The 144,179-nt window shown below is 42.3% G+C and overlaps 1 protein-coding gene across 1 annotated transcript; it reads left to right on the top strand.

Moving 5' to 3' along the window:
* Positions 1-11,044: 11,044 nt before the first annotated feature.
* PPP1R3A (protein phosphatase 1 regulatory subunit 3A) lies at positions 11,045-92,747 on the top strand. The gene is made up of 4 exons (XM_044280316.1): positions 11,045-11,874; positions 68,591-68,640; positions 68,746-68,867; positions 89,901-92,747. The coding sequence occupies exons 1-4, from the start codon at positions 11,045-11,047 to the stop codon at positions 92,049-92,051; spliced, it is 3,153 nt and encodes a 1,050-aa protein (XP_044136251.1). The 3' UTR covers positions 92,052-92,747.
* Positions 92,748-144,179: the final 51,432 nt, after the last annotated feature.

The following is a 144,179-nucleotide window of genomic DNA, read 5'->3' on the forward strand; positions in this document are numbered from 1 at the left end:
ATTGTACACATTGGTAAACATATACACTCCCAATGACAGACAGGTCAACTTTATTAAATCTGTATTTGCAAGACTAGATCCTTTTATGGAAGGTTCCTTGATTGTGGGGGGAGACCTCAATATCGCATTGGAACCTAATATTGATTCTTCAAAGGGTAAGTCGACGATCTCACTAAAAAAGATAAAAATTATTAGAAAAACCCTGCAACACTATCAGTTGGTGGACGTTTGGAGGGCCCTACACCCCACAGTTAGGGATTTTTCGTTTTTTTCAACAGTCCATAAGACATATACCAGGATAGACTACATATTTATTAATCAAAGGGATTTAAATATGGCTAAGAAAGCAGTATATGAACCAATTACCATTTCAGACCACGCGCCTCTGTTTGTGGAGCTACAGACGTCACCCCCAGAAAGGAATAGAGGTACATGGAAACTTAATGAGAGTCTCCTCTCCAAACAAGATAATATATCTATGCTTAATACTCATCTAGATAATTTTTTCAAAGAAAATATGCTTGAGAGTAGCTGTAACCCAACGGTCTGGGAGACACACAAAGCGGTTATACGAGGACACTTAATTCAATTAGGATCTAGAGAAAAGAAAAAGCGTACCCAAGACTTAGATAATATTATGAGGGAAATCAAACATCTAGAATTGCTACATAAGAGCCAAATTGATACCAACTTAGAAAGGAAATTGGCAACATTAAGGAAAAAGCTTAAAGAACTATTAGACCAAGATAACCAAAAATTTTTATTCCTTTCCAGATTTAGGCATTATTTAAATGACAATAAATGTGGGAAGCCATTAGCCAATTTAATTCGAAAAGAAAGAGTTAAGACCAACATTGCCAAAATTAAGAGACCAAACGGAGATGAAACTTTTGATTCAAATATGATTGCAGATTCCTTCAAGGAATATTATAGACTACTTTACAATTTAAAAGAAGACATTAATCCTCAAAAAGATGAACGTCAAAATATAGAGGAATACCTTAATGATTATAATCCACCTCACTTAGATGAAGAGACTAAATTAAAGCTTGAGGCTCCCTTCACAATTGAAGAAATTAAATTCGCTATCAACTCCATTAAAACCGGCAAAAGTCCAGGCCCAGATGGCTTTTCCGCCATCTATTATAAAAAATTTCAAGATATCCTAGCGCCCCACTTGATGTCTTATTTTAATGGGGTTTCCGGGACCTGCCCGCTCAGGAGCGAATCCTTATTAGCCCATATTACCGTCATCCCTAAAGAGGGTAAAGATGAGACAGATTGCAGTAATTACAGACCAATATCTCTGTTAAATAACGACATAAAGATATACGCTAAAGTACTAGCGAACAGACTTCAAGGTCTACTGACCACACTTATCGACAATGACCAGGTAGGTTTCGTCCCTGGGCGGGAGGCTAAGGACAATACCACTAAGGTACTACATATCATTCAGTTAGCTAAAATAAAAAAAATTCCCTTAGTTTTATTAGCCTCTGATGCCGAAAAGGCCTTTGATAGACTGGATTGGCAATACCTTATGATGGTTCTAAATAAATTAAGTATCCCCAAAATATTTATAGAAAAAGTGATGGCATTGTACTCCACCCCCTCAGCATGTATTAGAGTGAACGGCCTACTTTCCAGCCCATTTAAAATACACAACGGAACAAGACAGGGATGCCCTTTGTCACCCTTGTTGTTTGTATTGTGCTTGGAACCATTCCTGACCAGAATTAGAGGAAACCCAAATATTGAAGGTATTAGGACCAAACACAAGGAACACAAAATTGCAGCCTTCGCTGACGACACTCTTTTCACCATAACAAATCCAAAAAAGTCTCTGCCATCTCTTATCGCTGAATTTGATAAATTCCAAGAGGTATCTAACTTTAAGATAAACCTTAATAAATCCGAACTCTTAAATATTACCCTTGGAAAATCAATTTGGGAGGAAGTCACACGAACTACCTCAATTAAAGTAGCAAAGCATTCCTTTAAATACCTTGGAATAAATATATGCAAGGACATGAGAGACTTATTTAGTATTAACTATACACCATTAGTCAAAGAAATCAATAAACTACTAAATGAGTGGAAACCGCTCTGGCTCTCGATGTTTGGTAGGATCAATTTGATAAAAATGGTCATACTCCCGAAAGTCCTATATTTATTCCAAGCATTACCGATAGAGCTCCCCTCAACCTTTTTTAAACAACTTAAGCAAAATATATTAAAGTTCATATGGCAAAACAAGCAAAACAGGATACAGTATATGACTTTGATCAGATCAGGGAAAAATGGCGGCACCGGCCTACCTGATCTAGAAAACTATTATAAGGCATCCCTATTAACCAGAATTATTGAATGGAGGAAAATATCCCCTGAGAAAAAATGGGTTGAAATAGAAGGCGAATGTACGGACACTAACCTATTTACCTTATTATGGAGAACACCTAACTATACCAAAAAGAAAAAGAAACTTAAAAATATGATTACAAACTGGACTCTGAACAAATGGCACAGTATGAATAAAATACTAGACCTAATACCGCGCGGTGACCTTGATATCCCTGTGGGTAGCCTCATTCCACACACATGGACTAACACTCTAGCCGAGCTGAAAGACAGCTCAATGACTAAACACTTAAAACTAAGAGATATATATGACAACGACAATATAAAAACATTTCCAGAGATCACAAACAGCCCTGGATTGCAAAACCTATCAGACAAACAATACAGTATCCTGGCTAGTAATGTGACACAATGGAGATCTACAATTACGGAGGGAAACAGAAACAATATTAACGCTATCCTTCAAAACATGAATACGCCCCGTCACGTAGTGTCCAAACTATACAGAATAGTCACTGACTCTGATACCCTACCTTCGTACATTGAAAAATGGAACAAGGAACTGCAACACCATTTAAACGATAACCAGATCGCTCAATTATTTAGACACATTAATCAGTCAGCTGGCTCATACTCCATAAAAGAAACTCAGTTCAAGATTAATGCAAGGTGGTACAAAACCCCTATAGTCATGAATAGAATTAATAACAACATTAGTAACCAATGCTGGAGATGCCATCTGGAGCCGGGCACATATGCACATATATGGTTCTCATGTCCAAGACTAACCACGTTTTGGCAAGAGATTTCTAAAATTATGAATGATGTGTTGAATACCAAAGTTAAGTTATCTGAGAAGTTAATTCTGTTCAACATATACGATACTTCTCAAATATCTTACAAGTCTGCTTTAATGGACATTCTATTAAATGCGGCAAGGGCGGTCATACCAAGGAGATGGTTACTTGAAGACCCACCCACTGTTTCAGAGTGGACGACAGAAATGCATAGAATTCAGAACTTTGAAAGGCGTAGGTGGACAGTTTTACACAATACTGACAGATATGACAATATCTGGAAGTCTTGGATTAACTACCTGTTGAAAAATAACGAGCCTTTGTAAACAAACTATTCAGATACAAATATGTAATGTTTATGCACTGATTACCCTGAGTAAGACTCTATAGTTAATGTATGCTTATGTGTAGTTTGCTTTAAACGATTAATGCTGACGTAATTAACTGATACCTTTACTGTTTAATTGCATTGCCCCCCCCCTCCTTCCTTCCTTTCCTTGTTCACCCAACCCTTTCCACCCTACCTATTGTTCTTTTCTTTTCGAAATACTCATCACATGCAATGTCATCTAGCGACTACATTGTTAGAAATAATTGACGATTCATGCATTTGAAATTGTATGGATATGTGATACAAAAATTTCTTTTTGTGTTATTTAAATGATAGTCAAAGTGATTTCTAACTTTGACACTATTGATTCTTTTTGCATTATTCACAAAATAAAAAATTTACAAGAAAATCACCAGGTACACAACAATGTCTGCACACTTAGCTGATGGAGCTGCAACCGCAGAGAAGACGGATCCAAGGGCCGCTGGCAATATCCGGAGTGCTTGCAGCAACAGAACACAGGTCCAGAGAACTAATAGCTTAACAAGTGAAGAAACTCAAGGCAGAGCTACAACTGAAAAGAGAAATATAATCCACGCCCTGCAATAGGAGGAGGGGTGATTTAAAGGCAGGGAAATCAAACGCAGGAGGAACAGCTGGGAGTAAAGACCTGATCACAGGGGCGGAGAAACAGAACAGTGAGAACACCTCCAAACTCTAAGTGACATCATCACAGGGGTGGAGACACAGAGCTGTGAGAACGTCTCAAAGCTCTGGTAGTGATAACATGTTTGTGCAGAGGCTGATGACAGGATCCAGTGCCATCCTCAGTTCTGTGGGACTTGGAGAGGTCAAAGTGACTGTTAGAAGTGACTGATGGCTGTCAGCAATGCAGATGTTGCCAAGGGAGAAAGGATCGGTTCCCGGAAGGTCAGTTGGACCGTGGAATGTGGTTACAGACCCTGTGAGGCCTCATGGTGGATGGGAGGACTTGCAAGTTGGTGTAAGTCCCCATTGGATAAGGACCAGGCCAGGGTCAGCGATCCAGAAGGCTTCCCAGAGAGAGAGAGAGGACTGGGTCCCGGAAGGCTGGAAGAGCTGTGGAACGGTTGGAGTCACCAGGAGAGGTGGAGTTGCTCAGTTTGGAGAAGAAGTAGTCCGCCGTTTTGTGAGCTGCATGAGAGAACCGTGTGGATCCGGATTCTGCTTGCAGGAATGAGTATCAACGTCAGGAAGCTGATCGGAACAGAGGGTCAGAGTACAGGTTCTGCAGTATCACATGTTGTGGCAGGGACTTGCTGTCTGTCTGGAGCAACCAGTAAACACAGGACATACTCAGGTCTGTGACTTAGCGGCACGGTTATTGACTTGTAGGCTCTGCCGTGTGCGCCAGCGGTCAGGTCCGTTATCCTGCGGCACAGTATCGACTTGCAGGCTCTGCTGTGTACACCGCCTTGGGTGTGATTGTTCAGTTGGGCTGGTACCGTGACTCTGAGCCTGGGGTATAGGGTATTCTGGACACTCCACTGTTGCTACACTACAAGGCTACTCCAGCATCCAGGCTGGGAGTACTCAGGGCACGTGAACAGTGTCATTTGGGGGCAAGAGAAAGGAATGTGAGGTGTTTATTGTATTTGATATATATGTGATATATACTCTCTGTAACTACAGTCGTCATTACTGTTAATACTACTGTTTATCCCCCTGTTCAGTAAAGTTAATGTTTTTGCATCAGGAGCTGGTGTCCGTGTCGCTTTACTTATTCCATGACTTCGCTGTATCTTGGGAGTCCCTCCCCGGTTCACGGTCTTACACCAGCTCCAAATATTATTTCAAGGTCTGTGGGAAATATGAAATGCAGGACATATATAAAAAAAAATCTGTTCCTGGCATTATGTTAACTATGTGATTTTTTTTACGGATTTTGCCAACACCTTCTCTACAAAGAAAAAACACCATGGAGAAAGCCCTAATAACATGCCATCACCAAATTCATGAGTGTGGGGACCCTTAAAGGGAACCTGACACTGTGAAAATCCAGTGTAATCTGGCAGTAGAGTGTTATAGATTATATAGTTTCATGGGAAATGACAGTATAATTTGCATTTTATTTATTTAAATTCCTGATCATTGCTGTAATTTGAAATCAGGGGTGTGATCCTATCAGTGGTTGACTGCTATCTCTCTATACACAGTGTGACACAGTGAGGGGTTGTGTCTAGCAAGGCAGGTATTTTCTTCCCAGTATGTGCGGCTGGGCTGGTTTCCAGCCAGGTGAGGTCAAATACCGGACCAGAGTTTAAGTGCCGGTCCGAGTTTTGGCAGCACCTGGCTGTCCTTAAATAGGCTGCAGGGCTCAGGAGAGAAGTCTCTGTTTTTGGTCCATGCTGGAGGGCTGAGAGCCACACGCTGGAGAAACAGGCCCTCTTAAGCCTGCTGTGGACTACTGGAGGCAGAACTGCCAGCAAAGTGACTTATGTTATATGAACTTTCCATTGCGTGTGAATTAACACCAAGACTGCAAAGTTGCGTGCTGTTTTGTGCAATTGCCTCAAGTGTGAATAAACACTGACGTTTTGAGTTAAGAACTTGTATTTTGCCTCTGTACTGTGTACGCTTACCCTATCTACCAGACCGAAACCCCACAACAGTCAGAGGGAGGGATGTTCAATCACTGATAGGACTGTCTCCTTTTCTTGAAAACCCAGAATGAGCAGGGATTTAAATGAAATGAATACAACTAAGGCTACATACACACAAACATTGTTTGTTTCCGTGTCCATTCCATTATTTTTTTTGTGCAGATAGCACGTGGACCCATTCATTTCAATGGGTCCGCAAAAAAACGAGGACAGCACACCATGTGCTGTCCGCATCAGTATGTCCTTTCCGTTGCACCGCAAAAAATATAGTGCATGTCCTATTTTTTCTAGTTTGCGGACAAGGATAAGCATTATTACAATGGATCCTCAAAAAAAAATGGATCCTCAAAAAAAACAGATGCCATATGGAACGTCATCCTTTTTTTTCAGATCCGCAATTTGCGGACCGCAAAACATATACGGTCATGTGCATGTAGCCTTATACAGAGTATACTCTTATAAAACTATATATCAGTCTGCTCAGCTCTCCTTGCTCTATAACATGCTGCCTGTAGCTCAGATGCCATGTGCAATATGACAGGTTCCCTTCTTGTGTGTGTTTTTTACTTTACAGTGTATTATTGTTCTATATATTATCATTTCAATTTAGCAAGATTCTAATAAAGTAGTATTTCACCTTGTATATTAAATCAGTTTAATTTTCATCACTTAGTTTATAGCTCTTGGCCTATAACGTTGGTCATTAACTGCAGGAATGGGTCCCACTTGTCTGAAGAGTTTATTTCCTGATTAATGATAAAGATGATCTAAAACTAATTTTTTATAATAGATAGAATCTGATATTTAAATCATTTGTGCTCCATCTGGCCTGCAAATTGCTTTGATTGCTTCGGTTGTTGAAACGCAATTGCTTTATTAAGATTCATGGAATAATTATAAAAAGGCACATCTGGGATTTTATGCTATATGTTGCAATAGTTTAATAATACATCCTTTAAAGGGGTTATGCCATGATTGATGAAAAATGAAAATCAGACATGATTTAGTACATGACAATCTCTTTCTAGCAAAAGCTAGAACCAGCCCTGTATATCACATGGATCCAGAGAGCTCCTCGTTCATTGCTACAATTCCTCTTCTAGATTCTCATCAAACCAGTGCTCGGCTATTTTCGGCAGTTCCTTAGAAATTAATGTAGGGCGGCCAAGCTAGTGATATGTCCCAAATGTTCAAGATAGCAATAACCGTTTAACATACTGCATAATCACATACATGAACATGGTTGCTTAGCTCGCTCAATATGTGGTAAGTGCCATCTGTAAAATACAGCTCAGGGCCGGTGCAAGGATTTTTGTCGCCCTAGGCAAAGATCCATTTTGCCGCCCCCTTATGTCACTCATTCACTGACAGACACACACACACACACAGACACGCACTCAGACACTCACTGAATGACGTACACATAAACTCACTGACAGACATACTCACTGACAGACATACACCTACCCACTGAGACACACACACAGAAACTCACTGACAGACACACATACACTCACTGACAGACACACATACACTCACTGACAGACAGACACACACTCACTCACTGACAGACACTCACTGACAGACATACACCTATTCACTGAAACACACAGAAACTCACTGACAGACACACATACACTCACTGACAGACACACACACACTCACTCACTGACAGACACTCACTCACTGGCAGACAAACACACATATACTCACTGACAAACACACAGACACTTACTGACCAACAGAATCCACACACACTGACATACACACACTCACTGACATACACACAGACACTCAATGACAGACACACATACATTTACTGACAGAAAGACAGATATACATACACTTACTCACTGACATAAATACACAGGCAGACACTCACTCAGTCAAACACTTAAACACTCACCTCCCTGGGGTCCAGTGTGGTGCAGCTCCTCAGTTCTCCAGCACGTCGTTTAGTACAACGGGGACGGAATGGCGTCATATTCCGGCATCACAGAGGGCGCACAAGGGAGGAGTGGGGAGCTGCTAGAACAGCCTCCCTTGCCGCCCTTTCCTCTCCTCCGGTTTTCTAGAACAAAGAAACATCTTTCCCTAATGAAGTGTATTACAAAAATGTTTAACATCCCTGTACCTACACTGTATTTGAAATACTCTGAAATGAGAGTCACACTTTTAGACATTCACCATGCATGATAACTATTTATATATTTTAATAGTTTGGGGATTTTCAGATGTGGTGATATCTATTATGTTTTTTTTTATTGTTTATTTGTATGTGTACTGAGGAGTGATTTGATGTTTTTACTTTTGTGTTTTTTTCTATTCTTTAAAAAAACTTTTTTTTTTTATTGTACTTTTAAGTCCCCACTTATTCATGTGATCATCTGATCGCTTGTACTATAGACTGCAATAGAATACTATTGAATTTCTAATGGCCACCTGTCAGGCCATGTCTCAGGTTTGAATTCACAGGCAACTCAATATGGCAGAGCAGGCACCTGCCATCAGGGTAAGCAGATGCCTGCTCTGCCATATTTAAGAAGGACCTCCCCTCCTGGCCTCCCTGTAATGGCGCTGGGGGCGGCTCAAGAGCCACTCGCCCAGGGCTGCAACCCCAGTCAGGGGGAGCCCACCAGGGCATCCCCAGCAGGCCGGCGCCCTAGGCAAACGCCTAGTTCGCCTATATGGTTGCATATGGTGGCCTATATCGTGGCCCTGATACAGCTGATACCCCCTGGCAGTCACTGGGAATGGAGATGACTCTGATCCCGATGATTTAACCCCTCAGATGCCGCTGTCAATAGAGACCGTGGCATCTGTGGGCTTTAGACAGAGTGGGGGGGGGACTCCTTCTGTCCTCCAATTAGAGGACTGACTAACTGACTAATTGGTTGCTATGACCACCTGAGGCCTTGTGAAGGCTCCCAAGCCTGTCATATTGAGTTGCTTGTGAATTCAAATCTGAGACATGGCCTGACAGGTGGCCATTAGAAATTCAATAGTATTCTATTGCAGTCTATGGGACAAGCGATCAGATGATCACATGAATAAGTGGGGACTTAAAAGTAAAATAACAAATAAATAAAAACTTTTTTTAAAGAATAGAAAAAACACAAAAGTATTAAAACATCAAATCACTCCTTAGTTTTACACATACAAATAAACAATAAAAAAACATAATAGATATCACCACATCTGAAAATCCCCAAACTATTAAAATATATAAATATTTATCAAGCATGGTGAATGTCTAAAAGTGTGACTCTCATTTCAGAGTATTTCAAATACAGTGTAGGTACAGGGATGTTAAACATTTTTGTAATACACTTCATTAGGGAAAGATGCTTCTTTGTTCTAGAAAACAGGATGTAATGAGTCCTTTTAACAAAGCTCTAACAGCATTTCTAAGGTGAGTTTGTCTTCAGACTTCAGTTCCACAGAGCGTTGAAGATGCCTTTGTGTAAAATACAGAGGCTTCCAGTCTACCTGTTGTACATGTGCCCTAACTATCACCCTGCTTATCTGACTTGTTAGACTGAAGACAGATTAGAGCTTTGCTAAGAAGACTTTTTAAACTGAAACATTTACACTTCAATGGTAAAAAATAGGCAATTTTCATGTTTTTTGGTCATGCTGCCAAGTCAAAAAACAATTGAATAAAAAGTGATACAAAATTAATATGTACCAAAATGATACCAACAAAAACTAAAGCTCGCTCCACAAAAAATAAGACCTTACACAAAATAAAAATGTTAGGGCTACCAGAATATGGTGAGACAAAGGAAAACATTTTTAATTTTTATTTTTTTTTAATAAAAAATGTTTCATTAAGTAGTAAAACATAAAACAACCTATATAAATGGCCTCAGGATAGGTCTCAATATCAGTCCTGGAAAACCCCCTTAGGACTTCCAGGCCTGCTATAGTATAATACATATCCTTACTATGTTGACACATGCTGTAAATGCGGTGGAATTAAGAGAAAATTCATATGCTGCGGAGAGAACTCACAGTGTAAACAGAATTACACTGCAGGTTTTCAATCCACGGGTATGTCAATTGTTGATCCAGGCTGAAGGCAGTGGGAGCCTCGCCGTGATGACCGCAGCATTGCTGCTGCAAAAAAACTGATAATTTCTGGAGGTTTTTGCAGCAAAAATTTTCAGCCAGATCAGACCTGCTACACGTGGCCATACTCTTAAGAGTTTATTTTATATTAACTTCCATCAACTTGATATACATGTATTTACTGGTGATTGTGGATAGGAGTAATTTTAAGTTAGGGCTGTATTACATTTTGCAGGTCATTTTCGAAATGGAAGTGTACCTTTCCGTCAATTGCCTGCTTGTCAGCAGAGGAGACCGCTGCTATTACATGCAGTGATCTCCTCCACAGTATGGGGAGGAGCAATTGCTAATGCCAATGCTCGTCCCCATACTAAATCATTGTTTGCTGGCAGCAGATTGTGATTAGACATCTGCTGCCAGCAAACAATGATTCTTAAGCAAGCTTTAAAATTGTGAAATAAGCGTTTGTTCATTCATCAGGTAATCTACAGCAGTATTACACAGCCATATGATCGGTAATGAGGGCTCCTGCAAACGCTCATTAGCGATGATCTGGCTTACCATCGGCCAGTGTAATACAGCCCTAAGTTTATTTGTGTGTGTAGCAATGGCACATAAACAATTTCTTGCAGCTATGGAATAAAACTAAGTAAATTATGTTTGTGAATAAAAATGCAAGAACTGGTTTGATTTTGAAGTTAGTAAGTAAAACTGCATCAGTAGTTAAACCTTTAGGTGAAAGGCCAGCATAGTTTACAAGCCACCAAACTTATTAATAGGCCTGACTACCCTTTGCAATGTCATGTGTAATGTTAATCCTCATCCTCCTAAGTCATCAGTCTCAAATGTCAGCAGTCAGTAGCTGTCCCGTTTGTCTCCTGTACACATCTAGGAGAAAGATGGAGAGTTTTGAAGAAAGTAATGCAAGTAAAGATAACATGTTAGAACTTCCAAGTATAAATGATTCTACTACAGATGAGGAGGACTTAAAAACTACAATGAAACCTCGTCTATCTCCACTTCCCAGAAGACGTAACTCTGTGTCTTCAGACGATGGAGACCTGGAGCCACCACCTACAGTTGCAAGGAAAGTGTCCTTTGCAGATGCATTTGGATTCGATCTGGTATCAGTTAAAGAGTTTGACACATGGGAAATTCCAATTGTAATACCAAATCTTGTGATGGAAAGCGTTAAAATTGAGGAATTTTTTTTCGCTCCAAGCTTTATATTACCTTCGGTTGGTGGCATTATGGAAAGGCTGCATGCAAAAAAAGTCACCCTGGAATCAGTGGATTTTATACCAGGCACAACATCCATGAAGGGAATTATTCGAGTTCTGAATTTTTGCTTTGAAAAACAAGTCTACGTCAGAATGTCTCTTGATAACTGGAAAAGCTTTTATGACCTACTGGCAGAATATGTACCTGATTCTTATAATGGGGAGACAGATCAATTTTTCTTTACAATATCATTGGTCAGCCCATATCAAAAAGAGGGAGCAAGAGTGGATTTCTGTATATGTTATGAAACACCAGTTGGTGCCTTTTGGGATAACAACGATGGACATAATTATGTGCTAACATGCCACAAGAAGGAAGAAATTGTAGAAATTGATAAGCAGTCAGATGAAGTAATAGACAAAAATAAGAAAAGCTGTTTAAAGCCATCACTAAGGTAAGCCTGGTAATAAAGCTGTGTATAATTGGCTATGCTATAGCCATATCATGTATTTGTATAGTTCCCTGTTTTCTAGGGGGATTTGTAAATAAACTAGTGTACTTTCCTTCGCACATACAGTTTTATAATTCACCATTATGAAAAATCAGGTGCAGCAGACACATGCATCCTTCTGTAGGTACAACCAACTTTTAAACTGTTATTAATGCAAAATTCTTCTTGAGATTGTAAAAATATGCTTTCTAAGTAATTGTACATATACTAATTTTCTTAAAGGGGTTGTCTGGGCTACTAATAATGATGACCTGTCCTCAGGATAGGACAGTTATATGAGACTGTCCATCACCCGACGGCTCTGCTGATCATCTGTTTCAGGCAGCCGTGCCACTGGAAACTATACAGTGTACAGAATGGAAGCAGAAAGCTCTGTATACTGTGTGCTTTCCTGGACCGGCAAACTGCAGCTCAGCTCCCATTCCCATCTATAAAAGCTGAGCTGCAGTACCCCCGCACAGCCACTACAAAGTGTACGGAGCAGTCACTTCCAGCTCTGCACACAGTGTTTTCATCATAGACCAGTGTTTAAGTCTATGATCTTCCCTGTACTGTCAGAAGAGGTACAAACCTCATAGTCCATTAGATACATCTCCGACTATCCATGCGCCTAAAAGGAAATCTTCTGCAGCTCAGAGCTGCTGTAGATTTCTGACTTTTTACTGGGGTTGCCAGACGTCCGGTTTTCTGGTTCCCTGTCCTCTGTCCGGCGCAGGGCCTGGACGGACACAGGGATGTCCACCCTTTCAGTAGCTCACGCTCAGACAGCACAAGCATGAGCTGCTGCGATTGACTGAGGCTTCTCTCACCCCCAATCAATCACTAGAGCCGCATACATGGCTACCTGTGGCTGACTGACGGGGAGAGGAGCACCCCAGCTGCCCCAGCTCACCTTCCACTCTGACATTTCTTCCCTCCCCCCCCCCATTTTTTCCCCGGCTGGTGATGGGGGGGGGGAGGGACGTGGCTTCACGGAGGCGGGTGCATGGATTCACTTATGCGGGCGTGGTTTATCAGTTGGGGGCATAGCCGGTGAGGTCTGGCTTTCGTGGGTGAAGCCAGTGGCCACCCTAATTTTTACACCAGAGAACTGGCATGGATTAAAATAAATATGTGGGCCCACTGGCCCCAACCTCACCACACCCCCTTTTCCAGAAAGTTGTAAGGTGAGCCTAAAAACACCACTTGCGACACCAATTTTCTTCTCCTAGCACCACAAAATAAAAAACACAAGGTAAATTAAGGGAAGCTCTGTATCACTGTAGCATACTGCAAGAAAATTTAGACTAAAACCTTCAGAATCACAGGTGCATATCCATGAAGCAAACATAATTACAAAAAACAAAATGGCTGCACACCATTATATATGCAAACAATAGAGCTAAGAAATGGGGGTCATTCTAGATAAAAGTGGTACAATACCAACTATAAATGAGTATGAATGAGTAATGGAAGCTCTTAGCACACATACGTGTCAGGCCCATCTACCAGGCGTCAAGGTGGCTTCCGCAGATGGGTCCCTAACACTAAATATACTGCCTCACTTTGGACTTACTTAAGCCTACAATATTCAGGGCTGTGTAGGAACCAGCTACAAAAGTACTCTGCTCAGAAGTCCCAGGTAGATGGGCGTGTCCAGTCTAAAAGGGGTGTCACCCCCAATATATTGCAAGAAAATTTAGACTAAAAGCTTCAGAATCACAGGTGCATATCCATGAAGCAAACATAATTACAAAAAACAAAATGGCTGCACATGATTATATATGCAAACAATAGAGCTAAGAAATGGGGGTCATTCTAGATAAAAGTGGTACAATACCGACTATAAATGAGTATGAATGAGTAATGGAAGCTCTTAGCGCACATACGTGTCGGGCCCACCTACCAGGCGTCAAGGTGGCTTCCGCAGATGGGTCCCTATCACTAAAGATACTGCCTCTCTTTGCACTTACTAAAGCCTCCATTGTTTGCATATATAATGGTGTGCAGCCATTTTGTTTTTGTCACTATAGCATACTGTTATACAAACTTCTATAACACCTGTGTGACCAAGCATTAATAAAAAAAAAGCCTTAGCACATTTGTTTTGTAGTGAGCTTTACAGTCATTGAATCTTTGTAGTCATTCAATTATTAGCAATGTATTGCTAACAAAGATAGTTTAACTTAAGACTCAGATCTGTTATAGTGGGCACTGACAGTATACATATGCATTGCATAGATAATGGTATGGAAAGTAGGGAAAAGTATATGTCCCTCCATAAATACAGTATCTCACAAATGTAAGTACACCCCTCACATTTTTATAAATATTTTATTATATCTTTTCAAGGGACAACACAGAAGATTTGACACTTTGAAACAATGTGAAGTAGTCAGTGTACAGCTTGTATTACAGTATAAATTTGGGGTGACCTCAAAATAAATCAACACACAGCCATTAATGTCTAAACCGCATGGCAAAGAACTCTCTGAGGATCTGAAAAAAATGAATTGTTGCTCTACATAAAGATGGCCTAGGCTACAAGAAGATTGCCAACATCCTGAAACTGAGCTGCAGCACGGTAGCCAGAACTATATAGCTGTTTAACAAGACAGGTTCCACTCAGAACAGGCCTTGTCATGGTCAACCACATAAGCTGAGTGCACGTGCTCAGCACCAAATCCAGAGGGTGTTTTTTTTTTTTAAAAGACATATGAGTGCTGCCAGCATTGCTGTAGTTAAAGGGGTGGGGGGTCAGCCTGTCAATGCTCAGACCATACACAGCTCACTGCATCAAATTGTTCTGCATGGCTGTCGTTATAGAAGGAAGCCTCTTCTAAAGATGATGCACAAGAAAGCCTGCAAACAGTGAAGACAAGCAGACTAAGGACATGGATTACTAGAACCATGTCTTGTGGTCTGATAAAACCAATATAAACTTATTTGGCTCAGATGGTGTCAAGCAAGTCTGGTGCAGGGTGAGCCGTACAAAGACAAGTGTGTCTTGCCTACAGTCAAGGGAAGGTCATGGTTTGGGGCTCTATTAGTGCTGAAGGCAGTGGTCCAAGACGACCACTGCCTTACAAAAAAAATAAAAAATGAGGGTAAAGGTGCTGGACTGGCCAATCATGTCTCCAGACCTAAACCCTATTGAGCATCTATGGGGCATCCTCAAATGGAAGTTAGAGGAGCACAAGGTCTCCAACATCCACCAGCTCTGTGATGGAGGAGTGAAAGAAGATTCCAGTGGGAATCTTTGAAGCTCTACTCAACTCCATGCCAAAGAAAGTTAAGGCAATGCTGGAAAATAATGGCGGCCACACAAAATATTAATACTTTGTGCACAATTTGTCCATTTTCACTTAGGGGTGTACTAACTTTTGTTTCCAGCGGTTTAGACATTAATAGTTGTGTGTTGAGTTATTTTGAGGGCACACTAAATTTACACTGTTATACAAGCTGTCAACTGACTACTTTATTAGTCCAACCCTGCCTCTATCCCTGTTTGTTCAGTTATACAAAAACAATTTCTATGGATTCACTCCCGAAAACAGATATTGACTTTGATAAGACACCCAGTTTCCTTTCATATTTATACAATACTGTCATTAGACTGTCAGTCACTAGGTCTCTGTATGGTGGAAATGTAATAGATTGAAAAAACATTGGGTAAATGTAATCAGCTTCTAAATTTAATCCTGAAAGTTTTGAACTGGCCACAAAAGAAAGACTCTAAAATGTAGAGACATACAATGATCTCATTTCTGTAGCTGTGTTTTCTTGTATCTAATACAGCATTTATGATCTATAAATATATATGACCCACCAAATAATGCATTGAGTGGCCAGCTGGTATTTCACAAATGTTACATGTGGAGACCACAACCTCTTCCTAGGCTAGTGATGTCATGTTCATTGGCCACATGGTCAATTTGAAGCTTAGGCTGGGCTGCAATACCAATCACAGTCACTGTACAATGTACGTCACTGTGCTTGGTACTCTATGAGAATACCACAGCACTCATCAGAGCACCACAGCCTATTCAAACAGCTGATCAGTAAATAAATCCTGAGGATAGGCCATCAATATTGAACTCCCAGTACAACTCCTTAAAAGAGGACCTGCCACTACAAAATGCAGTTCAATCTGCAGGCAGCATATTATAGGGCAGGAGAAACTGAGCAAACTGATATATAGGTTTGTTTGAAAAGATTCATTAAAAATGCATTTATTACAAATATAATTCTCTGACTTTAGTTGTACATAGGGGCGTCTTATAAGTGATTGATAGCATTCTCTGTGTAAGTGTGTATACATAGCTGTCATTTACTGATAGCTTTACACATGGTAGGTGTTATCAGTGAATGATAGCATTCTCTGTGTAAGGGCGTTTTTTTTCGCCCTATAAGATACACCGGCCCATAAGACGCACCTAGGTTTTAGAGGAGGACAATAAGAAAAAAAAAGTTTTTCATTAGATCTCAGATCAGGCCAGCAATCAAACCCATAATATTAATCAGACCTCCTCTGACAGCCCCAATCAGACCCCCAATGTTAATAAGCCCCTTAATCAGACCTCAGATCAGACCCCAATGTTAATAAGACCCCAGTAAGACATCAGATCAGACCCCCATGCCTCATATCAGCCCCCCTGCCATTTGAACCCACATTATGAGCCCCATGCCATTTATGAGCCCCATTAGTCCCCATGCCAGTTATGAGACCCCATTATTAGCCCCCATGCCAGTTATGAGCCCAGTGCCATTTATGACCCCCCATGCCATTTATGAGCCTCCATTATGAGCCCCCAGTGCCAATTATTATGCCCCCAGTGCCATTTATTATGCCTCCAGGGCCATTTTTTATGCCCCCAGTGCCATTTATTATGCCCCCAGTATGAGCCCCAGTGCCACAGAGCATATCAAATAAAATAAACACTTACCATGAACCATGTTCTCAATGAACCCAAAAAACTAATTAATATCAAAGCTGAATATTTTTGGAAGTAGTTTTTAGTTTGTTTTTAGTTTTAGCTATTTTAGGGGAATATCTGTGTGTGCAGGTGACTATTACTGTGCATCATTATTAGGCAACTTAACAAAAAACAAATATATACCCATTTCAATTATTTATTTTTACCAGTGAAACCAATATAACATCTCAACATTCACAAATATACATTTCTGACATTCAAAAACAAAACAAAAACAAATCAGTGACCAATATAGCCACCTTTCTTTGCAAGGACACTCAAAAGCCTGCCATCCATGGATTCTGTCAGTGTTTTGATCTGTTCACCATCAACATTGCGTGCAGCAGCAACCACAGCCTCCCAGACACTGTTCAGAGAGGTGTACTGTTTTCCCTCCTTGTAAATCTCACATTTGATGATGGACCACAGGTTCTCAATGGGGTTCAGATCAGGTGAACAAGGAGGCCATGTCATTAGATTTTCTTCTTTTATACCCTTTCTTGCCAGCCACGCTGTGGAGTACTTGGACGCGTGTGATGGAGCATTGTCCTGCATGAAAATCATGTTTTTCTTGAAGGATGCAGACTTCTTCTTGTACCACTGCTTGAAGAAGGTGTCTTCCAGAAACTGGCAGTAGGACTTGGAGTTGAGCTTGACTCCATCCTCAACCCGAAAAGGCCCCACAAGCTCATCTTTGATGATACCAGCCCAAACCAGCACTCCACCTCCACCTTGCTGGCGTCTGAGTCGGACTGGAGCTCTCTGCCCTTTACCAATCCAGCCACGGGCCCATCCATCTGGCCCATCAAGACTCACTCTCATTTCATCAGTCCATAAAACCTTAGAAAAATCAGTCTTGAGATATTTCTTGGCCCAGTCTTGACGTTTCAGCTTGTGTGTCTTGTTCAGTGGTGGTCGTCTTTCAGCCTTTCTTACCTTGGCCATGTCTCTGAGTATTGCACACCTTGTGCTTTTGGGCACTCCAGTGATGTTGCAGCTCTGAAATATGGCCAAACTGGTGGCAAGTGGCATCTTGGCAGCTGCACGCTTGACTTTTCTCAGTCCATGGGCAGTTATTTTGCGCCTTGGTTTTTCCACACGCTTCTTGCGACCCTGTTGACTATTTTGAATGAAACGCTTGATTGTTCGATGATCACGCTTCAGAAGCTTTGCAATTTCAAGAGTGCTGCATCCCTCTGCAAGATATCTCACTATTTTTGACTTTTCTGAGCCTGTCAAGTCCTTCTTTTGACCCATTTTGCCAAAGGAAAGGAAGTTGCCTAATAATTATGCACACCTGATATAGGGTGTTGATGTCATTAGACCACACCCCTTCTCATTACAAAGATGCACATCACCTAATATGCTTAATTGGTAGTAGGCTTTCGAGCCTATACAGCTTGGAGTAAGACAACATGCATAAAGAGGATGATGTGGTCAAAATACTCATTTGCCTAATAATTCTGCACTCCCTGTAGATAGTTGTCAATCACTGATAGTTGTATATATGGTAGGTGTTATCAGTGATTGATAGTATTCTCTGTATAAGTGTGTATACATAGATAGCTGTCAGTCACTGATAGTTGTACATGGGAGAGGTATTATCATGATTGATAGCATTCTCTGTATAAGTGAGTATACATAGATAGCTGCCAGTCACTGATAGTTTTGTACAGGGGTGGTGTTAATAGTGATTGCTAGCATACTCTGTGTAAGTGTGTATACATAGATAGCTGTCAGTCACTGACAGTTGTACATGGGGGAGGTATTATCAGTGATTGATAGCAGTGTCTGTGTAAGTGTGTATACATAGATAGCTGTCAGTCACTGATAGTTATGCATGGGAAGGTGTTATCAGTGAATAATGGTATTCTCTATGTAAGTATGCATACAGAGATAGATGTCAGTCATTGACAGTTGAACATTGGGGAAGGTGTCATCAGTGATTGATAGCATTATCTGTGTAAGTATGTATACATAGCTGTCAGTCACTGATCACTGTACATAGTGAATTGTTATCATTGATTGATAGCATTCCCTGTTTACAGATGCAGCCAAGCTAAACTTGATGGTTAATGCGTTACCAATGCAAGAAAATGTTAATTGACTTTTTCAATCTCAATAGCTTTGGTTACAAGATAACTCTGTGCCATGTCAATTTTAGCTCTGCTACATCCTAAGTGTGTAAACAGAGAAAGCAGTCAGTACACAGGGGAGGTGTTATCAGTGATTGATAGCATTCTCTGTGTAAGTGTGTATATATAGACAGCTGTCAGTTACTGATAGTTGCACATGGGGGAGGTCTTAGTGATTGATAGCATTCTCTGTGTTAGTGTGTATACATAGATAGCTGTCAGTCTGATACTGTTACACAGGAGTGATATAGAATGAGCAGAGGTTTAATTGTATAATTTAAATGTTTTACTAAATCTTTTCCCACAAAACTATAAATCACTTTGCTCTGTTTCATCTGTTCTATAACATGCGGCCTGCAGATTGCATTTCATGGTGACTGGTCCTCTTTAAATATGTATAGAGATGTTACTCCAGTTTTTCAACCACTGAACATGTTCGAGTGAACTTGAAACATTTGTGGGACTTTTTTATTCCTTAAAGGGATCGCCACGCTTGCACACTATGGAAAAAAATCGCCAGCCTACATGTATGTGAGCTCCCACATTCCCAGCCACCAGACAGGCCAGCACTGTCTATAGTGTGCAAGCACGACCACCACTGATGGATTGCAGGGTGGTCGTAACCAAGGAAACGAGCAGTGTATAATGTGATGGAAAAATTAATCCAGACAGCAAAGGAAGCAATATGGACAATCACAATACATTAGGAAGTGCCTTGTATTAACTTTCTCTACATGATAAATGCCACTTGATGAAGTGAGAGAACCCCTTTAAATCTGGCCTACATCTCATTAATTTAGTAAATCATACTCACTTTTTCTAGACTGGATTGAATGGTGTAAAATCAGAAAAAGTTGTACATTTTTGTGCAAGGAACCCCAGAAAGCTGCAAAGGCTTTCTTTTGTGACTTTTTGAAGCCAAACTTCTGGAGTGCTGGGCTTGATAAATCTCCCACTCAGTGCTTAATTGACATACATTCCTATTATTTTACAATGTGCTATATTTATTTTAAGCTTTCGTCTATAGCACAAATGCAGCACAATCCTCAGTTTCAAGCTTGTCATGGAAACCAAGAGTCTCTGAAGTATGGCTTGATGAGAAAATGTGTACTTGGGTCTTTTAGTCCATAAATCTTTTTGCTCCTAGGAAATAATTTTCTTATTGATTTTCCTGATTTCCATTAGGTGCATTTACACTGCCTAATTGTCAGGCAGATTATAGGGAACGAACACTCCTAAAAACATAAAATATGCAAGGGTGCTTCTGATCACCAGATGAGTGAGCAAAACACTTGTTTATCTGGTGAAAAATCTGTCACTTCAGTCGTTTTGGCACAGCAGATCATGCCCAGAAACAATTTTTTTTATGAGAATGAGCGATAGCAATAGCCATTACTCATTTCCAAACAATGGAGGTGATTGCTACTTGTAAATGAAGCTCTTTACTCTGATGAGCAGGAAATTGTTGGAAAGGAACACTTCCTATCCCGATCATTGTCTGCTAGTCGTCAGTAAAAATGCGCCTTAACACGGAAGAAGAGCTTCTTTTAAAGTGGTATAACACTCTCCAACTTTAGGTTGCATTTCTGCTACAGACAAATGGTACTGGATGCCTTTAACTATTGCAGTGATGGTGAACCTTTTAGAGGCCGAGTGCCCAAACTGCAACCCAAAACCCACTTATTTATAGCAAAGTGGCAGCACGGCAATTTGCCCTAAATACTACAGTCCAATATAGTATATCCTCTATGTACTTTATCATTTAGCTATAATAGCTTGCCTACATTCAGTGCGCTGCCTGTGCTGTTCATAGTGCGCCTGCGCTGATGAGTGGCAGGAAAAGTCTAAGGCATATTGGTAGACCATAGACTTTTTCCAAAAAGCGGGTGCCCACAGAGAGGGCTCTAAGTGCCGCCTCTGGCACCCGTGCCATAGGTTCGCCATCACTGAACTATTGGTTCGTAAAAAAGTGCCCTTCGTGGTTCTGCCCACTATCCTGTGAAAACTTCAATATTAAGGGGAACCTGTCACCTCCAAAACATGGTAGCTCCCAGTGTGTTCCTAATCATGTTTTTCATTCCTCCACTTGTGGTTGTATACTTTATAAAAACGCTGTTTTAGGCCTCATGCACACGACCGTTCTGTTTTTTGCGGTCTGCAAACCGCAGATCCGCAAAAAACGGAAGCCGCCCGTGTGCCTTCCGCAATTTGTGGAACGGAACGGGCGGCCCATTGTACAAATGACAATTCTTGTCTGCAAAACGGACAAGAATAGGACGTTCAAGTCTTACGCATGCGCGGTGCGCTCCTTGTCACTGCACGATCCTGTCTCCGGCTCCCGCACTCAGCAGGCCCCTTTCCTCTCTTCGCGCATGCATGGAAAACGCGCGCCCGATGGAAAAGCCCGGCGCATGCGCAGAGAGAGGGAAGCAGCCGGTTCAGTGCGGGAGCCAGAGATGGGATCGCACAGTGACAAAGAGCATGCACGAGACTTGCACAATCCCAGCCTCACAGCAGAATGTCAATCACAGTAAAGGGAGGATGGGTAAGGGGCGGTTTAGCTTGATTTGAAGCAAGGAAGCCGCTGCCCCCTTGACTTGAAGCTGACTCTGAGGATATCAAAAACACTGATTCAAACAGCGTTTTTATAAAGTATACAACAACCAGTGGAGGAATGAAAAACATGATTAGGAGCACACTGGGGGCAGTTTAAAATGTGCTTTGGAGGTGACAGGTTCCCTTAAAAAATGTTAAACATAACTAAACCTACATTTTTAAGTAGATCTTGTTTTCAAATACTGAAGATTCTTTTATATCATACTCATATACAGACATTTAACCATTAGAAACACAGCAAACACCATTTTGAATTTCTTCTTTGTAGCAGAGGCTAAAGTCATCTACACACATTGGTTCACTATAGTTGGAGCCTACTGATTTAAAAAGTAACTGTCATATCTTTTTTCTAATGGGTAGAGACAGGGATACGGAACATCTTTGTAATATACTTTATTTGGAGAAAACCTTTATTTATACTAGAAAACTAGGGCTGAATGCCCCTTAGCAGCAATCTTATCTAGAGCCGCTGCTAAGGGATAGCTGTCTTCCTAACAGCACAGTGCTAACAGGATTTCTGCTCGCTGCTCCCTCATATAGTGGAGCAAATAAAGTAATAATGCATGAGATATATATATATATATATATATATATATATTACTATATAAGTAAATATATAAACTTTGTTCCTGCTTACTGACTAGCGCGGTGAGCGATGTCAGTGCGCTCTACCCCTGTGCTCCCGACACGCTATGTGATTAACCAGCCGCCGGGAAAGCTCACTGACAGCGCTGGCCATGCTGGTCAGTCAGCATGGACAAATGGGGTAATTTATTAGGCACATGAGGCAGTAGAGGAGGTCAAGAAGCTATGACATCATCACAACTGACTTCATAGTGACTGGCTATGCCAGGATGCAGGCTGCTTAGACCACATGCCGAAAGAGGCTTTGGTCTGCTTTGCAAACTCAAACTTGGAGTGGAACTCAGGTGGCACACTTTTGGGGCACTTTGTCACTTTGGGAGAAGAATAACTACTGGGGGAATTACAGGGGGACATAAGTACTGGGACAATACAGGGGAGCATTATAAGTACTGAAGCACTATAAAGGGGCCTTATTATAAAGGCACTACAGGAGGAGATATAGAAGATTTGTAAGGCAGCTCTCACCTGCAATGGTGGAATCACCTGAGGTGCACGGATGCCGCCCCTGGATGCGGTAAAATCCAAAATGAGAAAGAGAAAAATCCGTCTCTCTCCAGATGAAGTAAATTAACTTTATTCCAGCGAAGTAAAATCTGTACAGGTGTACAGGAGGAGATAAGTACTGGGGCCATACAGGTGGCATTATAACTACAGGAGCACTATAAAATGGCCTTATAACTACTCGGGGCACTACTTCAGGCACTACAGGGGAACACTAACTACTGGAGGCAGTACTGGGGGATACTATAAGTACAGAGGCAATACAGAGGGCATTATGACTACTGGAGGCAATAGATTGGTGCATTTCAATCACGTTGGCACTATAGATAGCATTATAACTACACGAGACACTTTAGGAGGCGCTATTACTACTGGGAACAGGCTGTATTCTCCTATATGTGTAGTAGCACTAACTATAATATCTATTCAAATATGTCTTTAATGCTAGGGCTTGGGGTTGGTTGGATTAGGGTCTGTTTTAAAATGCCAGGGATGAATTTCAGTCCCAGTTTAGCCCTCTGTGTTACGTAGGTTGTATTTTCACTAATTTATGTGTGTGCTATAAATATAAATATATATATGCAGTTCCCACAGCTTTTTTTACATCTACTTGTTCTTCTTTATTCCCTTGCCACCTTCCTTTCTCGCTTCCCTGTTGACCCAGGCCTAACCTGATACAAGGTCTTAATAGGTCATTCACAAATCTAAAGTGATGACCTGTCAGATGTTAGGTTTTTAATGTTCTGCATGCAGCTATGTATATCGGTGAAGTGTCCAAAGTTTTGTTCAGCTCAAGCAAAAAGATATAAAACATTTCCAGATGCAACTGATAAATGTGATAGCACTGCTAAGAAAAAAACTAAGAAACTGGATGTGATAACAAAGGACTACTAGAATTTTTTTTTTTTTTAACTACTTAACATTATATTGAAACTTGGAACTGATTCTTACAATTTGTAAAACTAACCTATGAGGGTTATTAAATATAGCCGGGCTAGTAATTATTTTACTATGGTCTCTTAATAGATCTTTGGCACAACAGGCAATGGCAAGTATTGCTTTTTATTTTTATTCATTACTAATGATCTTCCCCTCACTAAACTCTCCCCCCTTTGGCCTGTCCTAAATGCGTCAGCCAGGCTCACCTTTTTGTCCAATATACCGATGCCACTAGCCTGTGCCAGTCAGTTATTAGGTTGCCTATACACCACAGAATAAAGTTCAAAGTTCTCACTGTCACCCACAAAACTTTCCTTAATGCTGCACCTCACTAACTATCCTCCCTTATTTCTGTCTACCACCCTACTCGAGCTCTCTGTTCTACCAAAGATCTAAGATTTGCATCCTCCATAATATGAACCTCTCACTCCCATCTTGAAGACTTTTCTCGAGCTGTATCAGCTCTCAGAAATGCACTGCCACAGACATTTAGATTAATTTCTAACTTTCTTAGCATGAGATTTGTCACTTTTTCTTCAATCAAGATGACTGCAGCAGCCTCTCCACGAGCAAATGGATGGGGTGAGTATTTATTTTTGGGCTTTTTAGCCCCTGATTAACCCCTGTAAGGCCTCAAAGTGACTGTCAGATACCGCAATCAGTGTTGAATGCAGCATCTGAGCCAGTACACCAGGCACTCAGAGTAATGAAGAGGGTCTGGGAAACAGCTCACTGTAAAGAACAAGGAGCACTTCAAAGAGAGAGGCCCCTGTTGGGGAACTTGTAGGAATAGTTCCTATTCACACTGCTGCTAATGATAAAAGTACTGCTAAAGGTATGTGAGAACTGCTGACAAACGTGTAACACGGACATGAAACACTATGTAACAATGCTTTTGGAGCTTGTTAGAAGAGTTTTGTTTTGCCTAGCATTCTTTTAAACCACAGTTTACAAGCAAAAATCTTTCAAACCACCATTGAATTATTGATGGTTTTGAAAAATTGTTGGTGAGTATTTGTAGACTGAATCTCAATAGCAATTATTTTTATAACAGCAAGATCAATCAAGAGCAACAATATTGTGTATCAATGACCTAAATCATTCATCTTTTCTTGGAATTACCCTGGCTAATTATTCCAATGGTTCAGTAAATGGACCTTAAGACCTGTTACACGGGAGAGGGAGTCTAAAATGTCAGACTCACATTATAGAGCAGGAGGAGTGGAGCAGATTAAAGGGGTTTTCCTAGATCTTAATATTCTCAATCTATATCTAAATCTTATAGCTAAATACCAATATCAGATCAGCAGGGGTCTGACACCCAGCACTCCCACTGATCTGTGCGAGTGCAGCCTTCCCTTGATTGTTTACCTGCTCGCCGCCGACATCGATGGGACAGCTCATTCCTATACACTTGAATAGGAAGAAGTTATCCCATAGAAGAGAATGGGGTGGCTTCTTGTAATTACACTTGCTTGCTGCTGACATCACAGGTAAACAATGAAGAGGGGCAGAGCTCGCACGAGTGCAGCCTTCTCTTCAAACAGCTGATCAGTGGGGGTGACGGGTGTCGGACCCCCGCCAATCTAATACTGATGATCTTTTCTGAGGATAGATCATCAATATTAAAATTGCGGGAAAACCCTTTAATATATAGTTTTGTGGGAAAAGATTCAATGAAGGCTAAATGCACATTGGTAGTGGAGGTTTTGACATGGGCTTGCATTGCAGCTCCCTGCAAAAAAAAATGGTGCTATACCAGTATTTTTTCCTGCAAAAAGGCCGGTACTCACACTGGAGTTCGGCAGACCCCATAATAGTGAATGGCAGCAGTGTTGGGGGTGTCTAGCATATGCCGGGTTTGGCTATTTTGGTTTTATGCTGGAACAGAATACTAGAATCTAGGTGCAAGTGTGCACCTAGCCTTACTTTTATTTTTTTATTTAAATCTCTGTTAATTTTGTGATTAGGTGTCCAGTGGGTGGTCTCACTCAATTGCTAACAGCTAAGTATCCATACTCATGAAATACTGTATATCACTGGGTAAGACCTTCCACTCCTTAGCCCAAAATGAGCATGCTTTTATATAATTAAAATACATGTTATAGAAAATCTTTTCTCGCAAATTTATATATCAATCTAGCCAGCTTCTCCTGTTCTATAACATACTGATGGCAGATTGGAATAAAGGGTTTATTCAAAGTATAAAACATGCCCCCCAATCTCCGGGCCCCTCATATAGATTATACTTACCTCACTCCTTGGCACCCACATTGCTCCTTTTCCCTGCACAGCTGCCATAATGCTAGGGAGGCTCTCCCTGTCGTGGCCTGCTATTGGCTGCTGCCCCCCATCGCCGGATGTTTTTATCTGTGCAACGGGGAGATGTAGCTGTGGCCATGCGGGAATCAGGAGTGACGCATTGCCGGGGACTGGGGTAAGAATAATCTATATAAGGGGCTTGGACATTGGGGGTTATGTTTTATTCTTTGGATAACCCCTTTATAGATTTGTTACATATGAGAAAATTGAAGCGAATGCTGCTTTGTGTATATTTTAGTACAATTCAAGGGAAATATATTTTGGCATTAGAGGAACTCACATATTTGCACAGCTTCCCTTCCCAATACAATCTACAGAACAGAGAACAGAGGGTTCCTGCACCCTATAAATGGAGATACTGTATGCTGTTGTAATGTAGGTCTGCACAACACAAAATCCTGTTCCATTTAGGTGTAGCTAGGCTTTCCTGCAACTGAGGCAATTATTTAATACGGCAAGCCCCCAGGTTTTGGGAGCCAAAGAGCGATCAAGTTTTTATAATCACATACAGAATAGCCTCTTTACAAAACATACTGCTTTTATATGGAGGTATTGATTATAGATAACTAATGAAGTCTTGGTACCTTGATCCTTTTTTATACTATATATATATAGAATTCTATGTGTGTATTATAGTCTTATTATCTATTTGTACATTATATGATACATTGTTATAATGAAAGTATACTTAAGCTAGCACTGTTAACATTTTGATGGACATTTATCATCCCCTGCACGAGGGAATACTGGTGCCAAGATGCAGCAAAGTGTGGCACACTGGGGTTTCAGACACCATTCATCACTTTTCAAAGTGGCAGGTTGTGTGGGGCAGTGTAGCTGGCACCTCATATTTACTGCAATCTACACCAGCATAGTGACATAAATTACAGTGTAAATCTACACAAGCTCACTTGCTGGTGTAGATCTGCACTTTGGCGCACAGACCTATAAAGATGCAACACAAATACTTAGAGGCACTTGATGTGAGCAGAGAGAGATTAAGACAAGTGTGTAAAACGTTGGTCATGATAAATGTACCCCTTTGGTGTCATGCACATGGCTGTTGTTGGCCAGTGCAGGTATTGAGGCCCGCAAAAAGCAGGTACGCAATAGTCAGGCACTGGTCGTTTGTACACTGCATCATTATGGACAGTCGGATATGGATCGCGGACCACATTCAAGTGAATGGGTCCACGTCCGAAGACAGCAGCCACACGGTCGATGTCTGTGCATTGCAGATTGCAATTTGTGGTCCGCAGCGGCACACGGTATTGTACATGAGGCTTTTGTCTGTATTATTTTTTTTTTGTACCATATGACTGCACTTCTCTGGAATATGGAAAATTTATTTTATACCATAACTAAAGTACATTCCAGAAAAGTCACCTTCACATATGCAGTATTAAAAACAGTCTCTCGTTGTATTTATAAGCCCTATATCTGTTGAAAATAATTTATGCTCGATTCCTTATTTTTCTAATTTGCTACAATTATTTTGCTGCCTATAATTGGCACAATTCACTTTGAATTACCTGCTTTCTATTTATTTCTTGTTAAAAGGAGAAGAATAATGTGATTTTTCTTTTCCAAATTAAGAACATGTTCTCTGAGTAATTTTTTTTGTTTTTTTTTCTACTTCTGCTTCCATTGTCAGTTTAAAGACTGAAAAGTTGCCCATACTTCAGTTCAAACATAATTAGGTCTTCATGACATAGAAAATACAATCACTGACATTGCAATAATACAGAAAGCAAAGAGCATAATTCACATACTTCGCAAAGTCTGACCCATCACAGGCTGCTTAGCTCCCAATAAGTGATTCCTCTGGGTTGAAAGGATTATAGATATACTGATAATTCTACCTGAATAACTCCTTTTTCCTACATACAACAATATCATTTACTGTGTAATAGACATAAATGTGTCACCACCTCTTTTATGTCTTAATCACTACTTCTTTGTTGCCAAACAAATAGATGAGGCTCTAACCTTATGATGTCCTTGTTTGTACAATGCCAGGTTGCCTGGACTTTCTTTCAATGTATATATCTGCTGCAGAAATGATTGTGTGCATCATTCCCAGAGTCACACCCATAGAGATAATGAAGCTAAGATGTTGAGAGGGTGTTTAGCATTGATAATTCTGTTTTTATTTGTGATTATCAGAGATTTCCCAGATTTTTATTAGCTGTTTCTACCAGCTCCTTTGCCACTTTAAGTTTGAATAATCCCTATGTGTTACCAATAAGAATATCACAGGATACCCTGATGCTGGGATTCTCAGAAATAAGCTATATTCTGTGGGGAACCTGGCAGGAAGTTGAAATTTTTCCTGAAACACCAAAGCAGGCGAAATAAAGTGTTACACAGTTCTCATGGCAATTAATGGCATGCCCATGTAATGTATGGATATCCTTGTAGCCAGTCTCCAACTAGGAATTTGAACTAGGAACACTTCTTTAATGACTGAAAATTGCCAGGGTATTTGAAAATTATCCAAAGGCCCCATTTTTTACCTAAATTAAAGGGGTAATTCAGGACAATAAAAAGATTGCTGCTTTCTTCTAAAACCAGCACCACACCTGTACTCAGGTTGGGTGTGGACTGCTTAGCCCCATTAACGTCAGTGTAGCTGAGCTGCAATACAATATACAACCCATTGATAGGTGTGATGCTATTTTTAGAATAAAGCAACATTTTTCTAAGAGTGGGTTCACATCTCCGTTATGGATTCCATCATGGCTTTCCATTATAACATGGTTATAACGGAAAGTAACGGAATCCATAAGACGGAAGTCAAATCGGAAGCCTTTAAGAGGCATTTTGTTTTGATCCTTCATAATACAAGTCTATGGGAAGCAGAACGGATGTGTCCTGGTTTCTATAATGCAGGTGCCCAGTCCTGCATAACGTTAATGGGACGGATCTGTTATGCTGCCCATAGACTTTTATTATGATGGAATGCAAAATGGAAGCCTTTAAAAGGCATTCCGTTTTGCTTTCTGTCATAATAGAAGTCTATGGGGATCATAACGGATACGTCCTATTCTATTATGCATAACGGAAAAAAAAAGTCCTGTTGACAGGACTTTGTTTTCCATCTTACATAACAAGTGCCAGACGGATTTGTTATGATCTCCATAGACTTCTATTATGACGGATCAAAATGGAATGCCTCTTAAAGACTTCCGTTTTGACTTCCGTCTTATGAATTTCGTTACTTTTTTCATGTTATAACGGAAAGCCATAATGGAATCCACAACGCAGATTTGAACCCACCCTTATCCTGGACAAGCCCTTTAACCCATATTCTACCAGTGCCATACATGTAGATGATCACAACATCTAAAGGGTGAAAACATGGAAGCTCATGCTTTTTGGCTTCGCCTGGGCATCCTCTGTGGCCAATGAGGATACCGGTAATTGATTGCAATGCGCTGGGTCTCTCTGAAGAGACCCAGGGTACTGAATCTGCAATTCTTATTTTGGTTATGGTTGGTTATTTTTATTATCAGGTGGCAGGCCAGCATAAGTAATGAGCAATTAATCTAAAAGACCCATGATTGTTCAGAATAAAAAAAAAAAAAATGATTTTGTAGACTGAAATATGAGATTCAAAATCATTTTAAAAAAGTAAAAAAAAGGTTAATAGATATAAAAGTTTAAATCGCCTCCCTTTCCTCAGAATAGAAATAATAAATATATAAATAACAAAAAATATAAACATAATGGGTATCACTGTGACCAAAAACGCCCATAATATTTAAGTATAAAAATATTTTTCCAATACGGTAAATGCGGAATGGAAAAAAGGGTCAAAATGGCCAATTTTCAATTTTTCATGGATTCTCTTGCCCCCAAAAAGTCATAAAATTTGATTAAAAAGTCACACCCACTCCAAAATAGTATCAAAATAAAATTATCCTCAACACAGCTCAGTAGATGTAACTCTAAAATAGTTATGGGGGGTCAAAATTTGATGAGGAAAAAAAAATATATAATTTCTATACTATTTAGACATAAAAAACTATACATACAGTCAGGTCCATAAATATTGGGACATCGATACAATTGGAAAATTTTTGGCTCTATACACCACCACGATGGATTTGAAATGAAACGAACAAGATGTGCTTTAACTTCAAACTGTCAGCTTTAATTTGAGGGTATTTGCATCCAAATCAGGTAAATGGTGTAGGAATTACAACAGTTTGCATATGTGCCCCCCACTTGTTAAGGGACCAAAAGTAATGGGACAATTGGCTTTTTCAGCTGCTCCATGGCCAGGTGTGTGTTATTCCCTCATTATCCCGATTACAATGAGCAGATAAAAGGTCCAGAGTTCATTTTTTAAGTGTGCTATTTGCATTTGGAATCTGTTGCTGTCAACTTTCAAGATGAGATCCAAATAGCTGTCACGATCAGTGAAGCAAGCCATCATTAGGTTGAAAAAACGAATCAAACCCATCAGAGAAATAGCAAAAACATTAGGCGTGGCCAAAACAACTGTTTGGAACATTCTTAGGCTACTTTCACACTTGCGTTCAGTGCGGATCCATCTGGTGTCTGCACAGATGGATCCGCTCATATAATGCAGACGATGGGATCCGTTCAGAACGCATCCGTCTGCATTATATTTTAGAAAAAATTCTAAGTGTGAAAGTAGCTCAGACGGATCCGTCCAGACTTTACATTGAAAGTCAATGGGGGACGGATCCGTTTGAAAATTGAGCCATATTACGTCAACTTCAAACGGATCCGTCCCCATTGACTTACATTGTAAGTCTGGACGGATCCGTTTGCCTCCGCATGGCCAGGCGGACACCCGAACACTGCAAGCAGCGTTCAGGTGTCCGCCTGCCGAGCGGAGGCCAAACGCTGCCAGACTGATGCATTCTGAGCGGATCCGCATCTACTCAGAATGCATTAGGGCAGTACGGATGCGTTCGGGGCCGCTTGTGAGAGCCTTCAAACGGAACTCACAAGCGTAGCCCCGAACGCTAATGTAAAAGTAGCCTTAAAAAGAAGGAACGCACCGGTGAGCTCAGCAACACCAAAAGACCCGGAAGACCACGGAAAACAACTGTGGTGGATGACCGAAGAATTCTTTCCCTGGTGAAGAAAACACCCTTCACAAAAGTTGGCCAGATCAATAACACTCTCCAGGAGGTAGGTGTATGTGTGTCAAAGTCAACAATCAAGAGAAGACTTCACCAGAGTGAATACAGAGGGTTCACCACAAGATGTAAACCATTGGTGAGCCTCAAAAACAGGAAGGCCAGACTAGAGTTTGCCAAACGACATCTAAAAAAGCCTTCACAGTTCTGTAACAACATCCTATGGACAGGTAGTGTCATGTCGTGGGCATGTATGGCTGCCAATGGAACTGGTTCTCTTGTATTTATTGATAATGTGACTGCTGACAAAAGCAGCAGGATGAATTCTGAAGTGTTTCGGGCAATATTATTTGCTCATATTCAGCCAAATGCTTCAGAACTCATTGGACGGCGCTTCACAATGCAGATGGACAATGACCCAAAGCATACTGCAAAAGCAGCCAAAGAGTTTTTTAAGGGAAAGAAGTGGAATGTTATGCAATGGCCAAGTCAATCACCTGACCTGAATCCGATTAAGCATGCATTTTACTTGCTGAAGACAAAACTGAAGGGAAAATGCCCCAAGAACAAGCAGGAACTGAAGACTGTAATTGACTGCAAAGGATTTGCAACCAAGTATTAAAAAGTGAAAGTTTGATTTATGATTATTATTCTGTCCCATTACTTTTGGTCCCTTAACAAGTGGGAGGCACATATGCAAACTGTTGTAAATACCCTCAAATTAAAGCTGACAGTCTGCAGTTAAACCACATCTTGTTCCTTTCATTTCAAATCCATTGTGGTGGTGTATAGAGTCAAAAATGTTAGAATTGTGTCATTGTCCCAATATTTATGGACCTGACTGTATGTGGTATCGTTGTAATCATACTGACCCAGAGAGTGAAGGTCAGTTTTGCCACAAATGGAATGCCGTGGGAACAAAACCCTTAAAACGGTGGAGGAATTGAATTTTTTTTATCCAATTCGCCCCAATTTGGAATTATTTTCTTGCTTCCCATTACATTGTATGCCATATTAAATGGTAGCATTAGAAATTACAACTTGTCCTGCAAAAAATAAGCCCTCATGGCTAAGGAAGATAGGGAAGAAAAATGAAAATGCAAAAACGAAAAAAAAAAACTCCTGTATCCTAAGGCCCCTTTCACACGAGCGAGTATTCCGTGCGGGTGCAATGCGTGAAGTGAACGTGCACCCGCACTTAATCCTGACCCATTCATTTCTATGGGGATGTTCACATGAGCGGTGATTTTCACGCATCACTTGTGCGTTGCGTGAAAATCGCAGCATGCTCCTCTTTGTGCGTTTTTCACGCAATGCAGGCCCCATAGAAGTGAATGGGGTTTCGTGAAAATCGCAAGCATCCGCAAGTAAGTGCGGATGCAGTGCGATTTTCACGCACGGTTGCTAGGAGACAATCGGTATGGAGACCCGATCATTATTATTTTCCCTTATAACATGGTTATAAGGGAAAATGATAGCATTCTGAATACAGAATGCATAGTACAAAAGAGCTGGAGGGGTTAAAAAAGATTTAAAAATTTTTTAACTCACCTTAGTCCACTTGCTCGCGTAGCCCGGCATCTCCTTCTGTCTTGATCTTAGCTTTGTGTAGCAACAAGTACCTTTGGTGACGTCACAGTCATCACATGATCTTTTACCATGGTGATGGATCATGTGATGACTGTGACGTCACCAAAGGTACTTGTTGCTACACAAAGCTAAGATCAAGACAGAAGGAGATGCCGGGCTACGCAAGCAAGTGGACTAAGGTGAGTTAAATTATTTTTAAAAAAAATGTAACCCTTCCAGCGCAATTTTACTATGCATTCTGTATTCAGAATTCTATTATTTTCCCTTATAACCATTTTATGAGGGAAAATAATACAGTCTACAGAACATCAATCCCAAGCCCGAACTTCTGTGAAGAAGTTCGGGTTCGGGTACCAAACATGCGCGATTTTTCTCACACTAGTGCAAAACGCATTACAATGTTTTGCACTCGTGTTCCCGCAACGCACCTGCACATTTTCCCGCAACGGCCGTGTGAAAGGGGCCTAAGGGTTTAACAAAAAATGAAATGGTCAAAATTTATGAAACATTATTTTAGCTAATGTCCAAGTTATTTTTAAGGTAATATACTGACATGTGTTTTGAAAGATTTGTCACTGCATTTGAACCATTGGGATATTAGAGCTAGGGTCTGTGAGTCAAGATACAATTGTTTCTCATTTGTAGCTTTTTTTTAAGTTGCATTTCAAAATGACCGAGTGCCCAAACTGCAACCCAAAACCCACTTATTTATCTCAATGTGCCAACACGCCAATTTAACCTGAATACTACAGTCCAACATAGTATATCTTCCATGTACTATAATAGCCTGCCTACATTCAATGCACTGCCTGTGGCGTTCATAGCACGCCCTGCGTTGATCATTGGCAGGAAAAGTCTAAGGCCCCTTTCATATGGGCGAGTATTCCGCGCGGATGCGATGTGTGAGTTGAACGCATTGCACCCGCACTGAATACCGACCCATTCATTTCTATGGGGCTGTTCACATGAGCAGTGATTTTCACGCATCACTTATGCGTTGCGTGAAAATCGCAGCATGCTCTATTTTGTGCATTTTTCACGTAACACAGGCCCCATAGAAATGAATAGGGTTGCGTGAAAATCGCAAGCATCCGCAAGCAAGTGCGAATGCAGTGCAATTTTCACGCACGGTTGCTAGGAGACGATCGGGATGGAGACCCGATCATTATTATTTTCCCCTTATAACATGGGAAAATAATAGCATTCTGAATATAGAATGCATAGTACAATAGAGCTGGAGGGGTTAAAAAAATTATTTAACTCACCTTAGTCTGCTGCCAGGCATCTCGTCTGTCTCCTTTGCTGAACAGGACCTGTGGTGACGTCACTCCGGTCATCACATGTTCCATCACATGATCTTTTACCATGGTGATGGATCATGTGATGACCGGAGTGACATCACCACAGGTCCTATTCCTGCAATGAATGCTCACCACAGGTCCTGTTCAGCAAAGGAGACAGAAGAGATGCCGGGCTACGCGATCAAGTGGACTAAGGTGAGTTAAATGTATTTTATTTTTAACCCCTATAGCGCTATTTTACTATGCATTTTGTATTCAGAATGCTATTATTTTCCCTTATAATCATGTTATAAGGGAAAATAATACAATCTACAGAACACCGATCCCAGACCCGAACTTCTGTGAAGAAGTTTGGGTTTGGGTACCAAACATGCGCGATTTTTCTTATGCGAGTGCAAAACGCATTACAATGTTTTGCACTCGCGCGGAAAAATCACGGGTGTTCCCGCAACGCACCGGCACATTTTCCCACAACGCCCGTCTGAAAGAAGCCTAAGGCTGGTTTCACACGGGCGTTGCGGTTTGGGGCCAGATGCGTTCAGAGTGCATTCAGTGAAACTCGGACTATTTTGCAAGCAAGTTCAGTCAGTTTTGTCTGCGATTGAATTTAGTTGCTCAGTTTTTTCCGCGCGGGTGCAATGCGTTTTGATGCGTTTTTCACGCGCGTTATAAAAAACTGAAGGTTTACAAACAACATCTCTTAGCAACCATCTGTGAAAAACGCATCGCACCTGCACTTGCTTGCGGATGCAATGCGTTTTTCACGTAGCCCCATTCACTTCTATGGGGCCAGGGCTGCGTGAAAAACGCTGAATATAGAACATGCTGCGATTTTCACGCAACACAGAACTGATGCGTGAAAAACAACGCTCATGTACACAGACCCATTGAAATGAATGTGTCAGGATTCCGCGTGGGTGCTATGCGTTCACATCACGCATAGCACCCGAGCGGAAAACTCACTCGTGTGAAAGGGACCTAAGGCCTCTTTCACACGAGTGAGTTTTCTGCGCTGGTGCGATGCGTGACATGAACGCATAGCTCCCGCACTGAATCCTGACCCATTAATTTCAATGAGTCTGTGTACATGAGCGTTTCTCACGCGGCCCTGGCCCCATAGAAGTGAATGGGGGTTTGTGAAAAACGCATTGCATCCACAAATAAGTGCGGATGCAATGGGTTTTTCACTGATGGTTGCTAAGAGATGTTGTTTGTAAACCTTCCGTTTTTTATCACGCGCGTGAAAAACGCATCAAAACGCATTGCACCCGCGTGCAAAAATGACTAAACTTGCTTGCAAAGTGGTGCGAGTTTTCCCAAACGCACCCTGAACGCATCCAAACCTAATCCATCACGCTCGTGTGAAAGAGGTTTAAGGCCTCTTTCACACGAGCGAGTTTTCCGCGCGGGTGCAATTCGTGCAATTCATTTCTATGGGGCTGTGCACACGAGCGGTGATTTTCACGCATCACTTGTGCGTTGCGTGAAAATCGCAGCATGTTCTATATTCTGCGTTTTTCACACAGACCCCATAGAAGTGAATGGGGCTGCGTGAAAATCGCAAGCATCTGCACAAAAGTGCGGATGCAGTGCGATTTTCACGCATGGTTGCTAGGACACGATCGGGATGGGGACCCGATCATTATTATTTTCCCTTATAACATGGTTTTAAGGGAAAATAATAGCATTCTTAATACATAGTACAATAGGGTTGGAGGGGTTAATAAAAAATAATATAACTCACCTTAATCCACTTGATCGCGCAGCCTGGCTTCTCTTCTGTCTTCTTCTTTGCTGTGCACAGGAAAAGGACCTTTGATGACATCACTGCGCTCATCACATGATCCGTTACATGATCCATCGCCATGGTAAAAGATCATGTGATGGACCATGTGATGAGCACAGTGACATTATCAAAGGTCCTATTCCTGTGCACAGCAAAGAAGAAGACAGAAGAGAACCCGGGCTGCGCGAACAAGTGGATTAAGATGGTGTTATATTATTTTTTAACCCCTCCAGCCCTATTGTACTATGCATTCTGTATTAAGAATGCTATTATTTTCCCTTATAACCATGTTATAAGAGAAAATAATAAAATCTACACCAATCTACTTCTGTGAAGAAGTCCGGGTTCGGGTCTGGGTACCAAACATGCCGATTTTTCTCATGCATGTTCAAAACGCATTACAATGTTTTGCACCCGCGTGAAAAAAGGCAAACATGGAACGCAATCGCAGTGAAAACGGACTTGTTTTAGTGTAAAAATCGCACCATTTTCCCTGAACGCACCCTGAACGCATCCGTCCCCAATCCGCAATGCCCGTGTGAAAGGGGCCTAAGGTCTCTTTCACATGGGCGTCGCGTGTGAGGGCCGGACAAGATCCGGGTGCATGGTTATAAGGGAAATAATAGCATTCCTAATACAGAATGCTAAGTAAATTATGGATGGAGGGGTTAAAAAAATAAAATAAAAATTAAACTCACTTCATCCACTTGTTCACGCAGCCCGGGTTGTCTCCTTTTTTCTTCTTTGAGGACCTGGGAGGAAAAGGACCTTTGGTGATGTCACTGCACTCATCACTATGGTCCAGTGACGTCACCAAAGGTCCTTTTGCTCCCAGGTCCTCAAAGAAGAAGAAAGAAGACAAGCCCGGCTGCGCAAACAAGTGGATGAGGTGAGTTTATTTTATTTTTATAACCATGTTAAACGGGCAAATAATAAAGATAGGGGCCCGATCGTCTCCTAGCAACCATGCGTGAAAATCGCACCGTATCCGCACTTGCATGCGGATGCTTGCGATTTTCACGCAGGCCCATTCACGTCTATGTGGCCTGCGTTGCGTGAAAAACGCACAATATAGAGCTTGCTGTGATTTCCACGCAACGCAGACGCATGGGTGCACATGGGTGTGCCCTCTCTTTGGAAAATCACTGCTCATGTGCACAGCCCCATTGGAGTGAATGGATTCAGATTCAGTGCGTGTGCAATGCGTTCACCTCACGCATTGCACCCGCGCAGAATTCTCACCTGTGTAAAAGGGGCCTAAGGCATATTGGTACACCATAGACTTTTTCCAGGGGGCGGGTTCCCAAAGAGAGGGCACACCCATGCGCACCCATGCCATGGTTTTGCCATCACTGGGCTAGGACTACATGGCTACATATGTTGCACCAAAGTCGCACAGCATTTTTTATAATGATTGTCAATGGTGTCACATTGAGACATGCAACATACTGCAACAGCTGGATTTTTGTACGACTGTCACATTGCAGTATGTCGCATCGCAGCATGTTGCAGTGCAACACCATTGACAATTATTATAAAACATCTTGCATGACTTTGCTGAGACATGAATGTCGCACAACACATATCGCAATGTAATTGTACCCTCTTTGTCAGGGAACACATGTCACTGTGTAGCCCTATCCTAAGGCTAGGGCTACACTGCCACTTTTTGTAGCCCAACTGACTTTAACTAACTAATTGATGGCCTAAATATCATATAGGTGCAGGTCCCATCTCTGGGACCCACTCCTGTCTCAAGAACGGAACCCTACCCATGCCTGGCAGGGGATAGAGAGACAGCCAGGCATAGCACTTCTAAAATAAGACACAATTGTAGAATAAAATCAGCAAAAATTACACAAAAGTGTTGATAAATGTTGTCCAATAAACTGAACATTTTGTAAAGTTGTTCTTACACAAGTAATTAAATTGTCTCTCCAGTGCCCCCTTTTGGAGATACTACCACTATAAGTCAATGTGGGCCTTTTTAACAGGTCTTGTAATATGTCTTGCAATATAAGAAAAATCTGTATATTCTTCATAAGGAAAAAAATATATAATGCAGACGCTGTTTTAGGATTGTTGTATGTTGTCAGTGCAGATCAGGGTACTGGTTTGGCTAGGTGAGAGGCCTTTAATGTGGGGAATAAGGTTTGCCAGGGTGATTTATTCCCCCAATTCAAAGGATTTGGAATGCATCAGGTTTGAATATATTATTTTTACATTATGTTTGTTTGATTATTGCATTATTGCAACTTAAAGTCAGACATCATCACTAGAGTTGAGCGAACACCTGGATGTTCGGGTTCGAGAAGTTCGGCCGAACATCCCGGAAATGTTCGGGTTCGGGATCCGAACCCGATCCGAACTTCGTCCCGAACCCGAACCCCATTGAAGTCAATGGGGACCCGAACTTTTCGGCACTAAAACGGCTGTAAAACAGCCCAGGAAAGGGCTAGAGGGCTGCAAAAGGCAGCAACATGTAGGTAAATCCCCTGCAAACAAATGTGGATAGGGAAATTAATTAAAATAAAAATTAAATAAATAAAAATTAACCAAAATCAATTGGAGAGAGGTTCCATAGCAGAGAATCTGGCTTCCCGTCACCCACCACTGGAACAGTCCATTCTCAGATATTTAGGCCCCGGCACCCAGGCAGAGGAGAGAGGTCCCGTAACAGACAATCTGGCTTCATGTCAGCAGAGAATCAGTCTTCATGTCATAGCAGAGAATCAGGCTTCACGTCACCCACCACTGTAAGAGTCCATTTTCATAAATTTAGGCCCAGCACCCAGGCAGAGGAGAGAGGTCCCGTAACAGACAATCTGGCTTCATGTCAGCAGAGAATCAGTCTTCATATCATAGCAGAGAATCTGGCTTCCCGTTACCCACCACTGGAACAGTCCATTCTCAGATATTTAGGCCCCGGCACCCAGGCAGAGGAGAGAGGTCCCGTAACAGACAATCTGGCTTCATGTCAGCAGAGAATCAGTCTTCATATCATAGCAGAGAATCAGGCTTCACGTCAGCCACCACTGCAACAGTCCATTGTCATAAATTCAGGCCCAGCACCCAGGCAGAGGAGAGAGGTCCCGTAACAGACAATCTGGCTTCATGTCAGCAGAGAATCAGTCTGCATGTCATAGCAGAGAATGAGGCTTCACGTCACCCACCACTGCAACAGTCCATTTTCATAAATTTAGGCCCAGCACCCAGGCAGAGGAGAGAGGTCCCGTAACAGAGGATCTGGCTTCATGTCACCAGAGAATCAGTCTGCATGTCATAGCAGAGAATCAGGCTTCACGTCACCCACCACTGCAACAGTCCATTTTCATAAATTTAGGCCCAGCACCCAGGCAGAGGAGAGAGGTCCCGTAACAGAGGATCTGGCTTCATGTCACCAGAGAATCAGTCTGCATGTCATAGCAGAGAATCAGGCTTCACGTCAGCCACCACTGCAACAATCCATTGGCATATATTTAGGCCTAGCACACAGGCAGAGGAGAGAGGTCCCGTAACAGACAATCTGGCTTCATGTCAGCAGAGAATCAGTCTTCATATCATAGCAGAGAATCAGGCTTCACGTCAGCCACCAATGCAACAGTCCATTGTCAGATATTTAGGCCCAGCACCCAGGCAGAGGAGAGAGGTCCCGTAACAGAGGATCTGGCTTCATGTCAGCAGAGAATCAGTCTTCATGTCATAGCAGAGAATCAGGCTTCACGTCACCCACCACTGTAAGAGTCCATTTTCATAAATTTAGGCCCAGCACCCAGGCAGAGGAGAGAGGTCCCGTAACAGACGATCTGGCTTCATGTCAGCAGAGAATCAGTCTGCATGTCATAGCAGAGAATGAGGCTTCACGTCACCCACCACTGCAACAGTCCATTTTCATAAATTTAGGCCCAGCACCCAGGCAGAGGAGAGAGGTCCCGCAACAGAGGATCTGGCTTCATGTCAGCAGAGAATCAGTCTGCATGTCATAGCAGAGAATCAGGCTTCACGTCAGCCACCACTGCAACAGTCCATTGTCATAAATTCAGGCCCAGCACCCAGGCAGAGGAGAGAGGTCCCGTAACAGACAATCTGGCTTCATGTCACCAGAGAATCAGTCTGCATGTCATAGCAGAGAATGAGGCTTCACGTCAGCCACCACTGCAACAATCCATTGGCATATATTTAGGCCTAGCACACAGGCAGAGGAGAGGTTCATTCAACTTTGGGTAGCCTTGCAATATAATGGTAAAATGAAAATAAAAATAGGATTGAATGAGGAAGTGCCCTGGAGTCCAATAATATATGGTTATGGGGAGGTAGTTAATGTCTAATCTGGACAAGGGACGGACAGGTCCTGTGGGATCCATGCCTGGTTCATTTTTATGAACGTCAGCTTGTCCACATTGGCTGTAGACAGGCGGCTGCGTTTGTCTGTAATGACGCCCCCTGCCGTGCTGAATACACGTTCAGACAAAACGCTGGCTGCCGGGCAGGCCAGCACCTCCAAGGCATAAAAGGCTAGCTCTGGCCACGTGGACAATTTAGAGACCCAGAAGTTGAATGGGGCCGAACCATCAGTCAGTACGTGGAGGGGTGTGCACACGTACTGTTCCACCATGTTAGTGAAATGTTGCCTCCTGCTAACACGTTGCGTATCAGGTGGTGGTGCAGTTAGCTGTGGCGTGTTGACAAAAGTTTTCCACATCTCTGCCATGCTAACCCTGCCCTCAGAGGAGCTGGCCGTGACACAGCTGCCTTGGCGACCTCTTGCTCCTCCTCTGCCTTGGCCTTGGGCTTCCACTTGTTCCCCTGTGACATTTGGGAATGCTCTCAGTAGCGCGTCTACCAACGTGCGCTTGTACTCGCGCATCTTCCTATCACGCTCCAGTGCAGGAAGTAAGGTGGGCACATTGTCTTTGTAGCGTGGATCCAGCAGGGTGGCAACCCAGTAGTCCGCACAGGTTAAAATGTGGGCAACTCTGCTGTCGTTGCGCAGGCACTGCAGCATGTAGTCGCTCATGTGTGCCAGGCTGCCCAGGGGTAAGGACAAGCTGTCCTCTGTGGGAGGCGTATCGTCATCGTCCTGCCTTTCCCCCCAGCCACGCACCAGTGATGGACCCGAGCTGCGTTGGGTGCCACCCCGCTGTGACCATGCTTCATCCTCATCCTCCTCCACCTCCTCCTCATCCTCGTCCTCCTCGTCCTCCAGTAGTGGGCCCTGGCTGGCCACATTTGTACCTGGCCTCTGCTGTTGCCAAAAACCTCCCTCTGAGTCACTTCGAAGAGACTGGCCTGAAAGTGCTAAAAATGACCCCTCTTCCTCCTCCTCCTCCTCCTCCTCCTGGGCCACCTCCTCTTCCATCATCGCCCTAAGTGTTTTCTCAAGGAGACATAGAAGTGGTATTGTAACGCTGATAACGGTGTCATCGCCACTGGCCATGTTGGTGGAGTACTCGAAACAGCGCAACAGGGCACACAGGTCTCGCATGGAGGCCCAGTCATTGGTGGTGAAGTGGTGCTGTTCTGTAGTGCGACTGACCCGTGCGTGCTGCAGCTGAAACTCCACTATGGCCTGCTGCTGCTCGCACAGTCTGTCCAGCATGTGCAAGGTGGAGTTCCACCTGGTGGGCACGTCGCATATGAGGCGGTGAGCGGGAAGGCCGAAGTTACGCTGTAGCGCAGACAGGCGAGCAGCGGCAGGATGTGAACGCCGGAAGCGCGAACAGACGGCCCGCACTTTATGCAGCAGCTCTGACATGTCGGGGTAGTTGTGAATGAACTTCTGCACCACCAAATTCAGCACATGCGCCAAGCAAGGGATGTGCGTCAAATTGGCTAGTCCCAGAGCTGCAACGAGATTTCGCCCATTATCACACACCACCAGGCCGGGCTTGAGGCTCACCGGCAGCAACCACTCGTCGGTCTGTTGTTCAATACCCCGCCACAACTCCTGTGCGGTGTGGGGCCTGTCCCCCAAACATATGAGTTTCAGAATGGCCTGCTGACGTTTACCCCGGGCTGTGCTGAAGTTGGTGGTGAAGGTGTGTGGCTGACTGGATGAGCAGGTGGAAGAAGAGGAGGAGGAAGCCGAGAAGGAGGAGGTGGCAACAGGAGGCAAAGAATGTTGCCCTGCGATCCTTGGCGGCGGAAGGACGTGCGCCAAACAGCTCTCCGCCTGGGGCCCAGCTGCCACTACATTTACCCAGTGTGCAGTTAGGGAGATATAGCGTCCCTGGCCGTGCTTACTGGTCCACGTATCTGTGGTTAGGTGGACCTTGCTACAGATGGCGTTGCGCAGTGCACACTTGATTTTATCGGATACTTGGTTGTGCAGGGAAGGCACGGCTCTCTTGGAGAAGTAGTGCCGGCTGGGAACAACATACTGTGGGACAGCAAGCGACATGAGCTGTTTGAAGCTGTCTGTGTCCACCAGCCTAAATGACAGCATTTCATAGGCCAGTAGTTTAGAAATGCTGGCATTCAGGGCCAGGGATCGAGGGTGGCTAGGTGGGAATTTACGCTTTCTATCAAATGTTTGTGAGATGGAGAGCTGAACGCTGGCGTGTGACATGGTTGAGACGCTTGGTGACGGAGGTGGTGGTGGTGGTGGTGTTGGTGGTACATCCCCTGTTTGCTGGGCGGCAGGTGCCAACGTTCCTCCAGAGGCGGAGGAAGAGGCCGAGGCGGCAGCAGCAGAATAGGCCGAGGCGGCAGCAGCAGAAGAGGTAGCAGGGGGAGCCTGAGTGACTTCCTTGGTTTTAAGGTGTTTACTCCACTGCAGTTCATGCTTTGCATGCAGGTGCCTGGTCATGCAGGTTGTGCTCAGGTTCAGAACGTTAATGCCTCGCTTCAGGCTCTGATGGCACAGCGTGCAAACCACTCGGGTCTTGTCGTCAGCACATTGTTTGAAGAAGTGCCATGCCAGGGAACTCCTTGAAGCTGCCTTTGGGGTGCTCGGTCCCAGATGGCGGCGGTCAGTAGCAGGCGGAGTCTCTTGGCGGCGGGTGTTCTGCTTTTGCCCACTGCTCCCTCTTTTGCTACGCTGTTGGCTCGGTCTCACCACTGCCTCTTCCTCCGAACTGTGAAAGTCAGTGGCACGACCTTCATTCCATGTGGGGTCTAGGACCTCATCGTCCCCTGCATCGTCTTCCACCCAGTCTTGATCCCTGACCTCCTGTTCAGTCTGCACACTGCAGAAAGACGCAGCAGTTGGCACCTGTGTTTCGTCATCATCAGAGACATGCTGAGGTGGTATTCCCATGTCCTCATCATCAGGAAACATAAGTGGTTGTGCGTCAGTGCATTCTATGTCTTTCACCGCTGGGGAAGGGCTAGGTGGATGCCCTTGGGAAACCCTGCCAGCGGAGTCTTCAAACAGCATAAGAGACTGCTGCATAACTTGAGGCTGAGACAGTTTCCCTGGTATGCATGGGGGTGATGTGACAGACTGATGGGGTTGGTTTTCAGGCGCCATCTGTGCGCTTTCTGCAGAAGACTGGGTGGGAGATAATGTGAACGTGCTGGATCCACTGTCGGCCACCCAATTGACTAATGCCTGTACCTGCTCAGGCCTTACCATCCTTAGAACGGCATTGGGCCCCACCATATATCGCTGTAAATTCTGGCAGCTACTGGGACCTGAGGTAGTTGGTACACTAGGACGTGTGGATGTGGCAGAACGGCCACGTCCTCTCCCAGCACCAGAGGGTCCACTAACACCACCACGACCATGTCCACGTCCGCGTCCCTTACTAGATGTTTTTCTCATTGTTATGGTTCACCACAACAACAAATATATTATTTGGCCCAATGTATTGTATTCAAATTCAGCGGGATATAAATTTGAGGCCTAGTATTTAGGCGCTGGGTGACCGGTATGGATTTAGTGACAGAATTAGACTTGGAAATGCACAGAAGCGTGTGTGTGAAGTTATTCTGAATGACCCTATGTGCACCTTGAATATTATATACCCTTTTTGGGATAGATTTCAAATAGCTCTGATATAGCAGGAACCACTAAATTATGAAATTGCTAAATTGGGAATTGTATTTCAACCCAGAACAAAAAATGTGCTTTGACGGACACTAAATATCTTGCCCAGCAACAACAGTACAGCGGTAACGAGAGATTTAGCAGGATATAAATTTGAGGCCTAGTATTTAGGCGCTGGGTGACAGGTATGGGTTTAGTGACAGAATTAGACTTGGAAATACACAGTAGCGGGTGTGTGTGAAGTTATTCTGAATGACCCAATGTGCACCTTGAATATTATATACCCTTTTAGGGATAGATTTCAAATAGCTCTGATATAGCAGAAACCACTAAATTATGAAATTGCTAAATTGGGAATTGTATTTCAACCCAGAACAAAAAATGTGCTTTGACGGACACTAAATAACTTTCCCAGCTACAACAGGACAGCGGTAACGAGAGATTTAGCAGGATATAAATTTGAGGCCTAGTATTTAGGCGCTGGGTGACAGGTATGGGTTTAGTGACAGAATTAGACTTGGAAATACACAGTAGCGGGTGTGTGTGAAGTTATTCTGAATGACCCAATGTGCACCTTGAATATTATATACCCTTTTAGGGATAGATTTCAAATAGCTCTGATATAGCAGAAACCACTAAATTATGAAATTGCTAAATTGGGAATTGTACTTCAACCCAGAACAAAAAATGTGCTTTGACGGACACTAAATAACTTTCCCAGCTACAACAGGACAGCGGTAACGAGAGATTTAGCAGGATATAAATTTGAGGCCTAGTATTTAGGCGCTGGGTGACAGGTATGGGTTTAGTGACAGAATTAGACTTGGAAATACACAGTAGCGGGTGTGTGTGAAGTTATTCTGAATGACCCAATGTGCACCTTGAATATTATATACCCTTTTAGGGATAGATTTCAAATAGCTCTGATATAGCAGAAACCACTAAATTATGAAATTGCTAAATTGGGAATTGTACTTCAACCCAGAACAAAAAATGTGCTTTGACGGACACTAAGTAACTTTCCCAGCTACAACAGGACAGCGGTAACGAGAGATTTAGCGGGATATAAATTTGAGGCCTAGTATTTAGGCGCTGGGTGACAGGTATGGGTTTAGTGACAGAATTAGACTTGGAAATACACAGTAGCGGGTGTGTGTGAAGTTATTCTGAATGACCCTATGTGCACCTTCAATATGATCTACCCTTTTAGGGATAGATTTCAAATAGCTCTGATATAGCAGAAACCACTAAATTATGAAATTGCTAAATTGGGAATTGTATTTCAACCCAGAACAAAAAATGTGCTTTGACGGACACTAAATAACTTTCCCAGCTACAACAGGACAGCGGTAACGAGAGATTTAGCAGGATATAAATTTGAGGCCTAGTATTTAGGCGCTGGGTGACAGGTATGGGTTTAGTGACAGAATTAGACTTGAAAATACACAGTAGCGGGTGTGTGTGAAGTTATTCTGAATGACCCAATGTGCACCTTGAATATTATATACCCTTTTAGGGATAGATTTCAAATAGCTCTGATATAGCAGAAACCACTAAATTATGAAATTGCTAAATTGGGAATTGTACTTCAACCCAGAACAAAAAATGTGCTTTGACGGACACTAAATATCTTTCCAAGCAACAACAGTACAGCGGTAACGAGAGATTTAGCAGGATATAAATTTGAGGCCTAGTATTTAGGCGCTGGGTGACAGGTATGGGTTTAGTGACAGAATTAGACTTGGAAATACACAGTAGCGGGTGTGTGTGAAGTTATTCTGAATGACCCAATGTGCACCTTGAATATTATATACCCTTTTAGGGATAGATTTCAAATAGCTCTGATATAGCAGAAACCACTAAATTATGAAATTGCTAAATTGGGAATTGTACTTCAACCCAGAACAAAAAATGTGCTTTGACGGACACTAAATAACTTTCCCAGCTACAACAGGACAGCGGTAACGAGAGATTTAGCGGGATATAAATTTGAGGCCTAGTATTTAGGCGCTGGGTGACAGGTATGGGTTTAGTGACAGAATTAGACTTGGAAATACACAGTAGCGGGTGTGTGTGAAGTTATTCTGAATGACCCTATGTGCACCTTCAATATGATCTACCCTTTTAGGGATAGATTTCAAATAGCTCTGATATAGCAGAAACCACTAAATTATGAAATTGCTAAATTGGGAATTGTATTTCAACCCAGAACAAAAAATGTGCTTTGACGGACACTAAATAACTTTCCCAGCTACAACAGGACAGCGGTAACGAGAGATTTAGCAGGATATAAATTTGAGGCCTAGTATTTAGGCGCTGGGTGACAGGTATGGGTTTAGTGACAGAATTAGACTTGAAAATACACAGTAGCGGGTGTGTGTGAAGTTATTCTGAATGACCCAATGTGCACCTTGAATATTATATACCCTTTTAGGGATAGATTTCAAATAGCTCTGATATAGCAGAAACCACTAAATTATGAAATTGCTAAATTGGGAATTGTACTTCAACCCAGAACAAAAAATGTGCTTTGACGGACACTAAATAACTTTCCCAGCTACAACAGGACAGCGGTAACGAGAGATTTAGCAGGATATAAATTTGAGGCCTAGTATTTAGGCGCTGGGTGACAGGTATGGGTTTAGTGACAGAATTAGACTTGAAAATACACAGTAGCGGGTGTGTGTGAAGTTATTCTGAATGACCCAATGTGCACCTTGAATATTATATACCCTTTTAGGGATAGATTTCAAATAGCTCTGATATAGCAGAAACCACTAAATTATGAAATTGCTAAATTGGGAATTGTACTTCAACCCAGAACAAAAAATGTGCTTTGACGGACACTAAATAACTTTCCCAGCTACAACAGGACAGCGGTAACGAGAGATTTAGCGGGATATAAATTTGAGGCCTAGTATTTAGGCGCTGGGTGACCGGTATGGATTTAGTGACAGAATTAGACTGGGATATGGCCAAAAAATAACCACACTATTGCTGGTTAAATGCACTTGGTGACGGGCGCAGCTTGCCCCTGATGTAGTATATGGCCAAAAAATGAACAGACTATTGCTGGTTAAATGCACTTGGTGTCACAGCTTGACCAACCACACTACTGAGGGTTAAATGCACTTGGTGACGGGCGCAGCTTGCCCCTGATGTAGTATATGGCCAAAAAATAAACAGACTATTGCTGGTTAAATGCACTTGGTGTGACAGCTTCACCCTGATGTAGGCTTTAGCCAGAAAACAACCACACCATTGAGGGTTAAATGCACTTGGTGACAGGCGCAGCTTGCCCCTGATTTTGTATATGGCCAAAAAATGAACAGACTATTGCTGGTTAAATGCACTTGGTGTGACAGCTTCACCCTGATGTAGGCTTTAGCCAAAAAACAACCACACCATTGAGGGTTAAATGCACTTGGTGACAGGCGCAGCTTGCCCCTGATTTTGTATATGGCCAAAAAATGAACAGACTATTGCTGGTTAAATGCACTTGGTGTGACAGCTTCACCCTGATGTAGGCTTTAGCCAAAAAACAACCACACCATTGAGGGTTAAATGCACTTGGTGACAGGCGCAGCTTGCCCCTGATTTTGTATATGGCCAAAAAATGAACAGACTATTGCTGGTTAAATGCACTTGGTGTGACAGCTTCACCCTGATGTAGGCTTTAGCCAAAAAACAACCACACCATTGAGGGTTAAATGCACTTGGTGACAGGCGCAGCTTGCCCCTGATTTTGTATATGGCCAAAAAATGAACAGACTATTGCTGGTTAAATGCACTTGGTGTGACAGCTTCACCCTGATGTAGGCTTTAGCCAAAAAACAACCACACCATTGAGGGTTAAATGCACTTGGTCGCAGCTTGTGCTGGCGCACCACAAGACACAAAATGGCCGCCGATCACCCCAGAAAAATGTGACTGACAAACGGTCTGGGCAGCCTAAAAACAGTGAGCAATTGAGGATCAGCAGCTCAATGATCCACAGCTGCAGATCGATCAGTTAATCAAGTCCTTTGGAGGAGTTAATCTGCCTAATCTCGCCCTACTGTCGCAGCCGCAACCTCTCCCTACGCTAATCAGAGCAGAGTGACGGGCGGCGCTATGTGACTCCAGCTTAAATAGAGGCTGGGTCACATGGTGCTCTGGCCAATCACAGCCATGCCAATAGTAGGCATGGCTGTGATGGCCTCTTGGGGCAAGTAGTATGACGCTTGTTGATTGGCTGCTTTGCAGCCTTTCAAAAAGCGCCAAGAAAGCGTCACAAAAGCGCCAAGAAAGCGACGAACACCGAACCCGAACCCGGACTTTTACGAAAATGTCCGGGTTCGGGTCCGTGTCACGGACACCCCAAAATTCGGTACGAACCCGAACTATACAGTTCGAGTTCGCTCATCCCTAATCATCACCACTAGTGTTGATCGAGCACCGTAGTGCTTGGGTGCTCGGGCCGAACATATCATGATGTTCGGGTGCATCCGAGTATAATGGAAGTCAATGGGAGAACCCATGCATTAAACCAGGCACCCCAGCTCTGAAGAGGGGAGGGTGCCTGGTTCATAAAAAATGTCAGAAATTGATGGAAACACCACCGAAATGGTTCTGGAACAGCATGGGGAGGAAGTCTGGATGCATCTTGGACTCCCAGGCCGCTGCTGGGAACGATATTGTCCGATTACCAGCGCCACTTTTACAGACTGACAATAATATGCACAAAACCAAAGATGACATTGATTTTAGAGGAAAAATTGTTAGGAAACATCCTTTCCTGTATATTTACTTGTATATAAAGTGCAGGTTCAGCAAAAAATGTGTCACGGATGATGTTGCAGATAGCTGGAACTTATGAATAAACGTCTGACTGGCTTGATCCCAAACTAATGAGCATATAGGTGAGCCCTATAAAACCCTAAGAGCTCTCCCTGACTGCTATGCCCATGCAAGGGTCTCAATGGTAGACAATTGCATGCCCCACGTACCTAAGACTGTGTGACACCTAAAAACCCTATAATAGTGAGGGGACACGACCACCGGCTCCCTGCACTTCATACGGATGTCAGGGTCACCTAGAATCAAGCCAGCAAGGAAACACAACACATGAAAAGACTTATCTGAGTAAACAGCAGCAGCAGCCTCCAGCAGTGAACACTTCATCCAGGAAGTAGTATAAACCGCAAGGAGAGGCAGTATGGGAGGGAATATAAAGGGAGACGATTAGTCTAAATAGATGACACCTGGGAGAAGGAAAGGAGATGACAAAGTGAAACCAAAACAAAGAACAAGCGGACGTCTGCCAGACCTTCTCACAGAACTGGTGGTGACAAAATGTTGTTGACTTTCAGAACTGGGGCCATGATTAAAAGGGACGTATTGCACCGCTAGAGGTGAAATTCGTGGACCGGCGCAAGACAAGCCACAGTGAAAGCATTTGCCAAGAATGTTTTCATTAATCAGCAACAAAAGTCAGATGTTCAAAGATGATCCGACAGGCGATCCGGCGGCGTTATTCCCATGACCCACCGAGCAGCTTCCGGGGAACCAAAGGGTTCCAGGGAGAGTATGGTTGCAAAGCTTAAACTTAAACTATTTGACAGAAGGGCACCACCAGCAGTGGAGCCTGCGGCTTAATATGACTCAACATGGAAAACCTCACCCGGCCCGGACACGGAAAGGATTGACAGATTGATAGCTCTTTCTTGATTCTGTGGGTGGTGGTGCATGGCCGTTCTGAGTTGGTGGAGCGATTTGTCTGGTTAATTCCAATAACCAACGAGACTCCCCTGTGCTAATTAGTTACATGACCCCCGGTGGTGAGGATTGTGTTGACCAGACTCTTATGGTTGAGGGCCTGCAGGTGAACTGACCATTGCAAACACTACTCGGGGAGGTAGTGACAATAAATAGCAATACAGGACTCTTAAGAGGCAGTGTTATTGGAATGAGTAATAAAAATTTACAGGGAATGTCACTTGTATTTAGGATGAGGAAACGTTATACAGGAGAGGTACCACAGGTAATGTCACAGTTCGCAGCGTCTACGCAAAAAGTACACTGTATGTCACAGATATGTGAGGGCCTGCAGGTGAGCTGACCATCGCAAACATTATGGGCGAGGGACTGCTGCTGCTTTGTTGACTCTAGATAACTTCTGCCTGATTGCACGTCCCCATGACATCAATTATCTATTTGGATGTCTGCCCTATCAACTTTCGATGTTCTTTTATGCGCCTAACATGGTGACCATGGTTAACGGAGAATCAGTGTTCGATTCCGGAGAGGGAACCTGAGAAACAGCTACCATATCCAAGGAAGAAAAGCCGGGGGCGCACAAATAACCCACTCCTGACTGTCAGAAGAGGACACCGTCTATTGAAAAATAACATTTTCACAGAAAATGTTTAGAAGCGCACACATTACACATCTGATGTGGGCCTGGTCAGGTCACTGTCAGAGGTGGACAATGTCAATTGAAAAAAAAAAAAATTATGTCACAGAAAAAATGTTGAAGCGTACACGTTACACAGCAGATGTGGGCCTGGTCAGGTAACTCTCAGAAGAGGACACCGTCTATTGAAAAATTGCATTTTATGTCACAGAAAAAAAATATAGCGCACACGTTATACAGCAGATGTGGTCCTGGTAAGGTCACTGTCAGAAGCGGACATTGTCTATTGAAAAATAAAATTTTATGTCACAAAAAGTTTTTAGAAGCGCACACCTTACACAGCAGATGTGGGCCTGGTCAGGTGACTGTCAAAAGTGGACACCGTCTATTGGAAAATTAAATTTGATGTCGCAGAAATTTTTTTGAAGTGCACACATTACAAAGCAGATGTGGGCCTGGTAAGGTCACTGTCAGAAGCGGACACCATCTACGGAAAAACTATTTTATGGATGCGCACACTTTACACAGGAGATGTGGCACGGAAAATTTTACTGTCTGCTGCGGACACCATCTACGGAAAAAGTGCTCTGGATGTGACTGATATTTTAGGGATGCGCACACTTTACACAGGAGATTTTGCCCGGATAATTTAACTGTCCGTAGCGGACACCGTCTACGGAAAAAGTGCACTGGATGTCACTGATATATATTTTTTTCATCAAAGGTCCTATTCCTGTGCACAGCAAAGATGAAGACAGAAGAGAAGCCAGGCTGCGCCAGCAAGTGGATTGAGGTGAGTAACATTTTAATTTTTATTTTTTTAACCCCTCCAGCCCTATTGTATTGTGCATTCTGTAATAAGAATGCTATAATTTTCCGTTATAACCATGTTATAAGCGAAAATAATAAAATCTACACAACACCTAACCCAAACCTGAACTTCTGTGAAGAAGTCCCGGTTGGGGTTTGGGTACCAAACATGCTGATTTTTCTCACGCGTGTGCAAAACACATTACAATGTTTTGCACTCGCACTGAAAAATCGTGCATTTTCCCTCAACGCACCCGCATCTTATCTGGGCCAAAAACATGACGCCCGTGTGAAAGAGGCCTTATGGATTTTGGAATGCAATGTCATTTACGAACGACCTATATCTGGGGCAGATTTTGTTGCAAGATATGTGGCTGCAGAATCTGCGACTTCTTCCCTGCTCACGCCAGGTGAAAAAAAGGGGGCGTAGCATGGGCAGAGAAGGTGGCCTGTCTCATTAATCATTTTCTACTCCTGGTTTAGGGTTCATGCACACAGCCATGGCCGTATTGCGGCCGGCAAACAACGGGTCCTCTCAAATGGGTTGGCAAACCGGAAGGTACAAACATGTTCTATTTTTTGCATTGCAGAGGGATCATGGGCCAATTCAAGTTGAATGGGTCTGAATCCATCTGCAGAATCTGCACATATGTTGCCTGTGCATTGCGGTCCCCAATGCGCTGAACAGCCAAGCAATGGCCGTGTGCATGAGCCCTTAGGTGTAGAAAATGGTCTAAGAGTAAGACAGCTAGTCCGCAATACATGGGCACCGGCCGTGTGCATCCCGTATCACTGATCGTGGACCCATTAACTTTAATGGGTCCGCAGTCTGGGAGATGCGGAACGGAGGCACGGTACGGAAGCCCACGGAAGCACTACAGAGTGATTCCGTGGGTTTTCTGTCCACACCGCAAAAAAGTATTGCATGCACTATTTTTTTGCGGTGTGGACAGATCACGGACCGATTCAAGATAAATGGGTCTGGATTTGTCTGTGACCGCAACACAGATGTTGCCATGCATTGGGGACCGCAAATTGTGGTCCCCATTGCACGGAACGGCCAACACACATTTAGAATCGGCGGTGGATACATCGAAGTTATCTAGAGGCCGGAACCTCTACATAACCTCGGTGGATCCAACGTCAGCGCAGGGATTTATTAAGACCAGCATCTAAAACTCCAATTTTAATAAATGTGCTCCTATGATTTTTTTCAGTGACATTATTTGTGCTGCATGGTGTACAGAAAAAAAACGTGTGGTACCATTTTAGTAAGATCTATCTGATGATAAATACTTTTGCATTAAAGAAGACAAAAGTATTATAGCAATGATACCTATGCTGCATTCTAAATGGTGTAAATATAAAACACAAAAAACAATGGCAGCTTCTTTTTTCTTTTCTTTCAGAGAGCTACATTAATGGAGAAATAGAAACATTTTGGCTCTCTGAATTTCGCAGTCCTCAGTGCCTTAAGGGGTTAATAATAAACTGATTGATGTATATAATATAATATATATATATATATATATATATATATATATTGCCTTACTGGTGCTTCTCCTATCATTTTCAGTCATATAACACATATTACTTAATTCTCATAGCACTCCCAGTGAAGATGTACTATTTGAAAAATGGGGAAATGGAGATATGCTAAATGACTCAGGATCTGAATCCATAGCTGCCTGTGAGAGCCAAGTTCCAATTAACAAGTGGCTGTCAGTGATCCAATTATTCAGGGTACCAGGGAAGCAGCTTATGGATGGAAGTAGAAAACAAAGACCTATCACCTGTTCTGCTACATTCCAGAGTAGATGGGTAGTGATACATGCAGCACAGAAACAACCCTGATGTCCCCATTCCATCTAACGCTGACACACTGTGCAGTACGGTGTATGCAAACATTAGACACATTATTCTCTAGTTAGAAATTCATAGGGTGCATTTTTGTTAAGATACAACATTTTGAACTTTGTCAACTGCTAAAACAAGTCACCCTTTAATTTGTTGGCTTAAAAGGAACGTGTCATCAGAAAATTACTTATTGTTCCAATCATGTATTTATGTTTACCTTTATTTAATATTATTTTTAGTCTTCCATGTCAACATCTATATTTAAACAAAAACCATAAAATCCTGCAGTTTTTGCACTGACCACTAAGCCTAAAAATAGGTGCTAGTTAATAGGTCTGTACAGATCACTTTACTGCAGTTACCTGCTTATCTGTCATTCTAATCCTACCTGTAATTATATCACCTCTGTGTATAGATAAGACAGGATCCACCATTCAAAATAGGTGATTATGACAGATTATCTATTCTTCCATTGTACACTGACCTCTGCACAGGTCACAGAGCATGCCTAGAAAACTCTCCCATAGGAGAACATTCACATTGATTGTATATAATTTTTTGGGGTGGACATTTGTTACTGAATGTGCGCCAAACTTCACCCAGTCCGTAGGGAGCATACTCTTATTTTAAACATACATCAATTAATTGAAGTACTTGGTTTAAACAAAAAAGCTAATATATATTGCTGCTCTACTAATGAAAAATGTATCAGATTCTTTTTAGCAACATTGTAAATGCAGTAATTTGACATTTATTGGGCGATAGGAGAAAACGTAATACTGTGATATTGCTCTATACTGTCTGTCCTGGATTGCATTTCTTTCTCACAGCATGTGATACAATTTAATACAGAGCTGAAATGTCGTCCTACATGTTCTATGTCAGTGTGATCTATCAGTACTCAGACTCATATTACGGTAAATATCAAAAAACAAGTAGGCAATGTTTTGTCTAAGTTTAGAATAGACAGCTCCAAAACAAGTTTTCAAAGAAGGCAAATTACACAGACTGTGGGCAGGGAGAAAGGCACAGTAGGTTGGAGGGCGAATCACATGGGCTGCGTGTCAGTATTAAGATTGAGTAGAGAACTTACATGAGACCGACGGAAGGTTCACACATTCCTCAGCATCAATGTCTGCCTGATAAAGGGAGAAGAGATCCCTCATTGGCTGTGAAAGAATAAAGCAGTGCACCAATAAAGCTACGATTATATATGAGATCTAGTAAAGGCAACAGTATCCTGGACACACATACCTAACTTCCACTGTGTACTTCTGGGGAAAAAACATCAACATAAGAAATGTCTGAAATTGTGAGCCAGTTGAAAACTGCATATCAGGGCATCTGAAAAGGAATGGAGATTGCAGACTGAAATTTTGTGAATTTTTTACATGTCGAAGGTGCCCATAGTATATGAGGGGGTTTTGTTACAGGAGTTCATAGCTCGTAAAAGGGAGTTTTAAAAACTAGTATAACAAAAGGAAATCTGATAAAATAAAAACAAAGAGTATTCACCTGTCACTTCAAAGTTCAATGTAAATCTACAAGCAGTATGTTATAGAGCAGAAGGAGATGAGCAGATTGATATATAGTTTTTTTAGTAAAAGATTCAGTAAAACATATAATTTATTTCAGATTTTCTGACTTCCGCTGTACACAGGGAGGTGATTACTGCAGTGATTGATAGCATTCAGCACGTAATTGTGTATACAAAGATTGCTGATAGCTGTGCAAGGAGGCAGTCCTAAAGGGTTGTGCCACAATTAAATGTTATTTTAATTTGATTCAGCATAAAAAAATAGTTATTTTAGAAATTCACTTTCTGTCACAAAAATGCTTGTGAGATATTCTCTTTAACTCATTATAATGGCACCCCCTGGTGTTTATCTGTATAGAATTAAGTATGTCCATCTTCTGAAGTTGTCGTATATGCCCAGTTCCATCCCTCAGCTATCACCTGCTGTATCAATTATTAGAAGTTGTCATAGTTACAGGGAGAGGTCTGTACCAGAAAGCACAAGCCCCCTGGACAAGGACACATACCTTGATCTGAACAGCAATTACAACAATGAATGGGGAGAGCTGTGGATCCCTGTGAGGTACAGGGCTGGTCATAGCCTAGTAAAAAGAGATTATCATGTAAAGTATAGGAGAAGCAGAGGTTTAAATATATAAATTGCGATGTTGACTTTTTTTTTTCTTTTTTTACTTCCTTATTGTTTTCTAAGCCAAATGTATAAAATTCCATAACATACAGTTTGAAAATGATAAATAATGAGATATAATTATACACAGACTAATACAATTAACCCTTTTTACCCACCCCTCTCCCTTAATTAGTTCACTGCTGCGTGATCCAACCAAACCTCTATTACTCTATCTGTCTATAACCGGGATTTTTGGAGCGGAGAACCTACCCTTTCAAAATCACTCTATTTTCCTTGCTATTCTTCTATAGGAATCAATAGTATCCATCAAAGCCCTCCACTCAGAGAAGGTAGGGCTATTTTTAGTGCCCCAATATTTAATAATCAAGGCCTTTGCGGCCATAAACCCCTCCAGGCAAATTCGTATCTCAGAGGGAGTTAAGTCAATAGGGGAGAAAAGATTCAATATTGCCTGCACAAAGCATCGATTCAATTTGATCTTATGTCTTCTGTACAAGTCCTCATAAATACTAATCCAAAAACAGCTTATTTCTGGGCAGTTCCATAATAGATGACTCAGATCAGCATTTTCTGCTGAGCACTTCCAACACACATCCCTCTTCTCCTTATATATTTTGGCGAGGAAGGCGGGGGAGTAGTATAGGGGATGTACAATCTTGAACTGCATCAATCTATATTTTTGGGAGATCGATACTTTTTTTATATTTTGGTATATTATATCCCAATCTAAACTACTCCCATCGCCCAATTCAACTTCCCAGCCTCCCTCGCTTTTAAATGTTGTTATTTCCCCAAGACAGTCCCGAAGTCTGCGATATATTTTAGAAAGTGTGAGTTGTGTATCCTTAAACTTAAAACAATAATCCAAAAAAGAATTTGCCCTAATAGTAAAAAGGGATTTATCCTAAGTGCTCATAAATGCGTGCCTGATTTGTGCATATCTATATCTATCTAAAGGCGTGACAGTCGGGCCCTTTATTAATTCATCTAAGGTAATATTACCATGTGATATTATATGAGAGCGCAGATCAGAGCCTGAAACCGGCATTTTAACACTGCCGCGATCCGATTGGTTAGTCTGCACAGACTAACCAATCGGATCGATTGCCGGCAAGGGGCCACTCTGAATGGTCCCTTGCCGGCATTACTGCACTGTATGCTGTCCGTGACAGCATACAGGGCAGAAGCTTTAATCCAAGCACTTTGCAGCGCTTGGTTAAAGAGCTGCCAGAACGTATATATACGTGGTAGCTGCACGGGGTATGTGCAGCTATCACGTATATATACAGATTGCAGTCGTGAAGGGGTTAAATTAACATAAAAAATAAATTTCTGTAATTTAATCATTTTTTTTGGGCTAACTACAAAAAGGCGCTTATTACACACTCCATACAATAGTCATCAGTTATGAAATTACAGTTCTGCAATATCTGTGACAACCAGCTACTGGTGGTTATATGAGATGCGCTCACCCACTGCATGTGCACTGATAACATGGACAAGGCTGACATTCCCTCAGGCTACATGTATGAGGTGCCTGCTGCTACTACTGCGTGCCAACTGTATCTCCCTCTAAATGTAGACCTTGATGTCCACCGCCAAACCGAGAGCTTCTAAAACTAATGCATATGGAGTGGATTATAATAATGCAGGACTAAGTTAACATACCTTTCTAAAGATTGAAGTGAAAGTAGTGCCTGCTCCTCTATGCGCCTTTTGCGTATTCGCTTTCCCCATTTTGGAAACTACGGGATAAGGTGGTAGTTTTTTTGGTACTATGTTAGGGTACATATGATTTTTCGTTGCTCTATATTACACTTTTTGTGAGGCAAGCTAACAAAAAATTTTGGCACCGTTTTCATTTTTTGTCATTTCCAACATTCATCTGACAGGTTAGATCATGTGGTATTTTTCCAGATCAGGTTTTTACAGACGCAACAATACCAAATATGACTACTTTTTGTTGTTGCTTGTTTTAGTTTTACATAATAAAGCATTTTTGGAAAAAATATATTTCTTTGTGTCGCCACATTCTGAAAGCCATAGTTTATTTTATTTTATGGGCGACTATGACTTTTTGATCGCTTGGTATTATACTTTTTGTGATGTAAGGTGACAAAAAATAACCGCGGCTCACTAAGGGTTAATTCGCCGGCATCGGTGATTTAACCAATGCCGGTGCATGCAGCGGGGGCCCGGCTATCAGTGACTTTCAGACCCCTGCCGTGGGGTCATGTACGGCGCTGGTCCTTAAGTCACAGACATCTGCACCATACATGTACGCCGCATGTCCTTAAGGGGTTAAATCCCCCATTGATCCTGCAAAGTCATTGTTTACTTGTCCTAAAATGACATCCACATGACTGCTGCAGCCAATTACTGGTCTCAGCGGTCTTGTGCCATCCATGCAAGTATCACTGCTATGCGATACCCAATACATGTCACAGCAACACACTAATGCCTTATAAGCCTAGTAGCTCAAGGGGAGATGTAAAGTCAGAAGTCCAACAATCCCAGCATGGACATCCAGTGCACAAGAAGCATATGTAGTGGATGCACGGCACACCATCAGTGCAGCAAAGCAATCCAAGACTGGTGGGGACCACCAGAACATCGGTGCTGCAGTAAAGGTTATTTCATCACATTCTCTACTGCTAATTTTTAAATCTTCTAGAAAACCCCTTTAAGTTGGGATGTGTTAAGATCAAAGTGAAAGCTAACAAGTTGTCAGGTACAGGATCTTTTTTGTGGACTTTTGGGGAGTCTGCTTCTACGTATCCCATGCGCTGCATAATGTTGTTATTCATACTTGCCAACTCTCAACTAGCAAGGTTATGAGTAAGGACCTAGTTCAGTCCAGAAAGGCATCAACCAATGCAACTTATTTGCATTATGGTTCTATTTACACCTTGATTCCACTATGGAGATTGTCCCCTTATACTAATTTTAATCTGGAAAAACAAAGTCTTGGATTGTACGTGTTGGTGCTGGACCCTCCTTCTACAGAGGTGTAGCCAGGCTTTTCAGCACCCGGGGCAAAGATTAAGCATGTTCCCCCCCCCTCCCCCCCCCCACTGCACTTGCCACTCAAAGTTATATAAAGAGTGAAAAGTTCATCAGAGCACGTAGCGCGCCACAGCAAATTCTTTTTTTACACTAAGCCACTCTTCTAACTCCGCTCAATGCATAACTATACTCACCCAGTCCAATTTACCTAATAAAATCTATCATAGGGTATACGGCAAAACCAATACACCGTGCAATAAATGAAGGAACCAACTAGTCCTACCGCATCCAGGGAGTTGTTGGCATGTCTGTCGACGTGACGTCTGCTGGATTCTGAACAAGGTCACTGTGGTGATAGAGCAAAAATAATAATCACATAAGAAAGGGATGGTAACTATGCCTGTTAAATAGCTGAGATCCTGTAGTAGCAGCCTGTGGATTTTCTGTCTTTTCCATCATTTGGGGAGCTGACAGGGTCCTTGTCTCTGCCCTCTGACATTATAATCACTCAATATAGCTTGTTCTTATCTTACTGATAAGAATGTGGCTTAAATAAGTGTTTTTGACTTCTTAGTAATTTAAGCTAAGGTTTATAAGATGACCAGCACAAAGTGAAAGTACCAGTCACACAGTAAGAAAAACCCTTTGTGACAGAATGGCTCAATATTTTTTAATAAAGGCCAATTGAAAATGATTTTTAGCCCAAAATGAGTAAAATGCAATCATACAACAACAATTGCCTCTGAAGATGTATATTAGCCTTTAAGACCTAGCAATCCCAATGTCTAACAGTGTAACCTAGAGTATTGCTTTCCCCTTAGTGATACCACTCAGTACTAATGCCCACATTGTGCCCCTCAAAGTAGAAATATCCACATTGTGCCCCTCACAATACTAATGCCAACATTGTGTTTCTTTCACAGTAGTTATGCTCACATTGTGCCTCCTTTGCAGCAGAAATGCCCATATTGTGCCCCTTCACAGCAATTTTGCCCACATTATGCCCCTCACAGTAGTTATGTGGCCCCTTCACAATAATTATGCTCATATTTGTGCCCCCCAGTGGCGTAGCGTGGGTTGTTAGCACCCGGTGCAAGCCAAGTATTGCGCCACCCCCCCAACCTGCGGTCACACCCTTTTTTTGCAGATAATTCAGTAGATGTCACCTGCAGCCCTACATAACACCATAGATAACACAGTGATAACTCTCTGAGTACAGATAATGTAGCAGATGGGTGTGAGGCCCCAGAATTTAGAGCACATACAGTGTGACCTGAAGTTTTCTGGGGCAGGACTACAGCAGTGTGGGCCAAATTCTTTAGCCTTCTCCCCCAACCCTATTGTAAAAAGACATTTCATACATCGCTACAAAATATACAGTAGAATACAGCAGCACATACCTCTTACATCCAGTACATCTTACAACCTACATCTCCTGTGATGTAGACTCTTTCCTCAGCGTCTTCATTCAGACCACCATGACACCTTCTTTCAGCCGTGTCTTGTCTCTGCAGAGTTTCACAGAAAAAAAAAATTGATTCCTCATTTTACTATCATCCTCCCCTTCCTGATGCCTCAACACTGTCATCCTGCTGGCCCACAATACTGTAGTAGAGCCATACAGATAGTCCCCCATAATACCATGCTCCCAAACTGTCTTCAATGGTAACAGCATTCCCTATATCTGTGAAGGTTCTCATTTATCCAGGTCATGGTATATATCTGTAAAGAATAAATCAAGGCAACTGGACGTACTGTAGATTTCTTGAAAACGTTTCACTTGTTCTTCCAACGAGCTTTCTCAATTCTGAGTGACTGTACAAAAATTCTGGGAATAAATATGTAACTGAATCCACATCTGGTAATTATACCCAGCATTGGGTAAAAGGTGTTGATTCCATTATCCTAATTGGAATCAGTAGGTGATAAAGACTTCCCAGAAAAAGGTGTCGAGACAGCATTGTATGTGGCAGACAATAGATGTCTAACCCCCCCACCTGCCGAAAACAGGGGCTGGTACCATGCAGCATCAGTTTGGACTCCACGGTAAAGGGTCACAGAGCTGAGATGATTCTACAGAAAGCCCAGAAGCAACTACTAAATGAACGGGTACGGCAGGCCCATTTCACAGTTGAAGCCTTGAAACAAACTATCAGTCACCTGGAAGAGGACCTGATTTTGCAGCTACCCGCTGAAACGTGGAGGAAAGTAGCAGATTTCACAGTACATGCACAGCTAGCTCAGCACACTAAGAGCAAGGAGAGGCAGAAGAACAAGTTCTGCATTTTGTTATCCCAAACTGCAAACAGCCATACCAGTGAGGAACTGACATGGAGGCAAAAGGAGGAAACAAGGACAGTGCAAAACAAAGAGTGCAAAAGGGTTGAATTTCGCAATCACACCAAGAACCATCCACAGCAACAAAGTACCCCAGGGTGAGGCTGAACAACTTCGCCTTAAAGTGTCTGCAGCTCTGGCCAGTGCCAAACCACCTCCTTCAAACTTGACTAGAGAAAAAAGGAAGGTGGTTACATCCCTGAAGAAAGACACAAACATCACCATCCTGCCTGCGGATATAGGAAGATGCACGGTTGTACTTAATACGTCTGACTACGATGCCAAGGTGACCACACTCCTGGATAATAACAACACATATGAGGCCCTAAGACGAGACCCAACCAGTAGCTACAAGAAGAAGGTTATAGAACTACTACAACAACTAGAAAAGGACAAAATCATTGATCGGGCCATGTATCATCGCCTCTACCCTGGGGAAGCCCCTCCATGTATTTATGGACTTCCTAAGATACATAAGGATCAACTCTGTGACCTGCAATGTGGGCAAATACTTAGCCAGAATCTTAGCGCCCTTGGTTGGAAACACACAACATCACATACAGAACTCTCAAGATTTCACCACCAAAATCCAGAACTTGGTATTGGGCACAGAAGAAACAATGATCTCCTATGATGTTACATCCCTCTTCACCTGCATACCCACTACAGAGGCAATTGAAACAGTCAGGAAACAGTTGCTACTAGACAACACCTTAGGCTGCAGAACAGAACTTAGCCCAGACCAAGTGTGTGCCTTACTGGACCTTTGTCTGAGTACCAGCTATTCAAGTATAAGGACAAGTTCTACAAGTAAAAACATGGCTGTGCTATGGGATCACCAGTCTAGCCTATTGTAGCGAACCTGTATATGGAGGAAGTAGAAAGGAAAGCCCTGACCACTTTCAAGGGAATTACACCGAGTCATTGGTTCAGATATGTGGATGACACTTGGGTTAAAATTCATAAAGAAGAGTTACAGGCTTTCACCGACCACATCAACTCAGTGGATCAAAACATCAATTTCACACGGGAAGATATGCAGAACAACAAACTGGCGTTTCTGGACTGTCTTATAACAGTAGAAGAGGGAAGGAAGCTGGGAATAGAGGTCTATTGAAAACCAACACACACAGACCAGTACCTGCTATTTGATTCCCACCATCCTCTAGACCACAAACTGGGAGTCATCCAGACTCTACACCACCGGGCAGAGAAAATCCCCACCAGCACAGAGGCCAAGGCGAAGGAACTCAAACACCTCAGAGGGGCACTTAAAACTTGTGGGTATCCAGTTTGGGCCTTTGTCAAAACAGAAGGAAGGAGAAGAAAGAGCACCAAGACTACCTGAGGGCGAGAAGCATGACAGACGCAAGAATATGGTTATCCCATAAGTAGCTGGGGTGTCTGAGAAACTCAAAAGGATTTTTAATAAACATCACATTCCTGTTTGCTTTAAACCCAGTAACACACTGAGGCAACCATCTATGTAAAAATAGAGAAGCCAAGCTTGAATAGAGGTGGGGGGGTTAGACATCTATTGTCTGCCACATACAATGCTGTCTTGATACCTTTTTCTGGGAAGTCTTTATCACCTACTGACTCCAATTAGGATAATGTCATTAACACCTTTGACCCAATGCTGGGTATAATTACCAGATGTGGATTCAGTTACATATTTATTCCCAGAATTTTTGTACAGTCACTCAGAATTGAGAAAGCTCGTTGGAAGAACGAGTGAAACATTTTCAAGAAATCTACAGTACGTCCAGTTGCCTTGATTTATTATTTACAGATATATAGCATTCCCTATACCAGTGTTTCTCAACTCCAGGCCTCAGGGCCTACCTGCTGGTCACGTGTTCAGGATTTCCTTAGTATTCTGCAGGGGATATTAGTGTCAGTGCATCTGGACTTACTTCAGATTTTCATTCTGTGGGATATTCTTGATAGACTTATGTCTTTTTTCAACCGTATTAACTATGTAACTATAAGGTCTGAGCAGGTAGGTGCCCTAAATAATGGTAATGGGGGGGTTATTCACAGAAGATAAGGAAAAGGCAGAGTTACTAAATGTGTTTTTTAGCTCTGTATATACAAAAGAAGAGAAAAGAGTAGATATCTGTGGTGCTGGGGCTGTTAGTACATCCAGTAATATACTAAATTGGCTTAATGTAGATATGGTCCAAGCTAAGTTAAATAAGGTAATTGTGAACAAGGCTCCAGGTGTATTATACCTGAGAGTTCTTAAAGAGCTCAGTTCAATCATTGATGTGCCCCTGTTTATAATTTTTTATAATATAGGGGCACCATGGTGGCTCAGTGGTTAGCACTGGTGCCTTGCAGAGCTGGGGTCCTAAGTTCAAATCCGACCAAGGACAACATCTGCATAGAGTTTGAATGTTCTCCCCATGTTTGAGTTGGTTTCCTCTGGGTACTCTGGTTTTCTCCCACACTCCAAAGATATACTTATAGTGAAGTTAGATTGCGAGCCCCATTGGTGACAGTATGATATTAATGTCTGTAAAGCTCTGCAGAATTTAGTAGAGCTATATAAGTGCGCTAAATAAATAAATATAAAGTTACTGTCAAGTTAAACTATTTGCTGTTGAACAAGTTAAAGCACAATCAAAGTGGTACAGTTATAGACTGTGTTAAAATTGACCATTCATGCAAGAACAGTATGTGGGTTCACCAGATGAGCTATGAAATTCAATAGCTCCTTAGATTCAACCTAATAGACAGTGGGTTTCTGCTTATTGCTTTCACAGAGGAACCCAGGTTGTATATATGATATTATGCACCTGCTACAAAACACGGATTGTTGATGGTCAGGGCGATTCTGGAAGCGGTACTGGCTTAGCAGTTGGAGATATCCACAAAGAGGCCTGGGAAACCTTATATGGCTGGTGCAACTCCCTGAAGCAACACCTAGTCTGTGATAGGGAATAGCCTCCCTCAGGCTTGTAGAAGCACATGGGTAGAGTTTGATGACACAGGTCACAATTAAAATAATTTATTTCAACTTTTCCGCTGTTTAAAAGACTGTACACACCAGGTGTGGAAAAACCAATACACTTTGTACTTCATCTAGAGACTGTAACCCAAATGTGTGAACCACTTAAAGTACTTAAAAAGATTTCCCAAGACTTTTACACTGATGATCTATCCTCTGGATAGGTCATCAGTAATTGATTAGTGGGGGTTCAACACCCAGGGCTCCCACTGATCAGCTGTTTGAGAAGACACTAGCACTTCTGTGAGCATCGCAGACTTCTCTGTGGTGTGTTTGGTATCGCGCTCTGCCCCATTTACTTAAATAGGGATGAGCTGCACCTAGGCCATGTGACAGATGAACGTGTCATCACTGGCCAAGGAAAATCTGTGAGAAGGCCACGGTGTTACTGCGAGCATTATCACCTCTCTAAACAGCTGATCGGCGGGGTCACGGGTGTGGGACTTTCACTGATCAGATACTGATGACCTACGCTGAGGGCAAGTTCTCGATGACCCCTTTAATCATTTGAATAAACTTTATTAAGACCTATTCTAAATGTCATGAAACAAATTCCTTTCAAAATAAGTATCAGGTGCCTCTAGAGCTTTGGAATCCATATACTCGTAAACTGCTCATATATCAGAGGCCCTGTAGAGGCAGAACAAACAATTCTGCTCCTGCTTGTACCTGCTCCACTCGCTAAAAGCTCTGCATAGCACATCCCATAGTCAAAAACAGTAATGTGCTATGTGAGCTCCTGCCTCTGCTCACTCCACTTTGCTAAAAGCCTGCACCAATGTGGTATGCAAGAATTATAGTAAAGTAGAGCAAGCGCAAGCAGCAGCTCTGTATAGCACAATGCTGCTCCTGCATGCACTGGCTCAAATAAAGCATGACATGCAGAGTTTTTAGTAAGCAGTGCGGACATAGGCAGGAGCAGAGATGTGTGCTCTGCTTGTGCATAGCTGCTCACTGTGGCCCCACAGAGGTAACTGTACATGAGTACAACACTTAAATGATAGCAGAGTACAAGTGTACAGATTCAAAAGCGCTATGGACATTTGGCAATAAGTTTTATTAGTCTATTCAAAAGTTTAGGTTCACTTTAAACTGACACTAACTGCCACAATTTCTGTACCTCATTGTGAGAACAATAAATATTCTTATTTGCGCCAAAAAGTGTCCACAACATTCCACTAGGACATAGTAACTCCTTCAACCCCACAGTATTTCTTGTGAATTATATTAGTCTTCGCTTTAAAACCTTCTTCTGTGCAAAACTATAGTACTAGACTAGTGCTATCCTGACAAAATCCCTAAAAGATATACCTGTCATCTCCATCCTTGTACATTGCTAAATTTAACCAAGTCTCATAACTTTCAGTCTTCAACTCATTTCTTACAGTATAGTAACTTCGTATTAAATTATTATTTCCCTCATTTGGTATGTACGGTAAGCAAAATTGAGGAAGGCCTTATTCTCTTGTATTTATTTCTGTAGATGCATCCATTCTAGCTTATATTTATATTGTTTTTGTGACTTCATTTTTCACTTTTTACCTTCCTGGAGCCATAATTTTTTTATTCTTCCATTCACATGGCTGTATATAAGGATTGTTTTTTGCTGGACAAGTTATGTTTTCTAATGGCACTATTTAGTATTGTTAAAAAAGATGTAGTAGGAAGCTGCCAAAAAATCCCAAATAGGGTGGAATTAGAAAAAAATACTACCACAGTTTTATGGGGTTTGTTTTTATGTAATTCCCTATTTGGTAAAAATGACATGTCAACTTTATTCTTGAATACAACAATTAAACTGTGATTACAACAATAAAACATTTATAGAGTGTTTTTTATTAAATATAAAATGTATGCATTTTTTCTTTGCATTGCTATATACTGATCCTCGTAGCTTTTTCTATAGTTACTTCTACAAAGCTGAATAAAAATTTCAAAACATTTTTTCTCAATAGTTCAGGTGTTTAGAGATGCAATGGTGCAATTTTTTTTTTATTTTTAATTATTGTTTGTTTTTTATTATGTGTAAATCTTATCCCATAGACTGCAAATTATTACCATTGCAGTCTATGGGAGATTCACTTACTGACTTCTATGGAGCTCTGTCACTGAGGTACTATTGCTGTGGTAGACCTGGAGCCCTTAGAAGGCTTGAGGCTCCCCAAGTCATTGGATAGGGGATCTGTTTGGACAATGTGAGCACAGGATTCCCAGTGAAACGTCTCTCACATGCCATGGTCACAATTGAAGGGTTAAATGTCTGTGATTGGTGTTATTACTGATCACAGACATTAGCTGAGGAAGTCTGCTGGGTAAATAGCAGGCATCCGTCGGCCAAGGCATTCCTCCAAGAGCGGGTGCGATCTTTAAAGACCTAACATGCGCAGTACATGCACAGCACAAGTTCGAAAGGGGTTAATAAAAGTAATCAGTAATAGTAATAAGGGGATTTTGAATGTTCTTTAGGTGGTAGAAAATATAGCAAAATTAGTATACCTTTGTCATTTGTAGGCGAGATTATGTTTTTTTTTTTTTTGGTGATATTGACCATGTTTTTAGAGCTAAAATAACTCTGTAGAGTATGAATGTGCCTTTTAATGTGATTTTGCCATCTTATTTCATTAGAAAAATCTCTGGGGAACAAGTGAACATTTATTTTCTGAGATGGGTCAATCAGTCACCAACACACTGCTCCTTTTCTTTTTGCAAATTTGAGTTGGCTTATGACAAGATCAGAAACAACACACATCTAATATATAAATCTGAGTGTATGTGTGTGTGTGTGTTTATGTCTGCTAAAGAAATCTGCACCGTCGCATTTACAATTACTAAATTTGGCACACAGGTACAATAGGTGTCCGGGAAGGTATTAGACCAGGTCTCAGCTCTCTAGGAGGTACTGTTCCTGAGATATTCCCCAAAAATGCATTAGCCAATAGAAGCTTGGTCACATGACAGTTATCAACAACCCAGCCATTTATCTTCACTGCTGTCGGAGAGCTTTAAAGGAAATCTATCACCAGGATAATTGCTATTGAAGTAAAGCCATGGCCTAATAGCATTTAGTACCTTATTTCAAGATGTGCTTTTGTTCCAGCAATAGATGTTTTTATCCTCTGAAAATCCAGTCTATTTGGTATGCAAATGAGCCAGTAAGGTGCCCAGAGGGGCTTCAATCTTGCAGGAAGGAGCCCAGACACGCCCCCTGCCACAATGTGTCCACCCTCAAAAGATGTAAAACCACACCCCCAGGTCCAGCTAAGCCACTCCCCTTATCTGGTTAGACCACGCCACCTCCCACTCCTGAGCCGACGGGGATAAAAAAAATAAAGGTAAAAATCAACTTCTGTCAGCTGCAGGGGTGGGAGGGAGGGTGACTTTCTCCCTGCAGCTTACACTCAGACAGCACAGTGCTGCTGTCTTAGAGTGAGCTTTTCAAAAGGACACGCCCCAGATCTGGTTAGGACACGCCCCCAAACTCCTCAGCCGAGTGGGATTGGAAAAATTAAGTTAAAAATCAACTTCTAGGTTCCGATAGGCCACTCCCAGATCTGGTTAGGCCACGCCCCTCACGAGCCGACGGAGAGTGAAAAAAATGAAGGTAAAAATCTACTTCTGTCAGCTGCAGAGGTGGGAGGGAGGGTGACTTTCTCCCTGCAGCTCACAGTCAGACAGTACAGTGCTGCTGTCTTAAAAGGAGCTGTTCAAAAGGATGCGCCCCCGATCCAGTAAAGGCCACTGTTAAGGGGGTGGGCCCCTGTGGAGGTCACTGTTAGGAGGGTGGTATGCTGTTAAAGTCACTGTTAAAGGGGAAGGCTGCTGTAAAGGTTAAAGTTAAGGGGGTGGGCTGCTATAGAGGTTCAATTTTAAGGGACGGGGCACTGTGGGGGGCAGTGTTAAGGGGTGGGGGCAGTGTTAGGAGGTGGGGGGCTGTGGGGGTCATTGTTTTGGGGGCTTTGTGCTGTAGATGTCACTGTTATAGTGGATAGTGTTGATATCTTTTAACGACACACACAAACATTAAATGAAATAGATTTAATATACCCGAGTGAAGCTTTCAGCTAGTCATTTATATAAATAGGCAATGCATGGTACCCCTTAGTTTGGAAAGATCAAAATACTTCACTACCCGATCAAGTATTTCAATACTACAAGTTAGGCGGCTAGATATTTTAGTGCTAAAATTTTTTTAGTTTTACTCAGAACTTTACTTTTCTTAACATTATGGAGAAGATCATACTAAATTATTTATCATAACCTATATACAGAGTGATTGATAAAAGCCAGATATGCATCAATTTTAACCAGGGAAATTGGCCCTATAATAAAATTAGTAGCAGCACTGAGTATTAAAAAATATGCACCTATACAAAAAGAGTCATTAATGTCCCATGTTCACAGCAGAATTACTCCAATACTGTTTCTGTGTGCTGCTGTATAAGCTCATTGGTGCCACATACAAGGAGCTATTCGCTTCTACAAGCAATGCTTCCAGTGTAGAATACCTCCATAATTAAGGCATTTTATATAACACAAAACATTTTTTATGTTGATTTTGTAGCGAATTTGACAGAAAAATGTGAAAGCATGTGAGATGTATGGGAGTAGAGTAGATGCTCTATACACTACAATGGAAGCTCGGTACAACAGAGATCTATATAATAGCGGTGCGTGCATGGACCATGAAATCAAGGATAGACACATGCCTATCCACAAATGCTTGAAAACTTTTAGGGGCCTCTTAAAAAAAAACACATATTAAATATATAAAGTCTTAAACCCTTTATATGTCAGATAAGAGGAATGCTTAAAGACAAAGTTTCATTTTTCTTTTTCTTTGTAACATTGTCTCTGCATCAATGATTTGTCTGATGATTTTGTATGACATGACATTAAATTAAGTATAAGTTTTCAAATGTATGCCACACATATGTAGGTTTTTGGTTTTCATAAAGCAGAGTTGCTTGTTTTAAAGAAAAATTGCTTTCTTTTAGCAGTTTTTTTTTGCCTATGGATGCTCTCGGTGTTTGGTCTATTTCCCACTACTGTTAGTAATTGAGAGTGCTTTCCAGATGAAACAAGAATTACATATATATGTAAAAAAAAATTTAACTGTCTTCATGTAGCGTATCTTATGTTTATGGGTTAATAACTGTTTATCTTTCATCATTGTATAGCAAAGATGAAGATTCTGACGTATTTCAGGCAGAGAAACCTGCATCAATGGGTAATATATAAAAATCTCAAATCAATATCAATCACATAACTAGCTTTAATATATGTTCTGTGTCCTGTTAACTTAACAATCTTTAACAATATCTTTCTGTTCCAGAGAAATATATTCCCAGAATAACTTGTTCACATGATGATTTTCCTGAAGACAACAATGATGAAGAAGCAGAAGATAAAAGTAAAGAAAAGAACAATGAGGATGAAAGCGATGTGCAATTGTTTGTAAGTCTTTTTTGGGGGGATATTCAATCTGTCAATGTTCTTGTTTTAATTCTAACAAATTGGGGTAATTTACTTTTCTTTCATATACATGTAGTTTTGAAAAGATAAAGATAGTATGCTTTTTACTGCATTCCATTCTTTGTTGGAAAGGTATTCCATTGTCATTTAATTTTGTACACTTGGATTCTTTTAACATCTTTACAAAGCATTGGCTTTATTGTGTGGGCTAGAATATGCACGTTTAAATATATTCTTCCTATTTATCATGTTTAATAGGAAATGGATCTATTGTTCACTTTATATTTTTATTCACACTGGAGATAATTGTGTTTCAGCTCATATATTTGTTCAATTCTTTGTTAATTACCGTTTATTTTTATTCTATGTTGCTGTTTTTAAGTACCACTGAGTGAAAAGTTAAAGGCAAACTAACGTAAAATTAGCTTATTTCCTAGTATTGTATAGTGCATGCTACAAAAGACCTTTATTATGTGTTTCAGAAAGAGCACTTGGAAAGGTTGATTATAGTAGGAATACATGTCCTCCTACTCTCACCTTCACACAGCAGACAATCCACAGCAGCTTGTGCCCTGGGCATAAATGGTTGCTCTGTTCTGCATTTAGAATGTATTATATTTTAAGGAAGTTCTGAAGTAGAACCATGCAAATAATCCGTGCTAAAATGGCACAAAACTTTGAGTTTACATCTCTGTTGTATTTTCAGTTACTCTGAGGAGCAGAAAAACAATAACAATAGATCCATTAAATAGACGGAATAATGGAACACCTTCCATTTCTATCTGTCATTCACTCACTTAATTGTTGAAAATAGAATAAAAAACAAAAGCCACTTTCAGCAGTTTTTCAATTATTTTTGCAGAAATAAAAGTGCAACAGATAGGACACTTTCTCCCAAAAACTAACTAAAACCTGATGGAACTGAAACAAACTGAAGCAAACTGAGCCCGACTGATGCTCAAAATAACCTATTCAAACATATGAGGATAAAAACAGATCAGATTTCTTTTTACATTTTGTGATCCTTTGATAGAACAATCAACACAGATATGAACTTAGCATATTAAGATAGATAGATAGATATAGTTCATTATTGTAGAAACGGTAAACTCATACAAGTAAATTATGTTAAAGGGTTATCCCATAAATTTGTTAAAGAAATAAGATAAGAGGAACCAGAATATTGTCCACAGGACAAGAAGCAGGGGGTGCTATCAGAAAGAAAAATGTATATAAGAATCTAGCAATAGTTTTATCACATGTATATAGAAATTAGAGTTGAGCGAACTTCTTGAAATTAATTTCATGTCCCATTCATTAGATTTTTCAGAAAAATGTATTTGTGACTGAATATACACAAATCAGATGTGCTCTATTTGTCCTTAAAAATTGACACTTTGAGGTCTACTACATTTTTTGTATATTTAGTTGTTCTCTCTTTTTTATTTTTTACAAGTTTTTGGTGCCCCCCAACCCATTTTAAGCTCTTGAATGCAATGACAGCAATAGCGAATAATGTCAGAGTGACACCAACATATATAGCTATGGTTAAACACATGGTTAATGATGTTAACAAAGAGTATATTTAAAAACAACTGGCGTTATGCATTTATTATGCAGTTTCATATTAGAAACCTTCTAAAAATTGTCCATTATCTAGAACAGATGGTATTTAAACACATGGTATTATTTGAAGAAAGCAGTGGCTCCTTGGGAGCAAGTGTCCAAAAATTATACATTAGCACCTACACCTGTTTGCACACACACATTAATGTCATAAGAAACAGTGGCTTGTTCTGCACAAGCATCTTGTCCATGGATACACACAAACATGTTAATGTCATAAGAAACAGTGGCTTGCTCTGCACAAGAAATTAGTTCAGAATGTTTTCCCATATTTCTACACACATATATTAATTGTCAGAAGAAACAGTGGCTTATTCTGCAATTGAACACTTATAAATATTCTTCCTTTGATTTGGGAGCAGCAGCAGTACAATATGGATGTGGAAGGGGAAAGGTATGCAGACATAATAGTGGTAGCAATACTAGTGCCAGCAATAGCAGCACAGCATGGAACAGACAAGGCAGCAAGTAGATGTTTTTGCGTGACTATGGTAGTAGTCGTAGTAGTGGTGACTGTGTATAGGTAATGGTAATGGCAGTAGAGGTAATGGAAGCGTTAATAGGAGGATTGGCAGAGGAGAATATCAACTGGGGTGGTGGGGGCAGCAGCAGCCATATGGTACAGAACCTAATTCTAGGCAGGCAGACATCATTGGCTTTAACCAGATCCATGCCTGATTGGATGTTTTGTACACTGGGAGATTACATCTTTGTCTGTTCAGGTCTGACTATGCCACCTACATTACTGAAAACACCAATGAGATCACAATCAATGGAGGCTGGACAAGATAATATAGAGAGTGCAAACTGGGCCAGTTCTGACGACTGTTCCAATCTATCTGCCCAGAAGTCCATGGGGTCAGGGAACACAGTATGTGCCAGGGAAAGGTCACAGTCCTTTAGATAATAAGACAAATGTACACAATTTAAAAAAAATGGACAGCTGGACATTTTGCTATAAATATCATATAGCAAAATTAAATTTCAATGCACCACATTTACATTTAAATGAGAACATTTTTATGGACACCTGCTTGGCAAAAAGTTAAACTGATTTCATACATAAGAATTCAATTTTGTGGATGAGGAGACAATTTTTTACAGATGCCTGCCAGGCACTACTTTCAATTGATGGCATACAAAATTCAATATTTTGCATGATGAGAACATTTTTATGGACCTATGCCTGGCAAAAAGTCCAACTGATGGCATACAATTTTTTTTTTTAATTTTTGTGAAGAATTTAATTTGCTTAAGGCGTAGAACTTTGCCACTATAGACACCTGGCCAAAAGTTCAATGGATGGGATATGGAAAGAATGGCAGCTGATAGCACAGGGAAAAATTACATTTTAGAGAAGAATTAAATTTTGGGGTATGCATAGAACTACACCGCTATGGTTACCTGGCCAAAATCCAACAGATGGGATATGGCAAAAACTGCAGCTGAGGCATAAAGAAAAATTACATTTTGGAGAAGAATTGCATTTTTGGGAAAGGGTATAACTGTAGACATATGGCCAAAGGTCCAACGGATGTGATATGACAAAAACTACAGCATACTCATGGCATACAGAAGAATTTGATTTTAGAGAATAATTACATTTTCAGGACCGTATGGAGCTTTGCCACATTTACCACAACTAAGTGGTATTGGTATAGTGGCAACTGTACCTTCGGAAACTTGGCCAGGTAAAAGTTTAGCTTGCTCATAACTGGATTGTGGAGTGCATAGAGTTTTTGTTCTGCTTACACTTTATTGATGACTGACAACAAATCAGAGGAGGAGGAGTCTGAGCGGGAGAAAAGGTAATTGATGAGGACAATGACAAGGACACTGTACAGGTTGTGGATGCAGACTGGTTTCCACAAAGAAGACCGGGAGAAGACTTGTTCTAGTTCTATTTTCCCACTGGATCTGGTCATGTGAGCAGAAAGGCACATTTAAAAAAAAAATGAGACAATTTTGTCCAGAAGTAGTAATTATAGAACAAGATAAAATTTGGGTTAAAGAATGGAGCTGGGCCACATTTACCACAATTAAGTAGTATGGCAGGAACTGCACCATAACTTGTCCAGGTGGAAGGTCAGCTAGCACACATGCTAATTTATGCTCAAGAATAGTTTTCTCATGGCCACACATTCCATTTCACAATGGAGCAAAAGACAAGAAGGAGGAGTCTGAGCAGGATAAGAAGCAGCTGATGATGATGGCAAGGGCAAGGGCTCTGTACTGCTTGGAGATGCGGACTGGCTGCCAAAAACAAGACCAGGAGAAGGAGAACAGACCTGTTCTAATACGGAATCTGGCCAGTTCTATTTTCCCACATGATCTGCTGATGTCCCTTCATGTGCTTCAATAGAGCTCTGGTACCAATATTTCTGTTTAAATGCCTAAGGCCTATATTAAGGGTCATATTTGGAGTTCATGCTGCCCTAAGCACTTTAGTCCTCAACTGTCCCATTATTCACATGCCATTATTCTATTCCCTGTGGCTGGTCAATATAGCAGTGATGTGTCATTCTAGATCATGTGACTGCCTAGACAAAGGACAGGATTGGGGTGCAGGAACATTGGGAGCGCAGACAGGTGAGATTTATTTCTTAAAATGGGACGGGCTACCACCATTGGGGTTCTTGGGTTGTAGCCCGGACAGGCTCTTTAAAGAGGTTGTCTCATCTGAGATTTTGATAACATATCACTAGGATATGCTATCAGAGTAAGATATGTGTACAGCTCACTTCTTTATTGTAGCATTTTCCTCAGTGTTTACTGAATTCTTCTCAAAACTAGACAACCCTTTTAATAGTGTAAACACAGTGTAAAATGGTACGGACAAAAGATACAAAATAATTATTTTGTATGAATATTTGCCATGGTGCTGTATGCTGCCCTGCCTTCTATTGTAAAACTCCACACCTTTTCTCTTTTTCTTACTGAGTTTATGATTTTGATCAAATGAAATGGTAATACACATTTGCTCCCATTTTAACTAATGAATACCCATTGAGAAGCAAAAATAAGTCAGTTTTAATTTAACTTGGATTAAATGTGTTATAATCAGATGTGTCCTACTCCATTTTTACCTATGTTAATGCAAATGATAATCAGATACACTGTGTCATGTTACTTTGCCAAAGGAAGTTATCAGTATATTTTATGTAGCGTAAATGGTTCAGATAAGGTAATAAAAGAAATTTTGACCATCTCATTTCATTTTCTAGAGGTATATTCTTTAGATATTTGTAATTTAGATTTGTACTTCTAACACTTTAATGACTTAAACAATGAAACAGTATAAGACCTTGAAATACAGCCATCTAGCATGGTTGAAACCCACAGGCATTAGCTCACTAGACAGCTGAGCAGTTGACAAGTAGCATGAACCTTACGTTAGAAAAAGAAGAAATTGTAAGATTTGCATATAATTACCGAGATCATGCAAATGTCAGTTATGAATATAAAAAAACACAGGCATTTCACTGTTAAATCCTGACAGTTGGCATCACTGAAAAGCTCAAATGCATTTGAGTACTAGTTGGCAGAAGGTCATTAAAACAGAATTTGCAGATACATTAACACACTCACTTTTCTTTGAGTGATAGTTTGCTATTTATAGTTGGCTGAGAGTTTCCTGAAAACATACTCGCACGATAAGTTGTAGTGGGCTTCCACATAAAAATTGCATGGAGAAGTATGGGGACATTGAGCCTCTTTTTAATTGATTTGAAAGACGCTATCAATATACAGTACATACGCATAAAGTTGAGATCGAAATGATGGTTCTGACATTTGAGGGAAAAAAGACCGAAATGATTGGAGGCTTTCCACTGGAATGACAAAATTAACTACCTCAATACAGAATAGTAACAATAGCTAATAAAAAAAAAAAGAGAGCGAAAAATTGGGAATTGCAAAACTTCCTAAAATTAAGGCAACACATTGGCAAAAGCAGGAATGTGGAATCAGCAATGATACTCATGAATATCTGTAAAGTATTCAATATATTAAAACACCAATACAGACAGAGTAGATTGAATATGTGTCATTATGTGAAAGTAAAATGATTGGTCAAATACCGATACTCCTGATAAATCAAATACAGACAAGACCTAATACAATAAACTGAATAAATAAGGCATTGCTAATGTGACTTCTTAAAATAAATGTATCTGTTCATCATTTTTAATTTATTTTATTAACTTATTGGAGAGTGTGTCACACCATATTCAAAAAGCATTACAGTTTTCTCCACATTAAGTGTTCTTAAGAAAATGTCATTCTCTTTTAAATATAGTACATAGTTATATGGTCTATAATAAATCACTCATTTATTCCTTATTTCAATAGCATGATCTATGTGGTGTTATATTACATAGTCTGATGAAGTTTTATATTAGAAGCACAGGAAAAGATATGTTCAAAACAGATTAAAGGGCTTCTGTCACCCCACTAAACTTATATATTTTTTGGGGTACTTATAATCCCTATCCTGCGATATATCTATACATTATGTTATTAATCATTTTCGTTCTCTAGATAAGGCAAAAAAAATACTTTTATAATATGCTAATTACCTGTCTACCAGCAAGTAGGGCGTCTACTTGCTGGTAGCAGCCGCAAAAAACTGCCCCCTCCTCTTGTTGATTGACAGGGCCAGCAGCGATCTCCTCCTCCCAGCTGCAAAAAACTGCCCCCTCCTCTTGTTTATTGACAGGGCCAGCAGCGATCTCCTCCTCCCGGCCAGCCCTGTCTGCATTTCAAAAATCGTGCGCCTGTCTTGATTCAGCGCAGGAGCTCTGAGAGAAGGAGGCTCGCCTCCTCAGCACTCCCTCAGTGCGCCTGCGCTGATGACGTCTTCTTTTTCAGTGATGTCATCGGTGCAGGCGCACTGAGGGAGTGCAGAGGAGGCGAGCCTCCTTCTCTCAGAGCACCTGCGCCGAATCAAGATAGGCGCACGATTTTTGAAATGCAGACAGGGCCAGCCGGGAGGAGGAGATCGCTGCTGGCCCTGTCAATAAACAAGAGGAGGGGGCAGTTTTTTGCAGCTGCTACCAGCAAGTAGACGCCCTACTTGCTGGTAGACAGGTAATTAGCATATTATAAAAGTATGTTTTTTGCCTTATCTACAGAACGAAAATGATTAATAACATAATGTATAGATATATCGCAGGATAGGGATTATAAGTACCAAAAAAAAAAAAAAAAAAGAGTTTAGTGGGGTGACAGAAGCCCTTTAAATTTATTTTATTGTGACTCCCTACAAATGTAAGCATTTGCTAATAAATTTTTGGAGATTCAGTTGTACCTAGTTTCTCTGAACATAACAACATACCAAAGGAATAGTAAGGTTGGCAAATAACTCTATAGAGAAAATCTTACTTGAAGCTTTTAATTGTACTGTTTTAATATAAAATATGCAATGACAATGGGTTATTTTATTATTGGTTTTAGTATCATATTATGTGTTTTTTTTTTCATTCACCTTTTTGTCTTAGATTTCTAGAGAAAGGACGTTGATCCAGGGAGTTATTCTGTTGCCTGATTGGAGTCGGGAAGGAATTTTTCCCCTAAAATGAGGAAAATTGGCTTCTACCTTATAGTTATTTAATATATATGTATATAATAGAATAATGTTGATCCAAGTATTTGTATAGAGATACATTCATAATATTAAATTTATATTTCCAGTGGGCAAGGTCATTCAATCATTGTATCATATCTTTATGAGGGAGCTACAGATGAACAAAAGTTTATGAAAATATTTTCTTTGTCTTCTTAATGTACAATGAAGTATTACAGTACTTGAGATCATACTGCTTAAAGAGGACCTTTCACTAGTTTAAAAACTAACAACTAACTATATCAGTGGGCAGAGCGGCGCCCAGGGGTCCCCCTGCACTTACTAGTATGTCTGGGCGCCGCTCCGTTCGCCCGGTATAGGCTCCGGTGTCTGCAGCTCCCTCTGTTGTACTGGGCTCCCAGGCTATGAGCTGTGCGTTACGATTGGCCAGCGCTGCAGCAAGGGATAACCCTAATACAAAAACTCCGCCCAGTACAACAGAGGGAGCTGCAGACACCGGAGCCTATACCGGGCGAACGGAGCGGCGCCCAGACATACTAGTAAGTGCAGGGGGACCCCTGGGCGCCGCTCTGCCCACTGATATAGTTAGTTTTTAGTTTTTAAACTAGTGAAAGGTCATCTTTAAACCTACTGCAGTTACTTTGTAGACATTAAATATCAGCTAACAATTGCAGTTTTTCATTATTATTTTTTTTGAATGGGGGGTCCACCATAGTCTTTTCTAAAAGGTCAGCAAATACGTATAATTTATTTACCACTTTATTTTTTTTCATGATACTAAACAATGTATTGTATGTACAGACAGACCTATATAATATAGAGTAGCAGCTACAAACGCAAATATAATTTTAGTGTGCATAAAAAATTAGATCAAATTGTGACTCAAATATAGTATTGCTTGTGTATAAATCACTTGTTTAGGATTCTCTCTCACCAAAACAGCTTAAAGAAGAATTTGGCCTTGTCCACCTAAAGAAAATGGCTTATGGGTGATTATATTAATAAGCATAAATATAATATTGTTGCCGCCAATGATCGCCACCCATAGTGTAAAGTAAAGGAATGCTTATATCTCGATATGGCAAATGTCATGCATCAATGCAGCCTCTTGGGGAAGAGTACGTTACCCCTCTTGTATCTCCGTGTAGAAATCCTTTCTTTAGCAAGTTTGACACACATCGGTGTCCCGAGCGTTCAATAGGTCTCAACGCGGCGTCCCACGTGACCAAAGCCCGCTGACCTTCCTCAGCGGGCTTAATCTCAGAAACGCGTCCGGTTTATGACAGCAACAATCATCTGTAATAAGAATCCAAGGTGCCGTTATTAATAGGCAGCCACCAGGACTCAAGTTGTGCGAACAAAGCATATAGCCCGGACTTGGAGAGTGAGTGCATCCAGCAGTTCCCTAAAAAGCTGTACCTTCCACGTAGGACGCAGCTTTGGTCACGTGAGACGCCGCGTTGAGACCTATTGACCGCTCGGGACGCCGATGTGTGTCGAACTTGCTAAAGAAAGGATTTCTACATGGCGATACAAGAGGGGTAACGTACTCTGCCCCAAGGGGCTGCATTGATGCATGACATTTGCCATATCGATATAAGCATACCTTACACTGTGGGTGGCGATCATTGGCGGCAACAATATTATACAAAGAGACTGAACATTGACATTGACATTGCAGTCATTACCTGACTTTCCAATAGGATCGAACACAATATACCCCAATGCGATTATATGTGTACACAGTTCTCAGAGTGTTAGCGATTTTATGAAAATACATTATTCATGTGATTATTTTTCATGCGATTTTTTTGTGTGAATATTTTTATGTGAATATTTTCATGCGATATTTTAGGTGAATATTTTTAGCAAATATTATATAAGTATTAAATGGGTTTACTGACACCCTGTCTGATGTTGTCAGGTAATTGAGTGCCCTCCACCAAATATTTTCATTTTGCACTTTTCAATCGGATTTGGGTGAATCCGTGGAGTGAGCACCAGGCCCTTGGCACCATAGAGGACTTTATTTGTTCATAGAAGGAATTCATTCTCATCATCAACATATTAAAGACTTTCTTCACATATGGAAGATTTACTGCAAAAATGTCTATGATTGTTATATTGTTAAATATATCTGTAGTACACTAGGTGAACAACTAACATGTTATGCCAGTCATTATACATATTATACATAAAACCCCACCCCCTCCCCAGTGAACAGGCAAAAAGAGACTTAAACTTTTTGTTAAAGTTATACATTACAAATTATACACCATTTTATAGTAACATAGTAACATAGTAGTAAAATAGTATATAAGGCCGAAAAAATACATTTGTCCATCCAGTTTGGCCTGTTATCCTGCAAGTTGATTCAGAGGAAGGCAAAAAAAAAAACCTGTGAGGTACAAGCCAATTTTCCTCACGTAAAGGGGGAAAAACTCCAATAAGGCAGAATAACTCCCTGGATCAACGACTCCTCTCTAGTAGCTATAGCCTGTAATATTATTACACTCCAGAAATACATCCAGGCCCCTCTTGAATTCTTTTATTGTACTAACCATCACCACCTCCTCAGGCAGAGAGTTCCATAGTCTCACTGCTTTTACCGTAAAGAATCCTCTTCTATGTTTGTGTACAAACCTTCTTTCCTCCAGATGCAGAGGATGTCCCCTCGTCACAGTCACAGTCCTGGGGATAAATAGATGATGGGAGAGATCTCTGTACTGACCCCTGATATATTTATACATAGTAATTAGATCTCCTCTCAGTCGTCTTTTTTCTAAAGTGAATAACCCTAATGTAGATAATCTTTCAGGGTACTGTAGTTGCTCCATTCCAGTTATCACTTTAGATGCCGTCCTCTGAACCCTCTCCAGCTCTGCTATGTCTGCCTTGTTCACAGGAGTCCAGAACTGTACACAGTACTCCATGTGTGGTCTGACTAGTGTTTTGTAAAGTGGTAAGACTATGTTCTCATCACGGGCATCTATGCCTCTTTTGATGCAACCCATTAACTTATTGGCCTTGGCAGCAGCTGTCTGACACTGTTTTTTACTGCTTAGTTTGCTATTTATAAAAATTCCTAGATCCTTTTCCAGGTCAGTGTTATCCGGTGTTTTAACATTTAATATGTATGATTTGCATTATTTCTTCCCATGTGCATAACCTTACATTTGTCAGTGTTAAATCTTTTCTGCCACTTCTCTGCCCAAGCCTCTAATCTATCCAGATCCATCAGTAGCTGTATAGTGTCCTCTTCATTGTTAATTACTTTACAGAGTTTAGTGTTTTCTGCAAAAATGGATATTTTACTGTGCAAGCCTTCTACAATTAATATATTGAAGAGAATAGAGCCTAATACTAACCCCTGAAGTACTCCTCTAGTGACAGTGACCCAACCTGAGTGTGTACCATTAAGTCGCTGTTGTACTTTTTCCTGGGTCAGACAGGGCACTTTTAATGGGGAATTTACTTTTACATTCTGCATTTAATCTGACAGTTTATTTTCCTCAGTGAATACAGTGGAGAAAAATATATTTAATAGCTTTGCTTTCTCCTCGTCGCTCTCTGCAACTCCCCCCCCCCCCTTCATTGCTCTGTAGAGGGCTGACAACTTCAGATTTATACTTTTACCATTTATATAATTGAAGAACATTAGTTTTGCTCCCTTTGGCAATTAATCTCTCGGTCTCTAGTTTGGCGGCTTTTATTTGTTTTTTAAATATTCAATTTGTTTCCTTATAATTTTTCAGTGCTTCCTCTCTACCCTCCTGTTTAGTGATTTAATTGCTTTCTTTTTGTCATTGATTGCCTTCTTTACAGTTCTATTTATCCACATTGGTTTCTTCTTGTTCCTTAACCTTTTATTCCCATAGGTATTTACCTCTCACAATTAGATTTTAGGTTGCTTTTAAAAATATCCCATTTTGTAGCGGTATTTTTATTTTTTAGGACTTTGTCTCAGTTAGTTAGGCCTGTGGCCTCTCTTGGTTGGCTAAAGTTAGCTTTTTTGAAGTCTGGTATTTTTGTTCCTCCCTGTAGAAACGCTCGTTTGAAGGATAATTGGAAGTTTATTACTTTATGGTCACTATTTCCTAGGTGTCCCCCAACCTGCACATCTGTTGTTCTGTCAGGTCTATTGGTTAATACTAAGTCCAGTATGGCTTTCCTTCTAGTCGGGTCCGGAACCAGTTGGGAAAGGTAATTGTCTTTGGTTATTGCCAAGAACCTATATCCTTTATGAGATGTACAGCTTTCAGTTTCCCAGTCTATATCTGGGTAGTTGAAGTCCCCCATAATAACCACCTCATTATGATTTGCCGCCTTGTCTATCTCATTTAGTAGTAGATTTTCTGTGGACCCCTATTAGTAATTTATTATTGTTTTTGCCTCCATGTATTTCTACCCACAGTGACTCCACATGTTCATGTCCCTCACTTATATCTTCTCGGACTGTGGGCTTTAGACAGGACTTTACATAAAAAAGACCCCTCTCCATTTTTGAAGATCCTTTCCAAACAGACTGCAACCTTGTACATTATCTGCCCAGTCATAGCTATCATCCAGCCATGTCTCAGTTATTCCCACTATGGGGTAGGCAACCTCCGGCTCTCCAGCTGTTGTGAAACTACAACTCCCAGTATGCATACTTGCTCTGCTCTTCTAAGAACTCTCATAGAAATGAATGGAGCATGCTGGGAATTGTAGTTTCACAACAGCTGGAGAGCCGCAGGTTGCTGATCCCTGCACTATGTCATAGTCCTCCTAACACGTCACTAATACCAGTTCCCCAGTTTTATTAGTCAGGCTTCTGGCATTAATATACAATACATACAATTAAGAGGTTTATGTATATTGTGTACCCTACACCTTTCCTTCTGAACTGTTCTAGTCCCTCCTTCCATTCCTCCCCCAGTCACACTACCTTGCCCCCGATCTCAATCTTCCCATCCTATAACGTAATTACCTTCCCCCCAGTCCATAGTTTAAACACTCCTCCAACCTTCTAGCCATCTTTCTCCCCAACACAGCTGCCCCTTCCCCATTGAGGTGCAGCCCATCTCTACGATAGAGTCTGTAGCTGACAGAGAAGTCGGCCTAGTTCTCCAGGAACCCAAACCCCTCTTTCCTACACCAGTACTTGAGCCACTTTTTAACCTCCCTAATCTCCCGCTGCCTTCCTTGTGTGGCTCGTGGTACAGGCAATATTTAGGAAAACACTACCTTTGAGGTTCTTTCCCCTAAGCTTTTGACCTAAATCCCTAAAATCATTTTTAAGGACTCTCCATCTTCCTCTACCTTTGTCATTAGATCTGGCATGGACCATGACCACTGGGTCTTCTCCAACCCCACCCAATCTGCGATGTGTCAAACTCTAGCATCAGGAAGACAACACACTGTTCGGCGATCACGGTCTTTGTGACAGATTAACCTTTCTTTACCCCTAATAATAGAGTCTCCTACTCCCAGCACCTGTCTTGTCTGCCCTGCTCTCCTGGTTCCCTGCTTACTGGAGCGTACATTCCCCTGACTGGCAGAGGAAGTGTCCGGCTGCAGCAGTGCTGTCCCTGAACCAAAATCCCCCTCATCTGCCAATCGTGCAAACTTGTTGGGGTGTGACAGATCATGGATACGTTCTGCTGCCCATAGACTTGTATTATGACGGAATGCAAAACGGAAGCCTTTAAAAGGCATTCCGTTTTGCTTTCTGTCATAATAGAAGTCTATGGGGATCATAACGGATACGTCCCATTTCCGTTATGCATAAAACAGGGATTTGTTTTCCTTTTTGCATAACAGGAACCAGAAGGATTTGTTATGATTCCCATAGACTTGTATTATAACAGATCTAAACAGAATGCCTCTTAATGGCTTCCGTTTTGACTTTGGTCTTACGGATTCTGTTATTTTCCGTTATAACCATGCTATAACGGAAAGCCATGATGGAATCCATAACGCTGATGTGAACCTACCCTAACCAAGAAAGACATAATTACCTCAGTTCTTTGTCGAATTAGTGAGTAGTGATGGACGAACATCGGCTGGGATGATTTGCGAACGCTATCGCGCGAACGCGATCGAATGTTCGAGAACCACAAGTTAGGCTAGTGCCCCATTCACTTTAATGGCAGGCTAACCTGAAAAACCTTCAAGTCATATTTGCAGCCACCAATTACTTACTAGAAGTGCACAAATCATCCCACAACATGGACACGGTCATTGGATATCAATTTTACTGCAGGCCATTGAAGTACAGGTCCCAAAAATTATTCATTCACTGTACAGAAAAGAACAATTGATAATGTGGCTGGAGGTACATTAGGCGGTCACCGTATAACAATTTTACTGTTGTCCAGTTAAATTACAGGCCCCAAAAATTATGCATTCACCGTACAGAAAAGATCAAGTGATTATGTGGCTGGAGGTATATTAGACTGTCAATGGATATTAATTTTACTGTTGGCCAGTGGAGTACAAGCCCCAAAAATTATTCATTCACCGTACAGAAAAGAACAAGTGATTATGTGGCTGGAGGTATATTAGACTGTTAATGGATTTAAATTTTACTGCAGGCCAGTGGAATACAGGCCCCAAACATTATTCATTCACCGGAGAGAAAACATCAAGTGATTATGTGGCTGGAGATATATTAGATGGTCATTGGATATCAATTTTACTGCAGGCCATTGAAGTACAGGTCCCAAAAATTATTCATTCACTGTACAGAAAAGACCAATTGATAATGTGGCTGGAGGTACATTAGGTGGTCACCGTATAACAATTTTACTGTTGTCCAGTTAAATTACAGGCCCCAAAAATTATGCATTCACCGTACAGAAAAGATCAAGTGATTATGTGGCTGGAGGTATATTAGACTGTCAATGGATATTAATTTTACTGTTGGCCAGTGGAGTACAAGCCCCAAAAATTATTCATTCACCGTACAGAAAAGAACAAGTGATTATGTGGCTGGAGGGATATTAGACTGTTAATGGATTTAAATTTTACTGCAGGCCAGTGGACTACAGGCCCCAAACATTATTCATTCACCGGAGAGAAAACATCAAGTGATTATGTGGCTGGAGATATATTAGATGGTCATTAGATATCAATTTGAATGCAGGCCAGAGGAGTACAGGCCCCAAACATTAGGCATTCACCGGACAGAAAACACCAAGTGATTATGTGGGTGGAGGCATATTAGACGGTCATTGGATCTCAATTTTACTGCAGGCCAGTACAAATACATGTCAAATACATATGTTTAAAATAACTAAAAATATAAAATTGGATTAAAAACAAGGCTAACGAAATCAACCCTCTTGAAAAAGCCCCAAATGATAATAGTTGAAATTCAATAACATGTGGTCATTACAGGTGTTCAATTCCTCCGAGGCCCCAACCATTATGCATTCACCATACAGAAAAGATCAAGTGATTATGTGGCTAGAGGTATATTTGACGGTCAATGGATATCAATTTTGCTGCAGGCCAGTGGACTACAGGCCCCAAAAATTAGTAATTCACCAGACAGAAAACATCAAGTGATTATGTGGCTGGAGGTATATTAGACAGTCATTGGATATCAATTTTACTGCTGGCCAGTGGAGAACAGGCCCCAAACATTAGGCATTCACCGTACAGAAAACATCTGTGGCTGGAGGTATATTAGATGGTCATTGGATATCAATTTTACTGCAGGCCATTGAAGTACAGGCCCCAAAAATTATTTATTCACCGTACAGAAAAGAACAATTGATAATGTGGCTGGGGGTACATTAGGCGGTCACCGTATAACAATTTTACTGTTGTCCAGTTAGATTACAGGCCCCTAAAATTATGCATTCACCGTACAGAAAAGATCAAGTGATTATGTGGCTGAAGGTATATTAGACAGTCAATGGAGATCCATTTTACTGCAGGTCAGTGGACTACAGGCCCCAAAAATTATTAATTCACCGGACAGAAAACATCAAGTGAATATGTGGCTGGAGGTATATTAGACAGTCAGTGGATAACAATTTTACTTCAGGCCAGTTGAGTACAGGCCCCAAAAATTATTCATTTACTGTACAGAAAATAACAAGTGATTATGTGGCTGGAGGCATATAAGACGGTTATTAAATTTTAATTTTACTGCAGGCCTGGAGTACAGGCCCCAAACATTAGGCATTCACTGGACAGAAAACATCAAGTGATTATGTGGCTGGAGGAATATTAGATGGTCATTGGATAACAACTTTACTTCAGGCAACTGGAGTATGGGGTCCCTCTTTAAACACTGGAGCATAAAGGCCCCCATTTGCACTAAATTAGAAGCAGTGGAGCGGCCTTGCTCCTGCTCATTGCCCAGGAGAATGTCGTCCTCGGTCTCCTCCCCCCATACACGGACAACACCAGGGATCCCAGAAAAGTTTAAAGCCTGCTCTTCTTGCTCCTCCTCCTCCTCCCCCCAGGTACCATCCGCTTCTGACTCCTCTTCAGACTCATGCTGACTTGTCTCAGATGGAATGCAATGCACGCTCCAGAAGGAAGGCAACTGACCAGTTTGGTGATCTCATCAAATGGCTGCAGAAGTCTGCATGCGTCACACATGAGCAGCCACTGGCACGGTGAAAAAAGAACAAGCTCCCCAGAACCTGTCCTGCCGCAGAGTTCGTAGAAGTAGTCGTTAACGGCACTTTTCTGCTGAAGCAGCCTATCAAGCACATACAAGGTATAGTTCCAGCTCGTCGGACAGTCACAAATTCGACGTCTAACGGGCAAGTGGTGTGCATCAGCAAGATCTTCTAAAATAGCTCGAGATTTTCCTGGCCTGCCGCAATACGTCCTGGACCCTGGGGTATTTGTAAATGAATAGCTGCACGACTAAGTTCAGGACGTGTGCCATGCACGACATGTGTGTCATTTTGCCCTGTTTCTGCATGCTCAGCAGATTGGCACCGTTGTCGCACACCACTTTACAAATTGTCAAATTGAGCGGGGTTAGTTACTGATCGGCCTGTGACCGCAGAGCTGAAAGGAGTGCAGGAACGGTGTGGCTCTTGGCTTCCAGGCACAACAGCCGCAGCAGAGCATGGCAATGTCTCACCTGGCACGTCGAATAGGTTCTGGGAAGCTGGGGGGTGCAGCGGAAGAGGCAGCAGCAGTGGAAAAGGAGGAGTCAGCCAAGGAGGAGATGGAGGATGGAGTAGGAGGAGGAGAAGAAGCAGGCTTGCATGCAATCCATGGCAGTAACACCAAATCCACACAGGTGCCACGGGTTACATTCTTGCCGGCCGTCAGAAGGTTCACCCAGTGGGCAGTAAAATGTATGTAACTTCCCACGTGTCTGAAGGCCTATGAGTCCACCAGTTTATATGGCAGTAGTTCACGGGCTAGCAGTTCCGACAAGCTGGTAGTCAGCCATTGGGCAAGAGGGTTTCCCAGAGTCATAAATTTTATGAACATTCGGCCCACAGAAGCCTGCCTTTTGCCAGATGAATGTGACGACGGCATGGTGGATGGTAGAGGACAAATGGGAGGAGAGAGGAGAAGGAGAAGAGGCAGGACCTTAAGCGCCGGGAGTGTGTCTTTGCGGGTCCTGACGGTGTTGCTCCCACTGGGCTTGGTGATGTGAGGCCAGGTGCCTTCTTAAGGCAGTCATCCATAGGTGAGTATTGGACTTACCGCGATTTATGCGTTGACAGCACAGGCTGCAGACGGCAACACTATTATCAGCAGTTGACACATTAAAAAAGCTCATACTGCGGAGCCATGTGCCAGCATCCTGGGAGCGCCAGATGTAGCCATGCATGGTGGATGCCTCACTCCAAATGCATTTGCAGTCTGCTTTTTGCCTTCTGTGCACCGCGAGTTCTGCCTGCTTCTCTTCCTTCTCCTCCCTATCTGCTGCTCCATCTCTCCCTCTGAACTCCCCTCCTCTTCCTCTCTTGTGGGCACCCACGTGACGCCCATCAACACGTCATCATCGTTAACTTCACCACCGCTGACATTAGAGTTCTTGGAGTAGACAGCAACAGCAGGGACCACAGTCCTTGGGCTAATCTGGATACTGTCGTCAGACCGCTGGGTGGCGGCCATTGCTACCTCGTCTTCCTCATCCGATGCCAAGAATGGCTGCGCATCGGTAAGGTCTGGGAATGGATGGGAAAATAATTCCCTGACTCGAGTGGAGTGACTATGGTGGTGGTGGTGTCTTTGGGGGTGCACACAGCAGAGAGTGAGTAGGGTGCTGATATAGAGGATGAGGAGGGTGCAGAAGCGGAAGGCTGAATGAGCCACTCAACCAACTCTGGTGTGTCCTTTGACGTATTCGCACGCACCTTCTCCAACTTCCCACTTAGGCTCCGGCCTGGTGCACCTGCTTGACCCCTACCACCCCTGCAGAATGGCCTGCTTCTTCCTCTGCCTGTCATTTTCAAAATGATCCTGTGACAAAGTCCCTATATAAGAGCAGTATTTGTGGAAGCAGGTATATCGCAGACCTCAATCAATATTTTGTGGAATCTGGTATATTAATCCCCTCTATCAGTATTTTGTGAAAACAGGTTTATAGAACCCAATAATGAGTATTTGCTGGAAGCCGGTAAATCAAACCCCTTAATCAATATTTGGTGGAAGCTGGTGTATTGCAGGCCTCAATCTATATTTCCTGGAAGCTGGTAAATCAAACCCCTTAATCAATGTTTTGTGGAAGCTGGTTTATCTCAGGCCTCAATCAATATTTGGTAGAAGCCGGTATATCAATACCCTCTAATAGTATTTTTTGGAAGCAGGTATATAGAACCCAATAATGAGTATTTGCTGGAAGCTAGTCAATCAAACCCCTTAATCAATATTTGGTGGAAGCTGGTGTATCGCAGGCCTCAATCTATATTTGGTGAAAGCAGTTATATCAAACCCCTTAATCAATATTTGATGGAAGCTGGTGTATCACAGGCCTCAATCAATATTTGGTGGAAGACGGTATATAGAACCCAATAATGAGTATTTGCTGGAAACTGGTATATCAAACCCCTTAATCAATATTTGGTGGAACCAGTTGCAATTAACTATTCGAATAGCAGTTGTCCCTCTATATAGCTGCAGTATCTCAACAGAACCGCACACAACTGCTGCACAATACAAATTCACTATAATATACTTTCTATGTTAGAAGGTATATTATAGGTATATCACACCCCTCAATCAGATTTTTTTTTTAGGGGCAAACAGGTTTATCACACCAGTTGCAATTAGTCATTCCAATAGCGTTTGTCCCTCTATCTAGCTGCGTTATCTCAGCAGAACCGCACACAACTGCTGCACAATACAAATGCACAATATACTTTCTATGTGGTATATTATAGGTATATCACACCCCTTAATCAGTTTTTTTGGGGGGCAACAGGTATATCACACCAGTTAAAATGAGTTATTCCAATAGCGTTTGTCCCTCTATCTAGCTGCAGTATCCCAGCAGAACCGTACAGAACTGCTGCACAATACAAATGCACTATAATATACTTTCTATGTTAGAAAGTATATTATAAGTGTATCATACCCCTCTGTATGTCACACCTATCAATAGCACACCTATACCAGTCCTTAAAAGGACTTTTGTGGCCCTATTAGCTAGCGTTTGGTGTTACTAACAGTCTGTCCCTGCTCCACACAGCAACCTCTCCCTACACTGGCAAAAAACAGAATGTAAAATGGCTGCCAGATAGAGTTTATTTATAAGGTAGGGGGTGTGTCCATGTGCTGAATTGTCTCAATTGGCTGTCCTGTCCCACCTGATTGATGTGTCATGGGTCAAAGTTCTGCACAATGCAAAGAATATGGCCTCCGGCGGACATTGCCATATGTTCGCCTGTTCAGCGAGCCGCGAACGAGCAAAGTTCACTACGAAACGACCGCCAGGCCAACCGCAAGGCGATCTCTATTAGTGAGCTCAAGTAATTAACATGAAAGCCTGGTGTGGAGAACTGAAGTTTGCTGTTAAAAGTAGCCATCGAACTGTTGATCCCTGAGATGATAATGGTCTCAATGGACTTCAAAATTTTTATCACACGATGGTCTTTCCTGGACTGTTGTAACTTGAAACCTCATTCAATATACAATTCCACAGACAGTCTAGATCTGTGGCACATGTGAACGGCTATAAGATCCAACCTGACTAGTTGTCTAATAGTGCCTTTTTTTATTGTCCTCCCCTCTATCTGTGCTAGGATGAGTTTCTCATGTGGAGTCCAAGGGAGGCCAGCTGCAATATATTTCCTGGTTTAATTTACTGTACAAGACCCTAAAATTCCTTGTGTGCGTAAAGGGGTTATCTGGGATTTTCATATTGTTTGAGGAAGCCACTATTTTGATATTATAATTTTTTTCTTATGGACTTATATTTTGGAGTCTTTGAAGTCATTTACTAGTATCACTTATAATGAGTTATGCTCTCAAGTTACATTTCATCTTACAGTAGTCAAGTCAGAACCCATTAATATGGTAAGAAAAGGGGCCATTGTATAACCTTCATGGCTTTCATGGACTTTCACAACTGGAGAGCCAAATATTATGAATATGCATTCCTAGTTACATTCGTTTGTATTGTTTACTACAAAATGTTATTATTCTTCAAAGATTCAATAACACAGATATCTGCAGAGAGATTGGCAAAAGAGAAGGATATTATTGGTTACCAGGGATACATAGGGAGGAAAGGAGAGAAGCCATACATTGTAACACAGACTTTCTATAACTTTAAGATTTTGATCTTGTAAAAGCTGAAATGGCTTATAGGAAGTAGCTTTTTTATTTTGCCAGAAACTGAAGACAAGAAGAGGTTGGAGCAGAAAATGTTGAGGCTCCTAGAAAAAAAGTACATAGATTCAATAATACAGATATCTGAAGAGCAATTGGCAAAATAGAAGAATCTTAATGGTTGCCAGGGATATAGAGAAAGGAATGGGGAAAAGCCATACATTGAAAAATAGACTTTCTATGCTTTTTTGATCCTGTGAAATGGCTTATAGGACGCAGCTTCTTATTGTGCCAGAAACTGAAGACAAGAAGATTTTAGAGCACAATATGTTGAGATTGCTAGAAAAAAAAGTATGTTTTCTTTTTCAGCAAGAAGTATACCTTTGTATTGTGGTTAATTCTATCTGGTATATCCAACAGTGTAGCAATAATGTACAAAGAAAACTAATATAAATGCTCATATGTTGAAATATTGGCATGTCTATTTTTATCATGAAAAATTTATAAACAAGCAGGAATTATTTAAAAATAGTTTCTTAAAATGTATCTTTCTCAATATGTGCATGCAGGTTTAGATTAACACATATTTTAATACTGCTTCAGTCTATTTTGAATTAAGCCAAGTGCATTCAATTCCCTCAGCTATCAAGCCCAGGCAAATGTAGCCCTTACTCCTATGAGCTGCAAAACCTCTCCTACACGCACCACGGGCAACATTCAGAGTGCCTGGGATATACTGACAGGTATGATTCTAGGTAATTTACTCTTTATCCGTTTATAGGGATTTACTGATAAACATTAACTTGCTTGTTATGCAATGGTCAGTGAAGAACAGTGAATGTGAAGATATGTGCACTACCCCCACATAACTGTTGCATCCTGAGTAATAAAATGTGTCTAACTCTTTGATTATTACCCAGATTTGTAAAGTACAGGAGCATGGTTGCACCAGTTTGGCAATTCACATTATAAAATGTATCTCCAAAATTGATTTGTTTGTTTAAGTGAATATTCAGAAAGAAAAATAACACTGACGACTATATTTTTCTTTTCAATTCTAGTTAAGTCAGCGGCTCATGAATGCCAGAATCACTTCTTCTGAAGAAAATAATAGCTCTGGGTTTTCTGAAAAAGCTATTTCCCCAAATGAGCAACAACTTGAAGGACTTACATATCTGAAGAATACTTATTCTGGTATATCAGCCAATAATAAACAACAGGAAGAAGAATGTGATGATATTGGTGAATATCTTCCTGGGACTGAGGTCACCCCATCTAAGGAAACAAAAGACGTTATCTCTTTATTAAGCAGTGATCATTATTCTGGACTTTACGAGTCCAGAAAAGAGCTCACAAAAACACAGGAATGTTTGGATGGAATTGAAGAAACTGATTTATATTTTCATGGCTCAGAATTAAAAGGACAAGAAATAATATCACCAGTGATTATAGATGAGGTAATACAAGAAGAACCATGTCAGTGGTCATCAACTGTAGAGCAAAATGAAGACTCCTCAAGTGACAGCTGTCTCCAAATATCAGAAAGTCCATGTATTCTACAAGCTGACACCACACAGTTCACAGAGATAGCAGAAGTTTTGGATGATAATGCCAATCCAAATTATAGCCAGAGCATAGTTATGTTGCCATACTTTTTAACACAAAACACAAAGGGAATAAAAGATGAGCAAAGTTTGAAAAGTAGAAGTGAAACAATTGAGAATGACACACTCCTGCCAGCAACAACAGAACATACAGGGCAAGAACATCTCATGTTATTTTCACAGCAGGAAGACTTCCAGAGTATTTCATATGAATGTAAATCTTCTGGTAATGTCCTTGAAAAGGAAAATACAGAACCAAATGAAAAGGTTTGTAGCTTTACATCTTCAAGTGATGTTTACCTGTTCAGAGAGGGCCAAGTGAGGAACGTAAGAGATAATGAAGCAATGGAAAGTACAAATCTTTTTCCTTCCGTATGCAAAGATATTAAGCATGGAGATGATGTCACCAAGCTATCAAATGACAAACAATACATTTCTGCTGGGAAAGAAAAAGAACTCTCTGACATTACACCTGCTTCCTCATCCAAACAATACTATGTTACGGACCACGATAGTCACAGTGATAAAGTACAACGGAAAATACAAGCTACTGATAAAAATGTGGTATCAGAAACAGGAGATCTCAAAGACAGAGCTGTACATGCAGTGTATGATTTAGAAAAAGAATCACCAATGCTCGACTGCTCACCATCATTCACTGCAACTGAGAATGTGACCCAGAGCACGTTTCATGAATGGCATGCAATGGGAAGTCTTCCAAGGGAGCAGACACAGGGAAACAAGGTCATCATTGCTAAGATAACAGAAGAAAAAGGTCAAAGTCAAACAAGTTCTCAAGATAGACCAGGTAGCAAAGGCTCCTATATGGATATTGGTGATACTGAGAATGTAAGAGCACAGAAAGAGATTGATGAGAAGTCAGCGCAAAAAGTCACATTTGTGTCAGGGAAGAACATAGAGCTCATCTATGAAAACATTGTATCTAATAATAAAGGAAGAGTTGAAAATGTATCACATTTATCTACAGAACATGTACATTATGGGGGTGCTGCAGATATTTCCAGAGAGCAGTATGAATCACAACAGTATGATACCAGGTTGACTCACATAGATGAAGAAAATGTTGTAGAACATGATGTTCCAGTTACCCAATCCAGTAATGGTTTTACAGCATTGGGGCAGGATCTAGAAGTAGGATCCAATCATGATATAGCAGCTGAAAAGGAGACTTTAGATTTCACAGATGCTTCACAAGTGATTATAACAGGGGACACAGAAAACACAGATAATGCATATTCTAATGTGCAGGAGGGATATGTGGGGCCATCTATTCTTATCAGTGAACCTGATGATGAAAGGGATGATCAATGCTTGGAAGTAGAAGATGGTAAACTTGAGGATACACAGAATTATCACCATGATGACACAGCATGTCCTGACCAGCAAATTCAGACTGACACAATGGCCACAGGGCCTATGACTATGAGTCAAGTAAGCTCTAAGGTCTTCTGTTTTATAATGTTTGTGGTGTTTGCTGGCCTCATGTATCATTTTGATTTCCTGGTATGTTTTGCGCTCTACCTTTTCTCATTATACTGGCTATACTGGGAAGGAGGCAGAAATAAAAATTCTGTTAGAAAGGAGTAGCCGTGTTGCTCTGGAATTTAATTAACTGAGGAACATCAAGTCAAGTGATAAGTGGACATTAGTGGAATAACATACTTATCACCAGCTTTCTTAATTGATTGTTATTTGAGATAGGACCACATGAAAGTGATATCAGAAGTTGCAAAGTATTTACATCTGCAAAAATCTGGGACATTTATTATCAAATATTTTTGATTTGCATTATGTGTAAAGTGAATCTCAACCAGGTCTGCATGCCACACTCCCGAAGTGTACTTATTTCTGACATATAGTTCATAAAGTAAAGAGGTGTTGGTCATAGCAACCAATCAGATAACAGCTAAAATTTCACTTTATAAAGAATCCTTGCTGTTACAAAAAGTACATATAAAAATGAAAAGGATGCAATTTTCCTAGATCTCATGATCATGTTGTTAATTTAAGCAGACCTATTCCAAACTCAAGATGACATTCAAGTTCAAGTTAAAGTTCTGAGAACCCCATCTTCACTTTTCATTTTAACTACTTTTTTAAAGGGAACCTGTCATCAACTTTATGCTGACCTCACTGAGGACAGCATACAATAGTGACAGAAATCCTGATTTCAGCAATGTATCACTCATGAGCTAAAATTAAGTGGTTGCTGAGACCCAGCATCATAATCATTGCAGTACAGGCTTTGAAAAGAGTCAAATCTACCTGAGAAGAGTCATGGTTATTCACAATCTCCTGCTCTCTCACCCATCTGCTGATGGTTGGCAGTTCTCTCCTAGATAAAAAGGGGGAAAACGCAGTAGAAGACTGTCAATCATCAGAGCAGGGAGAGCAGGAATTTATGAATAACCATGACTTTTCTCAGGTGGCCGTGACTCTTTTCCAGGTCCAGTCTGCAATGATTGTGATGTTGGTTCTCGGCAACCACTTACTTTAAACTTTTAAATGACAGGCCGCCCCAAATCAACTCACCTGTCTCTACTTTATACTGCCGTAAGTATGGGCAGCATACAGTTGAAAACAGGTTCCCTGTTTACATAGAACAATACATAGTACAGTACATGGCAAGAGTGGTTGAGAAAAAATATCTTGGCATATAGAAAAACCTTTTGTACTGAGTGTCTTGCTATATAATTGATATTACTGGTATATTTTCTTCTGTGAGAGAATGATTTATGTCAAACTTGCTGTTTCTGCTTTTAATATAGACCATGGAGCTAAATATTTTATTTTTAATAAAAGGGATTGTCTGGTTTTCCACATCTAAAATTACAATATTGGTTAGCAACTATAAAACAAAAGCATTCAACCATTTGTAGGACAAGGGTCAGTTTAAGAAAAAAAAATGCTGTTGAGCTACACTGAGTATTAAAAGGGAAAAATGCCTATGAGATCATGAACAATATGACTGAGATAGAAATTATTTTCACCCTGGTATCAAGTTTTATTAATGCTATACCCTCCCCGATACCACTAGTGCACAATAGTATATGCAGATGCCAACATCTAGGAAGCCATATGCAGGAGAGACATGTCACCTCTAAGCCAACAGTTGGAGTACACTGTCGTAGAGCAATTAACACAGTATAAGTTTTTCCACTGAATGTTATCTAAACGCTCACATCTGCAGACCCATTGTGTTTGCAGTAAGAATTCATTATGAACTTTTGACAGGGAGGGACCATGTATCTAGTAACCCAACTATCTCTCTCAGTTCACCTGTTGCATTATTATTATTATTATTATTATTATTGGTGTTGATCGCAAATATTCAAATCACTAATTTTTATCGTGAATATTGGCACTTTGAGAATTTGCGAATATCTAGAATACAGTGCTATATCTTCGTAATCGCAAATATTCTAGATTTTTTTTCAGCAGTACCCATGAACCCTCACTGCTTCTTGCTTATGGGCCAATGGGAAGGCTGCAATATAATTGACTTTAGGAGTAGTGTTGATCGCAAATTTTCGTATCGTGAATTTTCGTATCACTAATTTTCCAATTGTCAATTTTCGCAATCAAGAAGATAATGGCTGGAGATCACGAATTTGCGAATATATGACGAATATTCACCCAAATATTCGCTAAATGTTGTGAATTTGAATATTGCACCTGCTACTCATCACTGATTATTATTAACAACATATATAGACACTTACCTTAGCAGGCCAATGTTTTTCTGTCCATTCACAAGCTTAGCTGACCTTGGGCATTTTCCATAAAAACCAAAACATAAAAAAGTAAGGCAAACTACCAGTAGTACCAAAGTAAAAGAAAAAATGAAAAATACAATTTTTACTCTTATTAACCATCCTCTTAAGAACTTGTTTTGTGTTTAATCATTATTACTTACATCATTTGGTAGTGTACGAAGTGTAAAGCTACCCATACACATTAGATGTAAATGGGCCAAACCCAATAATTTTGGCATGGCCATCTAATGTGTATGAGGATGTCCTGATTTACCTCAGGTAGTAGATGCCAGAGAAAAGAAGGAACAGATTGGTTTTAACATGTGCAATCCTTTACTCATGTTAGGGGTAATCCCCACAAGAGAAGTCTGCTAACAGCTTATTCTCCTTCCCCATTGGACACACATGCTCATAAGTATGGGGTAGTTGGAATAGCTGTCGGTTGAAAGAGTGTATGGGTACCTTAATTGAACTTAAAATAATATCAAGCTATATTAGAACCCGTTTTTGCACTAAATATGAGTGCAGTACCTTAAAAAGTTCAGTGTATAGAAAGGTTTAACTATATAGCATTCTGCCCTCAAGGATGACATCCTTTTACATATTCCTTAAAATGAATGTACATGACAAGCCAGACAATTTTACTGATTGTTAATGACCATTTAGGTGCTATTCATCAAGGTAACATGCTCTGGTACCACATATATCTGTCACTTTGTTTCAAATATTAGTTTTATTTTAATAAAAGCTGTTTGAAAATATATTTCTGTCTATGCTACATTTCAATAAAAAATCTGGTAGAAATTCTGTCGTGCGAGTTTCTTGTTTACAATACAACTTACTACTGAGATGTTACTTCGAACAAAAAAGAACCATACCTGCAGGGAAATGTCAAGCTTAAGTAGAGGTAGATGGATAGATAAAAAAAAAATAATTTGAAAAAAAAAAATCCTTTTCCATTCCTCTTTGTATGCTTTCCCAATCATCGAGTGCAATAGATAGATGGAAGCAATTTTTTTTGTGGGATGAATTTTCAGTAACACTTTTTTGGAGCCATTGTGGATTTTTGATCACTTTTTATTTGTTTATTTATTTAAAGAGACCGTTTAAACAAAAAAACAGCAACTTTGGATTTTTTATTCCCCCCCCCCCCCCCCCAAAATGTTCACTGTACGGGGTGAATAATGTCTTCCTTGTATTGTATAGGTAGCTACAAATGTGGTAATACCAACTATGCATATTTAGTTTTTTCTTCTTTCTTCCTTTTTTTATGAAAATAAAAGTGTTTGGAAAGGGAAAAGATGATTGTATTTTTTTATTACAATTTTTTTCATTTTTCCAAAAACTTTTTTTAACCTTTTTAAATTTTTCTAAGACCATTAGGGAAATTGAACCTGCCATCCTCTGATCACTCATATAATATACTGCAATACTTATGACTCAGCAGTGAAGGTGGGGTGCTATCTGTGTTACACAGCCAGCACACACAAGTGATGGTACAGCCACAGTCCCTGAGCCCACACTATCATTGCACCAAAATAGTATGATGGGAAATACCTTCCTGTCATGACTACTATTACGATACAGTGTGAAAAGGGGTTAAACCTATTTTATTCCCTCATTCCATAGCAAATCATCATCACATCGTCACAATAGCAACAAGGTATAAATGCACTGCACAAGTTTAACTATGACTTACAATATTTTAGAGAAATAAGTTAATAGATAGATAGAAATAGCATGCAGTTCTAGACAATACAGAACTGAAAAGTTAAATAGTATTAACAAATAACTTGAAACCTATTTCATAATAGTTATTAGTATGCAGATTTGTTGCATCAGTTTTGCTAGCTGGAAGTATGAGATCAGCAGCATATTACTCAACCACAATATTGGACCTCACACGGCAGAGACTGCCAGGAATCTGATACTAGCAACTGTTGCCATGACCTTTACATTTGGATGATGCAGACAGCAGGACACCTGGAGCTGCTCATCAAAATGTGGCCTCCTACACTACACAAGAGGCAAGCTATTTTTAAGAATGCACGTAGCCCATGATTATGAACAGCTCAATTGCTGAATCATCTTTCACCAAGTGCCTTGATCAGGATGCACATGCAATGCTATGACAAAAATGAACACTTTCCAACCAAAATAATTACCATCATCATATAGAATAAAAAAATAAAACATTTACTGTATATTAGAAATAAGAAAAATGATTCTGAACTAGTCAGATTTATTAAAATTTTCATAAAAATTCTGCCAAGCAAATCTAAAATTTTGGCAATTTGCTTCGACTGAATAATGCAAAGCATTACCATCACCATTTTACTGAGAAAATTGGCGGGGAAGAAGGCTGAAAGGATGATGAAGATGGAGGATCACATGAGCTTGGGAGGGAGGTAGATTTCCCTGATTGGCTCAGAGGCTGACAGAGAGGCTGTGAGCCAATCAGGGGCAGGGTTTTGGCATGTCCTTGAGACATTGGGCTTGCTAAGAAGCCAGAGACACCATTCTGAGCTTAGCTTGCTCTCTGAGAGCATGTGTCTTGAATGTGTCTCACAGTTACATACACAAGCCAGACATCTTAGTTAGTTAGGTAGATTGAATCAAGAGGTAGAAAACTCAGTTTTTTTCCGGGAAAGAATAGGGTGGTCACTCTGAGTTCTTTGTGTGTGCTTCATACTGAGAGCAGATGCTGGCAGCAAGTGGAGAGTTCATTTATGAACTGCAAGTTCTGCAATCACCAAATCTTTCACCAACATTAAGATACTTTTACACTGGCATTTCTGGGTCCGCTTGTGAGATCCGTTTCAGGGGTCTGCTTGTCAGATCCGTTTCAGGGCTCTCACAAACGGCTAAAAACGGATCAGTTAAGCCCCAATGCATTCTGAATGGATAAGGATCCGTTCAGAATGCATCACTTTGGCTGCATTTGGTCTCCGTTACGTTTTTTAGATGGTCACTAAAATGCAGCTTGAAGCGTTTTGGTTACAGTCTGACTATGTGGAGCCTAACGGATATGTTTAGACTTACAATGTAAGTCAATGGGGACGGATCCGTTTTTCACTGACACAATATGGTGCAATTGAAAACGGATCCGTCCCCCATTGACTTTTAATGTAAGTCAAGACGGATCCGTTTTGACTTAGACTTTTTTTATATAAATAATGCAAACGGATCCGTTATTAATGGATACATGCGTTTGAATTATTCGTGCAGATCCGTCTGTGCAGATACAAGATGGATCTGCACAAGACGCGAGTGTGAAAGTAGCCTTATTTGTTCATAAGTGGTTTACATGTTTTTTTCCAGCACTAAATTCATACATTTTGCTGCAAATGCTGTGCAATCACCCTTTTTTTTTTTTTTTTTTCTTGACCGAGCAAATTCTTAATATCTCTATTTCTCTTTTGATCCTGACTCGCCACCGTAGCCAGTAATTTTCCAGGGCGACCTGATATTTTTGTCCCTTAAAGAAGAGCCTCTGAGGAGCCTTATTCAAGATGAAGTTTTCTTGGCTTGCATTCTCTATAATTTCTCTATTTTCTTCTGTTTTATTTTTGGAGAATTCCATCGTGGCACCTGCTGCTGCATGTTTTACATCCCTCTCTTTTATACCATGGGAAATATTGCTGACAAATTCCCCCCTCATAAAAGCCTTAAATGCATCCCATACCAATTGGATTTTTGTAATTTACTATCCCAACAATCTCCTGTTCAATCGTATTATGATTGTCCATTTTAAAAATCCAGTGGGGATTTAATCTAAAGGGGGGTCTTACCCTAAATTTATTATCCACCAAAGATACCTCAAGAGTCAGTAGTACGTTGTCCGATAGAGCCCTAGCCTCATATTTTATCCTCTTTTTACATACAATATAATATTTATTTATCAGGGCTAAATCTTACCTAGACATGGAGTCTCCAGATTTACTAACACAGGAATACATGCTTTTCCCCATCCCTACAAGGCCCCATACATCAACAAAGCCTGATTCCTGACAGAATTGTGCCAAGGGGGCCCTTGTATTGGAGTCTGGGTATCAGCCCCATTGACATCCTGTCATTACCTGGGTTTATAGTGCAATTGAAGTCCCTAATAACTAATCCATGAACAAGCAATAAAAAATAGCAAAGCATTCAGTATTTAAAAATAGAAGGGTGGGGGAATATAAATAAAAGCCAGAATGCATAATCTTCCATCAAGCTTTCTATAAAGAAACACATATCTACCCTGCTTATCGATAGAGGATGCCTGACAGACTAAATCAATCAGAATCTGAATTAAAATAGACACCCCTCTAGAATAACTAGAAAAGGTGGAGTGATACATCTGAGCCGCCCACCATCTAATGAGCCACGTAACCGTGTCCCCAGTAAGATGGTTCTCCAGAAGACACATGATCGCTGGCAGATGTCTATGAACCAAGTCAAAAACCGCTTGTCTTTTAAGCCTATCCCCCAGGCCCAAAACATTTCAGTTTAATATTTTGGTCGACATCAACTTAACCTATAGAGTCCCATAAACCTCACCTCCTCACCTCCTCCCTCCTCCCTCCTCCTCCTCACATCGCAATCCCTTTAATAAACCCACCCAAACCCTTTTTATCCACCACATTACTGCACCAGATCTCTTAACTAAGAACACTGCTCCCCCTCTCCTCCAACCCCACCGCCATAAAAAAACAACAAAAAAAAAACAAAGAAAAACGTCAGAAAGAAATAACTGCTCAAATATTATTCTTCTCTAACTAGTCCACCACTAGGTCTGGGGTATCGAAAAAGTGAGCCACATTGTTAAAGATTATCCGCAGTTTGGCCAGATAAATAAACAAATGCTTAATGTCCTTTTCCTGGAGATGGAATCTATGTAGCAACGTCTCTTTTCTTGAACATCCTTAGAAAAATCTGGAAAAAACTACTATTTATTTCCATTGCATATGATAGGAGGACACTCCCTTGCCCTTCTCAGAATAATATCCTGACAAGAAGTGTCCTTGGATGCCTTCCAGGGGTTGGTTTGCCCCCTGGAACCTAATGGTCCCTCTCTACAAAAAACAATGGGAAAAATGCTTTTTTCCAAACTTCTCCAGGATTAAGGACTGAATCATGTCGCCAGGATTATCTCTCTCCATGCCTTCTAGTAGGCCCACAATTCTCACGTTGCATCGCCTCGACCTGTCTTCCAATTCCATAATCTTTTTAAAAAAAGAGTATTACCCTCCATTCTCACCTTTGGAAATTCAGTTTTAAACATTTTAGCTTCCTTCTCCAGAACCCTCACAGATTTTTCAATGGTAGTAACTCTGTCCTGTATCTTTGCGAGGTCATCCCTTATCAGGACCACATCAGACTGAATTACCCCGTGTTGTACTGAAATATCTTTTATTAAGTCCACATTTTTTTTTACCGCAGCTAAAATTTCCTTTAATGGGGAAAATTCATCTCTAGGGGATTTGTTTATTTCCTCTCTCTCCGCCTCATCCTCCTGAGTAAAATCCTCCAATACTTCGGTCACTCTGGGTCCATCATTTTTTTTAACATTCAAATCACATGAGCCTTTTTGACCTGTTCCTGTGATTTGAAATTTCAAAAAATTTTACATTTTTGCGGACTCTACCGGTTTCTGACCCGTTTTAGAAGAGGAGTACTCAGCGGATCCCCTTTTTTGCTTGTAAGCCATATTCCTCGTTTCCTTTATTAATTTTTTTCCCCTTCCACTTATTTTTTTGTCTTATTTTCTTCTTTTCTCTCTTTTTCCCCCACTTTTTTTTTACATTTTTCTTTTTTTCTCCCCTACAAACTTCCTCTTTTCTTTATTTCTTTATTCCCAGAATCTTTAAACCAGAACAAAACAGTTCATCCGCAGAAACAAGTCCAATATTAAGCTCAGGGAAGCATCAGGTAAAGCGGACATCAGGCAACAAACCAAACAGGAGGGTCGGCAAGATATACACAGGGAGCAGGGAGGAATGTGGATTAGACATACAAAGTGGAATAAACAGGAGGCAACATCAGTTCAAATCTCAATCCAGAAGCAGGCAAGGAGCAGTGGATAAGGAGCACGGAGGGCCGGGGAGCGGAGAAGACAGGGGAATCCAGAGGGTATCAAACACATCAGGTTCCGCAAAGCATCGGCCGAAAACCAGACCGCAACGACACAGCAGCACTGAAGGCACTCATAGGATCCTGGCACGTTGGCAGCCTGGATCAGGAAGCAGATAGATCCCACGGATCAAGCGGGCAGAGCAGAGCATATTGGTGTAGGGAACTAGAATGAGAGAGGAGGAACATGAAGCAGCGTCCTACGTAATCACGTCATAACCCGCCTTCTGATCACCCTTTTTATAAAAAAAAGAAAACTGTTTTTATTTTGTCACTGTTCATAATTAAGCACATCAGTACATTTTAGTGCATCAAAACCAGTGTGTTCATAGAAAAGCACGTAAAATTAATCCTCTTTTGATACCCCCAAAACAGCTTCAGTTTTGCTACCGTGTATAATTAAGCAGTTCATCGCTTTTTACTAGTTTGTATTTACCAAAAAAAAAAAAACATTTTAAATTTAGATACCATTTGTAATCGGTCATTTCAATGCATCAATATACCAGTTTTTGTATTATGTTTATTTGCACATACAATTTGCTTATTTTTTGCGGGACAAGATGCATTTTTAACGGCACTATTACATTTACTATGTATTGTTTTGGAAAACAGGAAAAAAATATCTTTGTGGGTTAAAACTAAAAAAATCACAAGGGTTCCACCAAGGTTTAGGGGTTTTTGACATCATGGCCGTCACTGTGCACTAAAAATGACATGAAGCCCTTTTTCTGCAAATCAATACAATTACAGTGACAAATATTTTTTATAGTTTTTATTTTGTTTTATAAGTTTTAAAGTATGAGTATGTACGATCACTAGAGATGAGCAAATTTAAATTTGGGCAGTTTGCCAAATTTTTGGGAAAAAATGCTTTGATCCGAATTTATTTGCGGCGAATCGTTTTAAAAAACGGCTATTTCCAGGATGCAGAGAGCCTTTATAGGGCTATAGAACACTGTGCTGCTGTGGTAGTGAAATAATACTGTGAGTCAGTATGATATGCAGATGACAGATGACAGGTGTCAATCTTAGGCCCCTTTCACACGGGCGAGTTTTCTGCACAGGTGCAATGCGTGAGGTGAACGCATTACACCCGCACTGAATCTGGACCCATTCACTTTAATGGGACTGTGCAGATGAGCGGTGATTTTCACGCTTCACTTGTGCTTTGCGTGAAAATCTCAGCATGTTCTATATTCTGTTTTTCACGCAATGCCGGCCCATTAGAAATGAATGGGGCTGCGTGAAAATTGCAAGCATCCGCAAGCAAGTGCGGATGCGGTGCAATTTTCACGCATGGTTGCTAGATAATGATAGGGATGTGCAACCCCGGACCCCATTAAAGTAAATTCACTGTATTATTAACATTGTTATAATGGAAAATAATGGCATTCTTAATACAGAATGCTTACTAAAATGTCGATTGAGGGGTTAAAAAAATAAAATAAATAACTCACCTCATTCACTTGGATCTTCCATCTTCATTCAGCAGGACCGGCGCTGACGTAACCACGCTCACCATGTGGTGATCAAAGGTCCTTTTGCAGGTCCTGAAAGAAGAAGAAAGAAGACGATGCTGGCTGTGCAATCAAGTGGATAAGGTGAGTTAATTGTTTTTTTATTTTTTAACCCCTCAATCGACATTTTAGTAAGCATTCTGTTTTAAGAATGCCATTTTTTTACCTTATAACTATGTTACAAGGGAAAATAATAAAATCTACTGAACACCTAACCCAAACCCGAACATCAGTGAAGAAGTCAGCTGATTCCGCATAGATGTCTACAGAACTTGTTCTATTAAATGCTTATACAAGTAGAGCCCCCCGACAGAATGGAGAGTGTGTCAGCAGTAAGTTTGTGTTGACGTCCCTGATTATTTTCCCCATTCTCTGATTCTACCCAGAAAAAACGAATCCTGTCTGTGGAGCATATGCCTTCACTCGGTTAACATTTGCTCAATAATCCATCAGTATTGCTAAAGGCAAAAAAGAAAACGGCGTAGCTCTAAAACAGAGATGACACGTGAATGGAATATTTGTATGTCTTCTGTGTTTTGTATCCACTCCTGCTTTTGGCTACCAATTCATAAGCCAATTCTGATAGGACCATACAGGCCTTAAAGCTGCTACACAGACAGGATCCGTTGTGCGTCTAATTTTTCCTTCCTCCTGACAGATCAGAAGTGTCAAATAAATTATGATGTCAGCCAGGCCGAAAGCCAAAATAGTGGACCAGTCATGAAGTGGGGAGGGTGGGTACAGCATGAGTAGACCACAGAGTGGCCCGATGACAGGGTCTGGAGGTGGAAGCAGTATAAGGATGCGGTATGGCAGACCTAACAGGGGAATTATGTGTGCGGTCACAGTGTGAGCAATAGGTGGGCTGAGGTAAATACAGTTCTGGTTACTCACGATTACGTCGTCCCTGGGCAGTCTTGCATAAGTGAAGAGGAGAAAGGCACAAGGATTCTCTGGGGCACACTCTGATGTAAGGGACACTGGCCAGATGGTGGTTCGAGGTGCCCTGTATTAATGTGCCTATGGAAATGTCCCTTGTAGTCGTGAAGCCAGTACCTTTTGTATGGAGGTACAACCATTTACTGTAGTGTCAATTGAGGAATTGGAGATTAAGACAAGAAGGATGAAATCCAGGGTGGAACTTTACTGAAGATAACTCCTGATATCAGTACATACAAAGTATTAAACAGTCTCTTGGTACAGATGTAACCCTGCTGCAGGTCCTCTGCTGACAGGTGTAATGTCCCTCTCTAGCTATTAAGTGCAATGAATTTGCAGCCTTACGGGTAGAGGACTTCTTGGCTGGTCCTGGTGATCCCAGTGCAGGCTTGTGAAGTTGCTGGAGGCTTGTGACTCCTTCACTTGGGAATCCAAAGTTTCTAAGGCTCTAGCAAAAAATGGCCATAAATCTTTGGGGGTCTCTTTCTTTAGTATTTTCTGAGTAAAATGAAGCACTTCAGCTCTGGGATGAAAACTGGCTGAGGGCTCAAGATTGCAGACTGCACACACCACACACTGCTAGACTGCACTCAACTGGAACTAACTGGCTAGGCCTGAGGTGGAAAATATATTTTTTTTACACTGAAATAAGTCACAAAAGATTTTACCACATATAACTGCAGAGCTGAACGCTGAATACAATTTCTTTTTCCACCAAAATAAGTCACCAAAGATTTTACCACATATAACTGCAGTGCTAAATGCTGAATACAATTTATTTTTCCACCGAAATAAGTCCAAAATTTTTTTACCACATATAACTGCAGCGCTAAATGTTGACTACAATTTCTTTTTCCATCGAAATAATTCACAAAAGATTTTACCGCATATAAGTGCAGATCTGAACGCTGAATACAATTTTTTTCTTCCACCAAAATAAGTCCCAAAAGATTTTACCACTTATAACTGCAGCGCTGAACACTGAATGAAATTTGTTTTTCCACCAAAATAATTCACAAAAGATTGACCCCATATAAGTGCAGCGCTGAACACTGAATACAATTTTTTTTCCCACCAAAATAAGTCACAAAAGATTTTACCACATATAACTGCACTGTTGAACACTGAATACAATTCTTTTTTCCACCAAAATAAGTCCCAAAATATTTCACTGCATATAACTGCAGCGCTGAATGCTGAATGAAATTAGTTTTTCCATCAAAATAATTCACAAAAGATTTTACAGCATTTTTTTTTTTTGCGTCCCACCACATTGTATACAATATTAATTGATGCCTCTACAAGGGAATGGAAAAATTAAAAAGTTATGGCTCCGGGAAGGTAGGAAGTAGAAAACTAAAATGCTAAAATAGAAAATCGCAGGACTTGAATGGGTTAATATAGCAATTTCATTTAGCACATTGCATTGTATTGCAATAGCTGCCTCAATATAGCAGCTTCATTCAATGAATTTTATTTTAGTGAACGCATTGTACTGCAATAACTGCATTTATAAATCAGTTCCATTCAATGCACTTTAAAGGGCTTCTGTCACTCCACTAAACTCATATATTTTTTTTGGTCTCCCTACAATCCTTATGCTGCGATTTCTTAATATATATAGCTATTACACTGTTTGGTTCAGTAGTTCTATCAAAAAACTGACTTTTATATTATGCAAATTACCTCTCTAGCAGCAGGTAGGGCGGCTACCTGCTGCTAGCAGCCGCATCCTCGATTCATAATGACACCCCCTCCTCATGTTGATTGACAGGGCCAGCGGACGCGCTCGTCCTCTGACTGGCCCTGTCTTCGTTTTAAATCTCGCGCCGGTCTTCAGTTGGCGCAGGCGCACTCAGAGGAGGACGCTCGCTCAGCCGCTCCATCCTCAGCGCGCCTGTGCCGATGACGTCACATGTACACCCGGCGCAGGCGCACTGAGGATGGAGCGGCCGAGCGAGCGTCCTCCTCTGAGTGCGCCTGCGCCAACTGAAGACCGGCGCGAGATTTAAAACGAAGACAGGGCCAGTCAGAGGACGAGCGCGTCCGCTGGCCCTGTCAATCAACATGAGGAGGGGGCGTCATTATGAATCGAGGATGCGGCTGCTAGCAGCAGGTAGCCGCCCTACCTGCTGCTAGAGAGGTAATTTGCATAATATAAAAGTCCGTTTTTTGATAGAACTACTGAACCAAACTGTGTAATAGCCCTATATATTAAGAAATCGCAGCATAAGGATTGTAGGGAGACAAAAAAAAAAAAATGAATTTAGTGGAGTGACAGAAGCCCTTTAATGCATCAAGATAACATGCAGTTTTAGTTAATGCATTGTATTTTTTAATATACCCTCCAGTTATAGTGAACATATTGTACTGCGTTAACCCATTACCGACCAGTGTCGTACATGTACAGCACTGCAGGAACTGTGACCAGCGCCCAACCATTACGATTAGAAGGGGCAGACACAAAAGTTGTACTTGCCCGATCAATGGCAGGGAACAGGCTATTACTGACAGTTGGACCCCTGCTGTAACTGCCAGCATCACTGAAAACTTGAATGTCAGAGGATTAATCCCCTAGATGCTGTGGTCAATGCTGACTAGATAGATAGCTCACTCCTCCTCTCAGTCACATCTACACTACGTGCAGAATTATTAGGCAAATGAGTATTTTGACCACATCATCCTCTTTATGCATGTTGTCTTACTCCAAGCTGTATAGGCTCGAAAGCCTACTACCAATTAAGCATATTAGGTGATGTGCATCTCTGTAATGAGAAGGGGTGTGGTCTAATGACATCAACACCCTATATCAGGTGTGCATAATTATTAGGCAACTTCCTTTCCTTTGGCAAAATGGGTCAAAAGAAGGACTTGACAGGCTCAGAAAAGTCAAAAATAGTGAGATATCTTGCAGAGGGATGCAGCACTCTTAAAATTGCAAAGTTTCTGAAGCGTGATCATCGAACAATCAAGCGTTTCATTCAAAATAGTCAACAGGGTCGCAAGAAGCGTGTGGAAAAACCAAGGCGCAAAATAACTGCCCATGAACTGAGAAAAGTCAAGCGTGCAGCTGCCAAGATGCCACTTGCCACCAGTTTGGCCATATTTCAGAGCTGAAACATCACTGGAGTGCCCAAAAGCACAAGGTGTGCAATACTCAGAGACATGGCCAAGGTAAGAAAGGCTGAAAGACGACCACCACTGAACAAGACACACAAGCTGAAATGTCAAGACTGGGCCAAGAAATATCTCAAGACTGATTTTTCTAAGGTTTTATGGACTGATGAAATGAGAGTGAGTCTTGATGGGCCAGATGGCTGGATTGGTAAAGGGCAGAGAGCTCCAGTCCGACTCAGACGCCAGCAAGGTGGAGGTGGAGTACTGGTTTGGGCTGGTATCATCAAAGATGAGCTTGTGGGGCCTTTTTGGGTTGAGGATGGAGTCAAGCTCAACTCCCAGTCCTACTGCCAGTTTCTGGAAGACACCTTCTTCAAGCAGTGGTACAGGAAGAAGTCTGCAAGGTAAGAAAAACATGATTTTCATGCAGGACAATGCTCCATCACACGCGTCCAAGTACTCCACAACGTGGCTGGCAAGAAAGGGTATAAAAGAAGAAAATCTAATGACATGGCCTCCTTGTTCACCTGATCTGAACTCCATTGAGAACCTGTGGTCCATCATCAAATGTGAGATTTACAAGGAGGGAAAACAGTACACCTCTCTGAACAGTGTCTGGGAGGCTGTGGTTGCTGCTGCACGCAATGTTGATGGTGAACAGATCAAAACACTGACAGAATCCATGGATGGCAGGCTTTTGAGTGTCCTTGCAAAGAAAGGTGGCTATATTAGTCACTGATTTGTTTTTGTTTTGTTTTTGAATGTCAGAAATGTATATTTGTGAATGTTGAGATGTTATATTGGTTTCACTGGTAAAAATAAATAATTGAAATGGGTATATATTTGTTTTTTGTTAAGTTGCCTAATAATTATGTACAGTAATAGTCACCTGCACACACAGATATCCCCCTAAAATAGCTAAAACTAAAAACCAACTAAAAACTACTTCCAAAAATATTCAGCTTTGATATTAATGAGTTTTTTGGGTTCATTGAGAACATGGTTGTTGTTCAATAATAAAATTAATCCTCAAAAATACAACTTGCCTAATAATTCTGCACTCCCTGTAGATGATGTTGATTTCACGCCCGAGTCTGACACAGTGCCTTGGAGAAGTCCTCAGCGCGTTCCTCCTGCTCCTTCTCCTTGCGGCCCCAGAGAAGCCTTTCTCTTGCATAAACTCTGTCTTTATTGCCTTTCCTATGCCTTCCAGGGATGGACAAGGAACTTCAAGTGGCCCTTCAAAAAATACTAAAAGTGGCCCCGTTTTGTAGTTGTGTCCAAATTGATGGAAGGAAGGGCTAGCAATACCATATTGTGGCATATTATACCACCCTAACATAGCCAAATAGCACAGTCTATCACAAAATACTACTTCCAGCAGCATAAAATACATCCCCAAAAACTTCCACTGGCCGGCCATGAGGAGGGTTCAGGCAGCCCCTGTGCATCGGCCCACCGGGAATTTTCCTGTAAGGTCTATGGCCTATCAACCCCCTCTTTTTCATAAGAAGAGTCAACAAAACCTCTTGTACTATAGAAGATACTGAAGATAATCTACTTATTGATGACTTGTGTGAGAAGTGTCAGCATCAGCATTTGGACTGCCATGAAGAGGAGGTTTAGGCAGAGGAAAGGGAAACCATACATACCTGTGCTGGTAGTGGCACTTTTAGCCATGGTAGTGAGGGTAGGAGCAGTGGTAGCCATGGTAACAGTGGCACTTCGAACAAATAAAGAGAAGAGAATCATGAGGAGGAACATGATGACATATCACAGTCTGATAAAAGTGGTGGGGAGGGCGAGGACTATGATGATAATTGTATGTTGGACAAGACCTGGGAGCTGTCTTTTCTCCCCAAGGCTGGCACACAAACCGAAGCTCTGCAAGTTCTACAAAATTAAAATAAGTTGTGGTCATTTAAACACAAACATAGACCTTCATTGTTGCAGCCAGGTTGCATTCCCAAGCAGTACAGCGTCTTTGTCATCATCAACATCTGTTGTTTTTTCTTCTGCTCAGAATGATCTTCCTCCTTCTCCTTGGCCCCCACTCCATTGTGAGACATCTATAATAGAATGTGTGGCTATCAGCAATTAGCTCGTGTGCAAGAAGAACTCTCACATGGCCAAGTTGCTGTATGTGCAGTTGCTGCTGTACCACCAGTTGTGGTAAATGAAGGGTATTTCCTTCTCAATGCACCTTGATTCTTTAGCTTTGCACCTTCACCAAAATTATTTCTGCTCTATGGCATTCATGCTTTAATTCCGTCTTTTAACCAAAATATAACTCAGCAGGCATTACTTCCTCTGACCATCTGTCTCAATGTTCTGAAAATGTTGCACACTTAAGCTCCTTTTATTCTTCTGTATGGCATTGGTACTGGCCAGCTCTTCTTAAACATGTCTTGTCATTCTGAAAATGTGGTATATTTTTGCACCTTCATCCAAATTTAACTCACCACTCTCACCCGCAGTAGCCAATTCAGTTTGCCACTGGAAGGACAAGTTTTTTCAACTGCCACATGACGAGGGCATTGGTTACCAGCCACTCAACCCCTTAACCAATACCTATCTGGTCTGCTGTATCAACCCAACCTTCTTCCTGCCCTTAGCCCCTAACTACCCCTCCCGAGCACCCCCCCCCCCTAAGACTCGGACAATAAGTTGGATATAATTGGCCACAGCAGCCGATTATTATAAAATTAATAAATAACCAATTATAGCTTTTAACATAACCATTTACCCAAACCCTTAATTCATATGCAACAGCATATACCACCTAATAAAAAGGGAGATCCTTGGAGTCCCAAAACAACTGAGATCCCAGGCCGTCTTGCCTCCAGCCGTTGATCCCAGCTCAGAGGCATCACTGATGGCCCCCTAATTCCAGCCACAATCGACTTGCCTCCATGGGAGACCTGCCCCAACCGTGGGTCCCTCCCGTCCTCACCACTTGATATTATATCCAACTCCAAGGACCTCCCCCTGCCACTGACGCGCAGCCTTGACCCTCTTAAGATTGCATGTCCCTCCAAACTCTCAATGCCACCTCGATTCCATCCTGTAAGCCAAAGCTCCACATGTCCGTCCCCACTGCATTTAAGTGCATGCCGTCCGACCACCAAAAAGCCCCAACGCCCTTTTCCAGCTCAGAGTGCCTTACCACCACCGTGCCATTTTTTGCCATAAAATGCCCTATAACATGGTTAACCTTCACCCGGGCTCTATTAACACCCTCCACTGACTGGGCCCCCCTCCGCTACTGCCTCGGAACTATGTCCAACCATACTGTAATCATTCCAGGGAACAGCGACCATAACCTCAAAAGGTCAAACTTCACATCCCTTACGAATTCATGAAACGGACGTGCACCCAAATCATTCCCCCCCATGTGCAAAACTAGCACATCCGGGGCCCTGTGCTGCCAAACAAACCTGTGAAACTCAGGCAGAACTCCCCCCAAACCATTCCCCGGCAACCAATCCATCTTACCAAAGCCTCCGAACAACTAAAACCAATTTTCAGCCCATCCGGGCGGGCTGCCGCCCGCTCGGCTCTCCAGAATAGAAAGGAATGTCCCAAAATCCATACGAGAGCTGGCCCAACACCTGAAACGAGAAATTAAACAACATGAAGCAAGGAAAACAGGCACTATAACCAGCCCTACCGTAACCTCACACTCTATCCATATGAACGTACGACCTGAAACGAATCGACTCCCAACAGCCTATCCTCCTAATCACCTTGTCCCCTAACCCCCGGCGCCTCCGTAACCCTAACCGACCCAAACATTTCCTAAAAACTGCTATAAATTGATAAGTGGACAAGAACAAACCATCTGCATGCAACAGTAAAGGCGCAACCCCACCCTTACTGACCAAACCAAACACCGGCAAACAGCGCACAGAACACATGATGCACCCAGATATCCCAAAGAGCACTACCCTCTACCTTCCCTGTCTGTTTTTGAACAACGAATAAGGAACTCTACTCTATCCGGAAACATATTCACATCATCCCCTCTCAAACCACCAGCGCGCCCGACCGATAGAGCAACCAACTCCCCCAACCGTAGCGCCCTGAAAAAGGCTAACGCCAATTGAAACAACCGCACCTCCCACTTCGAACTGCACACTTGCCCCAACTGCACCAACAACTCAAAAGACACCGGACGTCTGCAATCGACCCCCACACGCAACCTACGCCAGCCTTTTAATGCCCCGCTACTAAAAAAGATTTTGTGAAATCCTTCATTTGCCTCAACCTAAATCCGAATGCCAACACAGCCACATAACCATTGATTTTACTCACCGGCCAACCCTCCTCCTTGCACTGGCTTAAGAACAATAGAAGCGGAACCTCCAAGTCTTCACGCCCAGCCTAACACACCAATCCTCCCAACACCTCCAAGCCTTCGTGTACAACCCCCACGTACCGGGCGCCAAAGATGCTCGGATCAGCCCTGCCACTGCTCCTCCAGCAGCTCCCACAGACAACTCGGGCAGACCAACCACTCCTCCTCTGGCTCTGGAGCCAACCCCCGGAAACGGTCCCACTGCGAACGAGAAAGACCGTAAGCAATGCAGTTGTCAACCCCGGGTACATGCACGGCCACCACCCATGAATTGATGGACAAGCACTCCAAAACCAAACATTGAAGTAGCCGCACCACCAAAGGGGACGAAGCTGACAGCCCGTTAATCGCATTAATCACTCCCAAGTTATCACAGTGAAACCTCACCTTTTTTGTCCCGAAACACTTCATCCCACAGCAATACTGCAACCATAATGGGGAAAAGCTCCAACAGAGCCATATTCTTCACCCAACCCCTCTCTACCCAAACCACGGGCCACCTCCCTGCTCACCATTGCCCACCACAGTACACACCATACCCACCAGCTCCAGCCGCATCAGAATAAAGCTCGAAATCGAACGACTCCACTGTGTCCCCTAGAAATAATGAACAACCATTGTACTGATCAAAAAAGGAGCCCCAAACCCGCAAATCCTCCCATAAATCCCTCCCCAATCATACAAAATGCATAGGCGAAACAATATCAGCCTTCTACAGAAAACCCTCCCCATGGGCATAATCCTGTAAGCAAAGTTAAAGAGGACCTTTCACTACTCTACAAACTAAAAACTAACTAGATCAGTGGGCAGAGCGGCGCCCAGGGGTCCCCCTGCACTTACTAGTAAGTCTGGGCGCCGCTCCGTTCGCTGGTATAGGCTCTGGTGTCAGCGCTCCCTCTGACTGATTTCTTGTAGGAGGCGTGTCCCTTGCTGCAGCGCTGGCCAATCGCAGCGCACAGCTCATAGCCAGGTTATGAGCTGTGCACTGCGATTGGCCAGCACTACAGCAAGGGACACGCCTCCTACAAGAAATCAGTCAGAGGGAGCGCAGACACCGGAGGCTATACTGGGCGAACGGAGCGGCGCCCAGACTTACTAGTAAGTGCAGGGGGACCCCTGGGCGCCGCTCTGCCCACTGATCTAGTTAGTTTTTAGTTTGTAGAGTAGTGAAAGGTCCTCTTTAAGCTTACCCGACCTCTGAGCCCTCCCCATCTCCTCCTTCAAATCCAACAATTTGTCTAACGGTAACCGACATTCCATCCGCACGGTATCTATCACAATCCCCAGAAAGCTTAACTCCGTGGTCGGCCCCACAGTCTTTATTGCCGCTAAAAGAATCCCAAACTCCTTGAGCTTACACTCTAGCGTGTGCAGCAGCAAGGAACAACAGCGCGAACCTGACGGTCCAATACACAAAAAATCATCCAGATAATGATTCAGAGTCTCACATCCGGATGCGTCTTTCACCACCCACTCCAGGAACGTACTAAACGCTTCAAAGTATGCACACAATAACGAGCAGACCATCGGCAAACCCACCCTCCCCAAAACACCCCAACAAATGGAGGCTGTCTGGATTCACTGGCAGCAATTGAAATGCTGCCTCAGTATCCGTCTTTGGCAAAAAAACGCCCCCTTTCCGAACCGCTGTACCCATGTTACTGCTGCATCAAATGAGGTATAAACCACCAAGCATAAAGCCGGATCTATACGGTCATTGACCGACGACACCCTTTTGGAAAAGACATAATGAATAAGGCGAAATTCATTTTTTTCCTTTTTTGGAACCACCCCAGAGGCAACACACGCAGGTCCGCCACTGGTGGCTCCAAAAACGGACCAGCCATCCTCCCTAGCTTGACCTCCTCTAATAGCTTTTCAGTAACAATGTGCTCCGTGGCCAACTTCAAATTCCTTTTAACCAACACAGCCCCCGATGGAACAAACAGAATCTTAAAACCCAACAAAAATCCTTCCCTCAATAGCCGTGCTGCCCCCGCGTCAGGATACCTATTTAGAAAGGGATCCATCCTTCCCAGCCACACTGGCATCTCCCCCTTTGCTATGGTGATCTCTCCTTTGTCTACCTCGCTTGAAGCACCGCGACGCTCCGTGGGACCCCCCGCAAGTGGAGCATTCGTGCTTGAACTTGCGCTTAACTCCGAACTTGCAATCCCTTTGATGAAGCCGACACAAAAGCGGATTAACCCCCCCCCCTCCGGATTACCCCCAAAAGGGCTGACCCGATCTAGATGGCGACGTCTCCTTTAACCACAAAGCAATAACCTTGTGGTCCCATCTGATGTCCGGCTGCACTGCTTTTCGCTGCCTAAATTGCTCGTCATACCTCAACCATGCGAGCCCCCCGTACGTCCTGTAGGCACCCCCAATCGCATCCATATAACAGAACACCCCCGAACAATTGTCTGACGACTTCTCCCCAATCACCAAAATCGTGAATGCCTGCAACCAATTGGCAAACGTCCACGGTATTAATCGATGCCTCCTCTTCTCCTCCTCCTTCTTCCCCTCATCCTTTCTAGCCCTATCCAAATTAAACCTTTCCAGGGGGACAAGGGATAAAATATCCACATATTCCCCCTTCCAAATGTTCCAAATGTGCTCCCTCACCTCCTGTTTTAAATGCACCCCTAGAGGGGCTTCGAAACAGACATGCACCTCCCCTTTTGCCTCTCCAAGTCCTCCACCGTGGAACCCCCTGCATTTGCACGGACACCGTGTTACGACCCAAACTCACATGGGACCCCCCAGAACCCCCAGGCCCGCCAGAACCACATGCAACTCCCTATGTCGGCAAAGGTGACAAACCGCTCATGCCCCAACTCGCCAACAAACCCGCCAATCCCCCAAGTAACTGCCCAAAACTTCTATCTAAATCTGAGGAAGGGGCCCCACCCCCCCATTTCCCAAACCCGCCACCACCTGTGCTAACATTCCCCAATGAGCCTCATCTGGCTGCCTGGGTGCTGTGACCCCATCAGCCGCTGATCCGGATTCCTGCAGTCCAGTCCTCTGCACCGATCCTGCCAAAATGGCTCCCAGAAGCTGTCCCCTGGCCGTGCTGCAGCCAGGGACGGTCTCCCTGCTGTCTTCACTAGAAACTTCAAGGGGGGCGTGGCCTGATATCTCCTCCTGAAGTGTTGCTGAGGGCCTGCTACCTCCCGCCTTGCATCTTGCAGCAGCCTCATGCCTGGCGCCATCTTGGACACGCTGAGAGGCCCTCTCACAGTCAGGACCATGGAGAGGGCCCGCAGAACCAGCTCCAGACACCCTGATGGATAGGATTCCCCGCTCCTGGGCGTGCAGGCAGGAGTGTGCCCCGCCGCCTGCAGGAGCGGAGGGTCCCTGGAGGGGCTCCTAATGCGGCGCTGAGCCCTGGGGGGAAACTGGTCCGGGCTGAAGCGTGCTGGCGGCCCAGTCCGCCGCGGCCGGTGCATAGATGGCTGGGGAGTTACAGGTGCCCCAACCGCCCCACGCAGCAGCTCCTGAACCAACTCCTGCACCCACCCTGCGGTGTGAATGGCCGCTGCTGCTCTCAACTGCCCTATGACTGCCTCTAGCTGATCCATGGCGACCACTCTCAGCTAATACTAACCAAAATGGCTACCCCCCACCCCTTCTCCTACCTATTTAACCCCTTGTGCGCCTCCCCCCTTAACCTGAACTGCCCTATCCCATTCTAAGGGGTCTCCCTGAACCAAGCTCACGTCATGGGCGCCTCCCCTAAAGGCTACGCCCCCCCCCCCGGGCTAGCTATTCTTTACCTGAAGCACATCAGTAAACAGACATGCATCACCTGAATAACTTGGTTCAGTCATACCTAGACTGTGCCCTTTTTCCAACACGTATCTTGTTCCCTGACCTATGGACTTCTCAGCAGGCAGACTGAAACAGTGGCTGAAACTGTCCCAGTTTGCTTTTGCCATACTGTCTTGCCCAGCTTCCAGTGTCATCTCAGATTTTTTAGGGTTTTAAGCATGGTAGGTGATGTCATCACAACCAAATGTGCAAATGTATCCTCTGTGAGTGTACAGAACATCATTTGACAAAATCAATGAGGCATGGATCAGTGGGGATTTTAACACTCTTCCGGCTGAATAGATAGATATGAAAAAATAAATAGATCTCCTATTGCTAACAGTGTCTTTTTTTTGCCAGTCCTATCTTGTCACAACTCCTCTCTGACTTCCTACCATAATGTTTACTAGTTTATGGCTGCTGCTACAGCTGTCACTCCCCCTACTGCCACTATAATTACCCCTACATAGCTACCACTAATACTACCCAAAAACAGCCTCACACATCTACTGCCTTATCTGATCCATGCTATGCTACTACTGATGCTGCTGCTACTATTGCTGCCACTTGTCACTATTTCCCCTATACACCTATTTCCACCTTCACACTGTCCTTCTGTGTTCCATGTTTGTTCAAAAGACATGTGTGTGTTTAAATATGGCAGGCATTATGCCCCTGTTAACCTATAATTTGTAGATGCATGTGTAGAACAAGCTATTGTTTCTCATGATATCAATGTATGACTTTTTAAACACAGATAAATATCTGCTCCTACTAAGGCCTCTTTCACACTTGCGTTGTTAGGATCCGGCGGGGACTTCCGTTGCCGGAAGTGCCCGCCGGATCCGTAACACCGCAAGTGAACTGAAAGCATTTGAAGACTGATCAGTCTTCAAAATGCGTTCAGTGTTACTATGGCAGCCAGGACGCTATTAAAGTCCTGGTTGCCATAGTAGTAGTGGGGAGCAGTATACTTACCGTCCGTGCGGCTCCCGGGGCCCTTCAGAATGACGTCAGAGCGCCCCATGCGCATGGATGACGTGATCCATGAGATCACGTCATCCATGCGCGTGGAGCGCCCTGACGTCATTCTGAAGCGCCCTGGTAGCCACACGGGCGGTAAGTATACTGCTCCCCCGCTCCCCGCTACACTTTACCATGGCAAACAGGACTTTAGCTTCCCGGCAGCCATGGTAACCATTCAGAAAAAGCTAAACATCTGATCCGGTAATGCACCGAAACGGCGTTTAGCTTAAGGCCGGATCCGGATTAATACCTTTCAATGGGCATTAATTCCGGATCCGGCCTTGCGGCAAGTGTTCAGGATTTTGGGCCAGAGCAAAAAGTGCAGCATGCTGCGGTATTTTCTCCGGCCAAAAAACGTTCCGGTCCTGAACTGAAGACATCCTGATGCATCCTGAAGGGATTTCTCTCCATTCAGAATGCATGGGGATAATCCTGATCCGGATTTTTCCGGCATAGAGCCCCGACGACGGAACTCTATGCCGGAAAAGAAATACGCAAGTGTGAAAGAGCCCTTAGGCATCATTCTTTTGACCACTTTCCCATAACACCGGGGGTGGTTAAGCACCATCTGAGCCCAATAAAGGACAATTTTTAGAACATTTTTTTTTATTTTAAAAAACATAATAAATTTGATGGCACACAATCAACCATGCATTTTCGTTAATTTCTAACGATAATTTGTTTTCCCTTAGTCCTAACAGCAGCACAGATGGGGTTAACTGCCCCTGTGGACTGGTAGGACCGGCGGAATTTTAATGAGCCCAAGAACCAATGAACGATCTTCAGCTCCCTGAAAAGGAGGAGATCACCCCCCAGCCCATCGTGTTTTTAACAAGCATAATGTATCTAGGGTGGGATATTTGTGTGCTGCTGTTAGGACTAAGGGAAAACAAATTATCATTAGAAATTAACGATTCCCTTACATCCTACCAGCAGCACAGATGGGGAGATAGCAAGAAGAATCCCCTAGGGAGGGTCCTCATGCCTGGCAGAACTAAGAACAGTCTGCCCAAAAGCCGAAAACTCTGCCATCCTAGCATCTATCCTATAATGGGAGATGAAGGTTGACTCAGAGCTCCAGGAGGCTGCCTTGCAGATCAACTCTAAGGGGAGAAGGCTTCTTTCCGCAACCGAGGTTGAGACCGCCCTAGTAGAATGGGCTCTCACAAACTCGGGAGGATCTAAGGCGACTAATGGTGGCTTTAGACGCTTTACGGCCTTTAGACTTACCGGCAAACAGGATAAGGAGATTCTCATGTATCCTGAACTCTCTGGATCTATCCACATAGATCTGGAGGCATCTTGAAATATCCAGCGGGTCTCTAGCTGGAGTATCAGAGGAGGAGGTTGTAAACAAAACTGGTAAAGAGATTACCTGGTTGATGTTTTGAAAGGTAGGCACCTTAGGTCTGAAGTATGGTAAAAAATTCAGGAGCACTCTATCCTGTAGAAAGATGATGTATAGATGAATTGCAGAGAAAGCCTGCAATTCAGAGACTCTTTTGGCTGAAGCTATAGCCAGAAGAAAGACCATCTTTAAAGTTAAAAATTTGATATCTACCTCCTCCAAAGGCTCGAAGGGGGGAGATGCTAGCCCCCTGAGCACTACTGAAAGATACCACTGGGGAATAGGTTTCAGTATAGTAGGCTTTAGTCTCTCAGCTCCCTTCAGGAAGTGTTTGATGAGTGGGTCCCGAGAATATGGCCTGTTGAGACAGGCCGAGATGGCACAAATCTGTACCTTCAAGGTAGCTGCAGATAGGCCTCTGTCTAATCCATCTTGAAGGAATTGTAGTATCGCAGGAAGGGGCAGATCTGCTGACGCCACCTGTTTGGAATCACACCATGCCACGAAGATTCTCATGATCCTGGAGTAGGCCTTCTTTGTAGACTCTGCTCGGGAATGCGACAATGTTCTCAGGACCGACTCGGAAAGCCCTTCTATGTTGGGAAGGGACTGATCAACCTCCAGGCTGTCAGGTTGAACCTGTGCAGATCTGGGCAGAGGTGAGTGTCCCACGACACCAGGGTCTGCTCCGGGGGAGTCTCCAATATTGTCCCCGACTCATCTGAATGAGCTGGGTAAACCAGGATCTCCTGGGCCAAAACGGTATGATGGCTATTACCGAGGCCTGATCCTGACGGATTTTCATCAATACCCTCGGTATCATGGAAAACGGAGGGAAGATGTAAGCCAGCCTGAACCTCCACGGTATCGACAGAGCATCTATCGCCAGGGGGTTGTCTTCCCTGTACAGGGAACAGAACCTCAGCACCTTGGCGTTGAACCTGGTTGCCATGAGATCCACCTCTGGCATACCCCAACTGTGAACTAGCTGCCTGAAGATCTCCGGATGCAGAGACCACTCCATGGTTGGTAAACCTCGACTTAAGCGGTCCGCTATCATATTGAGGGAGCCTCGAATATGAACGGCAGATAAATGGGAAAGGTTCAACTCTGCCCACCGAAGGATCACCCCGATCTCTGATAGAAGGGGCAATGACCTTGAGCCTCCCTGTTTGTTTATATAGAGAACTGCAGTCATATTGTCTGACTGGACTTTCACCGCTTTCCCCCGAATCTGAGGGGCGAAGTGAAGGAGGGCTAGCCGGATAGCTCGCATCTCGCGAAGATTGGAAGAAAGACGCCGCTCCAGAGGGGACCAAGATCCCTGTATTGGGGATCCGTCCAGGTGAGCGCCCCAGCCTACAAGGGACGCGTATGTAGTCAATATGACCCAAGCTGGTTGGGTCATAGACTTCCCTGCTGGTAGCCGAAACCACCATCTGAGGGAATACCGGGTTTGACCGGACAGGGAGCACAGGGAATCTAGCCCCGCAGGGCTGCCGTTCCATAAGTGTAAGACCTCCGACTGAAGAGGACGGAGGTGCCATAGTGCCCAAGGGACTGTGTCCGCAGCCACTGACATAAGCCCCAGCATCTTCATGAGAGTCCAGATAGAGACTCGACGAGGGACATAAAGGACCTTTGCCAGGTCCTGAATCCGCGCTTTCCTTTCTAGAGTCAACCGGAGGGACATCTCCATAGAGTCGACCACGAATCCTAAATAATGGATTGAAGTCGATGGGCTCACATTCGACTTCTGCCAGTTGATAATCCAGCCCAGGCGGAGGAGAAAGGAGATTGCGATCTGAAGATGGTGGGTAAGGACCGGAACTGAAGAGGCTTTGAAAAGCCAATCGTCCAGATAAGGAATAATGGTCAGTCCTTGAAGTCTCAAGGCTGCCACCACCGACACCACCACCTTGGTGAAGATAAGGGGGGCAGAAGAGATTCCGAAGGGAAGCGCGGCGAACTGAAAGTGCCTGCGGACCCCTGAAATCTGGACCGCGATCCTGAGGAGTTTCCGGGACGCGGAATGGATCGGGATGTGAAGGTACGCATCCTTGAGGTCCAGAGTGGCCATGGCGTCCCCAGAGTTGAGGATATGGCTGACTGACCTTATGGTTTCCATGCGAAACCTTGTTTTTCTTATAAATCGATTGAGAAATCTCAAGTCGATAATTATCTGGAGATCTCCCGTCCTTTTGGGAACCAGGAACACTGGTGAATAAATCCCTAGACCCCTCTCCCCTGCCGGCACCTCCTCTAGGGCTCCCTTGGAGATATAGTCCTGAATGTAAGATTCTAGGACCACTTGTTTGGCAGACCCGAAATTTTGTGTGGCGATGAATCTCTCTGGGGGGAGAGAGATGAGATCTACCCGGTACCCGACGGAAACTATGTCCTGGACCCAGGGGTCTGCAATCAACCGGATCCAAGAGTCTTTGAAATGGGTAAGACGGCCCCCCACGGGAATCTGGGGGAGGGGTACGGGAAAATCTAGAGGAGACACTGCAGGGGCAGCAGGGCTTATCCAAGAGCCTCGAGGAGGCCCATAGTCAGGAGGGTTTTGCTTCCCTGGTGGGTTTACGGGAGCGTCTTGAATATTTACGAGACGGCTCCCCCCAATCTCTGCGCTTAGACTGCTGCCCCGGACAACCTTTGCGCTTCTTCTCCTGTTTGGGGCGTCCCCGAAAGGGCTGCTGGGGGAGGCTCTTCCCCTTTTTATCGGAGAGCCCCTCCATTATCTTGTCCAATTCGGACCCGAACAGCCTATCCGGTTCGAAGGGGAGCCCACAAAGGTTGAACTTGGACGCGTTGTCAGCGATCCATGGTTTCAGCCAAAGTGGCCTGCGGGCAGCTGAAACTAGGGCCATAGTTTTGGCGGCCAGCTTCAACTGCATCTGGGTGGAATAGACCAGAAAGTCCATAGCCAGATTGGCTGACTTAAAGGCTGCCAGGATGTCATCTCTTGACAAGCTCTGATCCACGTCCGTCTGGATTTGGTTGAGCCTGGAGCGTAAATAGGCGGCTACCTCCGTGGCCGCAATAGAAGTTGATGCGGAGGCAGCAGCCGCCGCGTAACTCCTTCTAAGGGTGCACTCTGCCCTCCGGTCTAGAGGGTCCTGCAGACTAGACCCATCGTCTGCAGGAACTAGAGTGCGTCGGGACAACTTGGCTATAGCCATGTCCACCTTGGGAACTGAACCCCATGATTCCCCCAAGGGTTTAGCCATCGGGTACATAAGTTTGAATTTTCTGGTGAGTACAGGACCTTTCTTAGGCTTTCTCCACTCTGTGCGCATCACAGAGAGGAGGGTCTCATCCGCTCTAAAGACACGCTGTGTCCGTCCGGCGGGATCGGAAGACTCCCCCATGTCAACATCCTGGTCCCCCGACCTGATGGACTTGAGTAACTTCTGCGTCTTTTCTGGAGGGAAAAAGCAAGAAGTAAATTCTTCTTCCTCGGAAGAAGACCCCACAGAACAGGGGGTAGGTCTTTCGACCGGTGCGACCACCTCCATGGGAGTCTGAGAGGGACCTGGTAGCCTCTCATTAAGCAGCCGTACCAATCCCTTAATGGAATCATCCACGTATGTTTTTGTCCACTGGAACATCTCCTGCATCGTGGGTTCCGTGGATGCCGAGCGACAATTCTCACATCTGGAGTAAGGACAGCCGTCATCTAAGGGTGTGTTACATTCGTAACATGCCAAATGCTTCCTCTTGGCCCCAGCCTTCCGCTGATCCAGATCCTTAGGGGAAGCCATAGTCTGTAATTGGCAAAGAAAAAAAACTGGTCATAACACCTACAATACCTGGAGGTGGAGAAACAAGACCTTAAGGGGGCCCACCAGCACTAGAAGAAATTAGGGCTGGGAAAAAGAGGAACAACAAACCCCAAGCCAAGCAATATGAAAATATCTCAAGGCACAGGGAACTCTGGAGCTAACTTGTGAAAGCGACGCAACCAGAGCACTGACTGACAGGCTCTTGGGTGCTTTAAAGGAGGAAGCCCCGCCCCTTGGGCGGTTCCTTGATCGTAATTAGCCCAGCAAAATAACAGAGCCTATAATGGCTCAGCTGTTCTAAATGTCTCCCTAGATTTAATCCTGGGTCCCAGGATGTCTTTTATAAGGAGACAGTTAATAGAAATGGTGAGTTTTACAACCTCACTGCATCGCTCCGGAAAACCGGAAGTGACGTAGCGCACCCAGTGCGCGTCACTTCCGGAAGATGGCAGCGCCCATAGCGCCACACACATGTTGTTGGAGAGACGGGACACCGCATGCTGAGATGAAAGAAGAGGGGAGGGGACACCCCCTTCCCCGACGGTACACCAGCGACAAAAAATCGCCGCGATCAGGCCTAAAATAAAGGCACTGAAAGCAGGAAAAAAGCGATGCTTTAGCTTAAGGAAAAAAAGAGCCCCTAAGCACTCTTCAGCTCCCTGAGGGGGAGCGATACGCCAGTCCACCTGTCCAGAGGACAGAAAAAAACACGGTGGGCTGGGGGGTGATCTCCTCCTTTTCAGGGAGCTGAAGATCGTTTATTGGTTCTTGGGCTCATTAAAATTCCGCCGGTCCTACCAGTCCACAGGGGCAGTTAACCCCATCTGTGCTGCTGGTAGGACGTAAGGGAAACTCTTAGTTATATATGTCAGTGTCACTCTGACATTATTTGCTATTGTTGTTGTGTTAAAGAGCTTAAAAGGGGGACAAAGAGCAAACATTTACAAAAAAATAAAAAAGGAGAAGGGCAATAGAAAAAATATGAGCACTGGGTATCATATACCAATTTTTAGGCCAACTGGAGCACTTTCCAGGTAGAATTGATTTGGATCAAGAGGCAGATAAGGGGGTCAGGAAAATCGGACATAAAACAAATTTCAAGAAATAGAAGACAATTTATTCCTTGTTATCCATAAAAAGACAATGTTCAGCTCCTACCACAAGCTTTTTGTTAATCCCCCTAATAATAAAGAGCAACCCCAAGAGTGCCCCAAGGCCATTCAGGTAACTAAGGTGCTTGTTTGTTTTTGTTTTTTTGCAACATTCAATTCTCTTGTCTTTTTGGAAGGAGATGTTGCTTGCATGTCTCATTAAGAGAAATGTAATCCTGGGTGGGATATTCTGTTCTCTTGAATAAATAGCTTGCACATCTCACTTAAATAGCTTGCACATCTCACTTTCAGTGGAGTATTACACATGGTTCTTTCTCTCTTTCTAGTCTCAAAAAAAATCATACATAAGGACACAATTTTGTCATATGTCGACCCAAAAAGAAACATGTACTGTGTTTTAGTGGTTCTCAACATTTTAACTTGAAAAGTATTCCCTAGTGACAAGAAGTTTGAATGAGTAACTCTATGGAAGTGAACAGTGATAAATGTTAACAAACTTAGGGTACTTTCACACTAGCGTTTTTCTTTTCTGGCGCTGAGTTCCATCCTAGGGGCTCAAATCCGGAAAAGAACTGATCAGTTTTATCCCCATGCATTCTGAATGGAGAGCAATCCGTTCAGGATGCATCAGGATGTCTTAAATTCAGCCTTTTTGACTGATCAGGCTTTTCAGAAAACCGTAGCATGTTGTATTATAACCTCCGGCCAAAAATCCTGAACACTTTGACTGAACGCCTGATCAGGCTTTTTTCCCATTGACTTGCATTAACGCCTGATCCGGCGCCGTGTGTTCAGTCAAACCGGATCCGGTTTTTGCATGTTAAACCCGAAAAATGTGAAAAAAAAGTTAAAGTCCATAAATGTCGGATCCGCTTTTTCCAATGCATTTTTTCATTGTGATCAAAATCCTGATCAGGATTCAAATGTAATCCGTTTTCACACGTTTTTCCGGATCCGGCGGGCAGTTCCCGGGTCGGAATTGAACGCCGGATTTAAACAACGCTAGTGTGAAAGTAGCCTAAGGGTACTTTCACACTAGCGTTTTTCTTTTCCGGCATAGAGTTCCGTCACAGGCAGAAAAGACCTGATCAGGCATATCCCATGCATTCTCATTGCAGAGTAATCCGTTCAGGATGCATCAGGATATCTTCAGTTCAGTCATATTGACTGATCAGGCAAAAGAGAAAACCGTAGAATGTAACGGTTTTATCTCCGGCGAAAAAAACTGAAGACTTGCCTGAATGCCGGATCCAGCATTTTCTCACATAGGAATGTACTAGTGCCGTATCCGGCATTCAAAATAAGGTGAAAAAAGTAAATGCCGGATCCGTTTTGCCGGATGACACCGGAAAGACGGATCTGGCATTTCAATGAATTTTTTTGACTGATCAGGCATTTTTAAGACTGATCATGATCCTGGTCAGTTTTACTAATGCCATCAGTTGGCATAAGTTTTGCCGGATCCGGCAGGCAGTTCCGGTGATGGAACTGCTTGCCGGATCTCTCTGCTGCAAGTGTCAAAGTAGCCTAAGGCTATTCTACTGCTTCGGTTATCAGTTCCTTCATTTGTTAGAAAGAATAGTAAAGCATGAAGCGTTAATCTTCCTGTCAAAATGTTAGACACCACTTTAGTGCCCATGATGGATAACAATTACTTTTTAAATTACCTTCTGCAGTACCAAACATACAGGAGAACACAGCACAACATACTCTTACATCCGGTGACATATCCTCTGATATAGAGGTTCTGTTTCCTCATCTTCTACATTCAGACCAGACCACTATAATGAACTAAAGATGTGTCGACTCTTACCTGATCTCCAAACTGGAAGTGGTGTCAACATAATATTGCGAGACTGTAACTAAACTCTAAATGACAGTAATTTCATGTTAGTAAATTTGTTTGCACTTCGTTTGGTGGTAAAAGCAGAATTGCATTATGGATTCCGTTACCACAGACCATAACGCAATTCTATGATGGAATGCATAACGGATTGCCTTTAGAGGCATTCCATCATGATAGAAGTCTATGGCCTGCATAACAGATCCGTCCCATTTCCATTATGCAGGAGAGGACTCTAACGCTGGGTTCACACCTGAACGTTTTACAGCGCATTCAAACGCGCTGTAAAACGCCCAACACATGAAAACCAATGCTTCCCTATGGCCCTGGTTCACACTTGAGCGTTTTACAGCGCGTTTGAACGCGCTGGAAAATGCCCTACGCTAAAAAAAGTTCTTGAGCTTCTTTGGAGTGTTTTGTCGCGCGTTCCCGTGCATAGACTTTCGGGAACGCGCGACAATGGGCGTTCGCTTGTCTCTGTATGCGCGATTGTAAACACCGGTACAATCGCGCATACAGACCGCTCCTTTCAGAACGCTCAGGTGTGAACCCAGGGTAAAGACATTCCGTTATGCATTCCGTAATAGAACTGCGTTATGGTCTGTGGTAACGGAATCCATAACGCAATTCTACTTTTACCATCAAACGAGGCGCAAGTGAATTTCATAGCATTAACTTTGCTCATCTCTAATCACAACCTCTGGGTGGTAAGTGCTCAACATTTAGCTTATTGCTCAAGCTGCTTTTTCTTCTCTTTAGAGAACAGAGTAGCTGGCCTCAGATATGAGATATTTATAGGCAGACCCAGCTAAATTTGATGAGATCTATTGAGAATATTGAGTGTGAAAAAGTCAAACACATGAAAATAAAGGAACACTAAATCCAGAATCCAAACATCGTGTCTGCTTAGCTGTATATCTAATCCTATTATGTGTGATACTGTCTGCTGAGCTGGGTATCTAATCCTATCATGTGTGATACTGTCTGCTGAACTGTGTATCTAATCCTATCATGTGTGATACTGTCTACTGATCTGTGTATCTAATCCTATCATGTGTGATACTGCCTGCTGATCCATGTATCTAGTTCAATCATGTGTGATACTGTCTGCTGAGCTATGTATCTAATCCTATCCTGTGTGACACTGTCCACTGAGCTGTGTATCTAATTCTATCCTATGTGATACTGTCTGCTGAGCTGGGTATCTAATCCTATCATGTGTGATACTGCCTGCTGGGCTGTGTATCTAATCATATCATGTGTGATACTGTCTGCTGGGCTGTGTATCTAATCATATCATGTGTGATACTGTCTGCTCAGCTGGGTATCTAATCCTATCATGTGTGATAGTACCTGCTGAGTTGTGTATCTAATCCTATCATGTGTTATATTGCCTGCCGGGCTGTGTATCTAATCATATCATGTGTGATACTGTCTGCTGAGCTGGGTTTCTAATCCTATCATGTGTGATGCTGCCTGCTGAGCTGTGTATCTAATCCTATCCTGTGTGATACTGTCTGCTGAGCTGTGTATCTAATCCTATTATGCGTGATATAGCCTCCTGGGCTGTGTATATAAACCTATCCTGTGTGATATTGTCTGCTGAGCTATGTATCTAATCCTATCATGTGTGATACTGCCTGCCGGGCTGTGTATCTAATCATATCATGTGTGATACTATCTGCTGAGCTGGGTATCTCATCCTATTCTGTGTGATACTGTCTCCTGAGCTTTGTATCTAATCCTATCCTGTGTAATATGGTCTGCTGAGCTATGTATATAATTCTATCATGTGTGATACTGTCTTCTGAGCTATGTATCTAATCCTATCATGTGTGATGGTGTCTGCTGAGCTGTGTATCTAATCCTAAGGGTTGGGAGTGGAATTGAGGGAGGTGGGAATTTTGTTAAACAGTGACTCTTTTTAAATTCCCATTTTCCTGTTTCTATCATTCTTAAAATTCCCTCTAGAGAGGAAGATTTTATGTTAAGGAACAGATCTGAGCAGGAGGTCAGATGGAGGGAGAGATAAGAAGGTCCTTGGCTGGGTGCAGGGGTTTTAGGTTGTTTTAGGCAGTGCTGGAAAATAGGGTTTAGGGAAGCAGAAACATTGTTTGCAGTGAATATTTCATTAGTTACAATTCTGGTATAATTTGATTTTGTCCACTTAGGAAGATTGCATTTTGGATGAAGACCAATGTCTCAGAAGAACTAAAGCCTTACATTTACACTTCTAGGTATGAACAACAGATGAGGGGCTGTATCCCCCTTAGGCTTCATTCATACGTCCGTGGACTGGCATCCTGCTTAGTGCAGGAGCGCACTGCGTCATTGGTAGATTATACAAGTGTATTACCGTACTGCTGCGACGGCAGCACAAAGTGCACAGCGTCATTGCAACCAATGATGCTGTGCGCTCCTGCACTAAGCAGGATGCCAGTCTGGTATCTCACGGACTATGTTCCATGGACGTGTGAATGAAGCCTTAATCAGGAACTAATCAAAGAACAGCTGGATACAAGGGTGAATAGTCAGAGCAAGCAAATGCTGACATACCAGGGCTAAAAAGAGCTGATTTTCAGCCAAAGCCAGAAGTGAATGCAGCAGGAAGCAGAAGTATAAATCCTTCCTTTATATTTATAATTTCTTTCCAATCCATTTCTGACTTTGGCTGAAAATCCTGTAGACAAGTCTGATTCCAATCCTCATCCAAAAAACTCCATGTGAATTTAGCCTTAGTGCATCCACATTTTTTGAGGACTCATTAATTTCAATGGGGCAAAAAAAAGATATGGACAACACCATGTACTGTCTTCATCTCAATGTTTGTTCCGTGGCCCTGCCAAGAATATAGAACCTGCCTTAGTCTTGTCTGTTTTGCAGGGGGAATTTTCTACTGGCAATACAGGGTGGAAAATATATATTTATTGGCAATGCACCCAATGTGAGGAGGGAGGTCGAAGGAGGATTATATACTGGCACTACTGGTGGAAACAGAGGGAACTATTAAATATATATATACAGACACTTCAAGGGGCATTATAATACAGGGCATAGTACAGGGGAGTTATAACTGCAGAAGGCATTAGAACTACATTAGACCTGCAGGGGCGGCATAAATACTGAGGGCACTATGGTGGTATTATTACTTGGGAATCGTTGCGTTGCTCGTTAGTGAAGGAGACCGCTGCTATTACATGCAGCAATCTCCTTCATACTATGGAGAGGAGCGATCGCTAATGCCCCCATATAGAATAGGTTGGGAAAGGGTTAAATCACTCATTAGCTACACAGTCCCAAAGTTGTATTTTACACTTCTGAATGTAAAGTACAGTATATGTTTTATACTATTTGCTGTATTATTTTATTTACTACCCCTCTGTGTTCATTGTGCCTACAGTCATATTTTGTACTTTACAATAAAAATATAAATCCAAACAGATACATGTGGGTATTTTGTTTAAAAAATGTTTTTTACTTACAATACCACCAGCAAAAACAATCACACAAATCTAAGTGCATTATGTATGACACAATATACATTATATTTGCAGTGGACTAAGGGGCGGACTAACAACTCATGGGGCCCCTGAGCAATAGGAGAATATGGGGCCCCTGTGTCCCTGCCCACCATAAAGCCACACCCACACACAGCCCCTATCCGCATATTGCGCCCGTTCCAGGCTCGTGTGGGCCCTTGGGCAATAAAGTCTCAGTGGGCCCACCTATACAGTGATAACTCTCTGAGTACAGATAGCACTAGTGCTGATAATGTGGTAGTGTTACCTGCAGTCCTATGTAGAAACACAGATAACATTAGTCCTGATAATGTGGCAGTGTTACTTGCAGTCCTATGTAAAAGCACAGATAACACTAGTCCTGATAATGTGGTAGTGTTACCTAAGTCCTTAGTGTGCCTCGCTGTGTCTCTCCCACGGACTCCATGCTGGCGGTGCTGCCTCCTCTTCCATCTTCTTCTTGCCCCACACTTCTCTTCTGAAATCCTCTGTGCTGCTTGGGCATTGCTCCTTCCACTATGTAACAGGATTAGGGAGTATTCACACGACCGTGTTGGTTTTGCGGTCGGCAAATCACGGATCCGTGTGTTCCGTATGTCTTCAGATATCTTTCCGTTTCCGTGTGTAATCCGTTTTTCACGGCCCGCAAAAAACTGAAATGGGACCGAAATGGGGTTTCCTAGAATGTTTTGAGTCCAGGGGTCCGCAAAAAACGGATGACATACGGATGCATTTCCGTGTGCTATCCGTTTGTTACGGACCCATTGACTTTCTATGGGGCCACGGACCGCAATTTGCGGCCAAGAATAGGACATGTTCTAAAATAAATGGAACGGACACATGGAACGGACAGCACACGGATGACAATGAAAGGCATTCCGCAATTTTTGCGGACCCATAGAAATGAATGGGTCAGTGCATTGTCCGCAAAAATTGCAGAACGGATGCAGAAGAAAAACACGGTCGTGTGAATGCTCCCTAAGATGCAGCAGCTCAGCAAACATTATCACACATGACACTATTAGATGCACAGTTTAGCAACTCAGCAGACGTATCACACATGGCAGAATTAGATACACAGCTTATCATGCAGTATCACACATGTCAGGATTAGATATGAAGCTCAAAGGACAGTATCACACATGAATTCCATTACCAGGTCTTGACCTTATGTTCAGGTATTAGCTAGTAACACAATGCGCCATCTGCTGTCTGAACGTTGTATTGCAATTTAGCAAATTTAGATTTAACGTCATTTCGTGACATGCATCTCAGCGTTCAGCCTTTCCATTCTCCCGCTCCGTTATAGGAGCAGGAGAATGGAAAAGACGATTCAAAAGCAGACTGCAAATGTATCTGGAGCGAACTATCCACCATGCATGGTCACATCTTGCGCTCCCAGGATTCCGGCACATGGCTCCGCAGTGTGGGCTTTTTTAACGTTTCAGCTAACAATAGCGTTGCCATCTGCAGCCTGTGCTGTCAACGCATATGTCGCGGTAAGCCCAACACTCACCTAGGGATGACTGCCTTAAGAAGGCACCTGGCCTCCCATCACTGTGCCCAGTGGGAGCAACGCCGTCAGAACCCATAAAGCCACACTCCCGGCGCTCCATGTCCTGGCATCATCTGTGACATCGTACCTTACGCCTTCTTTCTGGAGCGTGCATTGCATTGAGTCATTGATCAAGCCGTCGAGGAGCAGGAGCTGGAAGATGAAGATGTAGCAATGCTGAATGAATTCCCAGGGAGGGCTACCCCATCTGATACAAGTAAGCAGGAGTCTGAAAAGGAGTCAGAGGAGGATGGTGGCTGCAGGGAGGAGGAGGAGCAAGAAGAGCATGCTTTGACTTTAAACTTTTCGGGGATCCCTGGTGTTGTCCGTGGCTGGGGGGAGGAGACCAAGAATGACATTCTCCTGGGCGATGAGCAGGAGCCAGGGCGCTCGAGCGCTTCTAATTTAGTGCAAATGGGGGCCTTCATGCTCCAGTAGCATAAAGGGCAAGGACCAGTACTGGGTGGCAACGTACTTAGACACCCGGTACAAACACAAAATGGTGGACATGTTACCAGCATCACAGAGGACTGTCAGAATGCAGCATTTCCAGGCCTTCAAAATATTCTAAAGCCTAAACATCTCATAACCTAACTTGACCCAGCTAGTAAATCAATTAAAACTTCACTTTTATTTGTGTAATTAAAATGGCAGTGAACCAACACACAGGTTAAAAACTTTGTTTGCCACTCCTTTGTGTACACGGATGTCTCTTGAACGGAGCCATCCGTGTACACAAAGGAGTGGCAAACAACGTTTTTATAACCTGTGTGTTGGCTCACTGCCATTTTAATTACACAAATAAAAGTAATGTTTTAATTGATTTACTACCTAGGTCAAGTTAGGTTATGAGATGTTTAGGCTTTAGAATATTTTGTAGATGATGTACCTGTACACAGGTATTGGTCCCTCTTGAGAATTACTAAGGGAGTTTGGATAAAAAGCCAATTGTTTGTGGACCAACGTCTTCCCTCTGTGAATAGGCCTTTCATCTATGGCAGGTTTCCTCTAATAAACCTTCTCCCAGTATTTTCACAGGAGAGTAAAGTTTTTTTTCCACAGGCAATCCTCCAATAAACACCAGCGATACCCGTTCAGGAGACATCCATGTACACAAAGAAGTGGCAAACAAAGTTTTAACCTGTGTGTTGGCTCACAGCCATTTTAATTACACAAATAAAAGAGAAGTTTAAATTGATTTACTACCTGAGTCAAGTTAGGTTATGAGCCGTTTAGGCTTTAAATTATTTTGTAGGTGATGTACCTGTACCCAGAGAGATGCGAGAGAGGCTCCATTCTGCTGTTGCGGGCACTGGCAGAAACAGGTTCGGGTATCAATCCTACCACGCCTTCAAGAAGAGGGCGGTTTCAAGATGTGTTGGTCACTTCAGATATGAGATCATTCTTGCAGCTAACACATCGAGAGCTGCATTCAGGATCCAGCCTCAGGGAACGCCCAGACCGACATGTGTCCGACTATATCGGGTTAACGGCCGATGTGGACACTCTGAGATGCGAGGAACCCCTGGACTACTGGTTGTGCAAGTTTGACCTATGGCCAGAGCTAGGACAATTTGCCATGGAACTCTTGCCTTGCCCCTCGTCGACTGTCCTGTCCGCAAGGACGTCCAGTGCAGCAGGGGGGATCGTGAACGATAAGCGCACTCCCCTAGCTCACAACAGTGTGGACTACCTAACATTTCTAAAAATTAATGAGGCATGGATCCCGGAGGAATTCAACACCTGTAACAACCGTGTGTACTTGAATTTCCTCATGCCAGCCCACACATATCCGCCATTACAAAGAACAAAGAATGGTCCTTGTCTTATGTATATACAGCGACATAAAAGGCCTTTTCTGTCAGGTGAATGCCTAATTTTTGGGACCTTTACTCCAGTGGCCTATAGTAACATTTTTATCCAGTGACCGCCTAATGTACCTCCAGACACATATTCACTTGTTTTTTTCTGTCAGGTGAATGTATAATTTTTCAGGCCTGTATTGACCTACAGTAAAATTGTAATTCAGTGAACGCCTAATGTACCTCCAGCCACATAATCACTTGTTTTGTGTCGGGTGAATGTCTAATGTTTGGGGCCTATACACCACTGACCTGCAGTGAAATTATTATCCACTGACCGCCTAATATACCTCCAAGCACATAATCACTTGTTCTTTTCTGTCAGGTGAATGCCTAATTTTTGGGGCCCGTACTCCCTTCCCCTAAAATAAAATATTTATAGGCTCCAGCAGGGCACACTCGGCTGCAGTAAAATTGTTATCCCCTGACCTCCTAATATACCTCCAGCCACATAATCACGTGTTCTTTTGTGTCCAGTGAATGCCTAATGTTTGGGGCCTGTACTCCACTAGCCTCCAGTAAAATTGTTATCCACTGACCGCCTAATATACCTCCAACCACATAATTACTTGTTCTTTTCTGTCCAGTGAATGCATCATTTTTGGGGCCTGAACTCCACTGGCCTACAGTAATATTGTTATCCACTGACCACCTAATATACCTCCAGCCACATAATCACTTGTTCTTTTCTGTCCGATGAATGCCTAATGTTTGGGGTCTGTACTCCACTGGCCTGCAGTAAAATTGTTATCCACTGACCGTCTAATATACCTCCAGCCACATAATCACTTGTTCTTTTCTGTCCAGTGAATGCATAATTTTTGGGGCCTATACTCTACTTGCATACAGTAATATTGTTATCCACTTACCGCCTAATATACCTCCAGCCACATAATCACTTGTTCTTTTCTGTCTGATGAATGCCTAATTTTTTGGGCCTGTACTCCCTTGGCCTAAAATAAAATATCTATAGGCTCCAGCAGGGCACTTTTTTGAGAGTTTCCCTGACGCATAAAAATACATATTTTCTGTGGGAATTTTTGCCATTGATCCCCCTCTGGTATGTCACTGTCTATGTTGTGGGACTATTTGTGCACTTCTAGTAAGTATTTGGTGGCTGCAAATATGACCTGAAGGTTTTACAGGTTCGCCTACCATTAAAGTGAATGGGGCCCGCCGTGTACGCGCGGTTCACGAACATTTGATCTCGAACGCATGTTTGCGTTCGTGAAACGTCCCGGCCGATGTTCGTCCATCACTAGAGATGATGTAATTGCACTGCCTGTGCCAGCCTCTGATAGGCTTTAGAGTGAATAAGTTAAGTTAGGGTGTCACGGTGCGGTTTACTGTGACAGTTGTGGCCGTGTAGGCTGGCTGCATGCCCTCTTGCGTACTGCCTGCCGGCTGTCTCATGTGTATGCCCGTTGCTTGAGGCTCCGTGCTGGCTGCGGTGTCTTGTGTGAACTGCCTGTGAATGTGTGTACACCCCGTGTCTGCTTCTCTGTGCAGTTTTTGTCACTGTTGTCGTGTAGGCAGCCTGCAGGCTCCTTCGTGTATTGGCTGCAGGCTGACACCTGTTTATGCTGGTTGCTTGGGACTGCTTGCTGGCTGCTGTGTAGTGTGCATCTCTGTGGCTCCTCTCTCTGATGCCATGCAGGCTGGCGAGCTGTGGGGCTTGTGGTCAGTCTGTCTTCATGCTTCCATTCCGCATTGGGTTCTAGGCATTTGCTTCTGTGCTGGTTCCCGTTTGTCTTGTTGTCCCATCCATGTGCAGTGTCCGTACATGTGTCTGGGGTTGTTTTTAAGTACATTTTTGTTGCGACGCCAGCTGCACAAAAGCAACAACTGAGTCCCCTTAAGTAGATGGTGTTGGTGGTACCCAGGTGTAAGAATGCCAGAGTGGTGTAAGGGCAGCCTATAATGTCCCTTTAGATGTGGATGTGCATGTGTCACATGCTCCTACCTAGATATCCTGGAACCCCAGGCGTTGTCATCTGCGGCAGAGCTAATAGGGTAAATAGTTGATGGATTTGTAGAAAAAAATTGAGTCCAGACCTTGTATATAGTTGATAACAGTTTTACTTGAATAAACTTTCATCAGGGAAGCAATCTTCCAACTTTGTCTTGGTTACCAGCAGGTTTTAGCATAAACAGACAATAATAATCTCAGCTCTGCTATGCTGACAGCCTTAAATAGTAACTTTTACTTTGCTGTAGGCTGCAACTTCTCTTTCTGTTGTCTGTCTATAGATTATGTACCAGGGCACTTTCCTTTGCTGTATGAGGCTCCAAGCTGTGTCCTCTATATCTAGCAGAGCTGAAGGTGTTCTGCTGGCTTACTTTGCTTAGCTGGGGTAAGCTAGGACTTTCCCCTAGAAAGGGGTAAAGGTACTTCAGTAGACTTGGCAGTGCTACTGTTAGAAGAGCGTGGAACCTGCTTTCCATTCTGACCCTCTCTAAAGAAGGGAGCAGACTAGGTGAGTTCAGCTTAAGGTACTTTGACACTTGCGGCAGGACGTATCCAACAGGATCCGTCCTTCCGCTATTTCGCTGTTCCGCCGGACCGCCGCTCCGTCCCCATTGACTATAATGGTAACAGGGGCGGCGCTCCGGTGCAGTACGGCAGTGCACGGCGAAAGGCCACCGGACTAAAAGTCCTGCATGTCTGACTTTTTAGGCTGGCGGCCTCTGACCGCAAACTGCTGTGCTGCGCCGGAGCGCCGCCCCATCCCTATTATAGTCAATGGGGATGGAGCGGCTGGCGGCACGGCGAAATAGCGGAAGGACGGATCAGACAGGGTGAACAGCCTGTCGGATACGTCCTGCCGCAAGTGTGAAAGTACCTTAAGCTGAACTCATCTTTAATCAACTAGTCTGCTCCCTTTTTTAGAGAGGGTCAAAATGGAAAGCAATGTGAGGCAGGGACATGCCTCATGGTTGTTAGGGGAGATATATGGCAGGATTTGCTGTGTCTTCCCTCAGAATCGCCAGGTCTGAAGAAAGACCAGGGGCAGTAATCACCTGGGGATAAAGGAATCCTCAGAGTGAGAGGGGGTGGGGACTTGCACACAGAAGGCTGGAGTGGCTCTGTTTGGTCTGAGCCGAGAGGGCTGAGAGACCTCTATCCCCAAGGAGAGATTGTTGTGGGAGCAGCCAGGAGGCTGTGGGACATTGGCTGACAAAGCTGCATGGGTTCACAGGGTGTGGACTGTGACTTAGGTGAGTCAGGAACGTCATGTTTAGTTAGAGTTCAGCCGGGCAGGTGTTTATTTTGTATTTATGTTTGGTTTGCTGAGGGACAATAAATGCACTGTTTGGACCTGAAACCTGGTGTCCTGAAGCCGTATCTGTGAGAATGACTACGAAGAAGAGCTAAACCCTCACAAGCAGGTTCCACTCTCTTCTAACAGTAGCACTGCCAAGTCTGCTGCCACCTCTGGTGAATCAGGTACATTACATGAACATTAACAATTTCAAACATAGGAAATGCACAATGTTGAGCACCTGCAAAAAATACATAGAATGACACTGAACCAGCATGCGCAGATAGGAGCAGGGCATATGAGTGGTAATGCCACTTGGGGGCGTTACATATGTCCTGTGTTTTTTGGGGTTTCAGTTTTGTTAAGGATCTCAACAAGAATGAATTGGGATTATACTTCATGTTGGAAATTCATGATAATCAGATCACCTTCCTAGACTTGACCATCTTTAGGGATCCGGAAGGGGGTCTAGGGACATGACTGTTTCGTAAAGAGACTGCCACCAATAGTCTGTCAAAAAAGGTATTCTAAAGGGGCAATATTTAACATTATGTCGTAATTGCTCCAGGGTGGCTGACTGTTGTGTGGCGGAAAGATCTGCAGAATAGATTTATAAACAGAGGATATTCACAACATGTACTGGCCAGAGCTCACCAGCCTTCTCTGGCAGTTAATTGAGATGCCCTGCTTGAGCCCAAGACCAATACATCGGATAACGGACGAGTTTGCATCATCACAACGTTTGATGATGCACATGAGACCATGCGTGAGGTTCTCACGCGCTATTGGGGCATTTTGAGATCTGATCCAGATGTGGGGCACCTAGTTGATGACAACTAGTGGACATAACTTTAGAAACAGGCTGGTCCACAGTTTTCAACAATCTCCCTCGGCCACTACCTGGCTTAGTCCAAATCTCACAGGCACATTCCGCTGTGGGAATTGTGTGGTGTGCGGTGTCATTTGATCAGGAAACAGTTTTACCAGCACTGTTACTCAGAAGAGGTTTGCAATTAGCTATTTTATCAATTGCAAAACTAGGAGAGTCATTTATCTGGTCACATGTATGTGCTGTAAACAGTACGTGGGGAAGACCATCCTTGAGTTTCGTTGACGGATTGGCGAACATCTTACTGATATTTGTGCTCAGATACCCCTATTTCATGTCACGTGGCCACCATTCACGACAACAATGTGGAAGTGATAAGATTCCAGGGGATTGAGGTGGTTCGAAGATCCCCCGAGAAGAGGAAATTATGATAAAAAGTTGCTCCAAAAGGAGGCGTAGTGGATTTTCAGGTTGAGTACTGTACGTCCAGAAGGCCTGAATGAGCATATTTCGTATGTTTGCTTTATTTGAGGCAGTCTGAAGACATTTGAGGTATGCCAGTAGGTCTGTCCCCATGTTAGTTTTCATGCTAGGAATAACACCTCACCATACATCACCATATACCATTGTACCACTATTCCTCATTTGGATTGTTATTCTTCTGTGAATTCTTAGTACCTCCTGTTATATACCTCTATTCTGGATTCACACACCCCCATACAGTATGGTAGGGTGGTTATCTTTGGCATCACATCTCATCTCCTTTTACTTGTACCCCCTCTATATATGCACCTTGTTCACATATGTGCATATCTCATGCCTCTCTAATCCTAATCGTTCTGATGCCATACCTTGCCATGCTATTAACCGTTGTTCTAATCCCTGTTAATATTGGAGTGTTTTGACACTCCGAGCGCAATCACCCCACTGAGTAAGCCTGTGTAGTGGGCGGCAGTGAATCATGGCTGTGCCGCGCCTTTTGCCCTTCTATTCGCTGGCCTAGGGGCTTGACCCGCATAGTTGAAGGGGTTTCCTCCATATAGTCAGCGCATGTCGGCAGCCGTGTCGCGACCAACCCAGCGCCGATGCCGCCGCCTCACTACACGAGGCGGATGGCCCTTTATGTGTTGTCTGTCTATGCTCAATATACAGGTCCTTCTCAAAAAATTAGCATATTGTGATAAAGTTCATTATTTTCTGTAATGTACTGATAAACATTAGACTTTCATATATTTTAGATTCATTACACACCAACTGAAGTAGTTCAAGCCTTTTATTGTTTTACTATTGATGATTTTGGCATACAGCTCATGAAAACCCAAATTTCCTATCTAAAAAAATTAGCATATTTCATCCGACCAATAAAAGAAAAGTGTTTTTAATACAAAAAAAGTCAACCTTCAAATAATTATGTTCAGTTATGCACTCAATACTTGGTTGGGAATCCTTTTGCAGAAATGACTGCTTCAATGCGGCGTGGCATTAGGCAATCAGCCTGTGGCACTGCCGAGGTGTTATGGAGGCCCAGGATGCTTCGATAGCGGCCGTAAGCTCATCCAGAGTGTTGGGTCTTGCGTCTCTCAACTTTCTCTTCCCAATATCCCACAGATTCTCTATGGGGTTCAGGTCAGGAGAGTTGGCAGGCCAATTGAGCACAGTAATACCATGGTCAGTAAACCATTTACCAGTGGTTTTGGCACTGTGAGCAGGTGCCAGGTCGTGCTGAAAAATGAAATCTTCATCTCCATAAAGCTTTTCAGCAGATGGAAGCATGAAGTGCTCCAAAATCTCCTGATAGATAGCTGCATTGACCCTGCCCTTGATAAAACACAGTGGACCAACACCAGCAGCTGACATGGCACCCCAGACCATCACTGACTGTGGGTACTTGACACTGGACTTCAGGCATTTTGGCATTTCCCTCTCCCCAGTCTTCCTCAAGACTCTGGCACCTTGATTTCCGAATGACATGCAAAATTTGCTTTCATCTGAAAAAAGTACTTTGGACCACTGAGCAACAGTCCAGTGCTGCTTCTCTGTAGCCCAGGTCAGGCGCTTCTGTTGCTGTTTCTGGTTCAAAAGTGGCTTGACCTGGGGAATGCGGCACCTGTAGCCCATTTCCTGCACACGCCTGTACACGGTGGCTCTGGATGTTTCTACTCCAGACTCAGTCCACTGCTTCCGCAGGTCCTACAAGGTCTGGAATCGGTCCTTCTCCACAATCTTCCTCAGGGTCCGGTCACCTCTTCTCGTTGTGCAGCGGTTTCTGCCACACTTTTTCCTTCCCACAGACTTCCCACTGAGGTGCCTTGATACAGCACTCTGGGAACAGCCTATTCGTTCAGAAATTTCTTTCTGTGTCTTACCCTCTTGCTTGAGGGTGTCAATGATGGCCTTCTGGACAGCAGTCAGGTCGGCAGTCTTACCCATGATTGCGGTTTTGAGTAATGAACCAGGCTGGGAGTTTTTAAAAGCCTCAGGAATCTTTTGCAGGTGTTTAGAGTTAATTAGTTGATTCAGATGATTAGGTTAATAGCTCGTTTAGAGAACCTTTTCATGATATGCTAATTTTTTTAGATAGGAATTTGGGGTTTTCATGAGCTGTATGCCAAAATCATCAATATTAAAACAATAAAAGGCTTGAACTACTTCAGTTGGTGTGTAATGAATCTAAAATATATGAAAGTCTAATGTTTATCAGTACATTACAGAAATACATTACTTTATCACAATATGCTAATTTTTTTAGAAGGACCTGTACCTCCTGCTCCTGATGAGCCTGTATGGCAAAACGCGTAGAGCGAGTGCTATGGTAGAGCCATTTACATACAGCCAGTCACACTGTTGTTGAACGGAGGGTTCAAAGCCGTTTCAGCTGCTGGAGTCACGAAGCAGACTGCATGAGCTTAAATAGGGGGAATGGTGCATATGCACCCTGAGTGGGATACAACTGGGCCACTTGTTAATGGTGCTTGCAAATTAGCCCCCATCCCACTCTCTGACTTTTATTACTCCAGCAGCTTCTTCAGTTTACTTTTTGACACACAGTAGCTACTGGTTATTCACTTGTCGAATAGCGCCACAGTGGACAAGTGATACAAACCATCAGTTAGTTAGCTACACTGTGTATGTTGGATTTTGGTCAACTGTGTGGATTTAATTATTTTATTTACCTGGGGTCCGATTTACAATTGTAGGTGGGTATGCCCAGCGGTGTTATTCAATTATTTGAACACCCCGGGGGAGATAGGCACTTCTTTTGGAACCTCAGTTATCACTTTAGCTTTGATATATTTGGTTTATATAGGATTATTCCTTCCCGTTTTTAGTTTTGTTTTGTTTTATTAAGATATATAATAAATAATTTTTGTTTGATTCTCCAACGTTCCTTGAGGCAGTGATTGGGATACATACTTTCACTTTATTTTATTATGCTAAGCATATTATACTTTTTAATATTTAGTTTTGTTGTTATTTTTTCTGTCACCACCCTGATTAACCCCTTAAGCTCCCCCGCCGTACATGTGCAGCGCTGGTGGATGTGACATAAAGACCAGCGCCGTACATGTATGGCGGGCTGATCAGGCGGGTGCAGGAGCTGACAGCCAGACTCCTGCTGCATACGTTGCCATCGGTGAAAACACCGCTGCTGGTGTATTAACCCCTTGTATGCTGTGGTCAAAGCTGAGCACGGCATGCAGAGGGTTTGTGGAGGGTACGTGTGAGAAGAGCAGAGAGGGCATGTGTACGTGTGGCAGAGAAGACAGCCTGATGCCTTCTATAGGCTTGCCTTCTACACAAGCCTGTGAGATCCAGCCCTTATGCTGTGTCTCACAGGCAGGCTGTCAGCATAGGATGACAACCAATGCATTACAATACAGATTGCATTGTGATGCAATGCAGAGAGAACCAGACCACAGAAGTTAAAGTACCAGAGTTGGACAAAAATTAAAATTTAAAAAAAGTTACAAAAAGTGTTTTTCATAATAAAAAAATAAAGTTTCAAGTAAAAAAAAAAAACTTTTCCGAAAATAAAACACATAAAATTGTAAAAAAAACAATAGAAAATAAATTAAAACAGACATATTGGTTATTGCCGCATCCATAATGACCGTCTCTATAAAAATATCACATGATCCACCCCCTCAACTGAACGCTGTAGAGAAAAAATTAAAACTGTGCTAAAGCAACCATTTTTTTTTGTCACCTAACATCACAAAAAGTGCAACACCAATCGATCAAAAAGTCATATGAACCCCTACATAAAACAGACAGGCAAAATATAAAAAAAAAACTAGGGCTCTCAGAATATGGAGATGCTAAAACATGATTTTTTTTGTTTTAAAAATGCTTTTATTGTGTTAAAAGTGAAAAAAATAAAAAGTAGGTATCGCCGTGTATGTAACAAACAGGTATATTAAACACGGTATATAAAAATATCACATGACCTAACCCCTCAGGTAAACACCGCAAAAAAATAAAAACGGTGTAGAAAAAGCCATTTTTTGTCACCTTACATCACAGAAAGTATAATACCAAGCGATCAAAAAGTCATACGCACCACAAAATGGTACCCACTAAGGCTACTTTCACACTGGCGTTTCTGGGTCCGCTTGTGAGATCCGTTTCAGTGCTCTCACAAGCGGTCCAAAACGAATCAGTTCAGCCCCAATGCATTCTGAATGGATAAGGATCCGTTCAGAATGCATCAATTTGGCTGCGTTTTGGGTGCAATTGAAAACGGATCCGTCCCCCATTGACTTTCAATGTAAGTCAAGATGGATCCATTTTGACTTAGACTTTTTTTTTATGAATAAGGCGGATCTGTTATGAACGGATACAAGCATTTGTATTATCAGTGCGAATCTGTCTGTGCAGATACAAGATGGATCCTCACCGAAATCAGGTGTGAAAGTAGACTAAACTGTGATCTCATCGTGCAAAACGTGAGATCCTACCTAAGAGAATGGGGCAAAAAATAAAAAAAACTATGGTTCTCAGAATATGGAGACACTAAAACATTATTATTTTTTCTTTCAAAAATGCATTTATTCTGTAAAACTAAAACAAGTTAAAAAGTATACATATTAGGTATTTACGTGTGCGTAACAACCTGATGTATAAAAATAGCACATGGCCTAACCCGTAAAAAAAAACTGTCAAAAAAGCCATTTTTGGTCACCTTACATCACAAAAAGTGTACCAATCAAAAACCGTCAAATCATACTGAAAAAATGAGCCCCTACATAAGACAGTCCCCCAAAAAATAAAAAAAACTATGGCTTTCAGAATATGGAGGCACAAATGTATTTATTTTTTAAAAAGCTTTATTATGTAAAACTGAAACAAACAACTCCAAAAAGTAGTCATATTTGGTATTGGCGCAGCCTCCTTTATAAAAAATACCGCATGATCTAACCTGTCAGATGAACATTGTAAAAAACAAAAAATAAAGACAGTGCCAAAACAGCAATTTTTTGTTACCTTGCCTCACAAAAAGTGTAATATAGAGCAACCAAAAATCATATGTACCCTAAAATAGTACCAACAAAACTGCCACCTTATTCTGTAGTTTTCAAAATGGGGTAACTTTTTCGTTTCTACTCTAGGGGTGCATCAGGGGGTCTTCAAATGTGACATGGCAACTTAAAATTATCCCAGTGAAATCTGCCCTCCAAAAACCATATGACGTTTCTTTCCTTCTATGCCCTGACGTGTGCCCGTACAGCAGTTTACAACCACATATGGGGTGTTTCTGTAAACTACAGAATGAGGATAATAAATATTGAGTTTTCTTTGGCTGTTAACCCTTGCTTTGTTAACAGAAAAAAATTGATTAGAATGGAAAATCTGCCAAAAAAGTGAAATTCAGAAATTTCATCTACAGTTTCATCCACATTGACAAAGTTTGTAAAATCGGTTTTAAATACCTCAAGGGGTGTAGTTTCTAAAATGGGGCCATTTATGGGTGGTTCTTTTATGACCTTAAGAATAGGGTTTTGGAAATTTTCTCAAAAATTTTAATATTTGCTTTTTAAACTTCTAAGCCTTCTAACGTCCCCAAAAAAGAAAATGTAATTTACAAAATGATCCAAACATCAAGTAGAAATATGGGAAGTGTAAAGTATAAACATTTTAGGAGGTATCACTATCTGTTTTAAATGCAGTGAAACGGAAATTTAGAAAATTGCTGATTTTTCCAAATTTTTTATAAATCTGGTAGTTTTTTTTTATAAATAAAAATGAAATATTTTGACTCAAATTTACCACTGTCATGAAGTTCAATATGTGATGGAAAACAATCTCTGAATGACTTGGATAAGTAAAAGCGTTTTAAAGTTATCATTCACCACATAAAGTGACACATGTCAGATTTGCAAAGAATGGGCTGGTACTTAAGGTGAAAAATGGCAGGGTCGTGAAGGGGTTATGGGTCCATTCACGCAACCATGTCCGTTTTGTGGAGGAGCTTCCGCGTACTTCTGAGTACATTTGTTACCGCAGCAAATAAGACATGTTCTATTCTTTGTTGCATCTTGTGGATCACAGACCTATTAAAGTTTTTGGGAACACACCGCGTTGTGGCCTGCTAACCACCCTGTTCCACCATAAGCATTGAAGACACTGCTGTAAGTTATAGGATTACAGCCAAGCCACCCATCACTAAACTACCACTAGGCCAGTGTCTCCTAAGTGTGGAAAGCACCCAATCAACCTGCCTCCATATTCTTACTGGTGCCAGGAAGGATCTGCACTTAAAGCCTCCTGATAATGTATGTATTTAAAGTTCTTAGTTGCACTTACTAAAAAATACTTTGTTATGTTTAACTCTGGTCTCATACTTCCGTACTATAATTCTACTGCACCGATCCCCAGGGAGCAACGGCCAGAGGGAGTACACCAGGATACAACACTTCATCAGGGGCCACTACCACTCCTATATTATGCTGTACATCAGCTCCTCAGGGGGTCAATGCAGCTGTACCCTTATGGGTACGTTTTCATGCTAGGCAGATGTCACTACACATCTGAATATGTCTTGTTGTAAGAGCTGGTTCCTTTTGGTGACATGTTTAAAAAAGGAAAATTATTGTTAATAGATAACAGTTAATATTAGGTATTATAAACAATCAGCGCCATAACTTGACATTTTTGGGCTACTGATTCTCCCCCTATAACTACGTCCCTTTGTAGGCAATAATAGATAATTAAGAAACTGGAAGTGAGCCAGCCATATGCATTCATTTATCCATTACTTGCATTTTAATTACTATCATGACCTTATTGAGTCAACTCTGGCCATTGGTTCTGCGGGTCCAGATCACCATCACTGAGTTTTAATAGATGTTATGAAAGCATTTTAGTTGTAAGCCTTTAGAAAAATTATGCAACGATGATAGAGCTCTGCATATGTTTTACTTCATCCAGATTACCTTCTAAATTCTAAAAGGCAACAGATGAACAACATGAAGACTGTAGATTCCTTCATGTCCTTATATATATTACCTTTTCCAAGGAGACCTTGGTCTTGAAATCCTCACCTGTACAAAAAAAGAAAGGAGAAAAGATAGAGAAAAGATAAGAAAAAATCAATGAAAAAAAAAGATTTTTAGATAATAATGAGAAAGAGAAATAAAATGAATACGTTATGTGCAAAAGGGATCCTTTTTGTAAATGGGATTTGATAATAAAGATATTAAAGAGACTTAGGGCTTGTTCACATGACCGTGTGCTGCCTGGACTGTAAATTGCAGTCCACAATGCACGGGCACCAACCGTGGGGCAGCCACATGCGGATGGCGGACCCATTCACTTGAATGGTCCGCGATCCGTCTGTTCCACAAAAAGATAGAGTAGGTTCTATCTTTTTGCGGGGCGGAGACACACAACTAAACCCCATGGAAGCACTCCGTAGTGCTTCAGTGGGGTTCCGTTCCATGCTTCCGTTCTGCACCTCATCTCTTGATTTGTGGACCCATTCAAGTGAATGGGTCTGGATCCGTGATGCGGAATGCACATGGCCGGTGCCCCGTGTATTGCGGACCCGCAGTATGTGGGCCTCAATATGGCAACGGAGGGGCAACATTAAAAAATGCACCTGCGTTTTTTGTGTTATGGTTCTATTTTACTCTATTTTAGTCTGGATACACCTTTGTAGTGTGTTATTTCTATTTAATATTTTGATTATATGTGATAATATGTATTATTGTGGAATGCCTTATGGAGATGTCCACCATAGGATATGAACATTGGCAAATACCGCCCACTTAAATAATGAACAACCCTATAAAAACCTAATGGAGTGGGCACTTATTTATGACCACTGAGGAAGGAGCATGTTAGCTCTGAAATGCAATGAATAGAAGTGCGACTTTTCTGCGGCTTTCAACAATTACGACTACTTTTTTATGCATTTATCCTTGTACCATACAACCTAAAAGTACGCCAAAATCCTCCCTGTGGAGTACAAATAGAGTGGACTGCTCGCCTAATAAGAAGATACAGGCCGACTGAGGTAACCGCCCCCAACCATGTGGGACGCTACATGGAACGCCGGGAGAGCTGGAGTTTGAGCAGCCCAGCGGCCGGCAAGCTCGCATTAACAGAAGCAGGGCAGAAATCGGAGGTGATCCCATACCGACATACTAATGCGGAATGGTAGCGTACAATTATAGCACTAAGCAATATGAACTGTATATTTATTACAATACAGACGCAATATTATTATAATTCTGACATTGGTCACTATCAGCTATCTATTGATATATCTTGGAACTCTGTAACCTCCAATAGAGGAACTATTTATCAATAGGACGCACAGTTTATTTAATGGCTAGAAATTTATACAATACCATCTAATTCACCAATATGAAATTTAATATGCTGCTATAATTATCTCTAAGGAGGAGATTTCTATAGCAAGCTACTATTCTATTAATTTTTTTGAATTTTTGAATTTTTTTTATTTTTACAATCGTGTATATGGCATCCGGTTTTCAGATGTGAAATTGCATACGATTTCTGAAATATTTGTGATTTAATAATGTTATATCAATGAATACAGGAATCATGATCTGTTAAGGGCTCATGCACACGGCCGTTGCCCGGCCATGGCCGTATTGCGGCCCGCATACGGCGGGTCCTCAATACATGGGCGTTGGCCGTATGCACCCCGCATCACAGATGCGGACCCATTCACTTGAATGGGTCTGCAGTTTGGGAGATGCAGTGCGGAACGGAAGCACGGATCGGAAGCCCACGGAAGTATTACGGAGTGCTTCCGTGGTGTTTCTGTCCATACTTCCAAACTGCAAAAAAATAGAACATGTTCTATATTTTTTTACGGTGTGGACAGATCACGAACCCATTCAAGTTGAATGGATCTCGATCCATCCCGGCCACCGCACGAATGTTGCTCGTGCATTGGGGACCGCAAATTGTGGTCCCCAATGCACGGAACGGCCGCACAAAGGCTGCGTGCATGAGCCCTAAGAGATACATTAGGATTGGGATTGGTATATTATTGGTTTTAAACTTATATATATACTAATAAATATATTTTATATTGATCAAACTAGCTTATGTTTCCATGTCACACCAGAGGATAGTGTGCCTTCCATATTATTAATACATAATAATCTAGATATCAATTTGGGGGTGGGTGCGCCAAGAATAGTGCACCTTATTCCAGACGCCTGGGACAGGAGAGCCACTGTGACACTTTATAAATACACTTGAATTTTTACAGATAGTGGTAGCTCCCTATGTCAAACCATCGGCTTAGAAAGTCCTTGGGACCTGCTAGCTATGGAGTCCTATGAGGCACAGCCCCCAAGCTGTGTCTTATAGGCAATTGTCAGTGAAAGGCTACATGCACACGACCGTGCCATTTTTTGCGGTCCGCAAACCACGGATCCGCAAAAAAACTGAAGCCGCCTGTGTGCCTTCCTCAA

This window comes from Bufo gargarizans, chromosome 2 (assembly GCF_014858855.1).
Source record: "Bufo gargarizans isolate SCDJY-AF-19 chromosome 2, ASM1485885v1, whole genome shotgun sequence".
In the NCBI taxonomy this organism is placed as follows: domain Eukaryota; kingdom Metazoa; phylum Chordata; class Amphibia; order Anura; family Bufonidae; genus Bufo; species Bufo gargarizans.

Bases quoted from the DNA above. Each gene is read 5' to 3' on its own strand.
- PPP1R3A (XM_044280316.1), top strand. From the start codon at position 11,045: ATGTCAGCAGTCAGTAGCTGTCCCGTTTGTCTCCTGTACACATCTAGG. The intron at 68,641-68,745 runs GTAATATATAAA...TTTCTGTTCCAG, and splicing joins AGAGAAACCTGCATCAATGG to AGAAATATATTCCCAGAATA. The intron at 68,868-89,900 runs GTAAGTCTTTTT...TTTCAATTCTAG, and splicing joins AAAGCGATGTGCAATTGTTT to TTAAGTCAGCGGCTCATGAA.